At 42.2% G+C, this 144,179-nt stretch overlaps 3 protein-coding genes and 1 long non-coding RNA gene across 6 annotated transcripts in view; 3 read left to right on the forward strand and 1 right to left on the reverse strand.

Annotated features, from left to right (window-relative positions):
* Positions 1-2,341: 2,341 nt before the first annotated feature.
* LOC123031238 lies at positions 2,342-3,648 on the reverse strand. The gene is made up of 2 exons (XR_006416247.1): positions 3,585-3,648; positions 2,342-2,516 (listed from the first exon to the last, which is right to left on the reverse strand). It is a non-coding gene; the product is annotated as an uncharacterized LOC123031238 (long non-coding RNA).
* Positions 3,649-28,320: 24,672 nt separating this feature from the next.
* ITGA1 (integrin subunit alpha 1) lies at positions 28,321-116,966 on the forward strand. Of its 2 annotated transcripts, XM_044445940.1 has the most exons (30): positions 28,322-28,684; positions 53,596-53,716; positions 53,943-54,055; positions 59,326-59,414; positions 60,771-60,885; positions 65,805-65,932; positions 68,524-68,672; positions 69,532-69,682; positions 71,587-71,752; positions 76,564-76,637; positions 79,090-79,234; positions 80,964-81,106; positions 82,366-82,509; positions 82,692-82,949; positions 83,538-83,668; positions 84,887-85,050; positions 86,403-86,539; positions 87,528-87,638; positions 88,513-88,598; positions 89,921-90,056; positions 90,912-91,004; positions 97,342-97,418; positions 99,665-99,754; positions 100,939-101,041; positions 102,036-102,149; positions 103,790-103,894; positions 106,226-106,330; positions 107,848-107,940; positions 108,668-108,784; positions 110,795-116,966. In XM_044445940.1, the coding sequence occupies exons 1-30, from the start codon at positions 28,591-28,593 to the stop codon at positions 110,837-110,839; spliced, it is 3,597 nt and encodes a 1,198-aa protein (XP_044301875.1). In that variant the 5' UTR covers positions 28,322-28,590; the 3' UTR covers positions 110,840-116,966. The 2 variants fall into 2 exon arrangements, with proteins under 2 accessions (XP_044301876.1, XP_044301875.1); XM_044445941.1 differs by lacking the exons at positions 103,790-103,894; positions 107,848-107,940; positions 108,668-108,784; positions 110,795-116,966 and adding an exon at positions 103,641-103,759 and having other exon boundaries at positions 28,321-28,684; positions 106,226-106,309.
* Positions 37,459-41,463, forward strand: PELO (pelota mRNA surveillance and ribosome rescue factor). Its single transcript, XM_044445942.1, has 2 exons — positions 37,459-38,397; positions 40,728-41,463. Exons 1-2 carry the CDS (start codon positions 37,672-37,674, stop codon positions 41,157-41,159), a joined length of 1,158 nt encoding a protein of 385 aa, XP_044301877.1. The 5' UTR covers positions 37,459-37,671; the 3' UTR covers positions 41,160-41,463.
* Positions 116,967-124,792: 7,826 nt separating the features above from the next.
* The window catches only part of ITGA2 (integrin subunit alpha 2), a 78,344-nt gene continuing 58,957 nt past the window's right edge, over positions 124,793-144,179 (forward strand). The window contains exon 1 of one of the 2 annotated variants that reach the window (XM_044446272.1): positions 124,793-125,136. In XM_044446272.1, the coding sequence (XP_044302207.1) occupies positions 125,079-125,136 (58 nt within the window). In that variant the 5' untranslated portion in view covers positions 124,793-125,078. Of the gene's footprint in view, positions 125,137-134,682; positions 135,696-144,179 lie in introns of those variants that run through there. The other variant, XM_044446273.1, reaches the window with a different exon arrangement.

Consider the following 144,179-nt stretch of genomic DNA (forward strand, 5'->3'; position numbering starts at 1 on the left):
TCGTGTTGTACCCTGCAGCTCTGTAATACAGGGACAGAGTTGGTTTTTTCCCTTCCCAACATGTACACGATGCAGCTCATTCTCAGTTCAAACACAAATGAACATTTCTACAAATTGCCAAAGTGCAGCATGACTTGAGAGCTTAAAAAAAGTTTACTGATGCACCATGGTGTGGGTGGTAATTACAGCAGCAGTAGCTGAACAGTCACATTATCCAGTCCTGGAAATGGGGAAACGACCTCTAATTAAGTGCAGATGGCATGCAAATGCATCATCTCCAACGCAGCAAAGCAAGATCCAGCGCACTGTTGCTACATCTCATACTCCAAAATACAAATGCTGTGGACTGGAAGGAGGGGGAGTGGAATACCGGACCACTGGCGATGGACGACATCCAAGCCCAGAAGTAGTGCGTTTCAAGTAATGACATTTGAGCCAGAAGAACCGACAGTGCTGTGCAGCTTGTTCCACATGTTCTCAGTGGTTTTGGGTGTTTCTGGAAAAAACAGGCCTAGTGCCACATGGCAGACCAGCTTTGAAACTAAAATTCAGTTTGTGGCATGGCTTTCTGCTGATGAAACAAGACAGCCAAAAATCTGACTGGGTGTGAGTCCATGTAAACCAAAATTCTGGCAACTGATAAAAGAGCTGCGTAACTAGCATGACAATGGTAGAAACATCTACTCAGAATGTAAGCATGTCCACGAAGGCAGACTAAGACCAGCCAAGCGATCATCTTTTCAACCAAACTATCATCCGTTAAGCACACACTTTTTACACAGCATTCAGGAGACACTGTTTCCAAATCCAGTTTATTTATTTTTTATTTAATTCTATACTGTTAATAGCCAAAGCTCTATGGTTGGTATACAGATCACTGACTTGCAATATATTCCTCCCATGTTTTAGACCAGATTTTAAAAAATAAAATAAAATTACAGTTCCACTTTGGCTTGTGTGAACAAAGAGTTCTGTCTTCCAATATTGTATCACCAGCAGCCATTCCAGCAGGCTGCCTGGTATGAGATGAAGGGAGGAAGCCATTTCCTGAAACTGCTGAAAGAATTATTTATATCCTTCTTCCCTTTCCTTGCCTTTTCCCCTGTCTGTTAGGTTTTTAGATTACAGGAACTATCTTGTTTAACTGATTATATGTAAGACCTTCCAGGGCCTTTTTGGCTGAGGAGTAGCATAAAAATACTTCAGGTAAATACATAAACATTAATATTTTAATGCTGTAGTGTTTGCATATTAAACACTTCCATTTCCACTTTCCCATTGAATTAATCAATGGGTTATCCTGGAAAATTCTCTCTGGGAATTGCCCCATGTCGATTTCTGTTCTTGGGCATCTTTCATTATGCATTTCCTTTCATTTTCATTTTCCCTAATAGCAACATTTCACTATTAAAGTGTTGGGGCAGTATCCAGTACTGTTGCTGTGCCTATGCTCATTCGTTTGTGTCCATGGGACTAGCCACTAGTACAGAGATGCAGAGCCTTTTTCTGCCTCCAGGAATATTCCATTTCAGATAAGCTCTCAGGGGGCTACATTCCAATGCTGAGCAGACTCAAATCTGAAAAGGATGGAGACAAGAAACAAAAAATGCCAGCATATTTTAGCTTAAAGTTCTCCCTGCCCTTTACAAGGCCTTAGAAGCCTCATTTCAACCATCTGGAATGTGGAGGAAAACTACACGAAAGCCAGGAAACCACCAAGCCAGTTTCTGGGGGGAATGAGTGTCGGGCCCACGACAGGGGTAAGGCATGGTGGGGTAACCTATACAGTCAGGGGTCTATACAGTCAGTGGAACTTCAGGGGTGTTCATCTCTGGGCTAGAGTAACAAGCCAGCTCTTTCTAGAGTAATCCCAGAAATGAGCAGAAGCTGCCATATCCTGGAAACAAGCATTTCCAGTCATGTCTGATTAGGTCAAGAACCTCTAAGTAGTCATTGTGCTTCTAGAAGTTGTCACAAGCACATCAGCAGCATTGGATACTGTTCCTCACCAGAGGCTGTTGATTCTAGTGTTGGTGAGGTAGTGTATCCACTCTGGTTTCAGTCTGAACTTTTCTGTGGTGATGAATAGCACCACAGATGGCTCCTTAAAAGTTCAGACTACAGCCCAGGGTGGATACACCACCCCACTGACATGGACCCCATCACTTCCCATTGCTGCTGTTTGTCTGCCACCCAACATACACTGACTCAGAGTAAGTCCCATGGGGCTTATTTCTGAGTAGAGATATACAGACTTGCACTGACAGAGTAGCTCTTGAGGGGAAATTACTCATTTGTTTCTCAGCTAGCATTAACTGGAAGCAATAAATAGAGCAGAACCTGCTAGTAATAATCTTTTTATTGGAAATTGTCAGGAACCATTCTTGAATGGAATTTACTTGCGAGTAAACACTATAGAAGGATCTTGGAGTGCTTCCAACTGAACAGCTGCTAGTATGATCAGTCAAAAGTCATTGTTCTGCTCTTCCATCTTTACCTCCTTAATGGCTTTTTCTCTGGTAAAAAAATGAAAAATTAGAAGCAGTGGTGGGAAAATACAGGAGGGTTACTAGTGGAAGATGACAACATCTGGACTCTCTGTTAAGTTTCATGAATGAGGAACACTGACTGCACAATAAAAGCTTCATTTGGGGTACCTTTACATACAAGAAATGGAACTGCCAGGTCATATTTGTGCTGGGAGACAAGATCCTGCCTAGGATCACAGAGCTAAGCCAAAGAACTGACCTGGCTGCCCACCCTCCGGTTGCAGCTGGGTAGTGGAGCAGGGCAAAGGGGTCCGTCCAGGGCAGGGGAGACAATAAGCCTGGGGCCAAGGACTTCCTCTGATTCCTATCAGCATCCCAGCCTCATTCCTTCATGATTCCTATCCCATTTTTGGCTGTTTAGATGAAATAGTAGGTATGAGGCACCACTGCTCCTCATAGGCTTACATGTATCAAGGGCACAGAACTGCACCCTAAAAGATTCGTTCTTGTGTATCTTTTCTTTCTTTGTGCATTGGTTATTTTATTGGGTTTTATAATGATGTTGCACTGGATAGCGTGAGTACATTGAGCTCATTTTGCCATGATGGATGGACCATATAAATACATAAATAAAATATTACACATTGTTTAGACCTTCCATTTTAATCCCACTTCCAGCTGGTAGTGGAAAATCAATTCTGCAGTGGTGCTAATGGGGTCTAGTAGGTAAGCAGTCTAACTTCAATGGCTACCAGAATGTAAATCTTCCCACCCACCAAAATTATCTTTACTAGAAAAGAACAAAAGGGTTATTAATATGTTAAAAATAAATGAGACTGAAGTAAACTGTTACAGCTCAGAGGAAGGATAAAGGGCATTATATCCCAGGCTTTGGGGCATCTGTTGTTCAGTAAACTCTGCAAACAGAGTTTCTACTTGGAAATGCTCATATAAATAACCAAACCTACACTATTGCAAGAGGAACCACTTACTGTATATACTGGCATATAAGACAACCCTTGAAACTGAAAATAGCAAAGACAAAATTGGGGGCCATCTTATGCACCTGACATATAAACAGATACAAATACTGACCTCATCTTATATGCAAGTGTCCTTATACAGTAATATATATGGATATTTTTCTTTTTTTCTTATCTATAGAAGAAAGAAAGAAAGAAAGAAAGAAAGAAAGAAAGAAAGAAAGAAAGAAAGAGGGAGGGAGGGAGGGAGGGAGGGAGGGAAGCGAAAAGTTACCAAAGAACCTTGTACAAAAATTACATACTATATGTAGGAAATACTACAAAAATGGTAATAATTATTACATCTACCAACTATAATTATAACTATAATTTTATATAATAATATTTAGGTTAAAATATTTAGCTAAATTAATTGATGTTTAATTAAGACTAAAATTATTACATAACATCGCTTTAACATGGATAGCAAGTAAAAAATTCACCTAATAATTCAACTTATAATATATAATAATTCAACTTATATAATTCAACTTCAGAAACCTGGCAACAATTAATAATTGATTTCCCCCCTTTCCCCAAATAAAACAATATCATAATAGAAAGCAAATAAATTCAAGGGGCAATTATACTGATTTGATCATTACATACATAATACTTAGTAGCATCTACAGGCTCTGTTTTTTCTCTGAATTGCTGAAAAAAGAAGGTATTACAGGCTTTCCATTTGTCCTAAAATTCTTTAACTGGTTTTCTATTTATATACCTAGTTAGTACATGCATCAGCTAAGTTACTCTTACATAAGTTCTATTTTTTCCTCTCAATTATTAAGTACAATATTATAATAATCTTTCCATTTATTATTAATTTCTTTGGCCCATCTTCTATTTATATAGCTGGTTAATTTTGTCATTTCTGCATATTCAGCTATTCCACACACACACCCCACCCCGGTCTTTACTAGGTAGGCAGTCCTCTGCTTTCTATTTTGTTGCAATTGTAACTCTGGAGCAGCAGAGTTATGAGGATATTTTTTTCCCGAAACACTTCCTAGTCACTCTTTCCACACTGTAGTACCATATTTTTCTGAAACTTACTTCCTGGTCACTTGTTCCACACTTTATTACCATATATATTGGTGTAGAAGATGACCCTTGAAACCAAAAATAGCAAAGCAAAAAATTAGGGTTCATCTTATCCACCCAACATCCACCCAGAAAAACAGCCCAAAATATTGACCTCATCTCATATGCAATTTGTCTAATATGCTGGTATATATGGTACATAAAAGAAGAATCATCAGTCACATTGGATTAGCTCTATATATTCATCATGGTATTACTGGTGTTTTAATTCACAAAGGAGCGCCTCCGTCCATACTTGCCCTCCTGCCCTCTAAGATCGGCGGCAGAGGCCCTTCTCCAGGAACCCTCCGTGAAAAAAATTAGGTGGGTGAGTACCCGGAGGAGGGCCTTCTCTGTGGTGGCGCCCCATCTGTGGAACGCGCTCCCCAGAGAGATCCGCCTGGCACTGTCATTATTTGCTTTTCGGCGCCAGGCCAAGACCTTTTTATTTAAATGTTATTTTAATTGATTGGTAAATTATTTATTGCTTTTATCTAACTCCGGGATGTTTCCAATTTTGTATATTTTTGTATATTGTTATTTATTTGATTGGAAGCTGCCCCGAGGCTTATGCGAATGGGGCAGCATACAAGCACTCCAAATAAACAAACAAACAAACAAACAGTTATGAATGTAAATGATCTTGGACAGTGTTTTGCTAAAGCTTTTTGGTTACATTTTAAAATCAAATAAATAAGCCTAATCAAAATTCTAGGAAGACCATCCCTACAGCAGCAATTGCAATTGGACAGACCTAACTGGTATTTTAAAAATGTGTATACTACATGCAGTACTTGAAAGAAGAGGCTAGCAACTTCTCCCTTTTTCTTTTGATTCTAGAGTAAGCACTGGGGCAACATCCTATAAACAACAGGTGGGTATAGGTATGCTAATTCTTTCTCCCATGTTGAAGTAGCGCTCATTCCTAAATACATATACTGCCTAACATTGATCCATTTGCTTTAGTGGACCAATATGAAAGCAAATGAGTCATTAAAGTAAATTTGGGTGAAGGTCAAGATTACCTCAAGATTCTCACATAGGCTGTAAGATGTAAGGGATGGGAGCCTATTCGTGGTGGTTCAGGCTGCCCTCCCCCACCCCAATTTCATCAGTGCTCCCACTGGAATCCTATTCTGTTCCATGTGGACTTTTCCTAGCCAACAAAATCCCAGGCAGAGTAAAACCCACCAAGACCGGCTTTGCTCCTCTTTCATGTTCTCTGTAGAGGGGAATTCCACTGAATTTGTTCTTTGATGTACTGGAGAGGCAAGCAGAGCCACTGAGCCAGGCTTCTGGATGAGGAAAGGGAGGGAATTCAACTGAAACCTTACAAGCCAGAGGTTCTCCATTTTTGCTTTAATGGATCATCATTTAGGACCCCGGGGGTGATCAGGATCAAAACATGGTGGAAAGCTTTCCCTAAACCTTCCCCTAAACATTCTCCCAAACTAGAATCATGATCTGGATTGCAGCTATTGCACTTAGAGTACAAAGGGAAGGGGGACACAGCATCTTGAGAGTCAGTGTGGTATAGTGGTTAACAAGATGTGACACGGGACCAAGGTCCTGCTTAGCCATGGAGCCAACTGGGTCAGTCACAGACTCTCAGCCCAACCTACCTCACAGGGTTGTTGTTGTGGGGAATAAGATTGAAAGTAGGAAGAAGAAAATGATGCAAGCCACTTTAAGGTCTTCAAAAAAAGAAAAAAAGAGTACATAAAATCTTTGCATAACAGCAACTTTTCTGACAGGTAATATATTTCAGTTTCCAAAGGGACAGCAAAATACACAGGCAGCATCTTCACTTTACAAACATCTAAAGGGGCGAAGGAATAGCCTGGTCGATCACGCCTACCTTAAGGTGTGCCTTCTGCTGTATGATGCCCTCTCTCTGGATTTCTTTGCTCCTTTGGGGACAGGTACTAGGTGGCAGAGTATGGGATATGAACAAAGTTGAGGCAGGAAGTCTGCTGACAGCAAGCTACACCCACCTCAGTTTCACTTGGATGAATTCTAGCAAGGGCACCTGTAGGTTCGACCATGACTCATTACTAAAAAGTGGGGAGGGGGGTGAAAGGGCATAGATTTGAATATGGAGTGCCTTCTACTGAAGCCACCTGGGCCTCAGGTGACAAACGTGACTCAAGAAGCATTCACAAGTTACAAACCTGCTCCTTCAAGGGGAGTGCGACCCCATCTAAAACAGCTTAAATGCCTTCCATCCAGTCAGAAAACCCATCTACTAACAGCATTGCAATCTTGGCTGGATTGGGCTTCAGTTACAGCCAGGCACTGGTTTAGCATACTGACATCCTCACTTGTTGATGACAATACACTCCAAAAGTCCAGATGACTCCAAATTGGCACTTTCATGTAAATATTAAATAGCCTGAGGGAGAAGAGAGACCCTTGTGGGATCCCATGCTGAGAGTCCAAGGGGAAAAGTAATATCCCCCAGTAATATTCAAAAGAAGCAATATTTTGAAACTGGCCATCCAAGTAGGAGCAGAACGCAGTAGTTCCAACTTCCAACTTGGTCAGCTGTCCCAGAAGGATACCATGGTTTTGATGGTTTCAAAAGTGCCCTATGTCCAACATAGTTTTAGGAGAAACCAGAAGTACCAACAAGGTTCACACTCCCCCACCTCTTTCCTGGCATAGGTCATCATACAGGGCAACCAAAGCTGTTTCCATGCCAAAACCCAGCCTGAACCCCAAATGAAATGGATCCAAAGAAAGTCTCATCCTACAGTGCATGCAGCTGGCTGACCACCACCCACCCAAGATCCTTGTTTAGGCAGAGGATACTTGCCCCATGCCTACATTATTAAGAACTTCTGGGTCCAGAAAAGGTTTCTTCAGGAGTAGCCTTACTACCACCTGTTTCATATGACATAGAACCACTTCCTCTTGTACAGAGGCATTCACATCTGTATCCCAGCCAGCCAATCCCTCCCTGATAGCTTTTACTAACTGAGAAAGGTGTGGATCCAGTACAAGGTGGTATAAACTTGTCTGAGCATGTTATCCTTGACCTGTATGGACTGAAGGTAATCTAAAAAACCTTAAGAAGGCTGCACTCTGGATATGTGCCTGAGTCCACTGGTGTCTAGGTCATGGTGGGTACAAGAGATTATATCCTAGAACTAACTAGCAAATGTATTGCAGCGGGCTTCAGGTGGCTTCCAGGTGTTTTGGGGCCAGCATGGAGCAGGCCCTGGACAATCCTAGAGCCCAGCTTGACAGTAGAAATAAGGCTGAATAGCTACAGTGAGATATTGTTTCTCTGCCACTCTCATACAAATATACCAGGACCCAATTGCACCCACTAGTTTTCCTTGATCTGCGCACAAACCGTCTCCTGTTCTGTTTATTGCTCTCAGCTCCAGGAAATAACATGGAGTCATATAAGCTAAGCTACGCAAAGGATACCCAGGTGCAATTGTGTCAACTGCGTGCGTCACCCCTCTATTCCAGAGAGTGATCAGGGATTCAACAGAACTGCCAGCCATACCAGCCAGAAACATGATATGTCAATGCAATACTTAAAACTGTAGCATGATTGTAGAAATTAGTAGTGTTACCAAAGAACCATGAAGAATTTTAAACTACTGGTAAAATGAACCTGCAGTTGGTGACAATAAGCTCAAAGATGTTTTGCATGTTACATGCATGTGGAGAGATAGCATAATCACAGTTATCTCTGGCAAACTTTTGTTTCTGAGGCATTTGCATGTTTCATCTGCTCCTAAGAAAAGATGGTCCCTTTAAAAATAAATAATTTACACCATAATCTTATCCTTGAGTTATGCTGGTGGAATGATGTTACAATCCTAACTTTGAGTTATACCCACTTAAGCAATTGTTATGAGGGCAAAGGGAAGTTCCACTGTCATCAATCTTCAAGGATGGGTAACTATGCAATGAAATCAGTGCATACCACTCTACTTCTGAGTAGCCTCATATATGCCCGATGCTGAGTCCTTTCTTATATCCTTTTACATGTGGGACTTCTTGTGAGCAAGGGATATGAAAGGGATCAAAAAGTAGGGCCAAGTGTGTTGGCACAAGTCTTGGTTAGACAACTTTATCATGAGGGAATGGAAATAACTTTATCATAGATACTCAAAGACATGAAGGAAGAGGAAACCCAGGAGGCTGACAAAATCAAATCCATGATAGCTTTGTTATCTCATCCATTCAAAAATGGTACTGGCTCAGCTTCAGAAAGAGGACCACATGATTCTGTGTTTCCTGTTTCACTGGACTCATTGACAACAGACAATGAATATTTGTTCCTAAGAGCAGTGAGTGGAACAGAATGCCACAAATCATTTATCAAGCCAATAAATACACCAGAATGGTCTAGGGTGAAAAAGCTCAAAGATTTTAAGAGATCATGCTGAATGTTAATTGCAAGCAGCTGTTTCTATTTGTATTTGGTTAGTTATTTTGACATCTTTTTCTGAATTTTCAAAGGAATTGTGCAGATGCAATGTTAAAATACTTTCTAGATCATATAGGCCTTTCAGGGTACAATCCAATGTTGATGGTTGTAAGCCTCCAAATATGTGTGTGTGTGTGTGTGTGTGTGTATAAGTATGCATGTTTAAAAACACTGGGTTTTTCCAAAATTATCTTTGACCCTTTTGCTTTTGGTGTTGTTCACCATTGTGGCTCCCAACATAATTCCTGAAATGGAATTCTGCCCTTGGGTTGAACAAGGTTGTCCACCCATCAGTTAATAGCCTCTCCTTAGGGACAAAAGGCTGCATCTTTGCAACTTCAGGCCAACAAGCAATGTGTGACCCCTGATCATGCCCCTTTTAAGCACATTTGCAGATAAGGGTTGGATAGTATTCCTGCTGACAGTCAGAATGTCAATGGAGTAAAAAGTCTGAGGAGCTGGAGACAGGGCTTCTGCCAAGATCCAGCATGACGAAAACAAGGACCTCAAGCGACTGTCAAGGGAGAACACCTTCTTCATGAGCCTAGTACAACACAGGAGCCTGCAAGGAGGAGGAACATTGGACAAAGGCAGGACACAAGATTTGCTTATAAGCAATAATGGTGCATAGTAATAATAAGAATTATCATGCTAGAGGAGATCAGCATCAAATCAAGAGCATCTGGATATTCAAGCCTCAGTACCAAAGAGGGGTTAATGCCTTCTTCTAGTCATCTGATCAGCAGGAATCAATGTCTCCTTTAAAATACTCAAAGCCCTCCAAGCCGGCTGGTGCTGGAGGTCAGACTAGATGGCCCGGGAGACCCCTTCTGACTCGCTCTGTTTTCTATGTTTCTAAGTCCTTAGAAATCTCAAGGAGGCCACAGAAGGGAAGCTCATATATAAAAAATGGAGCTGCAAGTCAATATTGATAGATGGAATTTGCTCTAGATGAAATTTTTCTATCAAGTACTGATGGTTGCCAAATACTTGATACCAAGTATCAAAGAACATCAAATATATAATAAAATGCCATGTCAACTATCAGGTATAATCAGCCAACAATGCTTATACATACAGTATTGTAAATCAAATATCACTTGATTAAAACAAATGCATCACAAATTTGGCAAGTATTTCTTGAATATCTAGAGAATATTTACCACAATTCATTTCACCCAACACCTGCACAGATTAATCCATTTGGTCACTGGAAAAAAAAAACCCTGACTGAGTAATCTGTATGTCCTATTCATTCAGATTTTTCTTACAATAAGCATGAAAACATTAGGCTAGAAAAAATGGGGACAATCAATTCATTTCGGATCACTGGAATTTATATCACTGAAATAGAAATGCGTACTGCAAAAATGACTAGTTTGTCTGCCATTGCATATGCCTAACTACAACAAACTGAACTATAGACAGGAAGGCAGAACTTATCATTTCAAGTTTCCTGGTCTTCGTCATAGGAAGCTCTCCACGCCCTTTTTTCACTAGATTAAATGCAATGTGACGCGAGCATAGTTCCGCTCATGTTCCTGTCTCTCCTCCTGCTCCCTCCTGCAGCTTCCTACACACTTCTTAAATCTGTTCCAGTGGCCTCCAACCTTCTGGTATGACACTGTTTATTATATGCATCAATAGCTTGGTATAGTCAGTGAAGTAAGATTTGAAATACCAACTTCAAAGGGTTGTATCCAGTGGTGTATAGCATGGCATGGACACTGCCACTGGAATGAAAAACTCCTCCTGCTGTAACCCATATTGCAGGCACTCAGACATGCTCCAGAGGGTTGAAGAGAACACAGGCTGACAAGTTAGTACTGGAGGCATGATGACGGGGCCTGCCAGTGCTGACTCCAGGTTTTGGGGCGATGTGCAAGGCACTCTCCATGCCCCCTTCATTCACCAAGTCTACTTGCACATCACCACTGCCGCCAGCTGCTATTGCCCCTCATCCTCTTCCTCAACGTTCTTCCACTTGCTTGCTTGACGGACAGGGAGCCCATGAGCAAGTGGGCAGTGGCATCTACTGCTCCTTCTTCTCTCCAACATCATCATCTGGAGCAGAGTGAGAGACAGGTGAACGTTCAGGTTTCGATAGTGAAGAACAAGGCCAAAGGATTCAAGGAATGGGCCCCTGCTGGGATGTGGGCCCTTGCCAAGGGGCTACCCATGCCTATATTTGATGCTCGCGCTAGACCTGCCCTCAATGGTGCCATATCCATTACGGGTAACTTCATTTTCTGTGTCAGCAATAGGCCCAAAGCATGACAGTAAAATATGCAAATAGACAATGATGCCTTCTTTTCTAGCTTTTTCTCCAGGTTCTGCGAAGCTTAAAGCCAGCTCTATAGCACTGGTTTACACAGAAAAAGCCATGGAGATGGAAGTAGCTAAATTTTACCAGAACTGGGTCACTAATAAAGGAAAATTAAGTCTTGAGTATTAATTGGCTTCAGTTTCCAAGATACAGCTTCAGGTCACAATTGCATCGAAATAATTCAAAATTATGAGGGGTGTGTGCGATTATGCTCCATAACTTTTCTGCAAAATGTGATATAGGAATGAGAATGGTGCCACACCAATGATTATAAATTTATCTTTTTATTGATGCCAGTAACATAACTTTCCATTCATTTATTGGTTTTTCATGTAACATTTTCCTGCTTTTTACATGAAAAGCTGACAAGCTCATCGTATTTATCATCATCTGAGTCTAGAGAGTAGGATTCTGGTGTATCTGAATTGGGAAGTCATCACCACAGGGTACAGGACGCAGTGCAGTTGAAATGTTTGGCTATTCCATGGTCCACTTCACTACTATGATTGGTGGGTTCCCTTCACATCATTGAGACTGTGAAAGGCATGGACTTTTTCTTTTGTTTAGCCAATGACACAGATAAATCGCAAATGTAATGCATCAATAATGAGAGGCCCAACTCTAGTCCTGATCCCCTATTTTGCATCCAAAATATAGGTGGTATGCCTTTTATACCACTGCCTAGACCTTTGAGATGCAAATATAACCTTGCCACAAATGTAGCAGAAGTTATCTGAGTTGTTTACACAGTTTGGAGACATCTTGGCTTCTGAGGGAAAATATCACACAACTGTTCCCTGGAAATATTAGCCAATGACACTTTCACAGGTCACCAGATGTAACTGTATGATGCATAGATCTGACCAAGACAAATGTACCTTGCAATAAAAGAACAATAAATTACAGTTAGGTAATAATCTTTCGTCTCAAAGTGAAGATACATTTATACACTTCCATGTGGTACCATTTTCATTGTTCTTTGTCAAGAAGTTACAAGGCATCATGATCATCAGCCACCTCCCTCCCTTGTAGGCAAATATACTCACCTGTGTATAAATCTTTATTGTGAAATATCTTGAAAACTTCAGCCAACCTTTATCACCTGTTTTCTAATTCATCTAATCAAAATATGTAAGAATTAGCACATTTTATCTCAGAGGTCGATAATTTCCCAAAATTTATACACCAGTGTAACCAATCTGTGCGAGGGCAAACAGAGTTTCCTCTTTGAGAAAGCTGACCTCTGCAGAGACTGCCTTTTGGCTCACCACAGAGATTTCTCTGGCAGGGGAAGGTCGCACCCATGTTTTACTTGTTTGTGTTATCAGACCATCTGTAAAAACAGTAGGCAGTTCAGAGACAAATTCTGGAGCTGATTTTCTTGGAAATATTTCCTGTGCTGCATATTTCCTCTGATTAGTAGCCTGCATAATATACGATACAGTTTATATTCGGGAATTCTTTGTCAAGAGGTTATAGTGAATTGAACCTGGATACCTCAAGGAAGGCACTGTGTACTCTTCGTTACTTGCAACCAAGGAGAATAGTCATTATCCTGAGGACATATTTAGTATCTCAAGTCTTTGGCCTTTGATTGGGGCATTAATGACATCTAGGGGACACATTCCAGGGGCAGGCACAGCTGACCAAAATACCCCAGATTCCAGCATAAAGCTTCTCCTAAGCTTTAGTGGAGGCATTTCAGCCTTTTACAATGAGGAAAAAACTGCACACAGGCTGGGAAATAATTCCTGGGCAGGAGGAAGGGGAGGGGCCATCCAAGGACCACTGAGGTGCCCCATTGTGGATTTAAGCTCTACTTTGAAGGCAGCTTGGGATTTTCAAGTGCTACAAAATGCATCTTTCAAAATGCCGGTGGGAGTAAAGCAGTCAGACCATATTACCCCAATTACACGTCAATAGCATCAGGTACCAATGTGTTTCTGGGCTCAGTTGAAATGCTATGCTGTCCTTTGAGGTCCTTAGCCAGTGTTCTCACTGCAAGGCCCAAGATCCATTGGCAACCCCATTTTTTAACAGTTACATTTTTTATCTTCATTTTTACCATATTTTACTGTATCTCTGAGTGAGATTTAGCTGCAATGGTCATGGTGAGGATTAGCGTATTATTGCCTTATTGTATCATATTTATTAATTGTATAGCTGTACTTTTAAATGTGTGTTTCATACTAATTTCATCTTTCATACAAAATTGTATTTTCAATTTTGTAAACTGTCCAAAGACGCTTTGAATGGATGGGCAGTGAAAATAAAGAAATAATCTCCCCCCACCCCACCACCCACATCTCAAGTCTGGTTCTTGACTGGTCTGTCCCTTTCATGTATACACTCTTTATATCTTTTTGCAGAGACTTCTCCCTAGCCTTCCCTTGCTGCTTACTTTAATGGTGAATCAGCAGCTGTGATCTGGGCAACCAGAAGAAAAATCGAGGGTCCCCTGGGCGTTGGATTGGGTGGATCTCTTTCTCATCAGTGAGCGTAGTCTGCTCTGCTCAGCACTGCAGAACTCCCCAAACAGGGCCACAGGAGCCTCCCCACCTATCGTCTGCACCTCCTGCTTCCCCTCCAGCGCTGCAGCTGGCTAACCACACTGCCCTTTGCCTCTTGGCCTCTCCTCTACTGCAGCAAATTGGCTGACTTCTCCTGCATTCTCTTTTCCCCACCCTATAGCTGGGAAGTCACAGGCCTCTTGGAATTCCTGTAGGAATTGCCTGCCTGATGATTTGGGGACCGAATGAAGAGACCTAGCTTGGACAACAAGGAAAGAGATGGGAAGGAAAGGCCTGAAATTGGCAGTTGAATCCAATGTTTGCAATGGGTGGCATGAGCCTCCATGCAGCCTAGGCAAGGTCCCCAAGAGGCCTCAGTAGTGATACTCAAGAGGCGAAGGTGTCCCTGCTTGAAAAACTGTGAAGATTACTAAGCATAATTAGGGCCAAGTTACCTTCAAACAGATGAGCCTGTTTGAGATGTAAAACTGACAGAATAGAACCTACTTTCTAACCATCCTTAGCAGAAGATAGCCAACACAAGGCCATGCCCGCAGTGACGCTGCAGCTGTCTAAGGAAATCTGACAAACTGTCTTCTCTCATTATGATGGGTGTTTTTTATTTAAGAAAAATCTTGATAGGCTTTCATAATTGAATATTTTGTTTTAATTGTGCTTCCCTATGGTTTGTTCCAGTGTAAGGTTTCTAGGCATTCTATATTTAATAGGGCATCACATGTTTGTTTAACATATTTTGGATGCCATGATGGTGGGTTTTTTTAATTATCATTTTAATGTAACTCTGTATCTTCCCATTTCAAAATGGGGAAATACAGCACTCTATGCTTCTCAATTTGTGTGAAGAAAAACTGAATTCAGCAATTTTAAAAAGGCAAAGAAAGGAAATGTAAGCAAGCAGATTTACATGTACTCACTTGGGTACACCTGCCATAAAATTCTAGTTAGTGCGGATTTTATAAGTGAAATAATAAGTCTATATGTATCCCATGCTATAAACTAAATTTGATTCCATCTAGGCTGACTGTCAGCAAACAACTGTCAGTGTCCCAAAAGCCATTTACAGATGGGTACCAAAAACTAATCCAGACACCATTCAGCACACAACACATGTGCAGAACCACCTCATTATCAGATGGCAAAACTGCAAGCACTGGGCTGTTTTTGGCAGCTGTTAAACACTGAAGTGGTTCTGATTCTGGTGGATCTTCTCTCATTCTGTCTTAGAATGTGCTTGGGTGACCTTTGTTGGTGGGCTAACATTAAAAGTAGTGCAAAAGTGTTTGCTTGCTATTGTGCGACTCATAAATAAACACTTCAGGCTCTCCACTGGCTTCTTAAGATTATCTCTTAAATTGCTTAACAAAGCAAAACCTTTCAGTCCTAGCAAAAATAAATACCAGTCTAAAACTGCTCCTATTCCCCTCCTCTTTCATTGTTTTCACCACCACCAAAGGGTCTTTATTCATACCCAAAAGGCATAGGATTTATGACTGAGAGAAAAAGGTGCTGGATTTTTCCTTCTAAATGAATTTCATTTTTTATTATTCAGACTTTATTTTTCTCTACTTGTCTAGATCTCCTTCAACTAAATCCTCATTTTATTACCAAGCAGAGATGAGTTCTATGGTAGCCTATCTGTTCTCATTCATTCATATATATATATATATATATATATATATATATATATATATATATATATATATATATTCTTGCCCTTTCTCTGCTTTGAAAACCCATTCATCACAATGGAGTCCGAACACCTATGTTCCGTAACTAATCCTTCATAGCACCATCATCACAGTCATTAAACACACAACACAGGCCTTAAAGGGTAGGCTTGAATGCACTTTGATGCCTTGCTGTAATCATTTTATTGGGCCTGCAGTGGGCATCCAAATAGCCATCATGGGGATCTTTTCTGGTTGATGCACTGCTACCATAAAACCAGCATTTTGTTTCTATGAACTAAAAGCATTTGAGACATTTAGGCAGGGTGTCAGATCATCAGCAATGCTGTGCTAGCCAGAGAAATATATTGTATGTTTCAGCAGGAATCTGTCTGATGCTGTTTATCCTTTCGTTTAAACACATATCAAAAAATATCCCCGCAGTCTTTCCACAATAATGGAAAATGTCATCTCCAGTGAGGGAGAGAAAGAGTGAAATCTGAGGTTGTCATAGGCATGTCCTTACATTCTGAAGTCAGCCTGCAAGAACTGTGAAATATTCTGGGGTCTCTCAAAGAGTGGGAAATCTAGAAACTGGTTTTTCCCTTCTTTCCCAGGAGAAAGCTTAACTATTACACCCAGCCACTTTAGAAATGGAAACAAACATCTGGAGAGTGAGAAGAAATAAGCGCCTCACAAGCCATGTTTGCTTAGGGACTGATCATACTTCTTTCTGTAGGCAGTGTTGTAAACATCACCACCAGTGTCAACATGGCCTCCACCATCAAGTGCCATGTAGTATTTTGCCACGCCACAAGAGGATGGTACTTCCTGCCTCTCCAGATTGCGATGTCCACTTTTTCCTTTCAAAATATGTCAGCCCCAGCACCTGCCAAGCTGGGGGAGGCAATATTAAAACAAATATAAAGCTTTAGGGGTCAGGGCACACCACATAGGCCATGCTGTGGTTATGTGGCTTGAACTCCTTATACTGATTTCCTTTGGCCAGAACTTGGTGATGGTGCACACATTCAGTGCCCACCTGAGACACTTCAAGTTCCATGTCCAACAAGTACTTCTGGCACAAGTCTTAACAAATCTGAAAATTTAGTTTTATCATAGACTTGGAATAGACAAGTATTGGAAGAAATATGGGAAGAATCCTACTGAATTTCCATGAAAAAGGACTTACTCATCATTCTGCATGGATACTGTAAGATTTGGGTGGGGGGTGTTTAGAGATGAAAAAGTATTGAGTTTGGCACAGTAAGACTTCCCATTATTACATTAAGATTAATCAAATACATATAAAGCCTCTCAACCCTTAAACTGATTTCTGCTGCTATAAAGACTGGTTAACACAGACAAACTTTATTTGCCAGTTTTGTCTATTTCTTGCTATAAAAGCCATTATTTTTCACGCATGACGGAGTATGACAGCAGATTCTGCCTGACAAAATTTGTAGGACATGATCTATGATGTCATTATTGAGTCATCCATAAAACATAACCTGCTCCTCTGGATTTCAGCAGTCACCATGCATCTCACTATTTGAAGTGTACCAAGAGCTGGCTAAAATTTAATGTTGATAAATCACATCAGAAGCTCCACCTGTGTACATCAGAGGCTTGTTTTTATGTGCCATCTAGTTATCTCTGCCTAATGGCAACCCTATAAAGGAGCACCCTCCCAAATGTCCTGCCCTTGATAGCCCTGCTCAGCTCTTGTAAATTCATGGCCGTGGTTTCCTTTATGGAATTAGTCAATCTCATATTTGAACTTCCTTCTCTGTTTCTGCATTTGACTATCCCTAGCATGACTGCCTTGATATGAACTGTTAATAATGGCTTAGCAAAAGTTGGAATTGCTTGTAAAAAAGTGAGTTCTGGAATTCTCTACTCCCATAAGAAAGCACCCTGGCATTTCATTAGAAAACCAGTAGCTAAATAAATATACTATTTTCCTAACAGCCATTCCCAACTTGAGACACTCTGGATGTGTTGAACTACAACCCCCATTACTTCCAACTAGCATGTTCATATTGGCTGGAGATAATGGAGGTTGTAGTCCAATGTAACTAGAAGGCACCAGGTTGGAGAAGACTGGCTCAAACAACACCCTTGTCAAGAAGTATGAAATTTGCAGTCCACCAGTATTTTTTCATTTCTTCATCTCTCTGGATGGAAGAACACTATAAGTTTTGCTGAAGAAGGCGAATGTAACCCATGATAATCTATTGCAGGATGTGCATGAAAATGTGAATAGCAACCTATAATGTTCCTGGAAATACTAGCACTTCCTTTGCAGTAGTTATTCAGAAGAATGTTTTATCCTGGAATTAGCACTTGATGTTCTGACTGTCCTTGTCTTGCTTTTTAACAATTCACAATACAAGTAAATATATATCTAGAAATTTTTAATGCAAGATGGAAACAAACTCATCCCATTGAGGATGGCTTAACTTTACTCAACTGTAGATAAAAAGTTAGTTTTTGCAGGCTTGATGCTATATGTCTAAAAGAAAGAAGACTGTGGTTATAGGTTAACTGTGCACCAAGGAATATTCTGCAAGTCCTCTAAATGTGAGTTCCATGGCAGAGAAATAGGCCAGTCACTTATGAATTGCCAAACGCGGGGGGATATGCGTCACCAGCAAAGACAAAAACAAAAAGTGCTTCAAAAGACTGCAGCAAGGAAGCAAAACTTCTGGAATTTCCTGAATTAAATGAAGCAAAGTTTCGATCTACGGATCATTGTTCATAAATCAAATGAATACTTATTTTTACACCAAAAAAGCTACATCTTTTCTCATATGAACCTTCTTTTGTGATTAAAAAAAATGCTCAGCTCAAAGCCTAAATACTATTTTAGTAAGTAATTAAATGCAGCAACCACAATAAATTATGTAGGGAACTACAGCATTGCAAAATTACTTGTCCAGCATCTATAACATGTAATTTGTTCATTTGATCTCAAAACCTTAACTGAACATTCATTAATCAAGTATTCCTCATTTTATCATCTTAAGCTTTTAAGAGGAAAATATGACTCAATGAGTTTGAGTTCTTTGAATCTCTAAGTAGATACAACTTGCATACACTTACCACTAGTATTAAACATTTTGTTTTGAGGGTTTTCAAGCTGCAAATTCTGAAAATACTTTCCATATGCTTTCTAAATCAAACTCAGTTGTCTTTTTTAAGAAAGACTTTTAAAAACCCTAAAAGTCATTGAGCTCACAGTGAATAATTTCCACTCATGTTTTATGTCCTAAATTCCATCGAGTTCCACCAGCGTAGGAGGTCATGAACAGAATGCATATTTTATCACAGTCAAATTACAAAAGGACACATGACATCCAGTCTAAATTTGTCCATTTGAAATGACTGAAGAAATGTTCCACATAGAATAAAAATGTTCTCATAAATCCTGGAAATGTATCGTATCCTATATTTAGGATATATTACTGTATTAGGTACATGAAGCAGGATCAGACCTCAACTCCTTCTTTGTAAGAGAACAAAGGCTTGGCTCACAACTCAGCAAGAGAGGAGCTAAGGCTCTGAACACTGTTATTCCTTAATAAATTCCACAGACCACAGTGGGACATAGGATTGTGCTATGTCTTCATTTTGAATCCTTCCCAGTCTTTAGAGAAGGAGTGGATTGTCCTTGTCCTGTTTATGACACAAGCAGGATATGAACTTCTTCCTGTCCTGTCCTCCTTTTGCTATTTCATTATAAATATCTACATATTTTAATATCTTGACCAGCTTGTTTCATAGGAAATAAAGTTTTGACCTGCTACTAGGAACCCTGTGATAGTTTGTATCTTGGATAAATGTCTGCTCTGCATCTGTTTTGGCAGATGAAATTGAAAAGAGAGTTGCAGGAAAGGCAAGTCAAATTATGCTTGTTCAAAGGTCAAAGAGTTGCAGATTATACAGTTTTCCTAGCAGTGGAGGATTATAAAAAAAAACCAACCAGCATTCAATTAACATCGCACTATGTGTAACCAAAACAGAAAGAAACATGTCATGACCTCAGTCTTCCAGTGAATGACACAAGAGAATGGGAAGAGGAGATGTTCATTATCCCTGCTGCTTCTAAACCTCGCCTTGGTTGCCAACTCAGTCTCATAACTACAAGGGGACATCTGGCAGAAAGTAATAACGCCCTGACAGTATGCTAGCCTAACATTCATCACCCTGCTCTTAGCATGTGAAGTTAGGAGCATTTGGGCAATTTGAGAGGGTGGAATGCAAACATGGGGTGAACAAACCAGTGGAAATGAGCATCTTCTAGTTATTGATAGGTTCTCTTCTCACTTCCACCCCTCGCCTAACAAAGCTGCAGAAAGACAGTGTGAAGCACTGGTTGGTCAGTGTCCAGAGCAAAGATGGACACATACGTGCCAGGCTATCATCTAGTCCAGTGATGGCAAACTTTTTAGAGACCGAGTGGCCACACTGCAACTCAGAACCCACTTATTTATTGCAAAGTGCCAACACTGCAATGAAACCTGAATTTGCTGACCACCAGCTTTTGGCCGGCCCTGAAAAAGGCATCTGAGTGTATTTCCCACCTTCTGCTAAAAGCACAGTCCAAGCAAATCCCTGGCAGCATGACAGGCCATGCGAAAGCTCAAGTCCCGGCTAGTGAGTGAGTTGTTGCCTGGTGCCCTTCATCTTTCCGAATGTGCGCACTGCTGCTGGAGAGGGCCCTGCATGCACCTTCGGGCATGCGCGCCATAGGTTCGCCATCACTGATCTCCTCCCATTTGGCCATGCACATGAGGACACTTACAATGAGGTTGCTTGTTAGAAAGGAAAAACATGTGGAGGAAGCTGAATGGCAGAGCATGCGGAGGTGTTTGGCCCGTGCAGCTAAGGGAGGGGCTGTGGTCTAGCCAGTGTTGGAAACCCTGGCCCAGTAGCAGCCATGGCCCAACCTGTAACCTGCTGAACTGTTTTGACCCATCCATGGAGAGGCAGCCTGAACCACTGCACAGCCAGGCTACTTAGGAGGTGCCAGTGTGAATCACAGCTTCCAGGTGAGGCTGCCATATTTTTCAGGCAAGGCTTCCAAAACATGAATTAAACCTCTTTGGCTGCTGGTCTCCTGTCTCCCATGAAGTATAAACTGACCTGCTTCTCCTAGATACTAAATTAATCTTGCAGATGATGGTTGTAGATTTTTTTTTTAATAGCAGTTGCTTCCTGTTCTGTTACTTTCAAGAAAAGGAGCATTGCAAACTAAATTGCAGGAAAAGGGAGTGATTGGCCTTCAGGACTAAATGTCTCCGGAGTGCTGTTTGCTAAGCCATGCTTTTTTTATTCAAGATTACTACAACTTCCTTCACAATTCTTCACCCTGAATAGTAATTGCCTGTCTTATATTTCCTGCAGCCAAAATCATGGAATTCCTTGAAAATTATCTTTTGCATGGGAAAAATCTTATAAAAATCATGTGAACAAGTCAAAGCCAAAGCACATCCTAAATGGACACTAGTCTTAGCTTTGTTCAAATGAGCTGCTCACTGAATTATAACAATGACTATCCTGTGCCTGACGGGGAAAATAGGATTGAATTTGTGATATACAGGTTAATGTTGTCACATGTTTAACCAGAAGAAGTGATTTCAGAGACCATTGTAAATTGAAAGATTTTTCCCAAATAACCTGTTCATTGCCATGCTGAATGTGGATATACATAAGCATCACCAGTGGTTACTTACTGGCTGTGATGATTCCAAAGCTGCATTTTGGGCAGTTTCCCTTTGTGCCTGAATTTGTAATCAGGTTAAATAAGATAAAAATGAGGAAATGTATCCATCAACAAAGGATATGTGACAGGGAAGGTCAAGGCCTGCAGGCATCATAGAAACAGAGCGAGTCAGAAGGGGCCTCCCAGACCATCTAGTCTGACCCCCGGCTCCAGCCAGCTCCACTCATGACACACCTATCATGTGCATGCCCAGCCTATCCTTGAACACCAGAGAAGAAAGGGTGCAAGGGCCTATCCTTGTACATGAGCACATCAGAGAGGAAAGGGTTAAAGTACCATCTAGTTCTCTCCCCAAGTTCTGCCCCATGTGCTCCTTCTTGCTCTCTCTCTGCTGCCAGGGAAATCTGCATCCAGTTCTTCTCGGACTGGAACCCCAACCATACAACCCTGCACATTTGAGCCTTCCTGGAAGGGGAGAAAGTGACATCACAACCATGGCAACTAAGCCATGCCTTCATCATGATGGTTTCCCTCTTGACTATCCTCTGTTGCCAAGGCAGCTGGGGCACTGCCGTTCTAGCAGCCAGAGGACTTATCCTAGCAGGTTTTCTGGACTGTCTTCTGCATGACCGTCCCAGCCTGGGATTCCATCACTGAAGCCCTGACAGGACGACATTCCTGCCTATGCGGTTTGGGCCTTCCCTATTTCTACTCAACACCCACAGAAGCAAGTCATTCTACAGCGTCTCAACAGAATGAAACATTCATTCCCTCTCAATGTAGTCACAGAGTAGAATTATTCTCCCCCGAGCAGACTGTTTCATCCTTGCATGGAACTTTCCTCTGGCCTTTGAATTAGGATGGCTTCTTTGAACAATAAGTCACACTGAGTGGAGGAGGCATGCTTCCCTGAGAGTACAAGTCTTCCTGGTTCAGCATGAAAAACAAAGATTGCAATATTAACAGTAAAATGTGCTGCCCATTTTAATCCAGGAGTGGGGAGTAGGAAAGGGGGGAGATGTCACAGCTCTCAGGAAACAGGGAAACACTGGATTATTGTCTGTGAAAACATTAGTGAAGATGGGGTGACACCACTCTCCCACCCGCCAATGCCACTTGGTGAACTTATTTCTTCATTTTAAAAAATGTCCTTGGTGGCTGCTGTAGCACTCGTGGTATCGAGCCTACTTTGATCTCTAAGCTCCTTCCCCATTATTATTTATTCTTTTACTGTTGTCCTTGGAACTCTTTTGTGCTACCACTGCAAAGCCAAGCACAAACAACAATAGACGGTTCAATCTTACCTGCTCACATTCTGATAACTAGCACACCTAACAGGCACTCCAAGGAAACTTAAATGCAGTGATTGAAGTTTCTCCTCAGCTGCCTACGTGCAAGTATTTGGAAAAGAACGGTAGCTGACCCCTCACAACTGAGTTCTTATCTCACTGCGAATTGCATGTCATGGAAAAGCTGAACGTTAGACACGGCTGAAAAAATAGAAAAAACCTATGTCTTCCTTGCAGTAATATAATGAGCAGATGTTTATCATGTAAGCCATAGTTTAGTGTCTCACCCCCAGCAGGTAACAGAGTGGAATTCTCATTCCCATTCATGATGGATCAACTTCGTAACAAAGGCCCTCCAAAAGTAATTATTTCAGGGTGATTTCTGCCTGGGACATGCTGGGAGTAACAGGCCTGTTGGTCTGCCGAAACTTACAAAGGTTTCTGCCTTAACACAGTTAACCAGAGTACTAATTTTAGTAGTTAAGCTCCAATAAATCCAGGCTCTGGATTTGGATGACACTGAGCAACCACCAAGCACCCCAACCTGGGAGCTGCACATTCACAACAGATGTGGAACATACATTGCACATTTATGTGCAAACTCATCTACTCTTTTCATACAGAATAAAGTAAGACTTTGGAAATGTCTGAGTTATCTCAGACGTACTATGCTGAAACATGCCCCCTATTTGCTAGCACAGCAGCTAAACTAGCCAGAATTGTCCAAACCAGTAATTTTGGTTATTTCCTTTAAAATCCAGGATCACAAACCAAGGTTTCAATTGGGCTTATGAATTGTGAATTGTTTGGAGTTAGGGTTAGCATGTTGAGGATCAAGGAACATAAAAGGGTCAGAGTGAGGCTTACTTCTATGATATGGCTTCTCTGTTCATACTCAACCTTTGCATTAGGTTGTCGGTTGACTTGCAATAATATTTGCTAACTCAGCCTTCCCTATCCGGTGTCCTACAAATGTTTTGGAATCCAGATCCTAGAATTCCTGACTATTGGCTATGCAAGCTGGAGCTGATGTTTTGGATTAAATTAAAATCCAAAACATCTGCACCCAGATTATGCAAGGCTGGGATTATCCATTTCATAATTAAATTGCAGAGAGCAATTTAGCTTCTATCTGAGTCCACATTTGCTTCTTCCTGCATAAGTGAATAGCTAGCAACCTTTCAGGCATCATAACAACAACCCTAACATTACTACTAGATACTGGATTTAAAATCAATTGCTGTATGCAACGCTCACCATTTTGTTCTGTTTTGGATTGATTTGACAGCCACACAGGAGCATCTATAAACATAAGAAATTGCATTCCTTATATCATAGCTGCTTTTGTAGTTTGGTCTTCAGTATTTGCAGTTTCCTGGAAATTACCACTGGTAGTGCACTGACATATAATAAGAAGCTGCGGTCCATTAGCAGACATATTTTATTACCGTCAAAGGAAGAAAGGAAAATTCCATGAACTTCCGATTATTTGCCAAAATCCTGGCTCCAGTTCAGAAGGGTGTGGGTTAAAGAAGCCATTAATAAGCCCAGTATCTCCAGACTCATGAGATAAGTCTGATTTGAGCTGTATCCTTTCACAGCTGCATAACAAGACATAATCTTTGCTCCTGCTGTTTTGCAAACAAGAATACAAGGACAGAGTACTAAGATCAAAGACAAAATTGTAGAAGCAGAACTTTGAAAGAAAAGTGATTAGAGCATGTTCACATGAGAAGAAGGAAAATTACAAACTAAAGCACCCAGATTAAGACTTGGAACTAATGCTGCCTTCCCCAACCTGGTGTTCTCCAGATGTTTGGGACTTTCACTTCCATCAGCCCCAGATAGCATGGCCAATGGTCAGGTATACTCAGGGTTGTACTCTAGATCATCTGTAGAGCACTAGATTGGAGAAGGCTGATCTATTATTTATTTATTTGGAGAACTTCTATGCCGCCCCATTCGCATAAGCCTCGGAGTGGCTTCCAAACATAAATAAATATAATTGATACAATTACATAAAATATTGGAGACATTCTGGCAAGAAATTATTAAAATCAATAAATAAAGTTAACAATTAAAATAACGTTTAAAAAGGTCTTGGCCTGGTGCCAAAAAGCAAATAACGACGGTGCCAGGCAGACCTCTCTGGGGAGCGCATTCCGTAAGTTGGGCACCACCGCAGAGAAAGCCCTCCTCCTGTACTTACCCTCCTAATATCTTTCACAGAGGGCTCCCGGAGAAGGGCCTCTGCCGCCGATCTCAAGGGGTGGGAGGGCATATATGGACGTAAGCGCTCCTTTAGGTAACCAGGTCCCAAGCCATTAAGAGCTTTATAGGTGATAACCAGCACCTTGAATTGGGCCCGGACTTCAATGGGATGCCAGTGAAGCTGACGGAGGACTGGAGTTATGTGAGCACAATGCCCAGTCCCCGTCAGCAACCTGGCAGCTCTATTTTGCATTTCTAAGTGAAACATCCACTGAGCTGGAAATTTTCTAAGAGCAAAAGTTAATTTACTTCATCAGTTCTGAATCTCAGCTGCACAGGATGACCGTCTGTTCTGATTTGTGAGCGAAAGAGAAAGGTCTCCCTGTTCACTTTCTCCAAACCATACATACTTTTGTACATGTCTGTTATGGCTTTGTCTAAATTAAACATCCCAAACCTTGTAACTTTTCCATATGGGAAGTTTTTCCAACCTTGATCACTTTCATTGCCCTTTTCTGTTCTTTTCTACTCTACAATATTCTCTTTTTTTAGGTGCACTTACCAGAATTGGCCACAGTGTTCTAAATGCAGATTCACTGTAGAGATGCATAAGGAAAGCATGATGTTGGCAGTTTTATTTTCAACTCCTTTCTGAATTATGGCTAATGTGATGCTTGCCTTATGCCTGGTGGTTGGGGATGATTTGCCTTATGACTGATAGTAAGAGGAAAATAAGGATATCCAGGGCAAGGGTTGTAGCTTTGCGGGGGGGGGGGGCAGTTTTAGAGGGGCAGATCAGGACCTCAGGAGGGCAGGATTTGGCAAAGATTTCACAAAATATAACAGTTTTTAAAAATCTGCCAAGACCATTGATTTGCAAATGGCCACAATCTGTAGCATGTCACACTCTACACAGGCACTCACAGGGTGGGCTGCTGTTCTAGCACCTTCTTTTGTAATTTTGTTCCTTGTACTTCGCACCCTCAACACTGTCCGCCGACTCTGGATTTATATTCCTGATTGCAGTATTCCAGAATCCACACCTATCTGCTGCTCACTTGCCTCATAGCTTTCCTCAACAAGACACAACTGAAGTCCCTCTAGGTGGACTTCTGGGTCACCCTTGTGACTTGTGCTGCCAATTGGAAGTGCTTAACTCCCCACTGACAGTCACTATGCCCACTTTCTTTTAGACTCCTCTTTAACTCTGCAAATCACCACAGCGATTTCTCCTTCTTCTGACAGAAGACACAGATTTATGCTGGCAGAGTTACAGTTGCCTTTTCAGAGGATGATCTGGAGCCACTTAGGGGGAACTTGAGCTCTCCAAGAAGGTCCTGAGTCCTTGGGAAAGGGGCCTCAGCTTATCCCCTTTGCAAGTTGGCAACTCTAATTCTGAACCAGAGGTGGATTCTGAATCAGAGGAGTTGGCCCCATGAATGTCACTGTCTAAAACTTCAAGCCAGAACCATGTCCAAGCAAAGGAGCACCCAACTGAAAGAAAAAGACTCCTCAAAACTAAAGCCCACTCATGACCAAGGATGAGTAAGACTTCTGCCATTCTCCATGATTTGGAGAATGAGGCTATGTAAGTTTTCAGTTCCAGTCTACAAGCTATTGGAATGGCATAGTTCCTGCATATGCCAGCTGCCTTTCTTCACCTGTTGGCTCAGGATATTTTTCAAGGAAACAAGCTCTGGTGGTACATGCTGTATATGTCCCTGAGTGATGAGAGGTCCATGGACTACATGCCATAGCTTTCTTTGGATGAGGGAACCACTAGACTCTTATGTTATCTCTGAAATATATGTTTTATTTACAAATATACAAGCCCAGCTTACTGGATACAACTAGGCAATCCTGCACAGAATCTGTGAAATGTGTTTCAGGTCCTCCAGCAAAAAGTCTGAACTCCTAGGCACTTGGCCTGAAAGCAAATCATGTCTCCCTATGTCACCTCTCTCTACCTTTGCAAGAGAATGTCAACTTTTGAAACACTGGTATGAATTACATTCCAGGCTGTACAGAGATTCCAAGACATTAAACAATGTTGATGTTCATTAAATTGCTGGCTACCATCAGAGAATGCTTTCTACAGAACCACAATCACAGTAATCTAAATGCCCAAACTAATGACAGTATCCATTTGTCTAAAGACAGTAATTATCTATAGTACTGTTATATAAACAGCAGCCCATGGGCTCAGTATGGACCCTAGCCTTTAGTATAGCTCATAATTCTCTTGTTTACCCTGCACACATATACTCACCATTGTGCATTTCTGCTGATTTCACCAAAGCTGAAAACTAAACTACAAGCCCCCGTGGAGCAGATGGTAGCTTTTTCTTGTACATTAGTGAAAGTGTGCAGAACCTTCATGTGGATTAGGACCGAAGTCAACAAGTTGGGAGAGCTTAAACTTTCCCAGCTGTGCATACACACCAAATTCCCCTCACTGTTGGTGTGGGACAATAAATAAAGAAAAACCTAAATTGGTGCTCTTACACTTACACTAAAGATAATTATGCTGTTCACTTCACATGACAATTTTAACAGCCATAGCTTAGCTCAGTGAGACACAGGAAAGGTCTCTTTTACCCAACATGCTCTTGTGAACATGTTGGATTAGAAAGCCCTTAGCTTGATGCTCAAGCTAAGACAAAAGTTGCCCAAGTCAATGGTAAAGGACATGGATGGAGCATCTGCTGGTACCTCCACTGCTGCAGGAGTAGAACCAATGCTTTTAATCCTCCAGACCTTGCACAAATTAGAATCTGGCCCCTCACGAAAAAAAAAAATAGTTACCAAACCAGAATCTAGTGTTGCAATTCTTGATATAAAGGTCTATCTTGTCTATCAATAGTCCTCTGTCATTCCCAATTTATACTTAGGAAACTGAATGTGAAAAATATTTACAGCCATGGATTGATTGAAGACTGAGATGAGGTCTGTAAAGCAATTTAGGCCGCCCTAAAAATGATTCACTCATGATTAATTTTAAGTGCATGAGAAAATTTGCAGTATTGGCCCACACAAGTTGGATTCCAAAAACATGCTCAGAACATGAGAGTCTCTCTCTCTTTTCCTCCACCCCATTTTCACAAAGACTTACTTTACGGTATATGCTACAATATAGAACAGACATTTTTTCAGAGTGATGTAAGTAGAGTAAAATTAGACTAACAAGGGCCACCTCAGTCTGGAAGTGTTTTGGAATCTGAATTTAACACATACTTCTTGTAAGAGAGGTTTGATTTGCTTCTTGCTAAGAGAGCATTTAAAAACACAGCAAAAAAAGAAAGGGTGGAGAAATGGAAAAAAGTCATGGTCAAGGGGTGGGTCCCAAAACCTGCCTTCTTGCCGTCAGTATTTGGTAGAAGTTGCCTGGTAGCTGGAAACTCCCCTTAATTATAAGCAAGCAGATGTCCCTTTAAGGTTTGCCTGCAGCCTACAGACTTCAGCCTAAACACTAGCTGTTAAAGATCTGACTTTATTTGTACATGTCTCTGGGCTCTGGGATCTTGCCACGTGGGGGTTTCAAAGGCTCAGCGCCCACTTGGGATAGGACGCAGGACTGGGGGCTAATAAAAGGGGGGGGCAATTCTCTTGATGTGTGAGGGGGGACGAGACCTAAAAGGCTTGAACAACAAACAGGAAATGCCAGGCTCGGCTGCTGCTGATGCAAATACAGAAAGGGACCAGAAGCAGCAAGAGCAGCAACAGCATTGTGAAGTTGGCAGGCGCTTTGAGAGCAACAGATCCTCTGTTTGCGTGTCCAGTTTATTTTTTCCTGCATGCGTTCCTTGGGCATTGCAACCATGGGTTCTTGCTCCCTGACTCCCTGCCTCAGCATCTCAGGTGTGCCTGTTCCATGCTTGGTAATGGCAGGTAAGAACATCTCTGTCTCTCCCCCTCCCCCCTCCTCCTTTCCTCTCCTCTCCTCTCCTCTCCTCTCCTGAGTCTTCACCTCTTCCAAGCTGTAATGAAAGGGACGCTCTTCTTGGATCTCCCCAGAACTGTGCAGTTGATCACTCCCACTTCTTTCAGTCTGCCTCCTTCTGAGCCAATGCCAGGGAATTCTTTACAACCTGCGCATTTTCGGTGACAAGAACTGTGAAACGGTGTTGTGTTGTGCATTTTGCGGGTACTGGAATGGGAAATGTGAAAGACCAAATGGGAAATGAGAGATCACAGAATTAGCAGATGTTTGGAGAGTGAAGTGTGAACTGTGCCTATTTAAGTGCACAGGAGATCAGAAAGATGAGCTATTCCCTTTTTCTCTCAAGTGTAGTCGCCAACGAAACATGTGGGATTTCCAATAAGGAGTTCATGTTCTTGAGGATTTCTTGCTGCAACACAGGATGAGAAAAGTTCAGGTTTTCCTGACGGCAGTCATTTCTGTTTGGGGTGAGAGGTGGGATGGAATTTGAGGAAAGGAAAATGGAAGTTGGGGCTGAGAGAAAGGAAATGAAGATAATCCCAGTTGCTTGATGCTATGTAAATCTCAGAGGGTCAGCTTTGCTGAAATACGTAGGCGAAGCAGAAAAGGGGGGTAGTTCAGAGTTGAGAAGGCTGAGAGTTGCCTGGAAAACTTATAGATATAAGCCAAACGGAGAAAAGGAAAGGCGCTTTTGTGTGTGTGTGTGTGTGTGTGTGTGTGTGTGTGTGTGTGTGTGTGTGTTGCTGTTGTTTGTGTCCTGTAATTTGGCTGTAGTTCATAAGCCACTTTTGACAAGTTAGGTTTATGAAGCATGTATAGAATAAGTGTTTTAACGTTTCAAATTTTGTCTTCACTTGGGGGGTCGTTCTTTGGAAATACACATACTGTAATTGCCTAAACGTCTGATTATAGTAATTTGGGTTTACCAAGCAGTGATGGCACTTCGCATGCCTGCATCATAGTATTATGTAACATCCAAAATTATAGCATGGCACTACTTCTCTTTCTACACTTTGTCTATGGTGATTAGAGTGGGAGATTTTTAATGCTGCAAGTTTCAGTACTCCATTTCTGGACTTCTTTTGCAACAGTGGTTGCAAAATTAGAACCACAAGTAGTCAAATAAATTAATTTTGAAAATTACTCTAAGCTGAGTATCTAACCACAAAAGCAGTCTTGATATTATGAAGGAAGTCTTTGATCTTCAAAGGGGTACTTGGTCAGTGCATGCATTCTTGTTCATTAAATATCCTCCAAGTTCCTGAAAGATCACAGCAAACAGAGAATGGAATATTTCTTTTTGATTTAAGTATTCCTCTCTTAGATAGCCTTCATAAAGGCCATAGTTGAAAATTGGATGGAGACTGGAATAGGTGAACATTGAACTAGTAAAGAAGGGACAGCATAATTGCAAATCCTTAATTTGATTTCTCGTCACTTGATTGTTCAAGTTGATGTCTGGCAGCTAAGCAGTGGAACTGACTCTTCAAAAGGGTCTCTATTTTATACATCATGAGGTAACACAGATGTTCTAACTAGCATTTAACCACTTCATCCTTAAAAGTCTTTGCTGGATGCTAGGCTTCTGCTAATAAACCATAGTGTGGACTGACCTTAAGTTCTCTTTGTGTTACATTTATATCCCACCCTTTCTTCCCAGAAGTGTATACAATCCTCCTCCTCTGCATTTTATCCTTACAACAACCCTGTGAGAGATGAGAGGCAGTCATGGGCCTAAAGTCACCCAGACAGCATTATCGTCAAGAGGGGATTAGAACCCAAATTTCCCAACTCCCAGGCCAACCTTAAGCACTATGGTATACTTGCACTAATGGCAATAATAATCAAACAGAGCATTCATATTTAGCAGTGATATATGCCAGAACAGCAGTTGCTGGCAGACAAGAACAGATACCTATTGCCTTCATGCACCTCATTTGCCCTGTAAAAGTGTGTGTGGGGGGGTTATTTGTCTATTCATAAAATGGCTTCCATGGTAGGCAAGGCTGGTCATGAAATACTCACAGTTAAGTGTTCAATTCCTGGAACTGGCATTTAGAAAAGTAACCTATTCCAAGTATCTAACTAATCTTTGTGATCTTAATTATAGTTTGCAGGAAGGATTTAAAGACTGAACTTATAAGCATGACAAGTCAGCACAATTCACATTTCCTTTCCTTTGAAAAATCACATTACAGAACATAAAAGTTAAGGTATTGCAGGGTGAAGTCTAATAGTTTCCACTGGAGCTTCTGAACTTGTGGAAGCTAAAAAGATGCATTCAGGCTTTACAGGTTTGCAAATGCCATTTGACAGGGCTCCATAGGTGGCATAAGCTGAATCCTGTACAGGATGCCAAATTCTGCTCCAAAACACAAGGGCCCATTATTTTCTTTCTGTCAAAATTATAGATCACTGTAAATCAGCTACTTTGCACTGTTGGTGTTTCTCTCTCTCTCTCTCTTATTTATTTAATTTATTTTTCGATTTATATCCTGCCTTTTTCCTACAAAGGGCTCAAGGCAGCTTACATCATTCTCTTCCTCCATCTTATCCCCACAACAACAACCCTGTGAGGTAGGTTGGGCTGAGAGTCTGTGACTGGCCCAAAGTCACCCAGTTCGCTCCATGGCTGAGTGGGGACTAGAACCCAGATTGTCTGAGTCCCAGTCCCATGCTCTTAACCACTACACCACACTATTTTTTTTAAAACTTACTTATTTTTTAGATTAGGCTCATCAACCCTTATGTACAGTACCTTCCCTAAACATTTGACTTTCTCCGGTGTTGTGAAAAATGGGGCTCCAGGTGAAGACAAATCTATGATTTTCCTTTACTGAAAAAAAATGGAAAAATGTGTTTTAAAGTACCATATATATCAGCATATAAGACAATTCTGGGAACCAAAAATAGCAAAGCAAAAATTGGGGGTTGTCTTATATGTCCAACATATACTCGTATAAACAGCCCAAAATACTGACCTTGTCTTATACGCAGGTCACCGTGTGTGTGTGTGTGTGCGTGCGTGTCTTCCAGGTCACTTGTACCATGTGCTATTATGTATGTATCAGTGTTTCAGACTACCCTCAAAACCAAAAATAGCAAAACTAAACTTGGGAATCATTTTATACGCCCAACCTCTGAGAAACACCAGAAAAACAGCCCAAATATCAACCCCGCCCCCCAGCCTTATATGCTGGTATATATGGTATCTTGGATAGTTGTTTTATCTATCTATAAAACAGAGGAGGCTGTGTTTAACAAACCTCTGCCACCTGATGTCATCTGTTTTTAAAAAAGCTTTTTTCCTCATATGTTTGTCAATTCCTATATGACAAAATAACAATCCAGTAAGTGCTTGCTTGCCTGCTTTTTTGTTCTTCTTTAAAAACAGCTTTAAAAATACTTTGACAAAGTTTGGATTTTGCTAGGGAGATCCTATCATCTTTAGATGTTCTCCATTACACAGGAGCAAAAGTTGCTATCAAGCAATTTTGTCTGGCTTTTACAAACACAGTTCAGTACTTTCCATTACAAAAAAAACAGCTAAGGCACACTCCTATGAATGTTTAGATAGAAAAAGTCCTACAAGTCCCACCATTCCTCAGCTACCAGCTTAGTTGTGCCACTTCTTTTTAGCATGTTAAGCAAAGGGAATGAAAATGGGCACCACTTCCAGAAGTAGTAGTCCTGTTGAGTTCACATGTGTAAAATCCGTAAATCTAAGGTATGGCTTGAAAAGTTAGTTAGATAGGAATGTGTCTGTCCACAAACGTTCTGCCACATGGCTGGGTATTTTAAACAAGGTGGAAACAGGAAGCACTACATTGGATGTTTTTTTGCAGTTAACAATAGATTTTATCACCAGCTTTTGCAAGAAAAAAGGTGTGTTGTGATTGCATTGTCTTATGTTTAAACACTGTTGCAACTGAAAATGCAGTTGGTACATGTGGTATTTGCTAATATATTTTATGAATCCTTGTTTTCCACTGATTCCCCTTTGCATCCATTTTGCATAACTGCTTTGCCTGATAAATAAGCCAAAGTTTGTGTACAATTGTTTCTCAATCACTTTCTGAACATTACACAAGAATAAAATGAGTGTGCTTGCTAGAAGACTGTAACACACCTCATTAACAAGCAAAACTGTTTCGGGATATAGACTGTTACTTACAAATGCAGAATAGCCATTTATTATCTTAAACAGATAAAATCTTTATTAATTTGATTTCAACATTTATAACCAAGGGTGAAATTCACCATCTCAAAAATTGGAATGGGATTTATATACATCAGCAGGCCTCTCAATGCCTGACTTATATACTTGGAAAGTTAGCAAGTCCTGCTGATCTTAGTAGATTCTAAGCTTTGAGATGGTCACCTCTGCCTGTTGATTCTGAAAGGACAAAAATAACTATTAATTGTACCACTATTGTAATGTTTACTATCAGAAAAGGCAGGTTTGGAGACACACTTCTGTGATTTTCTATCTTGAGTGCTAAAATAACTGGACCAGCCTCAGGCACTCTGGAGCTGGAAGGGCATCATCTGCTGCTCTGCCTCATGCAGCAAACTGGCATGGAACAGCTCTGACAAAGAATTTTCAGCACTGGAACCACAACCAAACACTCAAAATTTACCGTGAAGTGTTGGCTGAAAGAAATTTGTTCCACCTTTCTTTCTGGGGAAGAGCTAGTTCTTTTGGAAAGCAACAACGGCTTTTTCACAGCCCTATAATCCACAGGATTCATTAAAATATGAACTCTATTGGAAGTATTCCTCAGTTAATGATTTCTGTTTGGAAAAAGTCTATGGCATGTCCACTAAAGGGAACCTAGGGACGTGCAACTTGGGGTGGTGGTGGGCCAACAAGTCATCTCTAAGGTGAAGCTATGAATGAAAGGCCTCCAAAATCTCACATGCTTGACAGGTCGGATCAGCTCCTGGAAACTCAAGGCTGTGGCCCTTTATGGAGTCAGTCCATCTCATGTTTGGTCTTCTTCATCTTCCTTTGAGTTTCTCCAGAATTATTGTCATCTCCAGTGAGTCTTGCCTTCCCATGATATGACTGAGGCATGACAGCCTCAGGTGTATCCTTTTTGCTTCCAAGGAAAGTTCTGATTTGATTTTATCTAGGACCCACTTGTTCACCTTTCTCTCAGTCCAGGCTATTTGCAAAGCTTTCCTCCAGCAGCATGTTTCAAATGCATCAATTTTCTTCCTGTCAGTTTTCTTCACTGTCCAGCATGCATACCTATAGTGAAACTTGAGCTTACTTTGCTTTTAGAGTGCATTAACTGAATTAACAGTATCTGAAATCTGCAGCGACAATTTCAATCACTAGTGGCAGACCTTTCGAATTAGACTGTAACTTTGTAATCCTTATATTCTGAAGCCAGTGAAATGAGCAGAATTATACACCTGCTCTGTTCCCCAGGATAGCTCCTTCTCAGAAGAATGGAGTGCAGACTGAAGGAGCATCATGGTAGAGGATATGCCTAGCGCTCTCAGTGGACATGGTGAACCTAAGGTGTCCAACGCTGACTGCAGCAAAGTCACCTGAATGTTTCTCTTTATCAACTACAGATCTATTCCAGCTCATGCAAATTTTGTAATAATAAAAGGGCTTGTCTGTCATTGTCATAATGCCAAAACCTAAACACCTGAAAATTGGCGTGCATATTAAGGAGACCTTAGTGGCGGACACCTCTAGGTTTTCTTTCAAAACTACTATATGAATTTATTTTAAAGTGTTGGTGTGTTTGAAGCTTGCACTACTAGGTTCAGTCAGATTTCAGGACTAGATCCAGCTCCTAGCTTTGCAGACAACTGTTTAACTTTTCTTGAAGGTGTTCCTGTCTCAGCCTATGGGCTAATGCAACCCATGTATGGCGGGGTCCATTCACTCATGACTGTTTGTCATTGAGTCATAGAAACTCATCTCTCTGTATCTCAGTTATCATGAGTGATCCGCCCCCAGGGAAGGGTGTAATGACCTGCTGCCTCCTTGGTGGAAAGGAGGCTCTGTGCTGCCTTTGCAGCACCCTGTGGCATGGAATCTGATGCCTGAGGATCACAGGCTGCCTCACCCTATTTCCTAGTTGGGCAAAACACCACTTACTGAGACACTGGTAAGACTCCCAAAATTTGTGAAAGCCAAGGTGTTCAACAGGTTTATTCCCAGTGATGAACCTGACTGCAATTTATACATTTTCTACTCTGGGAGAATTATTTCATCTGCATTCAGATCACAAAAAGGGCAATGGATCAGCTACACTTGATGTATTCCACTATTCTGGGGATATAATATCCCGCTTGGAAACATAAATGGTGCCATAAAGTGATTCTAGGCCTTCAACATATATTCTGCAGGAGCACAATAAAACTCTGTAACTGGAAAGCAAGTATTCCAATCAAAGGCATTCATTTATTGATAGAAAGGAATGCTTTATCTCTAGCCAGGGCTGACATCATGCACAGCCATGGTTGGATTCCTTCCATGGGTCCACAGCCAAGTAAGAGTCCACTGGCAAGAACTCCTTGATTTCTCCTTTTCTGCACTGCAACTTGCTCAGTGCCTCTCTCTCGCTCTGGCCCAGACAGTGGGGAGGGGGGGGAGCAGTAAATGTCACTGCTCTCAAGCCAGAGCTTTTCCCCAAAGCAAAAGCGACAAAACTGAGGCTGTCATACTTTGGACACATTATGAGAAGGCAAGACTCACTGGAGAAGACAATCATGCTAGGGAAAGTCAAAGGCAGAAAACAAAAGGGAAGATGAAATATGAGATGTGTTGTATCCATTAACGAAGCCACAGCCTTAAATTTAGAGCAGCTAACCTGGATGTCATAGACAGGACCTTTTGGAGGGCTGTCATTCAGAGAGTTGCCATAAGTTGAAGATGACTTGACAGCTTACTGGTTCTCCGCCTATCAAGTGATCAAAGAATATAAGAGGAACCACACTAGATGAGTCCAAGAGTTCTTCTAGTCCAGCTTTCTGTTTAAACAGTTGCCCATGGAATCCCATAAGCAGGATGTAAGTGCAACAGCACCCCCTGCCCAAGTCCCCAGGCAACTGGCGTACGTAGGTATACTGACTCTGATGCTGAAGATGGCTAGTAGCCACTGATAGCCTTCTCCTCCAAGAAAGAATCAACAGTAATGAGAGAGAGAGTGAGGAGCAATAGCAGCTGATGACAATGATAGTGGGAAAGTAGACTCACTGAAGGAAGTAGCCCAGGTGGATGTCCTGGCTAAGGGCCCTCCAAGACCTGGAACTGGTGGTCCTGATTGTCCTGATGCTGATTGCCTCGTAATGACACTGACCAATCCCTGTGGGATCATAATGAAGCCAAATCCGAGTGAGGAGGATGCTTCCTTCCTTCACTCAGGAGCTTTGTATAAATGGCAGCAACTGCAATGTTAGGGACATGCTTGTCACCACTTTCAGACTCATGAACTGACGACACACTGAAAAAGACGGGGGGAGAGTCCTGTGAGAGATTCCCCTGCACAGCCTCCATTTTCAAACAAATAACTTTACAAAGAGAGAAATAGTTGGTTCAATCATACCTTTCAGCACTTGGTAAGAACCTTTCCCTTTGCTGGCACTGTCTCCAACTGCAGATTTTTGATAGTTGGGGAGAAATTACTGTACAGGATGTATTGCACCTAAGTCTTCTAGTTAGTTTGGAGTAACTGTTATGAATGTGGCCCTATTTCCAATCATTCCCATACTGGCCTTACCCTCTTTTGCAGAGCAGGAAGGGGCTTACTAAGCAGGCGGTGTTTAAAAAATAAACTACCCGTGTTAAAAACCACACAGGGTAGTACCATTATTATTAGGCCACCTTCAACCTCACCAAAAAGTGCACAACCTTTTAAGATCGTCATACCTCTTCATCAGGTAGCGTGTTACAAAAAGCAGGTAGCGTGTTACAAAAAGCGACTGGAGCATAGGAGGAATAAGATATGGCTGTTGTGGCAGGATGCGTCCCCACCCCCACCTACTTTTTGTGACATCTTGCCTGATGGCGAGATCTAGAAATCTTAACTGCTAGCACATTTTTGTTGATCGTTAAGCTTTGTGTTTTTGTTTTCTGACCAACGGGGAATAAAAACTATTCTAATGATCCATGGAAGTATAATAATGTGTACCCAGCAATGTGCAAATTGCAGTGTGGCCGCCAGAATCGGTGGAAAAAACGACCAGGATCCTGAGAAAGGTCAAAAGCTGCCCGGGCAAGCGGCCGCAACCACTGGCTAAGCACCCGAAAGCCTACTCACAACCCAGGCGGGCCGGTTCTCGCTCCCTGGAGAATCGCGCTCCGTATTTATACCGCCGGCCGGCCGCCCGCGCGCCCGATCTATGGACCAAATAAGCTAATTCCCTCCCGCCGCCTCCACTCGAAGTCGCCGCTTCAGACTAACGACGCCGGCTCCAGCAGCCGGCGCGTGCCTTACGTCCCGGCACGTCACGTGTGAAGCCAGCATGGCCCGGCTCCTCCTCCGGGTCGCCTGTCACGTGCCGCCTCTCCGCCACTGCGGCTGCCCGGTCTCTCCGGGGTCCGGTGACCGGCTGGGGCTCCTCCTCTGCCGCCCGGCCGCGCGCCCGGCGTGGGGAAAAAAACCTGCTTGTCGCGCGCGGCTCGCGGAAGGGGCCTCTGCCGCGGGGCCGCCGCCGCGAGCGGTTGCAGAGCCGCGCCCTCGCCTCGCCGCCGCCGCCGCCAGCAGGACGAGCGCGTCGAGCGGCCACGTCACCCGCCTCGTCGTGAGGCGCGCAGCCCGCTGGATACGGGCGGCAGCGGAGAGGCTTCAGGGCCGGCGGTGCCTGGGTCCTGCGGCTTGGCGACGGCCTCCTGAGCGGGGGAAGGCAGGCGCAGCCGCGCCTTTTCTGCAAGCGGCTCCCTTGACTAGGTTCTGCGGCCCCCGCCAGGATGAAGCTGGTGCGGAAGGACATCGAGAAGGACAATGCCGGGCAGGTGACGCTCATCCCCGAGGAGGCCGAGGACATGTGGCACGCCTACAACCTGCTGCAGGTGGGCGACAGCTTGCGGGCCTCCACCATCCGCAAGGTGCAGACCGAGTCCTCCACGGGCAGCGTGGGCAGCAACCGCGTCCGCACCATGCTCACCCTCTGCGTGGAGACCATCGACTTCGACTCGCAGGCGTGCCAGCTGCGCGTCAAGGGCACCAACATCCAGGAGAACGAGTACGTCAAAATGGGCGCCTACCACACCATCGAGCTGGAGCCCAACCGGCAGTTCACGCTGGCCAAGAAGCAGTGGGACAGCGTGGTCCTGGAGAGGATCGAGCAGGCCTGCGACCCGGCGTGGAGCGCCGACGTGGCCGCCGTGGTGATGCAGGAAGGGCTGGCCCACGTCTGCCTGGTCACCCCGAGCATGACGCTGACCCGGGCCAAGGTGGAGGTGAACATCCCTCGGAAGCGGAGGGGCAACTGCACGCAGCATGACCGGGCCTTGGAGAGGTTCTACGAGCAGGTGATGCAGGCCATCCAGCGCCACATCAACTTCGAGGTGGTGAAGTGCGTCCTTGTGGCCAGTCCGGGCTTTGTAAGAGAGCAGTTTTGCGACTACATGTTCCAGCAGGCTGTCAAGACAGACAACAAACTGTTGCTGGAGAATCGCTCCAAATTTTTGCAGGTAAATAAAAGGCACAGTTCACCGCCATGAATTCTGTCAAGTCAAGGGAAGGATGAGCTTTATTCAGTCGACTTGTATGGCCTTTCCAAACCAATGCCTTTGGAATGTTTTGAGACTGCAACTCCCATAATTGCCCACTAACATGGCCACTGGCTGAGAATTATGGGAATGTCAGTCCCAGCACATCCCAAGGGTGTGGGTTGGGTAGGGTAGAGTAAGCTGTCTTATAGAAATTGGTGTCTGTGTGGATACTTGCATACATAGTTTCAAAATAAGATTCAAAATAATAGTGTGCATTATATGCAAATCGAATGGCTGTAAACAGCTAAGCAGCAAAAATGGCATATAAGAATTAGTGATTTTATTGTATTCAGCTATTTCAGCAATAAATGGTATCAGAATACTTTCAAATGATAAACACTAATTTATTCTCCTGCAGATAAATGTATTCACTCAGCTTAGATGTGTTAGAGGCCACCTCTTTTGGAACCACCCCACTACACACACACTTGTATATTTTGTTTGCTCAGAGTGGGCATCAAGTATTTTAGGTTAAATCAGATAAGTTCCTGCCTCAGAAGTTTTCAGTTCTTAAGCATATATACTTTGAAGTAATTTTTTAAATTGTTTGCGGCTTGCTTTGAAATAATCATGTTTAGAATTAAGTTGCAAGTCTAGTGGAAGGGAAAATGTAAGGAAAGAAGTTGACATTCAAACTTGAGCATTGCATAATGATCTAATCCCCTCTTGCTTTTAAGCTTTCACCCACTTAATGTACAACTTGAGAGTAAGCTTCAATGAACTCAGTAGGTCTTTCTTCTGAGTAAGCATGCATAGGATTTCATAATTAATCACAAATTTATGTCCTTTTGGTGGTATGAAGAGTTTTCAAATAAACTTGAAACTTGACTAGTCTCTAGACTGGTGGAAACAACTAGAAAAATCACCCTATGTTTATCAAGATATAATTGATCATGAAATAGTTCTGTTCAAAATTTATTTCAGACTAATATTTCTCCAAGTTTATGCATGCTAATAAAAAGTCAACTGGCACTGTTAGTTCAGCTTTATTAATTGTATGACATACAATATTGTACTTGGTAAAGCCAAGAATCTTTCAAATTGCATGCATGGTTCTCCTCTACTTGTAGGCCTAAATTACTGTGCTAAAGCTTTTGGCATAAAAATTAATAAGATTAATCAAAATGCAGCTTTAAAGCATAGCTGAATAAATATTCCTTATTGAAAAGACAAAATAGTCTTGATGAATTGCAAGTACTTTTGATTTAGCACTGTTGCTAACAGCTCCTCCTTTTTTGGAAGGAAAAGGTAAGCAGATGTCCAGCTCTGATACCATTTGCCCAGAATGTATTACTATTAAGCGAAGTATTAACACTCTCTTTTCACTTAGCTAATCTAAATTTGGGAATGCAACACCAGAGAGAGGAAAAAGGGCTGTTTTACAGGGCAAGGAGAGGAGAATGTAGAGGTCAGACTGTACACTATCCTACTGCAGCCTCTTTTCCTAGGGCAAAAAAGCACATCTAGCAACAATGCAGGAGACCAGGATGGTGGGGTGAAGATAGCATCTATCACTGCTTCCAGTGGGTTATACAGAGAACATGTCTCTGAGCTGAGGGCCTACAATCGTAATAATAGGGTTGCACCTTTATTCTTAAAAAAAACAACAGCAACACCCAATGCAACCTTTTTATTTATTCATGGGTATTAAAAGGCTGACTGAACATCTGAGTGCTTGTTACTTTGGAAGCAAATTCCAATGAAAATGCACCAATGAGGATGCATCTCATTGTGCTGCTCTTTGCATTTAATACAAAAGATACTAATAAGAATGATTCCTTAATGGCCATAGAGTTGTGTATTGATCTTCATTTGGTGTATGCTTATTCCAAAGTATGTTCTAGTAGTTTCAGTGAGTATGCTGTACCTCTTAAGAACAGGCGTGTTATTAACTGTTATTCAACAATGTCTTCTGTGTGGTATGAGCATTGTTAAACCTGCAGTTGAGAAAGTCTAATTAAGGGATAAGAATTTTGTTGTTTTAATATATTGAGCAAAGACAAGGCTAAGGCAGAATTCAATCAGGAGGATGCAACTGAACATGGAATCCTCCTTGAATGAGGTAACTATTGATAAATGTACCAATTTTCAGATTGGTAAATATTTTTCTTTCCTAGCAGGAAACAAATCACTTGTGTTCTTGCATTTTTTTTAAACCTGCTGTGTTTCCAAGGAGTTCAATTTTCAAGAAGAAAACAACTGATATCAAAATGGTCAGTTTGTGTTTTCTGTTATTTTTCTTGCTCTAGGTACACTCTTCCTCTGGACACAAATATGCATTGAAAGAAGCTCTGTGTGACCCAGCTGTGACTAGTCGACTCGCTGACACTAAGGCAGCTGGTGAAGTCAAAGCTTTAGATGATTTCTACAAGATGCTACAGCATGAGCCTGACCGAGCATTTTATGGTCTCAAGCATGTGGAAAAGGCAAATGAAGCCATGGCTATTGATACCTTACTGATCAGTGATGAACTCTTTAGACATCAAGATGTGGCTACTCGTAGCCGGTATGTTCGGCTGGTAGATAGTGTACGGGACAACATGGGCACAGTTCGCATCTTCTCTAGTCTTCACGTGTCTGGGGAACAGCTCGGGCAACTGACAGGTATAGCTGCCATTCTGCGCTTTCCTGTTGCTGAGCTCTCTGATCAAGAAGATGAATCTAGTTCTGAAGAAGATTGATGTTGGTATGCACCCTCTTTCTTGATAGCTTACCAAATAGCACAACTTCTGTAGCTGAGAGTCCATTTCCCAAATATTATTTGCCTTTATACAACATTTTACAAAACAAAGCAGTGTGAACACTATTTTTAAAGTGACTGATGAGGTGAGCACCTGGTGTTCTGCATATTTATATATGTTCCTCGATACAATGATCGTGATCGTCATCTCTCCTAGCAAAACTGGACTGGCTGACATAGCTAAATGGTAAACCTTTTGAGTGCTTTGTGGAACATGTAAAAATAAATAAACTGGTACCAAGAAAGATGGGGCTGTCTTGTGGAAATGTTTTCTGTATTTTGCGAAAGTTGGTGTACATTGTTTTTGTTGTCATGCGATATGTTGTAAATCTCATTTAGTGTCAGCTTCTTGTCTGAAATATATAGACTTTAGTTCTCGAAGACTTCAGACTTTGAGTGCAGTCCTAAGGCTCAAGGAATGGGTCTCTGTGCTGTGTCTTCCCAGAAGGAGCTAGGCAGGGAAGTGATAATGGCAAAAATGCCCCTTTTCTCCTTTTCTTTTCTCCCTGTTCATCTCACAGACTTTAGAATTCTGCAGATCCAACACTACGACTGCTCCAGCAGATCCTTTTTCCCCCTTACCAGCATCTCTTATGAGATCATTGTTGCAACTTCTTCTGTGGTTGTAGCTTTGCCTTTGATGGCAGAGGAGGAGATTGGTACCATCCTAGGGCTCTCGAAACATCATTTGGGAACCACATAAGTGTTCTGTTAGGTACAACATTTGGCCACTTAAAAGTTTCCTTTGGCAAAGATGAAATGTAAAACTCTTCAGATTTTAAGTAGAGCATTAAAGACACTATTAATAGGCAAGGAAGGTGATCTGTGACTTATCTCTGACTAATCCATACTTGATTAAATATTATTAGCTTTTATCATTTTACTACATTGATGTTTTTGCAAGGATCCCAGAAGATTCTCCTCCATTTTATCTTCACTACAAGAACCCTGTGAGATAGGTTACGCTAATAGTCTGTGCCTAGCCCATAGTCACCCAGTGGGTTTCATGGCTAAGTAAGGACTAGAACCCATCATTCTAACTACTATGCCACACTGACGGTATCATAATATGAGTGAGCCAAGGTGGGGTAATGGTAGAGTGTTGGACTGGGGCTTGGGAAATCTTCCCAAGTTCTAGTCTGCAAAGAACATTTAAAAAATAGCTCTAATGGAGAAGCAGAGAATGCACAACATGGCATCAATTCTTTCCTTTTTTTCCAGTTCAAGTATTGGTTCAGATTCAGTTTAATCTCCTGAATATAACAATGACACTTCTCTGAATACAACAATACTTCTTGCATGGCTCTTTTGTTGATAAAATGCAGTTTTTAGAAAACAGCATAATTGCTAGAAAGAACTCGAAATGTATGTTTTTAGCACAAAATATTGGCAGTGAGAGTAGTTTTGTGAAGCTTTTCTAATCTTACATTGTGGGTACATGTATCCTGGAATGGGGGCTGGGGTAGCATCTTTTACTGAACTGTCTCTGCTGCTAGACTGAAGGTGGCTAGAGGACAAGCAGCTATTTCTCTTTATTACTCTGAGGAAAAAGGTAGTTCGCTCTTCCTCCTCTGAGTGTTATGCCTCTGTGGTCATTTATAAGTTCCTACAGTCTTAAGTACATGTATTAGGACCAACTTGTGGTTAGTAAGAGGTTGCAAACTTGTCTTGCATAAGTAGTTTCCTCAGGTTATGTAAGAATGGATGTTACCATGCCATATTGTTTTCCTTATGTTACTGAGGACTTGTCCATCATGTCCCAAATCTCTGAGCACTTGTTTAAAAAAAATAGGAAATACTTGCCCTATTAGTGACAGAATTATAAATACGTTTCAATACAGAAATAAGTTAATAAGCTTTGTTGAATGTGTAAACAATCATTTAGTTCATAACTGCTCCTTGTAAAATAAAAGCATTCCACTTTGTGAATTTGGCTGCCTATGAAAGCAGCTTTCACCCTCCTGAATGAGGTTACACCACCAATTCTGATAAGACAAATTTAAAAAAACTAGACTTCTACTTGAAGGCTTCTCTGGAAGGCTAGAGCACAATACTCAATGAACAGCATTTTAATTAAATATCAGCAAAGAGGAGACAAAACTGTTCATGTCTTAGAGATATTGTGCTAGCAGTGTTAACATGCCACAATAATTGAGTTGTCTCATACAGGAAAGTATAAAAACATCTGCAAAGTTCCTTACCTAACATTTTGCAAAAAGAACTGTTTGTTAAAGAATATCAATATTGCCAGATCTTCCGGCTTTAACATATTCAGTGCAGTTCCTCGGATTTTTATGATCTCCTAGGAAGTACAGCATTTGCCAGAAAGCTAAGTTACAAAGCTGCCTTTTAGAGCTGCCTTTATCCCTTTCATTGAACGAAACTTTACTTTTCTCATATAATGTAGCACTTGGAGAACAGTTCCAGTGAATTTGCATCAGGTTGTATTATCTTTTATTTAAAAGCCTTTGCATTTTTATTGTAATGCATACATGTGAAATGCAGTTGTACCTTATATGAAAGGGTGGTTGAAATCCTGTATTGCTTTAGGAGTATGTCTCATTGTGTAGATAGCAAGCAAACGTATAGAATTGTGTTGCCAGTCTCTGCAGCATAGGAAAGGGGCCCTTGAAGATAATGCCTCTTGCCACAACTATCGGATGGTAATATTTTTTTATTTATTTTTAAACATACAACATTGGATTTGTTCCCAGCGCTGTTTTCAACAAGTAACCATTACTTCTTGGTGGTAAGTCCAGAGGTTCAAGAAAAAAGCAGACCAAGGGAGGGATCTGTGGCCCCTAAACATTGTCTGAGAACCATAGATCTGTGGTTGGAAATAGAGCTGCAATTCCAGAATTGGGAATCTGCCCTCGGACCACCTGGTGTGCTACAGTCAGCCTTGAAAGAGTTATACCAGCTACCTCTCCAAGGTCCAGAACTCAACCTTAGGGAGAGGTCAAAGGGGGCAGTTGGGGAAGCAATAGCAGAGAGCAGAATACAAAGCATCTTGTGTTTTCTGCAGCTTCCTCCTCTCCCTCTCCAAAGTACTCCTGCTATGCAGGCAGAACTGACCATCAGGCAGTTGTGAGCACGTCCCTCCTCTTTGCCCTTTCCAACAGATTAAGGAAAAGACTGCTAAAACAGTCTTTTATTGAGCTAGGCTGGCCACTCAGAGCCTAGCTTTGCAATACAGAATTACTAAGTTGTTAACAAGTAGCATCCATGAAAGTAGTGATCCTTCTGAGTAGTGGAAAGATCTTTCCCATGTCAAGAGCTGATTCCAAATTGAATGCCCCCTCCCTGCTTCCCTTTCAAAAGGGGCTGGCTCTACCCTCAGGGAGGTTTGAGCTGGTTCTGGGCCAAATGGCAAGAACACTACAATTGGACCCAGTTCCTACACTAAGGATGCAAAATGGAAGCATCAGAGAGTACTCCTTGTCTTACTTTGCATAGGATGCCTATAATCCTCTGATTAATTCTTACAATAGTTATGATGTTAATTTCTGCTTTCACCTCTTTGCAAGTTATGCATATAGGCACTGAGGTGTATAAATATGCCATTTTTTTCTAAAGTAGCAATTTCATTCATCCATTGCATGTATAACTCAAATTTGCCCCAAGGAGTGCAGTTCTGTGTTCATGGCACTTCCACTCCCATCATGTGCCCCACCTCCATTTATCCTTGCAACAGGTCCATGAGATAAAGATAGTGGGTTCAGACAATGAGCACTACCAGCCACAGTGGTTTCTTGTGCAAGATGGTCCGTTGTGCCGTCCAAATCCTGTAATGGTATTTCTGCATGGTACATTTGGTTTTCAGAAACCACAGTAAGAAAGAACAGTCTGTTCTATGTTTTCCACATTTCACCATGGTTTCTCCAGTATCTGAACCTGGCATTGTAGTTTTTATGGTCCTGGTATGCAGCTACCACAGTCTTCTGAAAAGGGGCAGCTGCAGGAGCTGCTGCAGCCAACCAGAGAAGGATTGAATTTCAGACAGAGTGGCTGGTGGGTTATGTGCCAATAGTGGGAGCAAGGAGGGTGGGAATCATACCAACACAGAAACGGCTTGATGGTCTTTCAAGCACATCCTGGCATGATCCGATCAAGCAATATCAGTCTAACCAGCATTTCTTTGCTTAATGATCTTTGTTTTTACATATGATTCTGAGAATACACAAACTGAAATGTTGAACCCCTTCTACCATTCATTCCCCAAGGCATTCTTTATGAGCTCTTCTGAGTCTCGACCTCAGAGGTGGTGCACTGTGAAAACAGGCATGCCCCCACTCCTTCCATTGTGCACCTAACTGGGCTTCCCCTTTGTGATAACAGCAAGCAACCAGGTCTAGCACAAAGGGTTCCTTGCCATGATGTGTGAAGCCGGGCTAAGTGTGAGTTGTTATTGAACCATAAGTTACTGCTGGAACCTGGGTGTTATCTGAACCTAGAAAAGAAAACAAGCCACGATGAACAATCTGCAGCTGTCAACCCAACAAGAAGGTTTGGCTTCTTTTCATGGGATTTTCATGGTTAACAAGCCTTGGCTTCTTAGTGCTGCTGGATTGCAGCAACACAACAATCAACATTTCAACAACAATCCAACAAATCATGTTTATCATGTTTTCTGAACATGATTATGGACTAAGTTCTGCCAATCATCCTTATAATGAAATTGATTTTTTTTAATCCATAGCTTCTTAATTCTAGTTTGCCTCTCTAACCACTATGTCACACTAGCTTTGATTATAAAATTCAACAAGTTCCATTTTCTAGTACTAGTATCTAGTACTGTATCCAATGAAAAGGTCTCCCCCACCCCCCACCCCACAGCAAGTCATACAATTGTCTATGTCTGCATACAGATGCAACATTTGATTTAATGTATTTGACCACTTTAATACAATTGACCATTTTAAAGCTGTGACCAATGTAAATAACTTGCTATTCTCTGATGAAAAAAAGGCTTTTATGTGCTGGTTTTGAACAAAGCCTACTATTAGAAGTGAACACGTCTTGATTATGGAATCTGAGCCCTTTGCAAGATATTTTGCTCTAATCTAGTTGATGTCTGTCTACTTTTACTGAAGGGAATTCTACTGCATTTTGCTTATTGGCCATAGTCCAGAATGTCAGTTCCTTATTCTTATTCTGCAAAGGTTAAAGATTAAGACAGAGAAGTCAGAAGAAAAGTTAAACAAGAGGTCTTTTATGTCCTATAGTAATAAATAGGCAAATTTGGATACTTAGTTGGAAAAAATAGAAATCTTTGCATGAGGTTTTATCTAAAACACTGGAGTTTGGTCAACTAAGTTAATAGCCATATTAATTTCAGTGGTGACTTTTTAATTCTTCAGTACTAAATGCTAATTGTATGGAACAGTTTTCCCAAACCTAGTGCTTTCCAGATGTTCTGGGTTATAACTTCTGGTATTCCTAATACTGGCTAGGTCTAATGGGAGTCTTAAGTCCAAAATATCTGGAGAATGCCAGTTTAGGAAGGTTGTTTTAGGGTAAAAAGAGCCTCCCAAACATTTTTAAGAAAATGGGCAGATTTTTGCTATCTATATCATCTGTGTCATAGCATATTTTCAGTAGCAGAAGTCACTATGCTAAAGCATACTGTGTTCACCAGGAGCATTTGATATTATGAAACTTTTAAAGCTTGACTTTTGTCTATGATTTTTCTTCTTTTAGAAATTAATATGGAATGGAATTCCAAAAAGCTGTATCTTTATTCCAGAGCATAATGTGGAATAATAACGATTGCCATTTATTTCATAACTAGCAAAATACCTAGAATCATGACAGGGAGTATTTAGAAAAGTCTTCATGTTGAAAACACCTTGAGATGCAGGGTGTCTTTATGTACATTCATGCACACATTCACACACTCATGTGCAGAAAGGATCTTCACAAGGCTCACCAGGTTTTGCATCATGACCAGGATTCCCCAGAGAAGTGTTGTATCCACAATGAGAATGAATGAAAGCACGTGTTCAAACAAACCCTCCCACACACTAAAATGGCGGGGGGAGGGGAGTTGGGGCAGCCATGGCTTCTGCTTGCTAATAGATATGATGGCCACAGCCCCAGTGGCTGCACGTTTAATGTCAAGGTGAAGAGGGTTTGCATATGTGCTGTGGGATCTTGCATCAGTCCAGATGTAGCTTCAGCTTCAGGCAAGGATTTCAACTCAAAGCAGGATGTTGTAATGTCAGGTCCAGCTGGGGGTAACCAGAGCCCTGATGATTCGGTTCTGCTAGGCCTTCCACGGCTGAGTGATTGGGGTGAGAGGAGCTGTTTTGGAAACTGTTGTGGGCAATCCTTCTTAGCTGGAAGACACAACCTTATTGACCAGGGACATTAATCCAGACAACAGGGCAGTGAGGAAGGGCTCTGTGGGAGGGAGTCTCTTGGGCCCACCATCAGCAGAAGAGGACAGGGCAGAAATGCCCAGTCAGGTGCAACCATCGTTGAGGGGCAGGTTTCCCTGCCATGCCTAAATGTCTGATGCAATTAACAATCAAGGCGAGTGTATTTCCCCAGAGCCTTTGTAGGACACAATACCACAACCCTGGAAAGCTTCCTGCATTCTTAGGGAACAGGCGCATTGTGGGAGTGAATTGGGGATTAGTAGTGCTGTGTTTGCACTCTGCTCATGTTCTTTCAGGATGGATGTATAGCCTGAGACTCACAGACAGCCTGTGTTTGTGGATGTTGACAGCCTCTGTGAAAGCTGTTTGCTCATTACAAAAATTACAGCACTAAAACGGTTTTATTGCCACTCTTACCTCGAAGGCCAGGATGGGACATATACAATTATATCTGCATACACCCCCTCCATGCAAGTTGAATGCATGGTTGCCAGTGTTCTGGCTAGTGAGTGCATAGTTTGTGGCTAGAATCCTATTTCTAGAGTAAGAGGTTTCTCTGGCTACCATTTTGGGCAGGACTCGGCTGTCCCCAACCCAGTTAAATTTATTTATTTATTATTTCAATTTATATACCACTACAATAACCCACAAATGAACCCACTGAGTGACTTACAAAACAGTTAACACAACACAACATTTTTAAAATCTGTAAAAATGGAATATAAAATAAAATAAAAACACAGAAGGAAAGCAAGTCAGAAGGGGTCTCCTGGGCCATTTAGTCTGCACCCCAGCTCCAGCTGGCTCTACTCATATAATCCCCAATGTACAGTTGTCCAATCTTTCCTTGAACACCCTCACTGATGGGTCTCAACCACCTCCCTTGGAAGCCTATTCCATATCCTAGTGGTCCTAACCATCAAAAAGTACTTCCTGACATCCAACCTGAAGCCTGGTTCCTTGAGCTTTGCCCTGTTGGAATGCATTCTACCCTCCACTGTACGGAAGAACAGGTCAATAAATCAAATCAAATCAAATCAAGCACTGTTGTTTTTGTATATTCCCTGTACACTGTCACACTAGCATGGGCAAATAACTGGGTTTGGATAACTCATACTCAAGCATTAGTTGAGTTGTGGTTTTCTGTTAAACTGTAGGTTGTTGTTGAAACATGGGTTATCATGTTGTCTGAATCCATCTCTGCTGAAAAGCAATGGCTTCTTAACGTTGAACAACCCACAAAGAGAAACCATGGTTAGCTATTGTATTGTGAAGTGTGGGTTGTTCAGCATGGCTTTTCATCTTAGCGGGGTTCAAACAATCCAATAATGCACATTTTAACAACCTGCACTCAACCCATGAGTATGGGTTATCATGTTTTCTTGAACACTGTCAATCTTTGAACTAGTTTTTATCCGATACCAGTGGGACTTGTGACAAAAAGTTATAATGCTCTCCTTTAAAAGATTTATTTATTTATTTATTTATTTATTTATTTATTTATTTATTTATTTATTTATTTATTTATTTATTTATTTAAAACATTTCTATGCCGCCCCCATCGCAACAAAGCCTCGGGGCAGCTCACAACAAAGATTCCATTTCATTACTATTCCCTGCTTTTCCGTGTTTCTCCCTCTCAGCACTCCATGGCCTTAGAGCGTGCAAAGTTTTCACTGGGCTATTGCATACTCTCTTCCTTTTAATTTTTAGTCAAGTGATTTGTAATTCATAAAACCTCTGGGCCCTAAAACTTGAGCCTATTAATCCCCTCCTCTTCTGCATGGGTGGTACTGTTTTGCCTATATAAGGATCCGAACTTGGAGAATGAGTTTGCTGTATTTATCCTTCTGTATTCTAAGAACTTCACTGCTTTCTTCTCTCTAATGACGATAGTTGTCTTCACATACAGTGTGTGGAGTAACTTTTACTGCCTTTTAGAGAGCTTCCAGTCAAAGCTCTAGTTTTGAGAGCTTCTAGTTTTGTTAGAGCATAATAACACTGGTATGGATTCTTTCCTCTTTTTTATCCTAGCAAAGCCAAGGAAATGTCTTCTCCCTCACTTTCCTTTACTGTCAATAACTTTTAAATTTTTCACCATTTTGCCAAGGATCATAAGAGCACTAATGGAAGCAGGCAGACTTTTACAAGCAATAATTCTGGTCTATCAGCTTGGACTACTGTAAAAGGCACTGAAAGGCTTGATTATGGCCTCATAAAATTCACTGTGAATCCTCACATCACTTAATTATCAACAACTTTTTATGAGCTTTATGCTTCTCCGGGGATCTTTATCCACAAGAAACACCTTCACTACAAGAGCCATTAAAAGGAACAAGTGGGACAAAAGAACATAAGTGTATTCTTTCACATCTCCTAATCTTTTGAATTTGGCTTAGAGAGGTCCAAGCCCTCCAACTCATACCATAACCTTCAGACTCTTAAAATATTCTGAGAATAGTATTTGAGATATTCCACACTGTAGAAAACATTGCAGCTGTATAGATTTTTCAAAATAACTGAACGGACAGACAGCATGGCTAGAACAGACCGGGTCGGTCTTAGTGTTCTGCTTTGATGTAGGGATGGCCTTCATCTTGGGTGGCATGAAAAAGGAGTTAAACAAATTCATGGAAGGGAAGGCAATCCATAGCCATTCATCACCATGGCTACATACTGAAGCCAGTGTTGGAGTAGTAGGCTCCTAAACACCAGTTGCTGGGAAATATGTACAGAAGGGTGCTATGGCTCTCATGCCCTACTGTGGGTCTCCAGTAGGCCTCCGATTGGCTGGACTAGACAAGGCTTGGGACTGATCCAGCAGGTGTAGTATGTACTGCTTAGTGGAAATGTGCAGGACTGCACAGTTCGGGGTGGTGGGGATATGACAAAACCTTCATAAATTTTGCACGGTGGATTATGAGAGAAGATGGATTTTTCCCTCTTCTCTCATTGTGTTTCTGGAACTCACTGGTCTAAGTTATGGTGGGCCCACTAGCCATATGCTTTAGGGAGAATTAGGCACATGGATGGAGGTCCGTTGCTACTGGCCATGACAGCTTTAGAGAGCCTCTGAAAGGCAGTCAGGGAATGATTGTCCACATGCAAAATTTCCATCCTAAAGCCTGAGCATAGCACACACATTCAATGGGACACTGATATTACCACACATACCAGCGTATAAGGCAACTCGTGTACAAGACAGTGTCAATATTTGGGACTTTTTTCCCTGGTGTTTATCATACGTCAGGCGTATAAGGCAACTCCAATGTTTACTTCACTAATTTCCTATTCGTAGGGCATCTTATATGCTGGTATGTAGGGGAATTAGTCAGCTGGAAGCTTCTATGCAGACAGAAGCACAGGGAATGTTCTCCTTCCTGGCCACCATCATGACCAGTGCAGAATGGGGCATCTCCCCCACAGCAAGGCTGGGTGGGTGCCAGACTCCAGACTGGGCATGTGGCCACACACGAGGCTTGCAACACTGAAAGCAAACTACAGCAGGGACAATTTTTCAGCTGGCATATATGATGACCCTTGATTTTTGTTCTGTTATTTTCAGTTTCAAGGTCATCTTACACGCTACTATATATACATAAAGGGGCAATAGTTGGCATAAGAGCCCGTCTGTCCCCTATTTACAAGTCAGTCTCTCTGTGAGGAACAAAATAGAAAAGGTCAGAGAATGTGTTATTCAATACAGTTTTATCCTTTTTTGAATGCATTTTGCAAACTGCCCAGAGAGTGGGCTATGGGTGGTATAGAGATGATGATGACGATGACGACGATGATGATGACAACAGCAGCAGCTCTGGATCTACACACCTACATTTGAAGGGTGTCCACTTCAGGAATTTTGTTTCTGGTGGAAAAGGTATAAGGGCCATCGCCTATGCTCTGTTTTGAACAAAACCATAATGACTTGCACAATATATACTGCACTACACTGGTTATATCAGTTCCATTAAAGGCAATCATACCATTAAGATGCCCTCACAACTGCCTTTCTAAATGGTTCTAAAAATTAATCATCCCTTGACAGGATGTACTTACTTCGTTCTTTGACTGACTTGAATGGAGTGGAAGACCTTGCACAAGCTATGCCAAATAGGTTTCAGTGCCCCCAGAATTTGTTGTGTTGAGTGCAAGAAAATATGAGGCTCTTAGTGACAGAACTGAATGCGTGATGTTCGGGTAAGAGAGCACAGTGCGGTGCTTTTTGTGGGAGACGGCAAAATTTCCAGTGAAGCCACATGTGCTCCAATCACTGCAGATGATCTGTGAGGGATGCTTTTGATTCTTTCTTGCCTCACAGAAGAGATAAAGGGTGTGATCCAATGTTCTCAGCTGTCCATGCCTCCAAACCCTAGGCAGCCATTTTTTGCTGTCTAGATGAAGTGCCTGGGAAGGGGAGCAAAGAAGGCTGGGGCCCTGCAAGGACTCAGCACAACCTGTCAGCCCCAGCCTCCTACCCTTCTTGGCCCTGCCATGCCCTTTTGGATTCGCTCCCAGGCCCTGGGGCCACCCTGGGAGGCAGCCAGATCATCTCCTTCTGTGCTAGGATCAGGGTGAAGGCTTGGACTTGGGAGTCCCAGCTCCAAGGTCACAGGAACGCATAACTGAGGCTCCAGATAAACTTGTGGCCCCACAGACAATGTTGGGAAGCCATAGGATTGCATTCTGAAAATGCAATCTGTCTATGTCACATTCATCTTCTGTTGCCTCCTAAAAACCTACCTGAGTTTTTCTTTTCTCACAGCTCCTTGCCAGAGATGGCTTTTGGCCACCTACTTATAATTGTTTATGCTTGTTACAGTAATTGTTTATGCAATATTTATATTTTAATACTAAATAGTCGATTGTTAAAACCTAGCTTCTTGGTGTATCTCAGGTAGAAAAGATGTGAAAACTCAGCTGGTCAGAATATTCTGCACTGGATTAGGTGTAGCGATGTCAGTGGGCCAGAACTGACATAGAATGTCTGTTCATCTGTGCAGCGGTTCCTAGCCGCTCCAGCCTCTGAAGGTTCTTATTAAAATAAAACAAACACTTCTGGAGCAATTACCTCCTTGTTCCTTCATGCATTTACCCATTTTCCTCCATGTTTCAGAAAGGAAACAGTGATGGGCGTATCACTCAACCAACAGGCACAAAGAGAGTAATGACATGTATGTTGTCAGAGTCTCTGGGTAGTTGAGATCGGATGCCTAGAGCAGCCCCTTCTATTGCTACCCTTTTTGTGGGATTCTATTTCATCAGCCGAATTATGATGCTCCCAAGTCCAGACATCTCAAGAAGCCACAGTGAAGCATGGAAACTTCACAGCACAAAATTCAGAACTCCTGTGGGTTGGGTTGCTACATCATGAAAAGCCTCTAGTTGTGGCACTTCTGCATGGTAGCTTTAGCTCCCTGAATCTACAGAGAAGATCAACAGCCTTTTTAAAATTTTCCATGTTTCACTGTGGCTTCTCTGTCTGTCCAGACCTAGGAACTCCATTTTAGCATTATTGGTAATTCACGATGGTTTCTTGTGATGTGTGAACCTGGCCAGTGACTGCTCCAATTTTAACCATGTACCTCTGTGAATGAGGAAGTGTTTTGAACCTGTGCTTTGCCAGTCCTGATTTATCATACCAGCTTTTATGCAAAATTGCCCATCATTTGCTGCAGAATAATCTTTGTATTTTATCTGAAAGCAGCACTTATAGTCCACATTCACTTAAATAAGCAAGCTTAATGCAGCAATGAACTTATGATGAATAAGTCATGTTGCATGAATGCCATTTATCTCCTGAGGAAGTAAGGGTGAAATTCCTCTGCCAGCATGGCTGGCAGAGGAATGCTGGGAGTTGTAGGACTTCTCTATTTTAATTTTTGGTCTAAACATGAATGCAATTTTCACCCTTATCCAGTTCCATCAGGAAAAAATGCCCTTCACAAGCCTGGCCGGGTAATTCATAGTCTTCCATATTTTTTCTGCTTTATTTTACAGTTATGTTACATCTCACTCTGTCATTCAATGTTGATGTGAAAGATACAATGACCTTCAGTGGCCCTGTGGAAGATATGTTTGGATACACGGTTCAACAGTTTGAAAACGCAGAAGGAAAATGGTACAATTATTTTTATGGATTGCTTCACCTCTCTCCTCACCCAAGAATTCCTTTTGTGTTGTAACTAAGTCTTTTCCCTTTGTTATCTTCATCCAACATTATTTGTTGCTCTCTGCAGTTGATCATGTTTAAGTCAGGAAATGTGTCTCCCCTCTTGCGGTGTAAAAGAATATCTGAAATGATTACTCTTTTTAAAATGCTTTATGTGTTTTCTTTCCTTTCTCAGGGTTCTTATAGGTTCACCCTTATCTGGTCAGCCCCAGAAGAGAACTGGTGATGTGTATAAATGCCCTGTAGGACAGGGCAGTGGCTTGCCATGTGTAAAGCTAAACTTAGCAGGTAAGAGCTTATATTGATCAGCAGAAATTCAGAGTAGGTCTGTCCTATGTTGGGACTTGCTAATGTTTTCTTTACACCTCTCCTGTCCTCATTTCAGGATGGAAACAGGATTGCTACCACTAAAGTATGCCACATAGAAAATGGTGCAAATTTGTTTCTTGATAGTCCACTGGGAAGGGCTGAATAATCTTCAATTGATTCAAATAATCACTAATGGTTAGGGTGCTGGACTGCAATTCAGGAGATCTGAGTTCTAGTCTCCATGAAACTTATGGAGTCACTGATTCTGAGCATATCAAGCCACAGGGCTGTTGTGGGGATAAAATGGAGAGGAAGATTATGTAAGCCTCCTTGGGTTCCTTATGAAGGCAGGATGTACATCATATTTATTTCCTTGCCTTTTATTTATGTCGAGCACTATTTGCATTTAAATCTATCTTCTGGAACAGTCTTTTCCCACCTTGTGTCCTCTTGGTGTTTTTGACTACAGTGCTCAGTATTCCTGACCATTGATCATGCTGGCTAGGGCTGATGGGAGTTGAAATCCAAAACATCTGGAAGGCACCAAGTTGAGGAAAGCTGTTCTACAGTGATGTGTGTCTTGCTTACACTTTGGTTAAATAGAATGACAGGCCTCTCCTTTAAATGTTCCCTGCTTTCAGCGCTTCGGCAGCAAACTACAGTTCTGCTTTTTTCCAAATCAGAACTTTGGCTTGCAGAAACCATAGTTTGCCCCCATTTGAGGGTAGTTGTTTGCTGTTCTCCCCAGTTATAATTAGCCTGTAGTCAGAACTGTTAACATACCTTTACTTTCTCTTTGACAACATTTTCTGATTTTCTTTTAGAAATGTTCACCCTCATATTACTTTCTTCCCGCACATACACATGTCATTCTTACATAATCTGAATTGTTATTGTTATTGTAATAAGTGACCTGACTTGCCCGTTCTTTTCCTATTCAGTCTCTTTCTTGTCTTCTCCTGACTTGGTGGGAAGAGGATTATCCTTTTATTCTTTTTTAACTACTTGTGGCTTTTATCAGTCACAATCTCTTATGTATATAGACTTGGTTCTCACTACACTGCATTAACTTTTTAAGCCCTTGCTCTTTCCTCCCCCGGCCATTGGCAGGGCTGTCAACACTTCTTACCTCACAAGATTTTATGTCTGCATTCAGAGGTACATAAAAACGGGAGTGAGTGTTACATTCCCTTTTCTTTTAATGTGGATTGACCTCTGCATCTCCCGGACTTCATGTATACCTGGCTCTGGAGTGAAAGCTGATTTAAGAATTGGGGAGTGGCAGCTGGTTTGCTTTGTTTTTAGGGTGTCTCCATCCTTGAAAGCATCTGGCATAGCTTTATGTCTGATTAAACATTTAATCTGCACTACATGCTTTCCATCCCTCCTTTTCGGGGAGGTGGGGGAGCACTGTGGCCCGGTATTGGGAAGAAATGCCTTCTTGATGCACAGATGGGCCGGCCACCCGGCAAGTTTCACAGCTCTGCTCTAGAAAGGGAGATTCACCATAATGAACATAAGGGCTGGCTAATTAATTAAACATAGCTGGCCATAACTCAGTTGTGAACACTTTGCAGAGTCTGCATGAAAAAGGATCCAGCCCCAATCTTTGGCATTTCCAGGTAGGGCAGGGAAGATCTTTACTGGAAAACCGGGAATGCTGTTGCAACTGACTGCAGAAAATACTGAGCTGGATTGATTTATTGGCTGACTTGTTATCAAACGGCCTCTGATGTTCTCCTGTGCTCCCGCCTGTGACAGGGGAGACTTTACTAGGTTCAGTCTGGTACAAAAGATCGTGCAGTTGTCACAACTGTGAAGGGTCCATTTTTCAGAGGGCTTTATGCAGCTCTGTAGGCAGCTTATGGCAGTGCATTCCAATTGTTCCATTCCCCTTACTGCTTTCCAGCAATTTATTTTCTGGTTGCAAGGAACTGCTGTGCTCCAAACTGACGCTTACCTTGCCCCTTGTGCCTTTTCATGGTAGTCTGTTGCCCGTCAAAGGTCACACTGCCCATTTTCAGTCCCCCACTGGCAGTATCAGGAACCTGTTTCTGCTTCACTTCACTTGAGAGCTGGTGTGGTCTAATCTGCCCTGGGACTCAGGAGATTGGGGTTCTAGTTCCCACTTGGTCATGTAACGCATTGGGTGACTTTGGGCCAGTCACTGTCTCTAAGACTAACCTATTTCAGAGGTCGTTGTGTGGATAAAACAGAAGTGGTGGAGCATGTTCATCCATCTGTGTTTCCTGAAAGAAGCAAAAAGTCAGGCTACAACTGTAATAATAATAAACGGTGCTTGCTCACATAAATTCTATGCTAGTTTCAAACAGTCAGCAGGTGGACTGTGTGAAACTATCACTTTCCCAGTGCTGTAGTATTTGCTTAATTGTTGGCCAAACCTCCTGTTTCTTTTCAGTGTGTGCTTTCGTGTTTCCTTGCTGTTGGTGGGATCCAGAGAACCAAATGCAATTACTTTTCTCTGACTCTTCCTTCTCTTCCTGTCCCAGTCCTGCCCAGAGTTAACTTTTGTGGATTAGTTGGAGAAATAGGGATTGTAGCTGATGATATGTACAGATCAATTAAAGTAGGCAAAAAGTAGGCTTGTGCCGTGAGATCCACACTCAGTTCCCAACACTATCAACTCACTTTCAATTTCTTTCTTTTTTCTATTTCTTTTTAATCAAGTTTTGTGTTGCTTTTCAGATGAAAAAATTCTCTCAAAGTGGTATATATACAGGAAGTTATAAACAATAATACAATATAACTTCCAGTTATGAAAATGAAGAGCAATTTAAACTCCTCCATGCCCGAATGGGTAAAAAGGTAGCATAAAATATAACAAACATAAAACATCATCCTACTTATCCATTTATTTCCAAAACATAAAAGAAGATTGAAATAAGGCCCTGCCTGAAGGAAAACAAAGATAGGGATAAGCAAATTCCTTTTGAGTTCTATAAGTGGAGGACAAAAAAAACCCCTTTTGCTTATAACTTACACTTTATATCCTCCTTTCTGTCAACTGGACTTAAAGCTCCTGACAATATGCAGCAAAGTAAAATAAATAAACCATGGTACATAAGATAATCATAAAAAGTACTGAAAGGTCAGTGAGGTGTAATAATTAGAGTACTGAGCTGGAACTTGGACGTTCTAGTCCCCATTTTGCCATAAAGCTCAATAGGGGTGCAATCCTATGGCCTCTAGACTCTGTCCCAGCTCCAGCCACAGAAATGGGTTCCAAGGTTGGAGCTGGGCCCCCAAACTCAGAGCAAGCTCCCACTGTCCTCACAACCAGCATGCTCCTTTCCCTGCTAGGTGCAGCTTCAAAACAGTGAATACGACTTTTGGGCTGGGGTGGGGGTGGCATTCTGGAGAATGGATAGGGAAGTTTCGAGCAAGATTCAAGGAGCCCCAGAAACGCTTCAGCCCCTTCTCCTTAAGAGCAAGGGCAACAGGGCACCTTCCATTGCATGCCTATAGTCCCCCGAGATTGAAGGCAGCTATACTGGATGGCGCCCAACATGATTGTGGGCCATCACAGATTCTCAGCCTGGTTTGCTTAGCAGGATTGTTGTTGGAATAATATGGTGAGGAGGAAACCATGGGAGCCAGCCTGGGTTCCTTACAAGAGGGAAAAAGGTGGGATATAAATGGAAGAAACCATCGTCATACAATATAAAATCAAGGCATACAAAAATCAAGGCATACAAATTAGTTAAAGTTTGAGCACAACTGCTGGAAGATCTGAACAGATTTGGATATTGCAAATGGCAAGTCTGATAGGCCAAATGCTTGTTTAAAGACGCATGTGCCTGGTGGATGAATGACAACAAAGAGAAGTGAATCTCTGAAGGGAGACAGAGGTCCAATGACAGGATTGCCCCACTGAAAAGGTCCTCTCTGGTGTTGCTGCCAGAATTTGGCAGGCAGGACTGAGAGAAGGGTTAGGCAAGTTCATACAGCAAAAGATAGTCCTCTGCATAAGGCCATGTTCCAAGCAACTTCGGGTCATGGGCAACTCTTTGAATTGTGCCTAGAAATGAATCAGTTGCCAACAAAGCTGTTGGAGTGACACCACATCCATTACAATCAACTTCAACTAGAAAATGCTGAACTTTTCTCAGAAACAGCCCCACAAGCAACACATTTCAGTAGTTCAGAATGATGAGATATAACTAAGGCATGTGGTCACGGCAGACATATCTGGGAACAAGCATGGTTGGTGCACCAGCCTCAAGTGAGCAGAGACATCCCTGGCCTTCACCTAAACCTTGTCGTTCCTCCTACATGTATGTTCAGGAATGTGGACATGAGTACCGCACATTTTCAGATAATGGTGTCTATTAAAATCAAATATCTGTCCACAAAATCTGCAGGCTGTTATCGAGAGATCATTTCACTTGTGCAGACTCCATTGCCCGAGTCTGCTACATGGAATTATACCGTCGTCTGCATTCTGCTCAGCCTTTCTGTTCCTTTATTGAACTGTGCTAAAGCTTGGCCTGTATTCCACTCAGTATTATCCTCTCTCCCAGTGGCCATGTCCTCTTCCTTTGTGCCCATACATAGCCTTTAACTGAAAACCCTTCAATGGTGCTTACATAGTCTAGCAATCTCTCCCATTATGGACTTTCTTTAACAATGTGTGGCTCTTTGTGGTGTGACAGGGGACCAAGATTTCTCTCAGGCATCCAGGGTCTTCCTCCACCTCCCCATCAGCAGGGACCCTCTGACTCTCTCCCCAAGTCTATTCTCACAACCAGCATAGTCCTACAGGGGTCACTTTTACAAGCACCACAAAGTGAGCTCTAATGCATTTCTTTTCTCATAATTATTTCACCTCTCACCCACTGTAACACCAACCATGTGTGCCACTGAACCTTGAATAATGAGCCAGTTTAATGGTAGAATCATATAGAAGTTGAAAAGTTTATTTGTTCTTATCAGCGAGTGTATGTGGACAGTTGTCTCTTGCTGTCTCTGCACTGCTGTGTTGACATTCTCTTTGAGGTTCAAGAAAACCATGTGAAGCATTGCTCCAGACAAAGATTCTGGGATGAGAGCCAGGACTTTGACTTGTTCATCAGAATCCTAATCAAAAGGGAACAGGGAGGAGGAAGAGGAACAGAAAAGAACCATGTTTTGTATGGAAGCTTGGATGTTTTAGTTTAGCAAAACCACGGCATGATTTAATATCTTGTTTGCACATATCCACATAGTTAAAATATTTTATCTATTTATAGATCATATATCCATTCCTAAAGTTACAGAAGTAAAGGAGAACATGACCCTTGGATCAACTTTAGTGACTAATCCAGAAGGAGGGTTTTTGGTGAGCAAATAATTGTTTTAAACAAATATTTATAAATATGCACATTTATAATGGCTTGAATTTAGCAGAGCCTTTCCACCAATGGGCCTTCCATTTGAGGCAGAATTAGGAAGCTCTACTCCCAGATGCTGTTGGACTCCAACTCCATTCCTGATCATTGCCTGGGGAAGATGGGAGTCAGAGTACAAAAACACCTGGAGAACCAGTGGTTTCTTGCTCCTGGTTTGTACAAAAAAAGCCCTTCCATCCTTGGAAGAGGCTTGGGTCAAGCAGAGTTTGTGCAAACAAAATCAAAGGAGACAATTTTCACCAATGCCACCTTTCCCCTCCAACTCTGTCAGCTGTGCTACATTGGAGAACGCCCCAGTCATGTGGAGCAGTTTTTCAGCATGTGCAAGGAGCTAAAGGAGAAAGGAATGCCAAGATTTAGAAAATGCCCTTTTCCACAAGTGAAACTGTGCTCCTGGGATTCACTGCAATCCTTAAATTAATGAAATATGGGTAGTGAAGTGCCTTTTGGATATGCAGATAGCCAACAACCATACTCTTAGAGCCACTTCATGACCCACACAGCAGTCCATACCCCAGTTGCCACAGGCAGCTATCCATAATTTGTCTTGAATAGTTCATATTGAAATTAGTGTCACCTGGAAGCACGGATCACATATTCTCAGGAACAAGATAACATATGCATGTGTATTTCCATATGTATTTTTATTGCTCTGTATCATGTACAACTGAGGGTAGAATTTTGCAATGCAGAACATTCTAACTGAAGTGTAGAAGATCTCACTGAACGTGAATACATATTCTTCCCTGACTGTGGACACTTGCCCACATTTTGATAGAAATTTGGCAGAGTTTCCAGCTAAAATTTTAATGGGCCCATGAGCCACGGAGTTTGTGTGTTGCCCATTGGGAAGTCTTGCTGTAATTCAGGTTAAGTTCACCCTTCTGTTGTCAGAGTGGTCCTGCTAACTTGGAACAAAGCCTGCATTTTTTTAAACTGAAGGTCATTATAAACACAGCGGTGTGCTGCTCAATCTCTCCTGCCGAACAAACCAGTAACGGAATGTCCCCCTAGCTCACCCAGTATACTTGCAGTGGGAGAGACTGGACAGTGTATACAAACACAATACTGTGTTCACAACAACACAAGATAGTTTTTCAAAGAAAAAACCTGGGCTATCATGATGCTTAAACTGGGGATATTCCTCTACCTGAAATGGCATCACATCGATGCTGTAATGTTTCTATCGCTGTTTTACTTCAGCGAGTGTATTTCCAGCCATTGCCAAAATACATTTTGTATGAAGTAAGCTGGACTAATTTGTAACATTTCCTTCCTTCCTAAAGGCATGTGGGCCTCTCTATGCCTACAAATGCGGTGGCTTGCATTATACCACTGGCATCTGTTCCAATGTCAGCTCTTCTTTTGAGGTCGTAAACTCCATCGCCCCATCTGTCCAAGGTATGTCCATAAGAAGGTTGTTCATATACATGTTGAAAGTATGGAGTACTGAAGGAGACAAAAGTATACACAGAAACATAAACTATTTTTCAAGGCTACCAACATTACCAAATTAAGTAAATGTTATCATTGTCCATAAATACCGAAGTGTTTGCTGCCTCTGGAATTCATTTTAGAATAAACAGGGTTTGGGGTACTCCATCATGAGCAGTGATCCAGCTAAAAATAATCTTCATGCATTTCCAGTAAACTTGAGAGAAATGGCTTACAATGCCCTGATAAACTTGTTCTGTTACTATAGCTGGAACAGGACAGGTTCTGCTACTCCTGTGATGACATCATAACACTCCCTCAAAGCAAGAAGATGCTCCATGCATCTGAGAAAATGCTGCATGCACCTGGGCCACAGAAAGGAGATGCCACCTTTCCCAATGGCACTTAGATGGGACATGACCCTACCTAGAGAGCAGTATAAGATAACAAAGGCATAATTTCTACTGCCAGAACTGAATCGTTAGGAACCAATAGGCCTAACTTTCAAACAAGCTAGTTTGTCATTCTAAAAATTACGCCACAAACATTCAACCCCAATTATCACTCCTGGGCTGGTTATTATATCATAATGATAGCAATTATGTATTAACAAAATACCGTGGTACTTTTGCTCACGAATGTAATCCGTTCCACAACTCTGGTCACGACCCAAATTGGTCATGAGCCAAGTCAAATTTCCCTATAAGGTTCAATGTAAATAAGGTTAATCCGTTCTGTAACTATTTTTTTTTTAATCACAAAAAATTGAAGCGAAGTGACAAAGAACAACAAAGATCACAGCCATCTCCAGCCCCCATACCCCACACGACCGTGATCATGCCCATCTTCCCTGCATGAGCGCGACCACGGCCATAGATGGGCGCAATCGCACAATCATGGCCATCTTCCCGCCCCCCGAGCATGATCGTAGCCATCTCTCCCCACCCCCCAAGCATGACCGCGATCGTCCCCCGATGTGGAGTTCATGACCTGAGGCAATTTTTTTCTGAAATTTCTTTTCGCAACCCGATTTGGTCATGAACTGAGGAGTTTGTGAGCCGGGGTACCACTGTAATGACACAGCAGCAATTTAAAACAGCGGCAGAATGCAACAGATAACAACTTAGCAAAGAGCTGTACCTAGGAACATAAGGATGAACATAGGAAAGATCAAATTAAAGGTCTATCTAGTCAGCATCATATTCCTTGGTAGAGCAAGGGGTACTGACAGGCGGACTCCTCTGATATTGGTAGGAACATACAGCCATCACGACTAGTAGGCCATTACTAGCAAATGCCTTCTATGAACATGAATCATTCCCTTTTAACACCGTCTAGGTTGGTGGCCATCTCTACTTGTGGTGACAAATGTGCACCAAGTGATGAAGTCCTTCCTTTTATCTGTCTTGAAACTCGCAGCATAAAACGACTCTGTGTTCTGTCATTAGGGAAAGGACACACTTCCCTATCTAGTTCTTCCACAGTCCCACAATTTTGTACTCCTCTGTTATGGTGCCCACGCTTCCTCTTTTTTTTTTTTTTCCTAAGCTACACAGTCACAAATGCTAACCTTTTCTGATAGGGAAGTTGTTCCAGCCCTTGATCATTTTAGATGATAATCCGATGGCCTCTAGATAAAGTCTGAGGGTTCATGGAAGGAACAGCACTCTCTCTGAGGTCTGTAAAGCAACTGAAGTGGGGCATCCTGGAATTGTTCCCCCCTCCCCCATTCTGCAGTGCTCCAGTTGGACAGCCAAAACCCCATCTAGTGAAAACGCAGGATAGAAGGACAAGCAGGTGAAGGTTGCCTTTGCTGCTCCCCACACCTGTCAGCCTCTAAGCTCAGGGTCCTGGGCTTCTTGTTGCTCTTTCTTGTACCTTTTCTAAATCTACAACATGCTTTTTGAGATGCAGAGACCAGAACTGAGTGCAGTATTCCAAATGTGGCTGAACCACAGACTTATAAAAGGCATTCTGATATCGACAGTTTTGTTTCTGATTCCTTTTGTAATCCACCACCGCATGGATCGGCAACATTTGCCTTTTTCACAGCTGCTGGTCTGTGAGTCACTGCCAGCTCAGACACCGTCACTGTACAGTGGAAGTTAGGATCTTCTGTCCCGCTGTGCATCACTTTACGGTTGCTTACTCTGGACTGCATTTGTCATGTTAATGGCCGTATGTGACTGTCAAACACATTCATTCCGAAGAGCTTCCAAGGATGCAAAAGCGTGGGAACATTTTTTAAATGATTTTTATCTGGGATGGAATTACTGACATCACCATGAGTACTGAGATATCTTCCCTGGGGAAAGCATTCCAGAGCCTGCAGCGTGGCAGAGGCCTGGTTCACATGTCACAGCCCTCTAGGGTTTGTTTCAAGCTTAGTCATGCATGAGTGGCGGCAAAGAAGGGTGCCCACCCACTCCTACTTATGTGTACAGCCCAGAGATGCTCCGTCCATGACATCTGAAGCTAGAATTGTGGGTTGTTGGGTGAAAAACAACCCATAGTTAAAACTCGTGTTTTGTCCTGCTTGAGAAATTGAGGAGTTTTGAGGTAGACCAATGCACTGTCCGATGGATTAGGGCATGGTTGACTGACCAAAAGCAGAGGGTAACCATTAGTGGGGAATCATCGGGATGGCGGCCAGCGACTAGCAGGGTCCCCCAGGGCTCTGTCCTGGGCCAATCCTGTTCAATCTTTTCATCAATGACATGGAAGAAGGGGTGAACAGTCTGCTGATCAAATTCACAGATGACACTAAAATGGGGGCACTGACCACAACTGAGGAGCAGGTACTCCAGATCCAGAAGGATCTGGACAGATTATGGAAGTGGGCAGGAGACAACAGGATGGCATTCAATGTGGATAAGTGCAAGGTCTTGCACTTGGGGATAGGAATGGGTGTCATAAGTACAGGTTAGGGGACAAGTGGGTGGAGAGCAGCACTTGTGAAAGGGACCTTGGGGTACTGGTTGACTACAGGCTAAACATGAGTCAGCAGTGTGATGCGGTGGTCAAGAGGGTGAATGCCACCCTTGATTGCATAGCCAGAAGCGTGGCTTCTAGATCAAGAGAGGTATTACTACCAGTCTATACGATCTGGTGCGCCCACAACTAGAGTATTGTGTTCAGTTCTGGGCCCCTCATTGCAGGAAGGATATAGCCAAGTTAGAGTCAGTGCAGCGTAGGGCCACAAGGATGGTGGCCGGATTGCAGGGAAAGCCATATTAGGTGACACTAAGGGAACTGGGCCTTTTCAGCCTGGAGAAGAGGAGACTCCGAGGGGATCTGTTGGCGACATAGAGGTATGCGTGTGTGTGGGGGGGGACACACGGAGGTGAGTAGACACCTGTTCTCCCCTGCAGAGGAGGAAAGGACACACTCCAACGGGGCCAAGCTCAGGGAACCAAGGTTCCATTTGGATGCCAGGAAGCAGTTCCTGATGGTTAGGCCTCTGAGGGTATAGAACGGGCTTCCACGGGAGGTGGTTGAGGCCCCATCAATGAGGTTGTTCAGGGATAGGCTAGACATGCACATGGTAGGAATGTCATGAGCGGAGCTGGCTGGAGCTTGGAGTCAAACTAGATGGCCCAGGAGGACCCTTCTGACTCGCTCTGTTTCTATGCTTTATATCCTAGAGTTACACAGCTAGATTGTTTCTCCCACAACAGCCCACAATTCCAAGTTTAGCAATCAGGATAAGCAATAAAAACACTCTCCATTATTCAGCTCTGACTGGATTCAATGGAGCAATCAGGAGTGAAATCTAGCACATTCACTTGCCCTTCATTCACACCACCCATGGTTTAACTAGTTGCAAGCTGCTGCAACATGTGAATGAAATCAAGTATGGCCTAAATGCTGGTAGGAGTACTGTGGGTTTCATTGATTTTTTTGTGCATGTAGCCCTGGAAAGCAACTTTCCAACATGATTTCTTGGAGACAAGGCATTCCCAGCATAAGAATGTGGATTTCAGACTTAGGGCACACGCCTGTGCAGATTTAGACAGAAAAAGGTCATAAAAGTCCCAGCATTGCTGGCTGGAGTATGCTGAAAGTTGTAGGACTTTTTTTTTTTTTCATCTAAACATATATAGGGTGCACCCTTTCTCTTCTTCAAAATGCAGCCTCTCCCAGGAGCATCCTGTGGAAACATCTGGTTTTGCTTCTTCCTTCCTCTCACTTGCTCCCTTGCTGAGGAAAATTATAACTAATGCCAGATTAACCATCTTTCTTTACTTGGCCTGTGTCATACTTGGGAAAGCTAGAACGGTTGGTTTCGTGACCATTTCAGAAGTTACATCATTCTTTTTCTTATACATGTGAGCCATTCTAGCCACTGATAGCCTTTTCCTCCAAGCTGGTGAACATCATTACATCTTGTGGAAGTAAATTCCATAGTTTAGTTCTTCTCTTATACTTCCATCTGTAGTACTGCTACCATAACAAATCCACCACATCTTCCTAATCCCTATACCTAGCCCTACAACACATATCTGGTTGATGAGTGTACCATGATTGTGGCACATAGATATTAACTTTCCCATTAGCCTAAAACTTTTGTCTAGGAACCTGGCTCTGCAAAGCTACTTTAAGTACTGTCTCACAAGACCACAACTAAATCGTCCCAGATTGTACAGTTCCCATGCTCTGTTGTATGAATTTACCCTGAAAAAAGAGTGGGATAGAAGGAAGAAGCAGCGGTTATCCCATCAAATCTTTGAACTATTCGTATTACATATAAGTTGAGGTTGCAATCTCTGTATATTTATTTAGAAGTAGCTGGATGCCAAATTTGTTCCAGTAGAAAAACATGTACATTCCTAATACCCTGTTAATGCATTGCATGCCACTGTATGACTTCGTAATTCATGTTGCAGAATGCAAGACCCAGATGGACATTGTCATAGTCCTCGATGGCTCCAACAGCATTTACCCGTGGCACAGTGTCACTGCTTTTTTAGACAGACTGCTGAAAAATATGGACATAGGTCCTCATCAGACACAGGTATGGTGGAACAAAGATTTCATCTTTCTTGCTTTCATGTCAGAATGTCCAGAGTTAGTTCTCAGCCAGGAACATAGCTGGTTTGCCAGTGGGATCCACAGTGCACATGCTCTGGCTCAGGAACCAAGGGAGAAGAATCACTGCAGGAAGTGGAATTAGGAATGGCACTAGAACAAAGCTCAGATTATAACTACCTAGCACAGGTATGTTGAATCCCTGTATAACTACCCTGAGCTACTACCTGGACATCCAGGCTCCCAAATGGTGATATCCAAGCCCTTCCCTCTGATGGTCCATCAACTGATTTTTTTCCAGTTTTTGTATGGATTTCTTCCCTATTTTCAAAGGTTAGAATGTCTCTCCTAAGTCTTATTTACCAATAGTAAGCACTTTACACTAAAATCTTCAGGCATTTTAGGTTAAGTGGACTTCAAACCTTTCAGCCCGAGCCCCAGCTGGAATGCAATACCCAGAATTACATTCCACCCTCAGGATGGAAGTAATTTACCATCCCAGTCCTAAAGGCAGCTGTTATCCCAGCACAGGTTTACCAGATACTTAGGGAAGGTATATCCTTTCAGCTAGTCTCTCCCATTCCTAGTATTCTGCTCAGGGACAACTTACACCTGATCCTTCTCTGATGTCTCACTCCTAAGAAGACCACTGCTGGGGAGCTACTTGGAAGCTGGACATGTACTCTGCCACTGGCTTTGTACTTTCCACCTGGTCCACTACAAGTGGTCATTGGGATTAGATAACTCATCATGTATAGTCCCACTTGGCTATATGTTTCCTCAGGACCCCATGCCTAGGAGCTGTCATCTCACACATGCGGAGGGTACCATGCTGGGAAAGTCTGCTCTAAAACCAAGGACATTCATGGCAGTTTCATTTTCCTACCCCAGGCAGTAGTCTTAAGACATCTAATCTGACTCATCTAGTTCCTTTGATGGGTCAGATTAGATGATGTAGCGATATTACAGGCAAACGAGACTAGGGATATTACAAGCAAATGGGGACAAGAAAAGTAAGATGTATGGCGTGAGAAAACCTAGATTTAAAATAAATCACTCATCAGACACCGATTTCAGATGTTCTCTTCTATTGTCACTTCTGGCTCTTTTTCAAATGAGTGAATACATAAACATCCCCTTCTCTAGGGTATCCCACAGGTAAAGGCACCAAATATGCTTGTGATGCTCAGCTTATCACTTTCCTGCAAAAAAACCTGACATATTCCTTCTCCCCTTCTCCCTTTTAATCTTCACAACAACCCAGTGAGGTAACAACCACTTTCTAATTTGTAACAGTAAAACAACTTTCCCCCTCTGCTCCTATTTAACATAGCTTTACCATCTTAGTTCAAATGGCATTCGTGAGTGCCAGTAAGCAAAGATACTTGTGTGCTAAAAGGGATGGGCTATAAAACTGCCTGGATAACATATCTGTAAAATCAAAACCTAAAATGCAAACTGGTCCCACTATAAAAGGATATGACTAGATAAAAACCGAAGGGGCCCTGTTGCTCTTCAGTCTGTCCATGTCACAGAGCTTTAAATAATGCACAAGTCAGAGATAAATATGCCCAATCAAAATGCATCATAGCCCTATAACAGGGTTGTGGAGAATACTCAAAATATCAAAGCAAAACATAAACTTGAAATATGCTAATGGAAAATAGTAAATACAGATAAAGAAAAAGGTTCTTGTTTGCAAAAGTTTTCTTTTTCTCTGTCTCATTCTCTCTCTCTGGTTTCATGTTTCTTTTACAAGTGAGGTTGGCAGGCGATCCAGCAAATCCCACATATGTGGCAAGAATGGGCACCTGATGAACACCGATAGTGGGATGCCACTATGAGCAGCTTCCCATGTACACTTTTATTGTAGGTGGAATTCATGCTTAAGAAATTATGTTCAGGGTGAAGCAGTTCAGTCTTTCCCAAGCCTTTGGCATTGTACAAATTGGCATGAGTGCCAACACAAATTACATGGCAGGCAGAGCCAAGTGGATCGCCATAACCAAAGGTGTGTGTTGCTTTTCCTGTTTGTAAATGGGTCATTGTTGCATGTGAATGGATCTAAACACCAGCTCTAAGCAGGCCAGCTACTGCTAATCAGGTAGGCTACAGAGTTCTCTTCATTTTCTCAAGTCTAAAATTCTACCCATATAGGTGGCCTAGAAATAACTTTTGATTTAAGGAGCAGTCCTTTGCATGTTTAGACAGAAAAAGCCAGCATGATTGGCAGAGCATTCTGTATCTTGTAGGCCTTTCTTCTGTCTAACATGCACAGGATTTTTTAACATGCACTTTAGATTTTTTAGAGAGAAAGTGGATAAAGGCTCGATTATATTCATGTTTCAACAGAAAAAAAAATCCAGCAACTCTAGGATTCTGCCCCCAGGATACTGGAAAATTGCAGGATTTCCTCCATCTAAATATGCACATATTTATTGAGAGTCTTACTGTGGTGGTGGCCCACCTGCCTCATCTACTGGACAAATCTCTCATTTCTGCACTCTGCGCCATCACGAAAACACTCTTCATAACACTCTTATGAAGGTTGCTTAAAGAAGAAATTTTGTCTTGCAGGCGGGGATAGTTCAGTATGGAGAAAATGTAACCCATGAATTCAACCTCAACACATACACAACCAAAGAAGATGTGCTCGCTGCAGCAAATAAAATTAAGCAGAGGGAAGGGACACAAACCCTGACAGCTCTTGGAATAGATACAGCAAGGTAAGCACAGACAATACTGGGAAAAGGGACAAGGCCCCATGAGTTACTGTGTCACTTTGTCACAGGTATCCCCATCATCACCACTTCACAAGCATCCTGTTGAATTAGGCCAAAGTCTTTCTAATCCAATAAACTGATTCCTGCCGTGCCCCCGCCCCCCACCGATGCTCCTGGGAAGCTTATAGGCAACACAGAAGGCCCTCACCAGCTGTTCTTTCCAAACGACCTATATTTGGAGGCATGGAAGCCCATTCTGATCCTTGACCTCCATGCAGACAGATATTCTTGACACAGTCCTATGACACTGGCATTGCTTTAGTGGATAATCCAGAGGACACCTGCTTTAAAGCAGAGCTTTAGGCTTGGAATGTATATTAAGCCTGATAACTGGTCCATCTAGCCTGGTCTCGTGTACACAGAAGGCATTTGCTCTACTGCTTCACCATGAGCCTCCTCTAGGTTGCAATCCTCTGCTTGTTTACCTGAGAGTAAGTGATGCTGAACTCAGTGGAATGAAATATTGGGATTGATGTTACCACCAGCACTTTGCCCAAGCTGCTTCTTCCAGTCCTTGACCATCCTTAACTCTTCATTCACTGACGATTCAGTCTAAACAACGGATTATAGTCAGCTCCCTGCTTTTCTGTCCAACTATATTGTAAAGATTTGAAGCTATTCATAGAACTCTGTTCTGCATTAGAAATAAGTTTTAATTCCCTAAAATGTGTCATGCTGTTTCTTTTCCTGTTGATGTCATCATTTGCTGTTAACCACGGATTGATTTCCGCCCCTTCATTCATGCCATGGTTACCATGTCTCCTTACTTCACTTTTCTTTCTTTCTTTCTGTGCCACTTTAGGACAGAAGCTTTTACAGAAGCTCGTGGTGCACGCAAAGGAGTCCAAAAAGTCATGATAGTCGTGACAGATGGAGAATCTCATGACAGCTACAGATTAGAAAAAGTTATTCAGGATTGTGAAAATGAAGCTATACAGAGATTTTCTATTGCTGTAAGTGCAGTGCTCTACGAGGACCTAAGAATCAACAGAAGTTCTTCTTCGAGTTTGTTTGGAAGCAGCATGTGGTGACAGCATATAAAAGTTCTAAATAAATAAATAAACAAACATACAGCCACAAGATGCTAATCCTTTAGGAACTGAGTAATGATACTTGGCATCGATTATATTTATATATTGCCCAACTGGCAAACAACAGGAAAACAGCAACAAAAACAACAACAAAAAAGATAACATACAAACCTGTTTTGTTTTGTTTTGTTTTGTTTTGTTTTGTTTTGTTTTGTTTTGTTTTAGAATGCTGGGTATGTTTAGCAAGGACTAGCTTAAGGGCAGGGGGAGCATGATGGTGACATTCAAAAATCTGACATGATGTCATGAAAAGATGCATCAGGATTGGTCTCAGTTACCCCAAAATACAGAACTAGAACTAGTGGAAGTTTCATGCAACCAGATTTCAGCTGAATATTAAAAGAAAATTCTCAGTCGTAATGGCTACTGGTGGACTAAACTGTCTTGGGAGGTGGAAGTGAGTCCTCTTTTGCTGGAGGTATTTATGCATAGCCTAGATGGCCTTCAGTCTGCAGTAGTTCTGTGATTCTATGAAATCCATGTAGAAGGTGGAGGTGTATGGCCAAAAATGCAAAGTGGGAGATACGGGGAGACAGAGGTTGCCTCCACTGCTCCACCTGCTCTGCATAGGATGCTAATAAGCTTCTGAGTTCTGGGGTTTACAAGCACCAAGAGGGCAACCAATTGTACACTCAGTCTTTCTTTCTTTAGTATGTGTGTGCACTTGTGTGTAAGAGTGAGTGAGTGCTTTGGTGTGTGTTTGTTTTCTGTGGCTGAGCACTGCATGCTTTTGATAATTTTTGAGTAACCCACCATGTAAGCATGGAAGGGGGTTTTCGCTAAAATACTTTGGGAAAAGGGAAGTTGCATTGTTGACACTCTGGTCATGTGTGTGCACAAATGTGAGCAGAGTACAGCTGGAGATGGCTACCCCCGGGGCCCATCATGGCCTTGATCTGGCCCCGCATAAATATAGGTATTTCTAATGTTTTAGATCCAGGTCCAAAAACCATTTCACTGCTTATGGTAGGGAGCTGAGCCCTGAATTAGTTCCAGGTTTTTGTCTGAATTGCATATTATCTCTTACTTCTAAAAACAACTGTGTATTCTTTAGCCTCTGACCGCAAAGAATGCTTTGGGGGAATGTTGGGGTTGCAAGATCAGACAACTCACCACAAACTATTTGACTATTATGAAACTACATAGCGTGGAATCACACCGTTTCCAGAACTACAGGGTTTTCAAGATAATGGCATGGTGTTGTAAAGGAACAACTTTGGGTTTATAAGTTTTATCTTTGGTCATGAGGTCTAGGGAAAGCTAAGCTCATGCTTAGCTTCAGGCATCTTCCAGTCAAAACACAAACAACACTGAAACTACTTAGCACACTTCATAATATGGATTGTGAAATTCAAATTATTTCCATGGCTAGTTGTCCCTACCACAATTGTATCTGGGAAATCTGTTTCCCTTCCTAAGGTAGATTCTTTCTCATAATCACACCTGCCAAAGGAATAAATAGCATTTTAAAGTAGCTTGCAACCATTTTGGATGTATAGATAAAAGCTGCACATGCTCTGGATCAATGAAAACATGTTACAATGTCCCTCATCAGGGTACTTCTAGATTACTGAAGGGTGTTCATTCTAGGCTGGTCACAGTGTTCAGTTCATATATTTGTCCAATATCCATGAAAAATGTCCAGGGCAATGGTTCCTGTCCTTGCTTCCCACAAATTTCTAAATGCTACCAGTTGTGAAATACAGAACCATCTTTCTGTAAAACCTTGTGACTTAAATGTCTTCTTGGCTTTCTTAACACCATAGATTCTTGGCCACTACAACCGGGGGAACCTAAGCACTGAAAAACTTGTTGATGAAATCAAATCAATTGCTAGTGAGCCAACCGAAAACCATTTCTTTAATGTCTCAGATGAATTTGCTCTGCTTACAATTGTTGAAGCTCTTGGAGAACGAATATTTGCCCTGGAAGGTATGTTTTTGTTTTGGCTTTTCAGTTTTCTTTAATGTGTCCAAGCATTCTTTACATGGTTGAGAAAGGAGTTCTTACTGCCAAATTCTTAGATTCTGTAATTTCATCCTGGTAGGGCAATTCTAGAATATATCTTAATATTCCTCCAACATCAAAATTCCTGTTTTTCCCCAATTCTCAATAATAGTTGAAAATAACAACTGCTGCGTGAGTTATTCATTTTCAGAGCAATTGTAACTTCCAAGTCCACTGGTTGGAGAGTTAAGATGGAGCAGGAGTGTCCCTCTTCTGGCACATTTGTGCTGATGAGAGAAGGAGCATCTTTCCCTGGCAGCCTAAGATGTGCATTGGGATTTTCAGAGGGCCTGCATTGGGATTTTCTGGACCATGGACAGTCCTGAGTTCTCTGGATCCATAGACCCTTCCTTAGAATCCCCAGGACTGTATCTCTCAGCTTCACCAACCTGGAACTAGCATAGGCATTTCCTCTTCCAATAAAAACCAACCACACATTTTCTGCCTTGCAAACAACAGGCATTGGCAGGAGAGTGGGGCAGAATTCAGATCAATGCCATGAGAGAGGTAATGAGTTACAGTCTCCTTTTCCCCACAGCTCTTTGCTTGGACTGTGTGACAATTTGGGATATATTCCTGAAAAAAGACTTGCCATTTCCCTCCATTAATAATATATTTGATTTTGGGGCTGTAGTCAAATAAATTAGTAATAGTAGTGGTAGTAGTAGCAATAATATAATCACCATAACAACAATAGAGTGAAATATAATGAAATGGTGTTTTACTTCATTATTTTCCCTGTTGTGATCGTTATGTAGTTGATTTTACCACTGCTACATGTGATAGCTGTTATATGATAGCATATATAGAAGGATAATTCAGTTCTTAAATAAAATAACATAAACCAGCACCAATCATAACAATGGTAAACTTTTCTTCTGATTCAGTTCCTGACTTTTTTTTAAAGACCTCATGTAGAGGAATCCTATAACTTCAGGGGTTGTCTAAGGGGCCATAGGATTTGAGGGATTTTCTTTCCCTAGGCTAGAAAATAGAGCTATGAACACAGGGAGAAGGATAATATCCATTCCTGCTTACCACTCCCCACCCTTTCCATCCTCTGATGACAGCTCTGTGTTGGTTCCATCTCCTTGAGGTTGCTGTCACAATCTCAGGAAGGAAGGAAATGGAAGTTTGTTGGGCAGGTTTGTGGGTGGGGGTAACAAATGGTATTGGTTAGCCAGCTCTGGGCCTCCATCTCTGTTCCTGTGTATCACCTAGATGGGGTTAGAGGCCCAGCTAGCAAAATTTGAAGGAAAGGAGGTTGGAACAGCTACCTCCTCCAGTCCTGCAGCTCCTCCCATTCTGCATAGATAGATGGAGGTCTCCTAGATTGTATACACTTATTATACTTCTTAACTTGTACTCTGTGCCTTGACTTCCAGCTTCTCTTGTGCAGGACCATATGTCCAGTCCCCGCTTCCTACCTGTGGCACATTTGAAGCTGGATTATGTCCCTCTCTTGCACCCAGTTACATACCAGATGACCTCCCAGAGAGCATCATCTATTGGGTGGTATAAAAATGAAATAAATAAGTAAGTAAGTAAAATGACAGTCCAACCCACTCAAACTCAGGGATGTCCCTAACCAGTGAAATGCCAAAAGTATACATTGGTGGTACACAGGCCACAGTTTTGACTACTGTCCTTGCATCACAAATTCCTTAACAGTTTCCTTAGCATTGACAGTTCCCATATTAGCCAAACTTTCCATAATCTGGTCCTGTTAATCTTCTATTACCCTTATTTGGCCCTTTGTTGGGGGTCCCTCTTGGGAGGGGCAGTGTCACTTCTGCATTCTCTGCAGTTGTTAACACAGTAGCAGTGCTTTAAAATCTTAGACACTAATGTAAGTGAGTGTATTTACTATCAGGGAAAGCATCTGTGCATACTTTACATTTGAAGTTCTCAGCCTTTGCTAAATAATTATAATAGACTTGTTTATGCAAGCCCCTTGCATCAGTGTCAGAGAACATAAGTAAAGGAATTCACTGATTAAAACCTGACAATTGGCATTTTATTGCCAGCAACTGAACTGCATAAAAATGATTGGATTTGTATAGAAACTATGCTTAGATGTGAGGGTTTCCCACTATTGCAGCTTTTCTCAATTATGGGTTATATGTGTGGCGGGGGGGGGGCGTTCTTGGCTTGTAAATAGTATCTATTTCTTTGCTTAGAAAGTTGGCTGTACTTGAACAAAGCTGTATGTGTACAAATGGGAAAAATGACATTTGCAGCCTAAGGTATCTTTGCCACTTACTTCTTTCCCTTCCCACTGCTAAAGAGAATGGCTGAATTTCCAACTGAAACGAGGCTAGCCTCTCCAGCAACTGGCAGAATATTTGGCTGCCGGAAGTGGAACAACAAAACCTTCCCCACCACAAGGCAAAAGTCTCAAGAATCATGCAGTTGGGCCTACAAGCCATCAAGTCCAACCACCCACTCAATGCAGGAATTAAGTCACCTATACAGGTTTCAACTCAGCCCATCTCTGCCCAATTGCTTGTCTGCAGCCTTGTCACCAGAAATGTGATCTACTAGGTTAAAAACCCACAATTTGCTGACCCATAATTAGCTTCCTGAGATGGTTCCTTCAGTTTGCTTAATGCTAGGGCTGGCCCTGGCAGAGAGTAATGACTTGCATGGAAATTTCAGAGAAAATTCTGCATCCTCTGTGTATATTGGATCACATCTGCAGTTAATGTGTTGAAAATAAAAGCCTGCATCTCAGGAGCCGGGGGCTCAGCTCCAATCCTTGTAAAATTTACTTGGGGAAAAGCTTCATTGGACTCAGCTGGACTTAGTTCTGAGCAGACATACACAGTTAGTTAAAGAAAGTCTATGAAAAAGAAAAAAGGTTGTACTTGTTCTTACATTTTATCAGTCATATCCACATTGAATCAAGTGCAATCGACATTTTCAAAAGAATGTAAAATACCATCATTGATCTCCTCCTCCCCCCCCCCCCCAAAAAAACCATATTATCTTGATGTTAGAAATGCCAAAATTACGCTTACATTTGCTCTGGGTTTCTTTGCTTTAAGGTCCCCCACCCTGTCCCTGGTGATTAAGAGGGCAAAAGTAGGCCAAGCTGACAAGCTTTTAATTTGGAGAGTTGTGCTATTTTTTTTAACACTACACAAATTTCATTTCAATTTTATTTTGTTCTTCCACCAAGCCATTCAGGGTAGCATGTATTATTTTCTTTCTGCTACCACTCATTTTATCTCAGCTGCTCTGTATGGTAGCTTACGCTGAGATGGTCAGCCAGAGTATCAGTGTTTGAGGACTCTGACAGAGGAGTGCTAATTCGAGAGATTTTGGCGATTCAGTCCCTCTGACTCTGGACTATTAGCCTTACTTATAAATTACCATGAGCTCAGGTCATTTGATTTTGCACAAATTGCACTAGAGTCACATGGATTTTAGGTGTCTATTTGCTCAAATGTCATTGGCTGTTTTAAAAAATGCACTCATTCTGGTCTGTCTTGCAGAAAGAAGAGAGGTGCCTCCCCCAACCCCCTAAAACCCCTGTCTTGGCTCACTTCAAATCATCAGTACAGAGGCAGGCAAGAAATCTGATGAGCTCAGCTGAGCTGGATTTCCCTGTTTTGGTAGATCCCTACCAGTGAGCCTTAATGGCAGAGAAGACAGTTCTGGTCCCCCTGGGTCTGGCCTAGGCTAGCATGTTAATTGCTACACTGGAATCTTGCACACAAGAAGAACTGTACAAGAATGTGCATTAATATACCACACCATTCTCAGTCATCCATCTGTCCTGCACGCAGACTCAGAAGAGTCCTTGGTGCGTGCACAAGAGGAGAAAACTTCCCATGAGAACCAGAGGGTTGATGAAGATGTATTTCTGGTGTCAGCTTAACAAGCTCTACTCCCCAGCTGAATAGGCAATGGGAATGGAAGTACAGGAGATAAGGAAATCCAGGGAGGTGTCAAAACAGAAGAGCATCCAGAGACCAATTTGGGTGTTAATGGGGAAACAATCCCACCAGGTGATGATATGGGATGTGGGAATTTAGATGAAGCTGTTGAGGATGCTCATTCTGGCAGGCACAGATTGGGGCAGTTGGAATAGAGATTGATTAAGCGTTGCAGAGAAAGGGGTCATAGTGCCCCACTTCTAGAAGGATGGCCCAGAAGGATTCAAAAACACAGTGCAAGCGGAACTTAATTAGAATGAGAGGACAATTTCTTAGCCTGTGTGACTGTAATTGTAATACTGTGTAGAATAAAGATTTGGGTAGCATCAACTGGAGTGATTGCTTTTGTTGGGAAGGAGTGCCAGGCACACGGCACCAATCTAACAAACAGAAATAAATATTAGTCAGTATTAAGTTTATAGCTAATATATTTAGCTATAAGTGTATATTTATACTTCATCTATAACTTTATTAAATGATTTTATCTCATTAATCTTAGTGCACTCATAGTGACTGGAAAAATAATGGCTAACTTGACTGCCTAAAGGGAATTGCAATGTCACTGAATAAAATGTGATCAAAGGTTTGCCACTTGAGAGGAACCTGCTAGCTGAGATAGGCAGACATTTGAAATTTCTGTTATGCCTACTTTAAATATTTCACTGTTCAAGCTAGGATGGGTGTGTGTGTCCTCCCATTCAGCTTAATTGTTATCACAGCAGCATTTTGATCCATGTTTGCTAAACTTTAAACATTTCCTTTCTGTCTCCTCCCCCACCCCCGCCCCCACCCCAGCTACAAAAGACCAACAAGCATCCTCTTTTGAAATGGAGATGTCTCAAGCTGGGTTCAGTGCCCATTATTCCCAGGTAAACAAACTGAAACAGAAAGTTGTTTTTATTTAAATTAAGAAGAGAGAGGGTGAACAGTTGTGTATAGCCTACAGTCACATGACACTAATGTTAGGGCAAACACAAACATCTTGCTGCACTCATTCGATATCAGCATCAGTCTTGTTCTAAATTCAATTTTCTGAAGAAACATGAGCTAATCTGGCATAAACACAAACTAAGAGCCATAAAATACAAATTTTCATCCATGTTTAGACAGGGGAAAAGGACTCCTACAACCCCCACCATTTTCCTGACAGAGCCATTATTCACTGTTCACTCTCTCTTTTTCCCCCCACCCTAACCAAATACAGCCATACCAAAATTCCGGATATGCACACAAACACCATTTGTGACACGGGACAGTGCAAGTCTTCTTCGCAGCTAATGGCCCCATGCATAAGCCAAGGACAAGGCCACCCTGACTTGTCCCACCTCCCAGCCTCAACCGCTCTTGCACCGCTGCAAATGTCGACAGTGAAGAAGCCACCCAAGGTGGGGCTGTCTGTGTGAAGGCAGCTGCACAACTGCTATCCTGCGCAGTCTGGAGGGCAGATCACCCAGATGTGTGAGGGCTTCCTTGCTGCAGACAGTTGTGCTAAATGCATGGAGCTCCAGAGGTGGGTCAAGGAAAGCACATGGCATTGCGGGTGGCATCAGCTGGTATAGCCCTGCTCACAGGAGCACTAATTGTGATTTGGGCTAAAGAACACGGAGCAAGATTATCATTGGGATGCAGAGTTAAATAAAGCAGACCAAGCAAGACCTTCTTTCAGAAATGGCCCATATTTTCATCAGATGTGGAAGACGGTTTCTCAATAGCCCAGTTTCCATATATTTTCTGAACAAACAAAATATGTGGAACAAATGGTATCACAGTACATTCTAGTTGTGTTTCCCCTTTTTCAGTTTTGTTATGATGGTTTTTATCAAAGGCTTTGCTTGATAAACAGAACTCAATTACAATTGCATGTTTGAAGAGAAATCAATGGTATATTGGTCTGGTAAGAGTACTATCTGGATACATCATTCTCCCTTCTCATTCCAACCATGAGTGGTGATTCAGCAGCAGACAAACATACACTCCTGGAAAAATGTGATGTACCATCGCTCTAGCATCTAGGAACAGTCTTTATAAAACCAGAATAATGAATATTTATTTTATTAATTTTATTTTCTGATTTATATCCTGCCTTTTTCCTACAAAGGGCTCAAGGCAGCTTACATCTCCTCCTCCATCTTATCCCCACAACAACAACCCTGTGAGGTAGGTTGGGCTGAGACTCTGTGACTGGCCCAAAGTCACCCAGTTGGCTCCATGGCTGAGCGGGGACTAGAACCCAGATCGTCTGAGTCCCAGTCCCATGCTCTTAACCACTACACCACACTGGCTCTAATATCATTAGACACTTATAATGTTGCTTTTGCTAATGCTCTGTTGTATCATTGGTTATCACTGAATCTGAGGGCACAAATGATTTTTCTAAATAGTGTAAATGTTTGGGAAGTCTGTTACTTCATCAAATGACACAGCAGCACAGCATTATGCACATAACTGAGATCTGAAATAATAATGGGGAGCAAAGAAAAAAAACCAATGGGACCTAATGATTAAACTTTAATATTAAAGTAATATAATGGAAAAATAATGGAAATGTGGCATCTACTGTTCAAGCCAGTAGTCAGACCCAGGCAGTCTGGGCAGTGATTGTAAGAAAGACTTTGCCTCAGCATCTGGCTACAAGCCCCATACCTATAGCAATACTGCATACAGACAATATCACTCAGGCTTATTATTATTATTATTATTATTATTATTATTATTATTATTATTATTATATATTGATACTGCCTGATAGTGAAATTCTCTGTGCAGGTCATTGTTTTCCCACTCTTAAATCTATAAATGCATGCATATGTAGGTATTTGGCACATCTGAATGTGGTGTGGGCATAGGACCTTCTGTCCCCATCTGAGACTCTCCTCACCCGCATGGCTCTCATACTAAAGTACAACTCAATGTCGTGAGCTCCTTCAGCTGTCCTTATTTGCCCGAAACAGGCCCTGCAGTACATCCCTGAGTAAGAATATGGCGATCAAAGATGATATTGTGCGGTTTGTTTGTTTATTTATTTCCATTTCTGCGCTGCCCCATAACCTGAAGATTCTCTGGGTGGCTTACACTATTAGAGCATAAAAACATACATAAATTACTATAAAACAAGCATTAATCATTAATTAATAAATAATAGAGCACATCATCTAAAATATACTCACACACATCAACAAACATACCCAACAAATAAACCAAAATTAAATTAAGATAAAAATCTGTAACAAAATATAGAAGTATTAAATTAAATCAGATCAAATCAACCAAAAGCTTGTTTAAATAAAAAAGTTTACATCTTGATTTCTCCTGCTGTGTTAGGATTGGGTCATGCTTGGAGCAGTTGGAGCATATGACTGGAATGGAACTGTCGTCATGATGAAGGAGGATGCCATAGTAACTCCAGCAAATGACACATTTTATGATGAGTTTACAGAAAAGAACGAGCCTCTTGCAGCTTACTTAGGTGAGAAAAATGGCCCAGTGCATTCGTGCTTTTCTTTTAGCTTCCTGCCGTTTGTTTTTCTTTTACGACAAACTGCGTAAGTCAAAAAACACATTAGGTCTATCCTGGAGGACCTGTTTGTGTGCCTGCTGGTAAAAGTAGCTAGGATGGTAGGTGCGAGGTAGGTAGGTCTGTGGGACAGAGTCTTCTCAGTCACACCCCCATCCAGTTTGTGGGGCTGTATTTTAGCTGACATCCACCAGGCCCCATCATTACAGGCCTTCAAATGACCCTGAGCTCTAAAGACTTACCTTTTCAGCTTGAGTGTAACTGAACTAATTTATTGAGTGGTATTGTATAGGCAATGGTAGCTGGCTGTATTTTTTAAAACCCTGATATTTTCTTCTTACTACTGTTCTACTGTTGTTTTATTTATTGCTTCATATTGTAGGTTGCTTTGAGAAGATTTTCCATGAGGGAGTATATAGATTTTTCAAAAGAAATAATACAAATTACTTTTTTAAATGACAAAAAATGACATTACACCAAACAGTATGCTGGAGCAATTATCTAGTGATTGATTACTTCATTTGTTCTCACTTCAGCTAAGGGAACAGTGTCCCCAAACTTGGTACGGCTGGGGAAGATGGGAGTTGTTCCCCAATGTATTTGTGGGGGCACTGAATTGGGGAAGGCTGCTCTCATATCAGATTGTTTTACAATGCCTCATGCTTTCACTTTCAGCAGGCTTCTCAAAGATAGGTTGGAACATGCTGAACACATAGTTTGTTCAGAAATAAAAAATAATTATTTGGAGCTTGAGATGTTTGGAATAACAGTTATTAGAACAATTCTGAAAAGCAGTCAAGGGGATTGCCTTTTCTCAAACTCCTCTAGATGTTCTTCAGTTACAAAATGTCATCCTTGACTTTAAATGATGGTTTAGAATATTTTGTGGATGATAGTATTTCAACTCCCATCATTATCAGAATGTTAGGTGCTGCAGTCCAACATGTCTGAAGGACACCCGTTTGTAGAAGACTGGACTATCTGGACTATAGAGAACACTATGCTGTGGCTTATATCCTCTCTAAAAGTTACCAGAGAATGCAATGTCCCCCGGATCCACTATGAGAATCTGTGCTAATAGTCATCAGCATGTAGTTGCTGGGATAATACAGGCAAAATATTGCAAAACATTTGGAATAATCGTAATGCATGTGAAGTGCTCCCCACTTAAACAGAGGAGACTAACAAGGCTTTCCAGATGTTGGAGAATGGCTGCCTTGGTGTACCAAAGAAAGATTCCAGTGCATAGACGGAGATCTTCAGACCTGGAAGTCAAATTTAGGACTCACAGAGTCCAACCTGACCTTGCAGGATTTCTGAAATGGCCAAAACCCTTCCTCGACTCTCTCCAGTTTTCCCCAACCACCATAATTTCATGGTTTCATGGTTTCTCAACTTCCTGCAGTTTTCCCCCAGTCTGGAAGGTTGAAACACCTGGCCTAAGGGATAGCTACTTGCAATAGGAGAATCAAACTATGAGAATTTTCTGTTGGTTTTTATATTTTTGGTCCCATTCCATTTGCTTTTGGGCCTTCCCGGCACTAGAACCCCTCACCCTGAAAGCTTCTCTGAGCTGAAAAAAGCTCAACGCCCATATTGTAGTGTTGTTTTTTTAAAAAAAATCACAAGTAGTTATTGCCAAAATATGCTAAGAATGAATGCAATGTCTCTGCTCCTTTAGGTTACACAGTAACTTCGGCCTCAGTCCCAGCTGAGACACTATACATCGCTGGCCAACCTCGATATAATCACACTGGCCAAGTTATCATATATAGAATGAGAGGCACTGATATAGAAATACGTCAGCGATTAAGTGGAGAACAAGTAAGTGTGCATGGTGGCATTCAAGTATTGCTTAGAGCGACATCCAAATATTTGTTACATGTGCAATATTAAGAAAATTTAAAATTAGAGAATAGGCCTGAATTACTGAACATGTTAATGTACAACTAAAGTCACTTTAAAAAGGTGTGCAGTGCATGATTGCACAATGTCAGTTGCAAAGTATTATTTGACGCATTCAGGGCGCACATGTGCCAGGGTTTCAGTTTCATGGAAAATGTGGCATTCCACATTGAGTCTCAAGCTGCTTTGATTCTGCAAATGGACCAGGTCGAAATACATGATGATCCCCCTGTGATCTCCTTTACGAGTTCATCTTGCACACTGCTGTTTCAGGGGCGCACACAAACACATCCAGGAAAATGATGTTGTTGAAATATGGAATATGACATGAAGATGTTTCTCCCCCATTTGTTCCAGCAGTCCAAAATGAAAGTTTATAAAATACAGTCTCATACTGCAGCCTTTCTGTGTGTGATTGGGTGTTTCCTGTGAGAAGCTAAGATGGTCTGGTTCTCAGCCGTGGCCTGACTACCCTCACTTGTCAACCCTGACTCTTCAGGGTCACCTGCCAACTCCTCCTCCCCTTCTACTCTATCTCACGTTATGAATCTGAACTCTCTTCCTGGGACTGCTGTATTGTGAGAAGCTGGGTTCCATCTCCACAGAACAGCTCCCAACTTACTGAGCAGTTTCTATTTGTGCAAAGAACAGGGAGCAGAGGCAGCAGCCAAGGATGCAAGGTGACTTCCACAGAAATGATGCTGAGGAGCTTCCAGGTGGCTAGCTCAGGTGTGAGGATGAAAAAAGCACTGGAGGTTCTGACTGGCTGGATAGGGGGAGCAGGTGTGCTTACTGGCAGGACAAGAGAGAATACCTTCTACTCTGGTCTTATTTAAGTCAGCCCAAGCTGCAGCACCAACCAAGCTCCCTTGACTTAACACCACTATAATATCCTGTATTTAGTGATGGGCAAACTAATCTCACTCCCATCTTGAGGAAAGCTTGAAGATTTTCTGGAAGTTCTGCAAGAACTTTGAAAATCTAAACCTCAGGGAACTCTTCCTCCGTCATCCTTCCAGTCTCTTCCCTTCTTCCAAAACCTACCCTGGCCAAGTAGAAAGAACCAAGGTAAAATGGAGCATTTATACTTAAGTCCTCGGCACTCAATTAACACCATGGTGTTAACACTACAGTATACTGACAATTACAAATGTATCATGTGATTTCATAAATTACAGATTGGATCCTACTTTGGGAGTGTTATCACAACCATTGACATCGACAAAGATTCATTTACTGATATCCTTCTGGTAGGAGCACCGATGTACATGGGGACCGAAAAGGAAGAACAAGGCAAGGTGTATGTTTACTGTTGGAACAAGGTAATGATAAAGAATAAACTAAATTGGGATTTGGACAATGGTTTAAGATCAACCAGGAGAAGCAACAAAAAGAAAGTCTGCTTGTGTTGCATATCTCTTGGGGGGGGGGTCATCAAGAGTGCTTGTAATAGAAAGTAGATTGAAAAACATTTTTTTTTTTTTTGCCATTCCCTTTTTTGCAGACAACATTTGAATACCAGATGACGCTTGAGCCCATAAAGCAAGCCTGCTGTTCACTCCTGAAGCACAGTGCCTGCAACAAGCACAACAAAAACGAACCTTGTGGGGCCCGTTTTGGGACATCAGTTGCTCCAGTGAAGGATCTCAATCTTGACGGGTTCAATGATATAGTCATAGGTGCCCCTTTAGAAGATGACCATCGAGGAGCTGTGTATATTTACCATGGCGATGGAAAAAGTATAAGGAAAGAATATGCTCAGGTACAGAAAACTCAGAAAATCTGAACATGGTTAATTGTGCAACATGGATGAGCACCACTCTGGGTCTGGCTTACATTAGAATCTATATTTCAATATCCACCAAATTTAGGTATTTTCTATAACGCATGTTTTCTAAAATCATATTTGGGACTCTAAAATTAGTGTCAAGGGAGGGGTTTTCAAGAGTATTTCTACAATTATATCTAGGAGTTTACTTTATTTTTCAATTTATAGTGTTGTTTACCACTCCCAAGAATGTTGAACCAATATTAATTTGTGTGGTTGGTAGCCATACTACCAACCTTAAGTCTTTTTTTCCTCTACAGGCTTTTGTTTGTAGGGAAATACAGAGGTTTGGTCTATGTCTTAATTCGAGTACTATTCAAAATGGGGTTTTGGGGGCAGGTGGTGGGGATGAGGTAGCAGTAACAGTCAGACAAATCCAGCAGTAACTGTGCAATTTTAGATGTGTAAGTCTTCTGAAGTTCTTCATAGCTTACTCATAGTTAAATATTAGTTAGGGTATTACCAAATATTCTTATGCATGTTTTTCTGATAACTGTAATATAGATATTATTCATTACACAGCGCATTGCATCAGGTGGAGATGGAGAAAAGATGAAATTTTTTGGTCAATCTATACATGGTGAAATGGATTTAAATGGAGATGGATTGACAGATGTCACCATTGGAGGCCTTGGAGGGGCAGCCCTCTTCTGGTATGTATGCTAAATGTTCATTCTAAATAGCAATTAAGTTGTCAATTACTGTTATCTAGAACAATCCTATTTATTCATGGTAAGTCATTTAAAAAGCCATGCTCTCCTGTTACTTGTATGTGGAGTCTTACCATGTTGAAGCATGTTTTCTTACATAGACACAAAACTCTCAGGGCCAATTCATAGCTGCCACCAAATTCCTAGGTGAAAATATTTTCTGGCCTTGACCATGTTCACGCAAAAGAAATAACCATTTGTAGCATGGGAAATGGAAGTGCAGTCTTATCTCGTTAGGCACAACTGATAGCAAATTCTTGCACTCTCAGCATCTCACAGAAGGGTTGTTATGGCTGAAATGAAAACAGCTGCATGCAAATGTGGGGATGCTTTTGCATGTCCCATATGACTTCCTATAGGTGAAAGCTGCAGATTTCAGCAATAGTGTTGCCTATGTGTACAAACAAAGCAGCCCTAAAAAAGGAACATTTATTTATTTTATTTTTATCGCACCATTCTGCCCCCGTTCCCCCAACCCTCCCCCCACAAATGGCACTCGAGGTGACCAATAATAAAAGCCAGATTAACGCAATCTTAAGTAAAATAAAACATAAAAACAAATATGATAAAATAAGAGTAGGCATGTAGCCTATGACTGAGCATGTAGCAATGCACCAACCTATTAAAAACCTCTTTAGCAACAGAGCAGTCAAAAGCCTGCCTAACTGAAACCATATTTGCCTGCTGGTAGGAAGGACAACAGAGAGTGCAAATGTGGCTTCATTTACCACAGAATTCCAGAGCTTAGAAGCAGCCCAAGGAAGGAAAGGAGAACAGGATTGTACACATGCTGGGCAGGATCTCAAATGCCACTTTCACAATGCTATCCTACACATCTTTACCAGAAAGAAGCCCACTGTATTTAGTAGGACATGCTTTGAAGCAAGTGTACATAGAATTTACTGCCTAAGTGTACACAATGTTAGACAACCCCAGTGTATATTTGAATGCCATACATAATTCCTTTTGGAATTCTCCACATTTAGGGCTATTTTCTTCTTCAAATGAGTTTTGCCATGTGGCATGGGTGATTCTTCTTTTGAAAAATAGGTCCAAAGCTATTTTTGCTAGTCACATAATCTTTGAGTCTATGTTACTACATTGTAAAATGCTAAAAGAATCTGATATTTCCAAATACCTTTCACATATGGTGTGTTTTAGGTCTCGTGATGTTGCAGAAGTAAACGTATCCATGAAATTCACACCTAACAAAATTAAGATCCTTAGGGAAGACAATGACATGGAAAAGCAAAGGGTGTCCATCAACACCACCATTTGCTTTGAAGTCAGATTGAAATCAAAGGATATCTTCATGAATGAAACAAGTAAGTAGAAGCACTCAGCTTGCTGAACTTTTCTAAAAACCAGAAGCCGTAAAGCTACTTTGGAGCAGTTCTTTAGAAATCTTCAAGAGAAGACCTGTGGTTAATGACTCTTGCCCAGAGGTTCCACCATATCCTCATTTGTTGGTGAAAAAAATAATAGAATGGGGCCTCTTTATTTTTGATTTTTAATCTGATCCTAAATATAAGACGGGTGCTGAAACATGATGGCTTCTCACAAGGGATGAAGCAGCAATAGGGAGATTCCTATCACCTGGAACATGGCCAACCTGTGTCTCCTCTTGCGTTGTCGATACTTGTGGAATCCAGGTCCATGCAGTTGTTGATGATTTAGCATGGTTCCTTAATACAGGCTTTTCTAGTTTAAGAGGTGAGCGGGGAACAGAGAGGCAGGACTGCGTTTAAGGCTGTGGTAGGCAACTTTGGGGAAGTCTGGGGCTATTTCCCGCTCCACCTAGCCACAATTCAGTGTAGCCTGCTGTCTTAGTTAAAGGAGTGGTGCCATCTCAGCTGGGCTGCCCGCCTAGCCTGCAGGCTGGCTGCCCTCCTGTTCACTCGCCCCTGCCCACCGCCCCTGCCTTGTGCCTCAGCTTCAGGGCTCCTGGGATTGACCAGCTGAAGTGGCACAGAAGCCCTCAAGCAGCAGTGCAAGCAAAATGGCCGCCATGTGGTAAGAAGAGGCAGTGGTGCTTGCAGCAGGCAGTCCTGCCACTGCCTTATTGGTGCAGTGAATGCCACAGCAGCCGGCCGGTGCTCCAGAGCAGGCAGGGGGGCAACAGTGGGGAGGGGGTGCCATCTGCCACCGTGTGAGGCATGGATTTGGCCACATGAGCTTGAATTGCAACAGGGCCAGCCGTGCCTAGATCCCCCCTCCAGGAGCCACTAACCCACAGAATTCTGCCAGGAACCGACAAAAGAAAAGAGGAAGGAAATATGTCAAAAGTAGCTTGGCAAGAAGTAAATATGCCCTGTTTACTGCTCCATAATGGTAAGCCATCGATTTTCTGCCACCGGTTTTGCCCATGCAGCAGTGTGGAGGCCAGCAGAGGCTGCATGGGTCCCACCCTGACTTGAGGGGATGCTCACTGTGCCTGCGCACCTCTCCCCCTACTTCCTTCCCGCGACCTCCTGCTGTGAGTAGGAAGAATGTGCATCCTGCCTTCGCCTGAATCCTGCAACGGCTTGCAGAGGACTCTTCCTCTCACCCCTTCTTTAGAAAATCTGAAGCAATCTGGAAAAAGTAACAAAGCAAATAACAGGGGAAGAGAATAATTTGTTCTGAAGAGCTATTCCTGGAAAAGCAGTGTGAGCTGTTATTCCTGCTTCCTTCTTAGGTATTCAGTACTGGATAACACTCGATGCAGAAAGGGCATCACCGCGAAGCCTTTTCACAGAAACAGCTGAACGGAAGATACAAAAAAATATCACAGTCAAAGGTTCAGAATGTGTTAAGCATAACTTCTACATCTTGGCAAGTAAATCATATAAAGTGGCTATCCTTTTCTTCCCCTCTCCATTGTTGCTCCTAATTGCCTTTGGTCCCATTAGTGTAAAAGGTCCATATAATTCAAGAATATCTTCTAAATCATTGGTTTACATTCTGCTACCCTATGGAGAATTTATACCCATTTTAATGTGAATTATACTCTCCTAGTTCATTCTGTCCTCATAGTGACACTATTTACCTTCCTCTGAAAATGGCACAAATTGCTGTGCATTAATTTCCATGCCATTGCTGAATAATCTATCCGTTTGTGATGGTTGCTTGTGACTAAGCATATATTTTGTTGAATTCCATCTAAGTTGTGTGAATTGTGTGAATCAGACAACTTTCCTTCTGTTGTCCACTCACTGACAGACTTGGATTTTTCCCCCATTTCTGCAAAGTATGCAAAACATTCCACTGCAGTATATGGAACTTTTTCTAGCACATAATTTTGCATATTTTTCTTAGCTCAAATTACAGTCAATCAGTAGAACACTTAAAAAAGAAAGATTGTTTTTCAGCAAAGACTGAAGAGAGATCAGAAAGATGTAAAATGTTGAGTGTTTGTTTCTGGAAAATATTATATATGCATTAGTGTATTTTCCAGCAACTTTCACATTTTGTGTGCAACTCCAGAAAGTCAGAAAGTGGTCTGTAAGTCAGCTGACTTGGAAAACTTCCGTCCCCTGTGATCTGTGGGCCAGATTATTCTTAGAATGGCTTAGTATGACATGTGAACCCACCCAAAAGGATCACTTGGAGGTCGTGAAAAAGGATAAATCATTTGAATATGTCATTTAGTTAAGCCATCAAGCTGTAAATAAACTAATTTGCTTTTTTCCCTTTTATGTGAATAATGCAAAATGCAGACCACATACCAACCATGGCTTTAAAAACATACTTGTTTCTTCTTTTTGAACTATCTGAACTAGGCAGAGGTTGCAATGACTGCTTTGCTCTGCTTTGTTTCCAGGACAAGCCTGACTTTCGTAATTCTATAAAGGTTTTGTTGGAGTTCAATTTCTCTGATCCAGAGAGTGGACCTATTCTTGATAATGCACTGCCCAGCTCAATATATGAATATGTAAGTCACTACAACGTGTGAAGTGTTATCCCTTTCCTAAGCAATTCCATGAAGTTTGATGCTCTGTCCACAGGCACATACGAGGCCCACACCAGTGCTGGAAGAATCCAGCACTCAGAATCAAGCAGGGCTGAATCTTACATGGAGTAGAACAGGGTTGAGCAGACCATTCAACAGGCCTCTGACACATCAGCAAAATGCCTAAAATTTGCATAGTTTATATGTGTAGAAATGTATAAATAATTCCTGTAAATTTAAACTGGAGCACAGTACATCTCACCATAGTGTGCAGGACTGTGAACCGGTGAGCTAAGGTACGCTCAATCTGCTCTCCAGGGGCTGTTGACGGGCAACTTCAAGGCCCAGCTGTTCCTTCTGATCTTTCTTTATCTTTAAACCAGACTTGAAATGGACAGCTATTCAAATGGAGGGTTGCCATCCGGAGGCCCCCCAATTTCATCTGCGTGCACCATTGCTTACCCCTTAAACTTATTATCAAACCTGCAACGTGCAATACGATAATACAATTGAGCATGCAGGCTATTTTTCCCACAGTACAGACTACCTACAACTGAAGGCCATAGTCCTGGGATTCTGTTTAATGGAGTTCAAGACATTTGGTTTGATTTTTTGGACTTTCTCCATGTAGAAATTAAAATTAGGCAAAATCAATCAGTACTTAAAAAAGAAAGACTGCTACCCATATATTAGTTAATATAGTTCTCTTTCCTAGTACAAGGTTGTAGAGTCATACTGGAAAAATTAAGACAGGCAGCAAATAGCCCCTTCCCGAATTCAAGACAAGGACCAGATAAAGAAAGGAGATGGGGCTGCATGGTGTTTAGTCCTTTTGGTGATAAATGATGCTTTCCAGATTCCTTTCACCAAAGATTGTGGAAATAAGAAGAAATGTATTACTGACCTACAGCTGACTGCCCATGCCAACATAGGAGGAAGCAGGTAATATGAATGAAATGACTTTTTACTCGAACTTCATAAAGTCCTGTTTAAAATTTGTTTTTGTTTTTAAGTGACTAATAATAAATAATGAACTGAATTGAATTCATCAAAATGTATTGCCTACTTCAACAAACAATTAGGGATCTAGGCATTGTCTGAGATGCACTGTTGCTACCAAAAGCTGCTGTACCACCTATCTTCCCTTCTTGTTAACATCTAATGGAACCTCTTTGGCCCTCAACACCAATTCATAGGTGGTGGCACAGAAAGATGGAGAAAATGTGCTCTGTCTGGCCACATTTCTACAAACTCTGCCCGTATTTGGCACTATCTCTTCCAATCATCAAAGCCGACATGGTCTGACACTGGCTGAATTCATTTTCCCCATGTATGAAAGGGAAAGGGTCCCCTGCCCCAGTCGAGGGTGAAGGCACTGCACTTCCTTTGCCTTTCTCCATTTTGTTGGCTACTGCATGCGGAGGTGGGATGTGATATGAAAATGGCATCACTTTTTTGCGAAACTAGACATATGGCCCTAGGCTGGCATGGGGTCCTCAGTGGAGACTGGGTTGCTGCAGTGGAACTGGATCACTTCGTTCACAGCAACAGCCCACCCAACATCTGGTGAGGGATGGTCTCATCTGGTAAAGCAAGAGCAGAGCAGAACAGGATGGGTTCGTCAGGGCCAGGAACAGATAACTAGCTGCAACTCACCCATGAATAGTAGTTGGAAGGCCTTCTGAAGATTGCTGAGCTGCAACAGGCAGAGGCCTTCTGAAGATTGGCAGGCCAGGACCTCCTGTTTACTGCATCACTTCTGAGGAGCTGCCTGTTTCGCGACTGTCATTGCCCAGTCTTGCAGCTGCTGGACCCCGTGGCATGGATATGCTCAGGCCTGCGATGCAGGGATGCCTTCTCGTTCCAAGGGGTTCTTCATGGAAGCTTTGCATCGCCTTTAACTCTGATTCTGCCTTTACGTTATAACATGAACAGTAATGTTGATCTTATGGATTCTGTTTTTAATCCTCAACCAGTTAATAAAAAACACTTGACATAGTGCTAGCACTATACTTGCTAAGTATAACCAACCATTTTGGTTTAAAAGCTGCAATTTCTGTTTATCAGACTTTCCTCCATCTTTCCTTCACATATAGCTTCTGTTTGTTTTTCATTTTCCTTACTATCATTCTGGCAATAAATGACAAATTTTAACATACTTCCTTATATAGTTGGGTCCCTGGAACCTGTGGTTAAAGAGCTAATTAGGCAGAGCTGTTTAAAATCATGTATTGCCTAATATTATTTTTGTTTTCTAATTTCAGTGTATCTCCATTCATCATCAAGTCAAGTAATGTCAAGTTCAGCGTGCATATGAGTGTTAAGAATAAAAAAGACAGTGCTTATAATACAAGAGTCCTTGTTCAGTATTCTCCAAATATTATTTTCTCTCGGATTGAGGTAAATCCTTTAGAATTAGTGTCTTATTGGGATGGGCAAAGAGCAAAGCAGAGTCATCTGCATAGGCTGGCTTTGTTTGGGTAATCATTCAGGTTTGGGAGTCCAGCGTTCCCATGCAATTTCTTACTTCCTGGGTAGATATTGGCCCTTTGGTTTATCATTGGTCTGAGGGAGATGCTAAAAGGCATTTTGGTGCCTGAGGGAGAAAAAACGACTCAATAAACTATTCATAAAAATATAATAGTAGAGTGAGAGTGCAGTCTTTTACTCAGCCCCATTCAATAGTCTGGGTCCATGTCTGGGTAGACTTGTATAGGGGTCCTATACAAGAATGCATTGATTTCTTCCAATGTAAACAGGCAATTGGTAGCCCTCCAGATGCTTTGACCTACCACTCTTACGATCCCTAATCACTGGCTATGCTAGCTAAGGCTGATGGGAGTTGTAGGCTAAAACAGCTACGGGGCAATTCCCTCTAATGGCACTGCAGAACTGCTTCTAGTGCTCCACACTGCCACGGGCCAACGATATTAACACATCTTTGAGCATTGCTCATTGAAGAACTACAGCCAGGGGTTCAATCAGGACTGCCCCTTGGTGCACAGAGAGACAGGGTTAAACCCTTCTCTCTGCATTGTGATTCCAATTAAAAAAACTCCTTCCTGGTTGTTCCCCGCAGGGATGCACAGCCTTTGTGGCTCTGCGGGTTGTGTGCAGTATCACCTGGGACACAGGTGCACATGAGTTCATGCCTGCAAGCATGTGTGAGCAAGTGTGTGTGTGTGATTAGATATTATTGTGTGAGAGGATGCATTGCAGGATGGAGCTATTCTGTTATTGTTTTTTCTTTTAAAGAATTATATGCAGATAATACAAAACGTCAGCTGTGAATCTGGGCAAAACATCACCTGTAAAATAGGCTATCCTTTCCTAAGACCTAAAGATGAGGTAAGATGCTATGAACAAAGCTGTGGTACTCTTTTATTTGTATCTGTATGGACATCTTCTCTGTGTCAGGAAATAATAAGGATAAGTATTTGTTGATCTGTTTTAATTAGATCTAAATACTTCATCTTCATAGCCCATCACTGCAACCAACAACAACTATCAAAAGATTATAATTTTAAAAAGCAAATAAGGGAGCAATTCTGCAGTACCTAGAAAGCATCTGAGGATCCATAGGATATTTTGGATTCCCTGATCCAAGGCTGAAGTCAATACTCCTAATCTGGAAGTGGGAATCAGAACTCCTACCCTCCACCACCTTCTAGCTGATGTGGAAAGAACCATGCCAGCTGCTCTCCAAGGCTTGGAACTCAACCTTGCAGAAAGAAGGGAGAAGGGAATATTTTACACTCTGGAGTGTGAGGAGGGCAGTTTACGTGCTCTACTGAGCTTCCTTCCATTATTCTTTGAGAAAGGATGGGCAAAAAGGCCCATCTAGCCAAAAATGCAGGGTAGGAAGATGGGGTGAAGGAGCTCACCTTTGCTATTCCTTGTGTCCTGCATAGGGTGCTGGTAGGCCTCCAGATTCAGAGGACAGGACCCTGACCGGGGGAAAAACAAGCAGATAACATGCAAGTACACAGCGTGTGCTTATTGCACTGACTGACCCATTCCTAAAATGGTCAAGTGTCCAAAACAAGGATACTTCCTAACTTTTCAGTCATTCATTTCTACTCAGAAGTCCCAATGACTGCCTAAGGCTGCACTCATATATATACTTACTTGTCAGTAAGGCCCTTGAACTCATGGAGCTTATGTCTGAGTAGACATATAGAAGAGAAATCTCTGGAGGCAGAGAGGCAGAGACAGCCAAAACATCCCAATCAGGACTGAATTTGGTAGTCACAGAATTCTGGCAGAAAATAGAGAAAGAATGGAATGGAATATTCTGAACAGGGTAGAAGCACTCGGGACTGCAACATTTTGTTGTAGTTCCCACTTGTTCTATAAATATATGGATATATTAGGGGGGACCCCTCCCAAAAAAGCCCAGGCATTATCTTCTGGAGAGTGGGACCCTTGTAGTACAGGCTTCCCCTGCTAGGTGAGTGTTCTGGAAACCCACCTGCATCAGGGTACCCAGCGGGGTTGTTGCAAGAGGCTGCATTCAGTTGCAGTAAGGCTTTTTTGGAGACTCTTTCAATGTGCTGAAAGACGTTGGCTGATTTACATGAACAACATGTGGCGGTAAAATTTTGTTCAGCTGAGGTTTTGACCCAAAATGGCAGGACCCTTGTGGCCCACCCTCCCTATTCACCCCGTCTCGCCCTGCGCAACTTTTTTTTGTTTGTTTGTTTCCCTGGATGAAAAAAAGTCCTCAAAGGGAAACATTTTGCTGATGTGGAAGAAGTGAAACAAAAAAAGGCAGAAGCGCTAAGAGCCATCAAAATTGAGTTCAAAAGCTGTTCTGAGCAGTGGAAAAAACTTCTTGAGTGCATCAAATGTATTGCATCAAACGGAGAGTGCCTTGAAGGTGACCAAAGTTTGAACATGTAAAAATAAATACACATTTTTAATAAATAAATTCCTGAGTTTTTTGGGTCCCCCCCCCCCCCTTGTACATGTGTGATGTAGAGAGTGTTCGAAAGGTCACACTTGTACCCAATAGAAAGTAATCCAGGACAATCATCCCGTGTTTTTATATTTTCACCATAAAGGATTAGAATTGCCACTTCATCTTTTAACCATACAGAAGGGACAGAAGAGGGAGGTTTTTAAAAAGAATTCCCTAAAGGGAGCCCTTTGAGTCAGTGTTGTTTCTTGCTGACCAGCACAATTGGTTTGAATGGCATTCATACACTGTGAAACAGTTCATGTTTCCAACAGCTTGGGACACAGGAAATTTCTCTCCAAAAGCACTGAACAAATATTGTATGATGTTTGCCTTGGACATTGTTCTGGAGCTCTGGCTGTGCCAGAACTAGAATCCTGTGAATCACAGCAGCATGCAAGAGTCATGGGAATATAAACAGCAGTTTTCTGATGGTCAGAGTACCTGCAAGCAGCATTTCGTAGCCAGAGTATTTGTTTATTTATTGTTAATCCTTGAGTCAAAAAGGGTCCAGTTGCAGAAGTCAGAGGACCAGATATAATCTCTCTGGGGATCTCATCAACAGCTCCCTCTCGGTGCAGTTCAGCAGATTTGTGTCTACATAGGACAAAGTTAAAGATGCCTTGATAGAGAACTTTCTCTGGGAACTGGAATCTTGCAACATGGTATGTGGGAAGTATGCACTCTGGCCAATGTTAGCACACATCACAAGCTTCCTTTGCACATTCTACTTCCTTAGCTCAAAACAGAATGTATTAGCCAAGTGGGTTACAGCCAACTTCAGCACAAAAGGAAGCAGGCATGCCCACAAGAGAAAATATCATGAATTTTACACAAGGATTCTGGAACCTGCCTAAATTATGCTAATCGAATATACTTATTTCAGTTTGTTTTGCATAATTTATCCTATGTTGAATTCCTGAACCCAGTTCTCCCCTCCAATCTGTTGTTAACTGGATTCAGTAGCATTTCTTCATTCGATGTTTCCTGCAGATTTTTAAGTGTATCTCCTCATAAGGATGAGAAAAGCTCTATTGAAATTAACGCTAGCAGCCAAACTATATATGAGATTAAGCATGTGCTTTAATATCTCCTAGATCTTTTAAAAATTACTAATAGCAACTGAGCTCTATTATAGGTAGGAACTACATAGGCAGTGATTCATTCTTCCCATTGCAGCTAGCAAGCCTTTGAAGAAATATGCAGTGGATCCAAATGAGTTAGGATTTCTATGAATCTGGCCCGTGGTTTCCACAGTGGACCTGCTTTTTCCAAGCTGGGAGGGGGACACACACACAGATTTGTGCTATCTATCTATTTATTTATTTATTTGCATTAATGCCAATTGGTATTAACTAATGCACATTTGTGCTAATGCAAATTAGAAGTAGTAGACTAAAATTTTGGTTAGAAATACCCAGTTCTATCAAACAGCAGACAGCTGAATAAATTATTCCTGACAGTCCCTGAAATACAGATGGAATGGCTTTAATAGAACCTATACATTCGTAGCAGCTACACAGATTTGCATCTGAAAGGAAGCTCTGCTTGAAATCCATACAAGCATCCCTTGCAGTGCAAATAGCGGCTTCGTAACTGTAATTTCTGTTGGGACCATGATATGGACAGAAAGAGCCAAACTTCTTCTAAATGCCTGCTGTGTTCCTGATCTTGATGAAGTCCTCTTGATGGCTGCATCCAGTAGCTTTTAAAAAGATACGTGCATTTTAAAGAGATGGGAGTACCAGACCATCTTATTTGTCTCTTGAGAAACCTATATGCAGGTCAAGAAGCAACAGTGAGAACTGGACACGGAACCACTGATTGGTTCAAAATTGAGAAAGGAGTTCGGCAAGGCTGTATACTGTTTAACTTATATGCAGAGTACATCATGAGAAAGGCGGGGCTAGATGAATCACCTTTGGAATTAAGATTGCTGGGAGAAATATCAACAACCTCAGATATGCAGATGATATCACTCTCATGGCAGAAAGTGAAGAGGAACTAAAGAGCTTCTTGATGCGGGTGAAGGAGGAGAGCACAAAAGTTGGCTTGAAACTCAACATGAAGAAAACTAAGATCATGGCATCTGGTCTTCTCACTTCCTGGCAAAGCGATGGGGAAGAAATGGAGGTAGTGACAGATTTTATTTTCCTGGGCTCCAAGATCACTGCAGACGGGGACTGCAGCCAAGAAATTAAAAGATGCTTGCTCCTGGGGAGGAAAGCTATGGCAAATTTAGACAGCATACTAAAAAGCAGAGACATCACCCTGCCAACAAAAGTGTGTATAGTCAAGGCTACGGTTTTCCCAGTTGCAATGTATGGCTGTGAAAGCTGGACCATAAGGAAGGCTGAGCGCTGAAGGATTGAGGCCTTTGAATTGTGGTGCTGGAGGAGACTCCTGCAAGTCCCCTGGACTGCAAGGCTATCAAACTGGTCAGTCCTAGAGGAGATCAACCCTGACTGCTCTTTAGAAGGCCAGATAGTGAAGATGAAACTCAAATACTTTGGATACCTAATGAGAAGGAAAGACTCCCTGGAGAAGAGCCTAATGCTGGGAACAATTGACAGCAAAAGGAGAAGGGGACAGCAGAGAATGAGGTGGCTAGATGGAGTCACGGAAGCAGTTGGTGTGAGCTTGAGTGGACTTCGGGGGATAGTGGAAGACAGGAAGGCCTGGAGGAATGTTGTCCATGGGGTCGCGATGGGTCGGACACGACTTCACGACTAACAACAACAACATTTTAATATCACTTATAATGTGGCCCTAAAGTTTTCAAGGAGTGGAATTCTATGCCAGAAATCACATGAAGTGCTTTCCTGCACTTGCTTGTAATTGCAGAATACATGCTATCCTGCTTGCAGAATATAAATGCGCTGTAGAGAGAAATGGGAATGGGCAGGAAAAAAGATACTTCTAGAAGTAGATCCTTTAGGAATGGGCAAGAATAGGTTGTGGAAAGGAGTCCATTAAAGAAACAGTTGCAACATTGAATTTAGGTTTCTATTGTTTTCATTCTGAATTACAAACACTGTAGGATTTTTTTTTGTTTTTTGTGTCATTTTTAGTTTTATTCTTGCTTACATTTTGTCAAGAAATTCATCCAATTTCTTAATTTCACTGCCTTCCTTAGCTTTCATAATTTCACTCACTCACCATGTACAGGAGAGAGTTTCTGTATTCTGACCAATTGATTTTACAAATAATCAAAGCCTGCTTAGCTTGTTGGTGGGATAGATGTTCATTTAATAAAGTATCTTGCTGCAGGAAATGGGAGGTAGTTGTGGTATTGTGACCCTACTTCCTGCATATCTATTTTTCCCAATTTGATGCCTTCAAGATGTCTTGGATTTCAGCTCCCATCATCCCCATTTATGATTGGGGACAGTGCTGAACATTCTTCATAGAGCAGTTTCTGAATCCCATCAAATGAAGGAGCAACAAAATGTTGTACTATAAAGCAAGGCTAAAGGTGAAAGGGCCCTTTTGGGACCAGTGCGAAGCCAGGATCATACCAAGCCCACTACTGGGTAGATCGAACACGATAACGCACACTTAGGGGTTGAGTGTGCTGTGAGAGTGAGTTTTCATTGGATCATGGTTATCCTGTTGTCTGAACCTGAGAATAAACTATGCAAGCAACCCCCAGCTCACAACCCAGCAACAAAACCTGGGTTCTCTTCCATGGTCCCCCGGTTAACAAGCAATGGCTTGTTTAGTGCAGTTGGGCTTAGGCAACACAAGAACCCACATTTCACCAACAGCCCATGTTTCAACAACAACAGCAACTCAATTGCTGGAGGTTGTTTGTACCCAATCATTTTCTTAATATCTTACATTAATCTTAACCCTGCTTTTCGCTTAGGCGACCACTGACAGCAGCCTCTCTTACAAGATCGTATCTTCAGCTATTGTTCTCAGCCTTTACATGGGACGTTTCTAAAGTGGAATTCCACATTAAGTGAGGCTTTTCATAACTTACAAAAATAATGTATGTGGAATTTCACTTTATTCCCACATCCTCATGCTATGACCTGGCTCAGTTCTCTCAACAATAAATTGGCTAACAGCAAACTTTCCCACAGCAGCTTCTGCGGAGGCTCAGAAGTAACATGCCCAAACAGTTCTAGCTTTTCTGTACATTGTTCATGAACTACCTGTTGGACTGCAACTCATTACAGATTTACCTGCAATTAAGGTTTCATATACTCAATAAGGCTTACTTTTAAGTCAATATTAAGAGGGTTGGACTGTAAGTAGCCCAAACTGTCTGGGGCTAATTCAGAGCAAACATCTGCATGCAGCTATTTAAAATGTGCAACATAATAATAGTTATACATTAGCACAAACATTTCAATGTGAAATATTATAGTGACTTTACTAAGATAGAGTATTATCTGTTTTCCGTATTCTCTCTCACATGTACAAGCACAAAAACACATGCCCAGTGTTAATGTACAACCCTCTGGGTCAGGGGTGAAAGTGGAGAGCTTTGAAAAGTTTTTCTCAGAAAAGTTTTTCTCAGAAACCCAGGCTTTCCTTGCATCCATCAGGAACTCTCCTAACTCATTTTACTTATCCCTGTTTTTCTGATCAGGATAGTTACATGTCGGAGACCCAGTTAACTAGTCGGGGAGTAAGGATAAAATGCATTCTATTCCTAATTGCATTATTTATGATTTCAAAATATTTTATGCATTTTAAAATAATCTTTTTTTCATTTAGATTTCCTTCACCGTATCATTCCAGTTCAATGTGTCTTACCTTCTGGAAAATACCACAATTCAATTTTCTGTGACAAGGTTAGTTTCGACAATTATTTATGTATTGCTTTCATTTTAATGTTTTTACTACCCAATTTTTGCTATATTATTAAAAATTACCTTCTTATAGTGCAAATGAGATGATGTATTCTCAAATGTTCAAGTCGACGCTGAGCATTTATGCTGGCTCCATTTACAACTGGATAGAAGCCATATATTACAAATTAAATAGATTGGATTGAACTAGCAGCAATTTATGTGTAAAGTTCTCTCAGGCATAAGTGAATCTAATTTTGTAGCTCTCTCTTGGACAAGAGTCATGAAATGAGCGTGTTCTTCACGCAGTTTGGAAAATGGTTCTAGTCCCTCGACAGTGTCCCAAAGGAGCATTCGATGAACCAAAAACGCTGCTGCTGAGTTCCAACTTCAGAGGGATTTCCCTCCTGATAGAGCCTCCTTCCCTGATTCATCCAGCCACAGCAAAGGTTTCCACCGTGGCTCCCTCTGCAGGAGTGGAGCTCCAGCCAGGGGTGGGGAGGGGTGGGGGAAATGGGCATCCTGGCTGGTGCAAAGGTTGTCCCCAGCCACCAAAGCAGAGGCTCCTCTAAGTGATATACCCTTTGAGAAGGTAAAAGAGCAAACAGTTTTGCTGACAAGTACTCTGGACAGAACAGCTCCTTTGTGATCAGAGTGCTCTATTTGGGTTCCTCCTCCATATAGAAACAGAAAGAGTCAGAAGGGGCCTCCCAGGCCATCTAGTCTGACCCCCAGCTCCAGCCGGCTCCACTCATGATATGCCTACCATGTGCATGTCTAGCCTATCCTTGAACACCCTCACGATGGGGCCTCAACCACCTCCCATGGAAGCCCATTCCATACTCTCGGGAAGTACTGTCAAGGAGTACTTCCTGGCATCTAAATTGAACCTTGGTTCCCTGAGTTTCAATCCATTGGAGCATGTCCTACCCTCCTCTGCAGGGGGAGGGTAGGACAGGTCTCTACCCACAGGTCTCTACCCACTTCTGTGTCATCCACCCTCACATACCTCTATGTCGCCAACAGATCCCCTCGGAGTCTCCTCCCGGCTGAAAAGGCCCAGTTCCCTCAGTCTCGCCTCATATGGCTTTCCTTGCAAACCGGCCACCATCCTTGTGGCCCTACGCTGCACTGGCTCTAACCTGGCTATATCCTTCCTGTAATGAAAGGCCCCAAACTGAACACAATACTCCAGTTGCGGGTGCACCAGAGTTGTATAGAGTGGTAGTAATACCTCTCTCAATCTAGAAGCCACACTTCTGGCTATGCAACCAAGGGTGGTGTTTGCCCTCTTGACCACCACATCACACTGCTGACTCATGTTCAGCCTGCAGTCAACCAGTACCCCGAGGTCCCTTTCACATGTGCTGCTCTCCAGCCACTTGTCCCCTAACCTGTACTTATGACACCCATTCCTATGCCCCATTCCCATTCCTATGCCCCCATGGTCACTGCATGCATATAAATACAGGATATGGACTTAACTGGATTTGTCTCATCTTTGTATACAATATTGGCTAGAAATTACAGTAGTAAAACTTTCTCATTAGGAAGCATGAGTATTTCAGTTTCCCACATCATGAAAACCTAAACTGTAGTTAATGCTGTGTTTGCTTGAAACAAGCCAGTTTCATCTAAACGACCACTTGTCTTGTTGCAAACTTGCCAAAGCAATGAGATCTGTGGTAGAGGCCCTTTTGACATCCCTTTTATCCAGTACATTGAAAGGGCTTCTGCCTGTGTTGCCCAAACTTATACAATGCCCTCAAGAACTATGACTGGTCCCTCCTCTTTGGCCTTTAGAAAGGATGCAGAGACTTTTTTTCAATTTGGCATTTCAAAATGTATCATTTTAGTATTTTTACATATTTTAAATTGTTGTGGTGCACCTTCATAGCTTTTAGCAGATAGAAATGTCAGTACTAAATGAATAATTAAACAGCATTTTAATCTATCCAGAATTAAAATTAACTACAATTGGTTGAGGTTGGTTGACACAAGTGAAGTCTTCCCAGTTCCTATGTGAAGCTATGTGGGAGATGAGGACAGCAAAGCTTGCTGTGGGTTACTCAAACACAAGCTACAGTTTGGGGAATGTTTGAACTGATGGCCAGTTCAAACATTATTTTAAGCAATCAAAAGTAGATGTGTTCTGGTGTTAACTGCCATGATTCAATATTTCAGACTTACAAAACTAAGCCATATTATCAATGAATTGCATAATTGATCAGATCCCATTTTCATTTTAGTGACAGTGACGAACACAATGAGACTCTTTTTGACAACCAAGGAAGTATTGTAATACCAGTGAAGTATGAAAGTGGATTGATATTTAAAAGGTATATTTATATTGTTAATCTCTCCTACAGAGCTTTAGAGATAATTTTTCTCTCCCAGTTGGTAGAAAAAACAATAAAAGTCTCATATATTGAATTTGAAGTAAAATCATTTCTGTTTATAAAAGGTTTTTAACTCCAGAGTGTGCCAATTAAATCAATTTCATGCCATTTAATTGAGTATGTCATCTTAAACCTAAACTAGATGTGGATTAGGCTTCTGATTTAATATTTACAGGGGCTCCAAGCCTATAATTAATATTAAATCAGAAGTCTAATCCACTTCTAGTTTAAACCAAGTCATATACACTTAAGATGACATACTTAAAGTGTAATACCAATTTCAAGTCTTCTTAGCACTGTGACAATTATTTGCAGAACTAGGCAGCTTATATATATTATAATCCCATCTTTTTATTTTCAAGGAATTTACATAATTTTCCTCCCCCTCTCAGTCTTATCCACACAACAACAGCCCTGTGAGCTGGGTTGACTTCCAGTGGTGTTGCCCAAAGTCACCCAATGAGCATCATGGCTGAGTGGGGACTAGAACCCAGGCCCTCTGAGTCCCAGTCCCGTGTTCTTCCCACTACACCATGCTGGCTATCTAGCTAATTGGAGAATTTTTGTTATATAAATATATTACTGAGAAAACCCAGGAGTATGACTGAAATCTTCCATGCTTTCAGAAAATGTCACAACTGTCAATGCTTGTTACCAATTTTGAATTCATATTCTTGTGATGCCTGCTATGAAAACTATGACATTTGCTTACCAAAGTGTTGTGTTGGCCACCAATTCGCATGACTGTGAAGGAGGGATAGGCAAATTCATAGAGGATAGGCCCATCAGTGGCTACTCGTCATGATGGCTCTATGTGGAAGCCAGTATCAGACAGTACTAGGTGTTGATGACATGAGTGAGGCGTGGGCTTCCCAAAGGCATCTGGGTGCTTACAGCAGGAGCAGAACCATTTTTATATTTTACATTTTATTTTATTTTGGTTCGGTTGCGTTTGCTTTGGTCCTGTAGTACATTACATTTTCCCAGCATTAGTTCCCAGCCGCCATTATGGCCATAATAATGCTAAGTTATCGTACAAGACAGTTATACAGATGATTAAAATAGAGAATGTGCATGTTTTGTAAACATGACATTGTTAAATGAAATATGATTTATTGTTTAAGAGATCCCAGTCTGCATCACATCAGTATCGCCGCAAATGATACAGTCCCTGGAACAATTAACTCCACTGAGAACATTGGGGATGAAATTAACATAAAATATTCGGTAAGAAAAAAAGAGACATTTTCTGCTTGCTGTTTTTCAGCAATAACATTTTACCAATGTGCCAGTTATTTCATAACTTGAATCTGTTACAATGTCAACTTAGGAGTCAGTCTTTCCCTTTCTGAGGGAAGTGGTTGGGCAGCAGCTTAAAGACACTGGAACCGTCAGCCAGAAATGGTTGGCACTCCAGCAGTTCAAGCCCAGCCCCACCAGGTAGAGTGATGTCCCGCCATTCGCCCTTAACTCCTAGCCAACACAGCAGTTCAAAAGCATGTAATGCGGATCGATAAATAGGTACCACGCCAGTGGGAAGGTAACAGCACTCTGCGATGTCCTGCTGGCCACATGATCAAGGACTCTTTGGACAGTGCTAGCTCATGGCCTTAGAAACAGAGATGAGCACTGCCCTCTATTAGCTGCTGGTAAACTCCCTTTATCTTACTGGAAGGTTGAAATGCCTCTATTAATATTAAGTTACTGGAAATAAGGATTTAAGCTAAAATATGTGGGTATTTTGGGCTCTATCCCTTTAGCCTTTGGTTCTGTCCTCTTGGCTTCCATCCCACCCAGCACTGGAATGGGCTTCTCAAGACTTTCTCCAGAAATGATACCCCATCTCTAATCATTCTGCTTTTAGTCAATCTGTACCATGATCAAAATATGATGCTTTGATCTAAACAGTCCTCTTCTCATGCATAACTTATAATATAATATGGCATGTAGTAAGGTTTTGGGGTGGCAAGAACTAGAAGCAGCTGAGGAACATGTGGAAAACCACAACAAATGGGGAAGCTGGAGTATTATGTGCATCTTATAACTCTCTGCATAGACTTTTTGCAAAAGTGTTGTCATACTTTGCTATGGAAGGAGATTGCAAGCCTTGTTCCTCATATTAAACTTCATTGTCACAACAAAAATGGATGCATAATTAGGGAATGAAAATATTAACTGACCCAGTAACAAAAGGAATAAAATTCATTCTTGGTGTCCACAGATTGAAACAGATGAACATTTTCCAGTACCACCGCTTACTCTGCAAATTTTATTTCCTAATCTGGTTTCACCTGAAAAACGTGTCCTCTACCTAACCAGAATAACACACACAGAGGTAAGTTAGTTTTATTAAAAGCATGTAATATTCTCCTGTAACTGCAACACTCCTTTAAAGTTAAGCTTGAGTTATCATACTGTGGAGTGTTATACTTTGAGTAACAAAAAGTTCTGTGCCTCTTTCTTTCAAAATTCCCAAGGGAAAGATGGACAACCACTTGAATGACCTTCCCCCACCTGATGTCCACAGAAGTTGGTCCACAATGGCCAACTTGGCACCTTTGGCACACAGGGCCAACTTGGCCCACAGTGGCACCTTTGCTTGTAGTTCAACACATCGGGAAGGCACCAGGTTGGGGTGGGCTGCACTAGAAAGTTCTGGGGCCAGGATTACCTGCTTGGCTAAGATTATAAACCAAAGAATCTAAGATTTGCCCCCAGCCTCATGATTTTTTTAAGAAAGAACATCTGTTTACAGATGTTAGAGTTCATCTGAACAATTTGTGGGAGTTCTATGTGGTCAAGATTCAAAAAGCTACTTTAAATATGCACGGCTCGCTCACTTTCACTCTCCCTCTCTCTCTCTCTCTCCCTCTCCACACACACACTCTTAAAAAGCAGTTTCCAAAAAACAATTTGCTACTTAGAATCCCCTCGGTATCAAAAACGAGTTTGACATGTGATGTTGGTGGTTGTGCTGTAGAGACCAACCCTCCCTGGGAATGTTGAGCCACTTGGGCTGCACACTTGACCTGTCCTTCAGCTGGACCACACTGCACTAACTCTGGGTCTTCGGAGACCCTCTTCAGCACCGTCACTTCCTGCTAATGCTTCTGCCCCTCTTTCTCATCAAGCACTTGCTTCGTTGGCAGGCAGACAACCAGAGAACAAGGAATCAGTGGCATCTGCTCCTATGCCTTTGCACCACCAGCATATTCTGGGCCGGAGCAAGAGCTGGGAGAGTGGGCAGGGGCAGTGGGGAAGACAGAATGCTCACCCCCTCTTGTCCAGGGGCCTCGTCCAGGGCCCAGTTCTGCTGCGCTGTAGGCAGCATCAGGTCCACCCCTGATGCTGGCCCTGCAATGCAGATTAGATTAATATGCCATGTTGGTAGATCTTAAATCTACCCCATATATGTTTCTATTTATTGTGGCATGCTGATAACATTTCATAATATAATTATATAATTTGTCTGATATTTTTATGAATGCCTTCTATTTTCTCTGATCCTTGATCCTACTATACATAGTAGGATACTAATAGGATACACAGTGCAGTATTATGGTGCTACACTGATTGTCAGTTCCAGCATTCCCTGCCAGGAACAGAAGGGTCGCTTCTGTCCTTGTAGAGCTTTTGACCAGCAAGGTATCCCATTGGAGGAATGGTTGTGGAAGTGATTCCCATCAATGCCCCCTGCACCTGCAGCCCCAGTGCCAGCTAAAGCCTACTCCAAAGCACTGGGATCCTGCAGGAGAGCCAGGAAAGTGGCCCTGGTGGCCACAGAATGCAAAGGAAACCGGTGGAAAACAGCTCCCACTCTCCCCAGGCATCTGTCAGCGTAATTGTTGTGAGCAGCACTTCGCTCAGGATGGAGCCACACTTCCAACAGACGAGCACTCGAGCACTCGAGGTCCAACCCACTCTTGCAATTGTTTGGGACTGTTGGTAAGATGCTGGAGTTTTTGTCTCTCTCAGAATGTCTGGTGCCAGTCCAGCCACCCCGAGGACCCCCTGAAGATTGATGCTGGGCATCCATTTGTGATGACAAGAATACGAGAGCCTCTAAAGGATCCAAAAATAGTATGCCTGCCTCGATTTTTATTTGCTTGGATTGGTTTAACAGGATATTGGTATGAAAATGCTGTCAAAAGGCATGACTTAATTAAGTTCATATTTGGGTTACTTTAACAACCAGAAGCTCCTTAATCTAGAGTTTCTCTACACAAGGGGCTTATTATAAGCTTATGATTCCTTAGTCACAACTTATTTATGGCTTTTTAGACAGCATCATGATCCTTCAGCATTTTTTGAACATTTTCGTGAAAACTGGGAACATTTTTCCTGGGATTTTTTAAAGTGGATATTGAATATTTAATTGAATTGAATATTTAATTGAATATTTTTTCTGAAAGCAAAAGAAAATGTATATTCCTACCCATGTGATTACAATATTTTGCCAAAGCCACAGCACCACCTAGAGCTTATATAGCAGAAAAAAAGTAAAGCTCAGATCTCAGTTCTGCAATGAAACCCAAATCAGATACAGTGCTAACAACCTCATGTAGAAAAGCATTTACAATCAGATTTATTTAGTCCTTACTGGAATGCTATGCATAATAAGAGATAAAAAAACAAGTATATACTTAAAGTATAACTTGAATCATCCCACTGAGAGAAATTTTAAGATTTGTTATTTGAATGGAGCCAGTGTGGTGTAGTGGTTAAGAGCATGGGACTGGGACTCAGGCGATCCGGGTTCTAGTCCCCGCGCGGCCATGGAGCCAACTGGGTGACTTTGGGCCAGTCACAGACTCTCAGCCCAACCTACCTCACAGGGTTGTTGTTGTGCGGATAAGATGGAGGAGGAGAATGATGTAAGCTGCCTTGAGCTCTTTGTAGGAAAAAGGCAGGATATAAATTGAAAAATAAATAAATAAAATAAAAACTGTTCGGGTTTTGGGACTTCAGTTTTAATTTTGGAAGACCTTGTGCATTTTGAAGCTAGTACAGTCAATAGAAATAAATACTGAAGAACATGAAATACTTGTTTTATTTATATTTCCACAAACATGCAAGCTGATTTAAGTTATTCTAGATGAAGTATAAAGCTTTAGTCGCAATCTAGAACTCATTGAGGATCATAGGGCTGTTCCACCAAAGCCTTTACAGTCTGATATGTTCATTATGTGAATGCTTCTGTTTTGGTGTAATTAGTGCAGACAAAATTAAATCTTAAACTATGCATTTTGGCTCATTTTGCTATAGTTTCAGCTTGATTAACTTTGTATGTATTAATATTCAATATTTTATTTTTATTTGGCTTTTTAAAAAAAATTGTGTAGCCTGTTTAAATTTCAAATGGAGTACCTTTTGCTAGTATGCCGCAGCAAAAGCAAGCAAGAGTTTCAGTCTATAACATAAACTTTCTTGGGCCCCAGTGTACTCCAACGCATATCTATTCAAAACTAAGCACCATTGAGTTCAATTGTATTGATGCCCAGGTAATTGTGAATAGGCCTCCAGGCTCAACCAGATACATGCAGTGTTATCTTCAGTGAGCTGGTATGTACATGGATATAAAGAAAAGAGACAACAGTTAAAGTCTGGGTTTGCATGGTTGCTGCGCCCACCTGTGGCTTATTTAAGCCACAATGAATTGTGGTCTCTGTTGACACTTGCCAGCTGACTTTTGATTATTCAGAACTTGCTGTGTCATCCAAACCAACAAAGGGAAGTTGTTCGTGTGGTTAACAACCACCCAGAATTGATGAGCAGTTTTAAGGTTGATAGGTGATCTGTTAACTATGCCAAAAACCCACCTTCACTGGGTTCAGATGAGATAACAAGAATATTGAAGGTTTGAATATTCAAGCATAGCCGCAGCAGTCTATGCCTTAGACCATGCCTTGGAGCCCACTGTTTACCTCTCCCCCTCTCTCTCCCTCTCCCTCTCCCTCTCTCAGTACATGGCTGTACATGTATGTTTTTTGCATGTGTTGGATCCAGACAGAACTATATTTATGTTAAACCCATAGGTGATAACACCTCCCAGTTCATATAGTCTGTAGTCTATGAAAGCGTATGCTGTAGTAATCCATTAATCTTTAGGGTAGCAGAAACAGTCACTTTAAGATTGCATTTTTATCAGTGGAGGTCATATGCTGCTTTGGGACCTTTCTTAGCTATAAACATGCCTATAAATTATAAGGCAAATAATGGATTGTCATTTGTGATGGATCACTTTGAATGATGGATGAAAGTCATTGTTATTCCTCATTTTACTATCAGGAAATGTGATATTTATTTCAGTGAGCTGAATGAGATGGTTGTCATAATAGCTGTAGATCTGGACAGTTACATTATATTACATTACATTACAATATTAATATCTGGCAATGTTCCTCCAAACAGAATTGTGATTCATATGATTGTGCATCCATTAATTGTACTGTGGCTCCATCCAATATCACTCAGATGAACATTTCACTCCGACTCTGGAAGCCTACCTTTATAAAGGTAAGTGATGCATCACTTTCTTCATTCAGGGGTCTGACAAACAATTATGTCACTGTCACGTTCATTAAAAACAACAACACGTGGATCCCTTAGCCAATAAATCTCAAGCAGCACTGAGCTCTGCCTTCAGATTCAGCTTAGACCTATGCAGGGGTCTGGGATTCCAAGGGAAGAGAGGAGACCAACCTCCCTGTGTTGATGGAGGCGCCATAATGGGGCTGTGGGGCTGTGTATGGTTGGGAATCTGCTATGTTCCCATGGAACACCAGAACGTCTCTTAGCCAACAACAGTTGCAGTTTCAGTTCAAAGCTTCCTCAGGAGGAAGGCAGAGCATGTATCCCCATGTTCATGCTTTAGGAACCAAATGCCAAAGTGGGGCTCATTAGGATGTGAGGCGATAAAGGAGGGGTCACACTGCTCCCTGCATCCACCCCCTTGTGTCAAAGCAAGCACTATCACGAGTGAGTGAAGTGCAGCAGCAGAAACTGAAGTCTGAATAATGCAGGTTTAGAAATAGGAAGGCTCTGTGCTGTGAGATGGACCTTCAGCCTTCTAGCAGTGGTTCAGCTTGGGTTTGCAGGCAGTTTTGTTCCTTGGCCCAGCAATGATGCTGAGGAAATCCCACAAAGGAAGTGAAAGCATTGGGAAATGGGAGTACAGCTTGATCTTAAGGGTTCCCCTTGGACAGGAGTGGGCAGAAAGTGGATCTTCAGATGTCTTGGACTGAAACTCCTAGTGATCCTGACTGTTGGCCCTGCTGGCTGTGAATTCTGAAGTTGAAACATCTGGACAGCACCTTTCTGCCCCCTCTGCTGAATGCTGGGTATTCCTGAATGCAGCACGTACTGTGGAACAGTGGGTGCCCCTTCTGTCTCAGGGGCCAGTTTCCAGAAGCCTGCCCAGAGCCAATGCAAGGTTTTTGAGGGCCTGAGGAAGTCACCTTCCATGGCCCCTTTCTGTAGTGAATCTGTCTTCTCACTCGCACCAGCTGCGTTCACTTCCCATCCTCTTTCCCAGCATTGCTCCTGCCTTGCTTGCTGGTCAGTCAGTGCCCGTGAGCGACCAGACAGTGTGCCCTCTACTGCCTTGCCTTCTCCCCACCACCACCACTCTTGTCTGGACCGGACCAGACCAAGGGCAGGGGAACCAATGACTTGCACTGGTGAAGAGCAGGCTCTGGTCAACGGACACCTGCTGTGCAGAACCATGTCTGTCTTTGGTGCCAGCCCTGCTGGTGACTTGGCATCGTTCTTTTTGTCCATCTGGGTCAAGTTCTGGCAGGTGGGATGACATGCCAGCCAGCCAGCCAGAGATCTATACCAAATGAGCCACCAGGCTATTGACTTCCCCTTTCAGGATTAATAAAGAAACATAGGAGCAAATTACTCTTAACAGTGAGCAAGCTCACTTTGATGCTATAGATGGATGTTTCCTTTCAAGAGGACATCATATTTTGTTTGGATTTTGAAAGTTCTTCAGATAGGATATAAACAGTATCACTTTCTTTTCATTCTAGGCAAGAATTTACAGTGCAGAGCTCACCATAAGGGCATTACTGAAAAGTGAAAACTCGCTATTGATTTTGAAGAAAGAAAATGAAAGAGTAGAGGTGAGTCTCTCTTGACTCTTTTACATATACAAAGCTCCATTCTCTAACCAGTGAAGCCAGGAAAATGGATCTTGGGCTGAAATCTTAAACATGCTTATTCAGCAGTAGCTTCTGCAAGCGCCGGCCAGGAGTGCTTCACTGTCCCCTGTCTGGGGAACAGAAGCAGGAATGAAGCCAGCTTTGGACAGCTTCTTGTGGTTGAAAACTCCAAACATTAGAACAGCCTGCAGGAAAGAGATCAGTTACGTCCAGCATACTGTTGCCAGCCCAGGTGTCTCCAAGAAGCCCACAAGCGAGATAAGGGCAATAAATTCTCCTCAGGATGTTCCCCAGTGACTGGTATTCACAGTTAGCTACTTCTTCTCCTGGAGATAGTATCTAGAGTTGTCTAGTAGGCATTGTTAGATCCATCCTTTTAGCTGTCTTTTGAACCATTTAGTCTTTATTCAAATAGTCTTTTGAACTAGTTGGTGGCTTATAAATAGAAAAATAAATAAAAACAAATGGAGGCGTGGAAGCGTATCTTCCCCTGCTGCAGGATGAAAAGGAGATTTTTGTTGTTCAGAAGCTTTACAAATGAAGCCAAAGTTAAAGCTTGAGCTGAGAACTTTGTTGTCTTCTAAGTCTAAAAGTTAAGGCAGAGTAACTGCAGGTAATTAAATTCTTTGTTGTGATTACTATTATTAGTTTAAAGAAATTGTGACAGTGCCTTTTTCCTAATTTTCAGACCACTATTAACATTTCAAGAGAGTATCCTCCTGGTCGTGTACCATTATGGGTTATTTTGCTGAGTGTTTTTGCTGGACTTTTGATCCTTACACTACTTATATGTGCATTGTGGAAGGTATGATATTTGCTTTCTTTGTCCCACATTGAGATTTTCAGAATTGTGGTATTCAGAAAAATTAAAATTTATGTTTTTGTTTTTTCTTCCAATGCAAACTAGAAGTCTTAAGACATCAGTGAGATTCAAGACTGGCAGATATGCAATAAAGAAAAATCTGATTGCTCAATTATCATACTTACAAAGGCAGCTTTGAGTCTCTGTATGATTTGCATAAATTGCAGCCAGTAATATTGTTATCTTTGTTACTATTTCAGATGGTCACCTCCCTAGAGGGTTTTTTAAAGTATTTATGTCTAATATGAGGTTCTGGCAGATATAGGCTCAAGTCCCCAGCTGGCCATAAAGATCACGGGATGACTTTGGGCCGGTCACCCTTTCTCACTCTTACCTCACATGCTGCTTCCAAGAATAAAATGCAGCTGTGGAAGCCACCTTGCGTTCTTCATAAGAGGGGGGAAATGACATATAAATGCCATGTACAATAATAAACAGTATAATAAATAACAATAATACATTAGTGATGATCCTAGAGTCATAGAATAGTAGAGTTGGAAGGGGGCCATGAAGGCCATCAAGTCCAACCCCCTGCTGTTGCAGGACACCATGTTACACCATCCTACTCAGATGGCTGCCCAGTTTCTTCTTGAATGTCTCTAGTGTGGGAGAGCCCACCACCTCTCCAGGCAGTTGGTTCCACAGTTGCATTGCTCTGACAGTGAGGAAGATTTTCCTGATGTCCAGCCTGAATCTGGGTTATCATGCTTAAAGAGCAATGTACTATCTTCCAGGCAAGCTAAGAAGTCAAAATTACACATCGGTTTTATATAATGAAGTATGGAATGAATACAACATTCATTTTAAGGCAGCAAATATCCCCATTTCAAAATATTGGGGCAGTGTGTCTATAGATTTAAAAAACAAACAAAAACCGTTTATGATGGTCTACCAGAAGTGGAGGGACAAGTCCCAGCTGACATACTGCCAACCATCAGGGAAGATGTAATCTGGAGCTCATCTGGAGCTCATCTGGAGCATTCTCCATCTCTGGCTTAGGCGATTCAGTTTCAGTTGTTATAAATATAAGGAAACATATCTGATTTCCAGAGAAGCTTGGATGCCTCTGCTGCATTTTGAGAAAACTTTCTTTGAAACAGTTTGCCATAGATAGTGATTGTCAGAGTAACACGTATTGTTTGGTGAGCAGCCAGGCCACTGTGGCTTATTCTCCCAGTGGCTTACCATAACGTGCAAATCAGTCCAGTGCATAAAATCGTCCTGAAGACTTCCAGCGTCGTTAACATGTGGGTGATATTAAGCATTTGACCACAGGAGGGCAGCCTTGCCAAGCTAAAGGGGTCAAAGACAGACAAAGGGAAGATATACTATGTATGCATGATCGTAATCAAATATTGATGGCCCAAATCTAATACAAAGGCATGCTGAAAGATATTTAAGTCAATAAGCCACAGTGGCAATGGTGATTATGTAAATTCCATGACCTCTTTGTGGCACATTTAATAAGAGAAAGAAGCCCACTTTGGCTTCTTTACTCTCTCTGATTGTGCATTTTCTCCAGCTCTGAGATTAGAAAATTAATTTAAATAGGAGCAGATCCTACCTACTAATGTAAAACCTTGACTGTAGAGCTTTATGTAGCCAAAATAGCACCCTTCACACACAAGAGGGAACTATCAGCAGGCCTAATTGTTTCAGAATGGGGCGGGGGGGGGGAACATTTAGGGTAAAAAAAAAAATCCTAAGCTGTGGGTGGGAAATCAGAAACTGCCCAATAAGGACTAAGCATGCACAGTGGCAATGGAATACTGATGAATAGTTGGGATTGCAGTGGAAAATCAGAAATGGCATGAGAAATCCTCCAAGGCGAGCAGGGTTGGCTCACCGGGACCCTAAACAGAAGAGGCCATACAGCAACATTTTGTTTGAGGCTGTACATGTGCCTATAGAATCTCCAGGCTGAAATATATATATATCTTTTTCTCCATGCAGGCTGGATTTTTCAACAGACCATTAAGGAAGAAAATGGAGAAATGAGGAATTCTACCAAAAGAAAAGTTTCACAGTTCTAAAATGATCTGTCCTCAGACAATCCACAGAAATATGACTGTAAAACACTTCCTCTGAGTAATCTAGGTAGTCGCAAAGTTTTGTTTTTGATCAGCAGAGAATGTCTAACACTACAAACAAAGAAAAAATGAAAAGAAATGACAAATCAAAGATAGAAATGGATAGCACAGGGAGGCAATTATCCTTCTTTTCTGGCCAGGATCAAAAAATGCATGCAAATAGTTCTGTGCTTTTAAAGGATCTTGTTTTTCAAACAACCATTCCACCTGGACAGGCAAACTACTTTTGAAATGGGGGGGGGGGGGTTGGGTGTTTTAAAAGCATGTTGTGATACTGATGGGGTGGGAATGATCAAAGAAAATAAGAGCAAAACTCACAAGGCTGAGAACAGATTGCCTACATAGCTCTTTTGATACGAAGCAATATTTTCAAAACTGTTGGCCTTTCTCAGGGCACACCTCCAGGGCTGTCCTCCCATGCAACCTTGCATGGAAGTTTGCTGTATTGAACTGAATAGGAAGTATCTTCAAATAACTGCCTTGGGGACACTCTTTGCTATGTCTGCAAACTCAATCTTGAATCTTTCCAAAATGGGTGAAGGAATGGAATCAGTTAGTTCCCTTCTTACTTTCACAATTTAAACATTCAAAGTAGGTACCTCACTACGCCTGAATTCCAGACGCCGGATATATTGTTATTTTGCGTTATGCACACAGTTACCTGGGATAGAACCCTCAGTATGTATCAAATATAGTATGGAATTTGAGAGAGCCAGTGGCTCGCGTGATAACCCTCATTCAGGTGTTCAATTTAGGTGGAGTGTGGATTGATAAACCATGGGGTGTTGTTGATACATGGATTATAGTGCTAACATAGCTGTGGTAACAAGTCATGCCTTGTTAAGCACTAACAACCCATGAAGGGAACTCATGGTTTGCTACTGGGTTATGAACTCTGGGTTGTTTACCACGTTTTGTTATCTCAGCCTGGTTCAGATAATAGGATGACCTTTGCTTCAACAACTACCACACTTCAGAGTGTGGATTATCATGTTGTCTGAACCCAGTCAATCCTCCCAAATCTTTGCATTTAACACTGTGTAATTTGGGTAGCATCTGCTTCTCATGAGGATAATTATAGAGAAGAAATAACTCAGTGGCAGTGAACATGCTCTGCACGGAGAAGATACAAGGTCCAGTCTTCGGCATGTCCATGAACACCTGGAGAGCCTCTGGAAACCTGGAGAGCTGCTGTTAGTCAGTGTACCAAGCTCTCTGACACAGTACAAGTTAGCTTCTTAGGCACCAGGTAGTGGTTCCCAGCCCTGCTGCATTCCAGGTTCAGTTCCGTGACATCTCCAGGTATAGCAGGAGAAGGCTCTTTCTTGAAACCCCAGAAAGCTGCTGCCAGCCAATATAGATGGGAGTCAACCAGGTGAGCCAATGGTTTGATTTCATACATGGGAGTTTCCTGTGTACCTAATGCATGGAATTGTGTAGAGAAGGCCAGCTTCAAATAATAGAACATATAATGTCAGAAAGATACCTGCCTGGTTCAGACATAACAGAAATCATGATTTTCTGATACATGCAGAAGACTTCTGATCTTCCCTCCCCTTCCCTCTTTTCATACTCACAAAAAGAAGGCTGGACATTTCCACTTCCTGTTTTAAACCACAACTTTTGTGATGTCCGAATTCAGGGGCTTGTGCTTTTCTTAAACTATGGTTGAAAAGAACAAGCTGGGGTGAAGCCATCATTTCGTGAGGATTCTAGCTTCCTCCTGGAAGGCATTTCTTTTAGGTTGGATGCCATGAGAAACTGTGGTTGGTCTACAGCTGGGAGAAGCTGTGAGAGGAAGGGCAGTGAGAGGGCCTGGATTCCCCCTTCTGAGGTTGCAGCAGTGCCTAGAACCTTGGCAAGGAGACTACAAAGAATCCTATGATTCTTGGAACACTGTCCAGAGAACATACAGTTGCTCTCTAATCCATTCATATTTATGCTTAAGTTGGGACTGTTTACACAAGACTTCCTGTAGATGTTTAACTTGGTGGCCATGGAGTACAAGGGGCACTCTGAAAAGAACATGATCATTTTTGCTTTAAGCCAGTTGCACAACCTTTCAAGCACCAAGGGAACCACATGATGCTGGCTTGGTACATGGGGGTGCACACATATATACATATTTGCTAAGATGTGTATACCCAGATAGATAGATAGACAGGCAGGCAGGCAGGCAGGCAGGCAGGCAGGCAGGCAGGCAAACAGAGCTGCACTCCAAGCAGAAGTGATGCAGTCCTCTCTTTTATTGCTGCTTGTAGTAGCAGGGAAGTGTGATGTGCCACAGACCAGTGCTGAGCTGCCTCCAGATGGGTTAATCTAGCAATCCATTTAAATGCCATTGATGCCATTTGAAAGAGAGATGGTTTCCCTACTGTAACTGGCAGTGAGCCAAGTTTTGACAAAAATCCAGCATTAGTTCTGTGCATGAGCATCCCAGACATTACGTGTGCCTCCCTGGTGCTTTACGGTGCTCTCCAACATGTTTTTATTTACCCACTATTGTTAAAAAGCTGATATGCGTGTGTGCAGATGAGTTGAGTCCTATGGGCTCACTGTTGAAGATTTTTTGATAGGTGACCAAGTTTGCATGCAGCCTTTTAAACGATCTAGGGATGTAATCGTGCTTCTGTGCCCGCAATAGGGCTCTTGACTGTAAAACATTTCCCCATCAATCAACCAATTGACTCACACTGAAGTTTGATTTTTTTATTCAAATAGCACTACCCACAAAACAGCCTCCCATGCATGTGGCTTGCAATAGAATATTTACTTAAGCATCTGCTTATAATTTAATCAGTCCACTGGAATTTTGGAAATGTAAAGCATTTCAGTGAAAGACTCTTCTACATCAAAAAAAAAGTTTTTAAGCTGAAAAAGAACAAATTCTATATGTTTCTATAATCTACTGCTACAAGGATATAGAGTTTCCTCTTTTTAAAACTGGGCTTCTTGTAAAATAATACGGATGAATCAGCATGTTGCCACCAGTGTGCAGATACCAGGAATTCACTGTGCTAATTTGTTAAATCGAATCAACAATTCAATTTAATTGGATTGTTAAATTGGAATTCACTGTGCTAATTTGTTTGTTTCCAGATACCAGCCTTCCACAACTTGGCGTCTCCTAGATGTGTCAGACCACAGCTCCCATCATCCATACATACTATGGCAAGTGGCCCTGCCACTTAGGGATGATGACAGTTGTAATCCAACACATCTGGGAGCATCAGGTTGGAAAAACCTGGAGAACAATATCCATTCCCCCAAGAGCAATGTTGTGTCGGTGCTTGATAATGCTTTCAGTGACAACAAACTCTGTCTTCACATGTTTTTAAGGTCCAGTTACTCAAGCATATGGAGAGGTGTGGGATCAATACCCTCCCAAAGTTAAATGCATTACGAGCAATAAGAACCAAAGAAGGACTACAGTAAAAAGAAAAAGTACAGGGCCTTAACATTACCATAACACCTAGTTGTTTGCTACATGATTGAGGGATTATTAGAACAGTAGCTATAGTAAGTATCTTGAATGCTATTATATACACTGTTATATAGAAATACACTGAAATAGATGGAATGTTTAAATTCTTACAAAACATTAATGGCCTGATCCTAAACCGAATGGGACAAACCCAGTTGAATTTAACCATGAGTGACAAAGTCGCAGTGAATGTGCTAGAAATAAAGGCATGAGTAATTTGTTTTAAGAGGGTATCATCACAGCTTAATTTAGCTGGATTGGTAGAGAGAAATGGCATTAATGATGTGGACAGTCCAGAGCGTCTTTTTGGCTGATGGACAGTATAAAAATTTTATAAATAAATAAATTCAAATACTCCCTTTTAAATAAGCAAGCTTTGGATCATGGCCTGAAAATTGCACTCTGTGAGTTGTATTCAGTACTGTCATTCTGAAGATGGAAGATGTTCCATCAGTGGAATGAAAGAGGACTCTTCTTCCTTGATAGCTCCCACTCATAATCTCCAAGTTTGCTGTAAAGGGCCAGGAGACCCTCCAAAGCAGATATTTGGAACGTGTGGATGGCTGCAGAAAGGAGGAGAGAGGGAGAAAGTCTTGCTGTGCTAGTGGACTTCCACTAACATGGCATAGCATCTATTTCCTGAGATCAGCCTAGTTAAAGACAGTTGAGCTGCTCCGGAAAAAGCAAGTTGTATATTAGTGTCTAGTATATAGTGTAAAATTATTATTCTGTTTCACATAAATCACTTTTGTTCTGCACTGTGAAAATATTTTGCTGTGCATTCATCGGAGTTGCTTACCATGTAGATAAATGCAAATGTTTTAAACATAACCATGGTACCGATATTATTTAATGTCAATATCTGATTGCTCTTTTTCCTGCTATCCTTTCTACCTTCCTCATTATTCCAGTGCAGTGCATCTTTTATTTTTTCTGTCTTTCTGAATCTTGGTCTGGTTCATACTGAATGACAAACCATAGGATTTCAGCCAGAGCCTCACTAATTCTAAACTCAGCCTCCAAGCCTGCACAGTAACATTTGTGTAAAGAAAAACAAAACAAAAAAAAGCTATGATCTACATATAGCAATTTTGCTCTGAACGTTTAATACCAAGTGGCGTGTAGCATACACATTTATGTGCATTTCCCTATACAAGTGGATGTTCCATACGTGGTAGGAAAGGAAACATGAGCCAAGACTCACTCCCTACATGCCACGTATAACATTCCAGGTATAACCTATAAGCTAGCACAAATGTGAACTGGCCTTTAGGGCCAAACTAGCCATATAGATTAGGGCCTCGTGGAACATTTACATTTGAGCACAGCAGCACATACCAACCAAGATGGCATGTCTGTTCTTATCAACACACTAACTTGCTTTGAGGCAGCGTATCTGTGTGGCTAAGCCATTAAGGTTTGGATATGGAAAACCAGGGCAAATTGGCTATGGAACTTCTGGACCACCTTGAGCAAGTCCTCCTACTTTATCACACTGGCCTATTTATCCACATTTACCACCTGAGGTTCCTTGGGAAAAAGACAGTTTGAAAATGTGGTAGATATAGCAGCCATATACAGCTCACACCCGTGAAGTTATCAACATAAATATTTCTGGAGTTCCGGCAAAAAGGAACCGTGAGACCGTCAGTCATTTGAGCCATCGGGGAATCAAACCCTACTGCACAGAAAGGATGCAGATGGGCTCAGATTGTTCTTCCTGAAAGGCAATGGGGTGAACGTGGAAGGAACAAGCCTCTGTAAAGAAATCTCTGCCTGCCAAGCATTTCTTGGGGAACCAGCCACATTTTCAGCTGCTTCTACCTTCTGCTAATCAACTGACTGCTCGTCTTTTCACTTGATCCAGTGAGCAATTGTTCTTCCTTTCTTTTTTGATATTCAGTCCCCACAATCCATTTTCTTTCTGTATGAGGACAGGTGCAGTACCTCCTTAAGTAGGGGATCTTTCTGTGTTCCACACTGGACAATCCAGCTGTTTGCTTACCCTCGGGACCCCCAGACAATCGAGTTCTTATCCCTTCAGGAAAAACCCTGTGCCACTGGATTGCAATGTGCTCCAGAATCTGCTTGGAGTGGTAGATAATATTGCAAATAAAATCTACAAATAAATTCATTCAGCTTATGCATCAAGGGAAGGAGAGTTCTCCATCACTCCTGTTGAGGGAGATTCTGTCTGTGCCATGCTCTTCCTGCACAAATCCATGCTGGAGCAGCAAGGCCAGACTCTTCAAGTTTACCTACATATCTAGAGAGTTAGAAGTTCGGTTCAATGGAAATGCAACAGATGTTTAGCTGGGCATGTCTTTAGGATAAACCAAAGTACCTTCAAGGAAGCTGAAATCACTTTATACACTGCTGTTGAAGTGGGTATGGATGGTTAGTGTGCTATTGGTATCACGTAACTTACTTGAATAATGCATGGTTTTAAAGACAGAGAACAGTGGAAGAAGGAGCTTTCTTCTGTGTGTGTTTTTGTCTCTATATGTTCTTCACTGCATTTGATCATTAAAAAGAAATCAAACACCCTCCATATACATATCTCTTTCTTTTTAAAATTAAGTCTGTGTTTGTATAACCTCCAGCTCTGTGCCTGATATGTAATAATATTTTCCCAATGAGAAGAAACAAAATAAAATAGAGAAAATGCCACAACACAATGGCTTGGATCCCAGGAACCACACATTGGATTTTGTTTGCACAGCAGTATTTTTCTGCTCCTGCTACAGCCCTTTCAAATATTCCCACACTGTAAGCAGTTTTCCTAGTTTTGTTGCAAGATATTGTGCAAGTGCAGTATGAGCTGCAGTATGAACAGTCTGACCCACACACTGGAGTGGTTTTATAGGATGAGACATCGCGCTTGAATCATGTTATCTTAGCAGTAACATCCTGCCCCCTTATGATGAACAATTTACCAATCTGATCATCAGAAGGAAGGGCCAGTAAAAGAAAGAAAGAAAATAGAGAGTTCAGTTTCTAGAGAAAGAAATGCCATCATGCAAGTCTGGAAACATCATTCTTGGAACACAACTGGATGTTGTGGAAGCCAACATAAGATCTAATGTTTTATTTTTACATTTGGAGGATTTTATATGAAAATTGTCATGTGAGATGAGCATCTTCCACATTTTGTACTTTTCCATTCCTTTATTTCCTATCATGAGCTTGTGGCATTACACTTAAAGAGCCATCTTTCAAAATATTAGTAAGTTTTTTCAATGTTTGCTAGATTATTTTGGCTTTGTGTGTTGAAAATTATTTCAAGACAGAGTCTGACCTAAGCTGAAATATGCAAACAAAAAACAATTGCTTAGATACAGATTACAATGTCTTCGTGATGTACTGAGAAAATGGCCACCCCAAAACAATTCTATAGTTATTGTAAGCATTCTATTTGTCACTGGAACTGTACCAAGGTTAACATTTTGGTGAAGGCCTCCAATGGGACTAGGAAGACAAATACTTTGAGGTTTGTTTATATTGTAGAATATTTTTTCCCTCTGGCATTAAGACTACTTTCAACACTGCACAAATGGAAGCCCCTTCATGCAATAGAAATTTATTGTCCTCTCCTTCCTGTATCCCCACATTCCCACAAAACCTTCTCCGGAGAGTGTCTTAATCCTCCAGAATGGATTTGAGGAGACACAGCAACAAAGAGGAAAACTACTCTGTTGGGAGATGGACAGAACTAAATGTTGACCTTGTATCAATTTAAACTTAACATTGACAGCTGTGATATGAACATCGTCATTGGAATGCCCATAATGACAGATGCGCAATGGGAATGTTGAGTTAATTGATTCAACTGACTGATTTCTATTTAAAACCAGATTTAAAACACAGAAACTCATCCATAAAAAGAGCACAAACTAATTAAAACACTGTTCAGCAACAGACCAGGACACTGGCAGGACAACCAAAAGAGTCCCAGCCTAGCTTCACTCGGGAGGGAATTCCACAGCCTGGACTGCAATAGGAGGGCTGAGTATTTCAAGGAACTTGGAGGGTTCTTACAGTGTTGCAGTGATCCGTGGAGCTGGTTAGTGGATGCTCACTGCTGTCAAGTGGAGGATACAGCGCCTCCATCGCTGTTGTGACCTTCTGGAGCAGCACATCCCTTTATTGCATAGGGATGGACTACAACTATTCACTGATACAGAAAAAGGAACAAGACGCACCAAGCAATGCTATAGGATGCCATGGAAGCTATGCAGAACCACATGGTTGACTTCAAGAGTAGTTGTGCCAGGATACCTGCTGCAGGCCCATTAACAACAGACCCCTGCAGTTGCTTCTCCTCTCAACCTGCTCATCCACCTGCCTCCTGCTTGGCCCAGACAACAGGTAAGGTGTGAAGGATGGGCAGCACATGTCACTGCCCGCGTGCTCACTGGCTTCCTTCCTGTCATGCCACGGCCATCATGAGAAAGAAGGTGACAAGCAGCCCTGGCTGGTGATAAGGGCTGTGAAGCGGGCTCACCAAGGGAGGAGGCCCATGGAAGGCAGGTTGCCCAAGGACCCTCACATGCCTGAAAGCAGCACCAGAGAGCCAAGATCTTAATCACAGGTTCATAGACTAGTAGAGTTGGAAGGGGCCAAGTAGTCTATTGGGTCCAACCTCCTGCTGTTGCAGGACACCAATCCACGCCGTGGCACTCAGATGGCTCTGCAGATTCTTTGTGAGTGTCTCCAGTGTGGGAGAGCCCATGACCATTCTGAGGCAACTGGTTCCACTGTCATATTGCTTTGATAGTGAGGAAACTTTTCCTGATATCTTCCATGTCTGCCTTCCACTTCTTGCCCTCACTAGACAATGCTGAACAGATAACACATGATGGCTCCCAAAATCTGTTTTTAATATTTGAGGTGGCAGCTAATTCATACACATTTCCAACTCACAGTTTAGTTACAACTGGGAAACCTGAAATCAGTCACTCACTCTCAGCCTAACCTACCTCACCAGTTGTGGGTGCAAAGATAAAATGGAGCTATGGTAAGCCATCGCGGAATCTCATAAGAGGAAAAGGGCAAGATATAAATGCAATGGGATGATAATATTACTACTGCTTAGGTTATTTACATATCTGAGAACTCAGAAATTAGGGAAGGCTTTTATTTAGGCTCTCTTGGCCATTCATAGCATTGCTGAGGTAAACAAAGTCTACCAAGCAGTAAGATGAAGACTTGCTGAGATAGTGAGTTCTGAATGCCTTCTACTTCTGTAAAAGTATCACCAGCTTCCAAGTTTCTGCAGCCAATCATATCTGACTGCACAGGCAGTCCCCATGTTCGGAAAGCCAAGGTTATGAAGAACTCTTACTTATGAATGAACTGCCATAAAATCTATTAATTTAAAAAATACTGCAGGAAATCATCACCACCATAGAAAGAAAGGAAGCAAAAGGGGAATGAGGGAGGTCCTCCAAAGCATCACCATGGAGAGAGAGGAGGTGTGAGAAGAGAGAAGGAGGCCTCCAAGCAGGCCTTCCTGTCCCACTCATCTGGAGTGAGAAACCTCTCTGACATTTCCTTGCTGCAAAGAGGAGGCACTGGTGAGGTTTTTTTTTTGGGGGGGGGGTAGAGATATGTGTGGTTTATCCATTTTGATGGGGGTACTGCAGCCCAACCCCTGCAAATGTGGGGTTGCCAGTGTGGTGTAGTGAGCCAGTGTGGTGTAGTGGCTAAGAGCATGGGACTGGGACTCAGACAATCTGGGTTCTAGTCCCCGCTCAGCCATGGAGCCAACTGGGTGACTTTGGGCCAGTCACAGACTCTCAGCCCAACCTACCTCACAGGGTTGTAGTTGTGGGGATAAGATGGAGGAGATGTAAGCTGCCTTGAGCCCTTTGTAGGAAAAAGGCAGGATATAAATCATAAATAAATAAATAAATAAATGTGGAGGGCTAACTTTGTGTGATCCAATTTATAGACAAATTCTACTTAAAGAAAAATTTCCATTTTGTCAGGTACGGAGCTCACTTGTAACCAGGGGACTGCCTGTAGTAAGGTGGGATGAGAGTTCATGGTCAACAGAGTATGGAGAGGACAGGAGATGTGTGCCCCCCAGTTAGTAAAACATTTAAAAGGTAAGTCTTGCCTGTAACCATTTACCTCAATCACCTCATGTTGGCACAAACACTAGAAGTCTCAGGCATGTTCCACATTTGTTTGGCGTGGTCGGTGATGGCTCCTGTGGCGAGACGCCTTCTTCTCAGGGGACCTTCCTGAGGTGCAGACACCCAGAAGTTGGCTGGCTATGCCTACCCTTGACGTCAAGCCTGTCCCTGATAGACAGAAAAGACAGGGAACATGGGCAAAGCCTTTGCTTTGAACTTTGCATTATGTGATCATGAAAAGAACCCCACCCAGGAAACATGTGAAAATGTTCAATATACTTAACTGTAAGAATAAAAAGTTATGAGAATGATTTATTCTGGAGAATGATTTACTATCAGAATGATTTACTCTGGAAAGCTATGACTAGCTTCCGTTCCTCATCTTCAGGGTGTGGATAAAACGACTGAGTGTATCTGTAAGGGAAAAGAGTCAAAATAGGTAAAATAAGTAATAAGTCTTTAGACTACTTGCTACTGGGAATGATGTCACCAGTTCTACGGAGGCAGATGCTAAGATGAAAAGTGCATATTTGTGCTCTTTGCATGTGTGGGTGTTTCTTCCTTTCCTAGCTTGCTGCAGAATAGGAGCCAAAAAGTGCTCATCAAGGGCACCTTCTCAGACTGGGGAGAGGTAACACGTGGGGCCACCCGGGGTCCGGTCCTGGGCCCAGTGCTCTTGAACATTTTTATTAATGACTTGGATGAGGAAGTGCAGGGAACAATTATCTATTTTTATTAGGCCAACTCCAATACTTTTGCCTGGCCTCTCTCTGTCTGAGCTTGGAGGGGAGAGCACTTGGGGACTGTGTATAGCCACCTTGCGTTTAAAATGGAGGAAAGGTGGGATAGGAATATAATAAATAAATGAGGGGCATTTGGACTTGACCAGTCAGCTTTAGAAAGATTATTCACATGTCTGTGCTGATATTAATAAAGGATGCTTTAAATGACTGTATTCTAAGTGATTAGTTGGAAATGGCTCAGCAGTGACTGCAGGAAACAGAGAACCATATATGGCATGGATGGTTATCATAAATGCATGACAAGACAAGTCTCTTCTCAACATTACTAATATACCTGAAATATTTATGTTTCAATGTTTCCGAACACAGTTCTGCTAAGGGGTGGGGAAACCCAACTCCTATCATTTAATGTTAACTCTCCAGTTGAGTAATTTTACCAATATATTTAATTAAATTGGAAGCATCAGACAATATGGTGTGTGGAAACATAAGAATGCTATTAGAATAAGGGAGGTGTTCTAGTCAAGAGAAATGTGAGAATGGATGACAAAAGGCAAACATACAATTCCTTCTAGGGCAGTCAATATGCCAGAAAAACCAGAATAAACCAGAAATATATTGAAAGCTAAGTCAAATCCTAGCCTGTGGAAATTGCAGGGGTTAAGAGAGACTTGGGTGCCACAAAATCCCCCAATGTGCTCTTTTTCGCAGCCACAGTGTTTCTTCCCTTTGCTTTCTTCTGCCCGGCTTTTCTCTTCTCCTTCACATGCTGCTAGCCAGCCAGGGGCCACCTAGTGAGTGAGCTGACATTATGCTACATGACTGAACCAAATGTGACCTGAACATGGCACATTTGGTTTGGCCACGGAGCATCATCACTGATGACAAAAGAAAACATCACTGGGTGAAGTCATCCCCACATTTGCCAGGATACCAAGCAATACTTCCTGTATTCCCAGTATGTTTTAGAGCAGTTTCACTGGCTCCCTTTAAAGGCTGCATCAGATGGCTGGAAGCGCTGCCTAGTTGCCTCTGCAATGCAAGGGTCTGGGAAAGCAATCACATGTTCACCTCAAGAACCAGTGGATTCATGAAATATCAGGAAATCCCTAAAGTATGTGTTAAGTATTGGTTATTCTTTCTTTGATTTACTATATCTATGATGCCCAACCACCTATGTTTTCCAGGCAGCTTGCAGAATAACATACAATGCAATATTTAAAAAGCAACAGAGTAAATGTAGCCTTAAAACCCTACAGTGGAAACTGTAAACAGTGGAAAATAACACCAGTCCTTAAAAGTCCTTAAATGTGTTAAACATATATACATAATACACATAGTTTTAAAGGCCTGGGTTAATATAAAAGTACTGGGAGAAGATAAAAACGGTGTGAGTCAAGCCTTCTGGAGAGGTTATTCCACCCAATGGACATCACCTGGCAGGGGCATACCAACAATGCCTCTGAAGATCCCAAGGGCATAGAATCATAGAACAGTAGAGTTGGAAGAGGCCATCGGGTCCAACACCCTGCTGCTGTAAGTCACCAGTTTACACCATCTCACTCAGAGGGGTGTCCAGTTTCTTTTTGAATGTCTCTAGTGTGGGAGTGCCACCACCTCTAGGCAGCTGGTTCCACTGTTGTATTGCTCTGACAGAGAGGAATCTGTTCCTGATGTCCTAGCCTGAACCTGGGTTGTCGCAACTTGAATTGATTATTCTGTGTCCTACACTCAGGTATCAGCAAGAAGACCCTCTTCTTTGTGACAGTCTTTGAGGTACTTATAGAGGGATATTATGCCCCCTCCTCCCAGTCTTCTCCTCTCAAGACTGAGCATGCCCAATTTTCATAGGGCAGTGTTTCCAAACCCCGGATCATTTTTGTTAAGTGTTTCTTCCTCTGGACCCTGTCTCTGCATCTTTCTTAAATCTTGGTGCCTGTATACAGAAAAAGAGTGATATTTCAGATATGTTGGTCCCAAGCAGTAAAGGGCTTTACAAGCAAAATGCAAGAGGATAGACCTCCTTTCCCTGTTCTGTGGTATGATGATATCACCGGCATTATTTAGTGCAGCTGATACCTACAAGACACATGATGAGAATGCCAATGTCCCCAAACTGCCTCTAGAATGTTTGATCCTAGAGGCAGTTTGGGGATTATCAGTGGAAGCAATGCAATCTAGGATGACCAGTGAGTGGTAAAGAAGGTGAATGTTTCTATGCCTTAAATAGTTCTGCAGGAGAGTTGGTCTTTGCAGGTGATGCTCATTATACAGGGGTGCCTTTGGGTAGGGGGAAATGGCACCTGCCAAAATGCCATTTTATACTCATGTATTGAATACGGCACATGACATCTCTGTAGAAGTAGACAGAGTTTCAGGGGCTTTATGTAAATTGTCAGAGTAATCTGCTCAGCGTCCCTGACTAGCAGGCTGGCGTAACTCTAGTCATATTGAAACTTGCAGCTGAGAAAGAATGGCTGGGAAATAGGTTATTTCCACAGTTAAGGCCAAGTTTGAACCTGGGGCTCCCTAACTCATGGGCTCCTGTTCTTACACTTCAGTGGGTCTTGGGCAAAGGTGGAAAAAGACAGCCCAAGATAATTGGCTGCCTGAGGTGAAAGACAAGATGGCATCGCTCCTCCATCCACATCCATATGCTGCTGTTATGTGCACTCAGAGCTTCTCCAACTTAGGGTGAGCCTATTAATAAATGCCGCCCATAACATCTTGCCCTTCATGAGCTCTTGTAAACAAAAGGCTTGGGCTTCTTTTATGGAATACATCCATCTCACAGTCGGTTTTCCTCTTCTTCTGTCTTTGACATTCCTAGCATTACCGGCTTCTCCAGTGGGTCTAGCCTTCTCATGAAGCATGATGGCCTTTTGTTTTGTCATCTTTGCTCCCAGGGAAATTTCAGGCTTAAACTAGCCCCTCTTGATTGTTGGGCAATGGTATTTGCAAAGCTCTCCTCTGGCACTATGTTTAAGCCTGCAGCATAGGCAACTCTGAGCATTTTCCCCACACCAGCAGCCTAGTTTAGGAGACCTAAGACATATCATACACCCAGAGAGTTCATCAGAAAGCCCCCAAGCTCCCTCCACTAACCCCTAAGCGATCACACATGGCTGGACTGCTAAATCCTTGTTTTCATAGATTGAATACGCCACCCTATAAGCTTCCACGAGCCCGTGCCTGCTAAAACGCCAGAACAGCCGCGTGCACACTGCAAAGCTGCACCGCTTAGCACAGAATAAACTTGGGTGCCGAGCCTGCCCTCCGCCTGGCATGGTTTGTGCACGGTTCAGCGCACCGTGAAGGAAGGAAGAAAATGGCAACTGGTTCTTCGCGCCGCTCAAGACAAAAATAGCTCCCTGGTTTTCTCCCTGGGAGCCGGCGCTTGAAGAAGCTCTCGAATATGCTAGACCAGGGAGGAGTGCGGCGGCCAGGTGAAGGAGGCTGCCTCCTCCACGCAGAGGGCACGTGGGGCGGGACATTCGGCTGAGAGCCGCTTTTGTTTCTGGCAGGGAAGCTCGCAAGCGGAGGCGTCTGTTGGGAAGAAAAGGCGCCGCGCCGCGGGAAGGGGAACTTGCCCGGCTGCTCCGTGCCCTGGGAACCCTCTCAAGAGCGTGGCGGAGGGGGCCGGACGGGGCGGATCCGCAGAGCCTGCCGCGCCTCGCTCGTGAGCGCCGGCGCTGTCGGGCCACCCGGCGGTCCTTTGCGCTCGCTTTGGCCGCCCAGCTGCACCTTGCGCCAGGGGAGCTCGCGGGCTTCCCTCGGAACATGGGCGCGCAACGGCGACACGTGTCCTGCCCGGCTCTGCTGCTGCTCTTCAGCCAAAGTAAGTCGGTAGCTTTCCTTTCCGTTCCCTCCGGCAGGTGCGTGAACCGACCCAGCGTTGGGCAGAGCCTTCTCCCGCTGCAGGCGCGTTTCTCCGCCCTCTGCGGAGCCGAGAGCGCCGCGCCACCGCGCGCTGGAAGTTGCAGCGCCAGCCGCGCCTCCTCCTCCTCCAGGCGGAGACCCTCGCTCCCCGCCTCGCTCCCCGGCCCTTCCACCCCAACTTTGAGAGGCCCCGCCGGGAAAAGCCACGAGTGGGGCTCCACTTGAACTTCCTTTGCAGGTGATCCAAGTTCCCTGGGTTTCCAGCGCCATTTGCACAGGCTGATTTACACGTTGGGAGGCACGAGAGAGATATGCGAAATATCTCTGCAGGAGTGTTTTGCACAGAAGTAGAGAGGCAAATATAGAAATGGAATTATGATGACAACTGTAACGCCACTAGAAATTCAGTACGTTCATCATGGAGTGGACAGCCCCCCTCCCCTTCCCGTCTGGTTTGGTCTGCTACCCAAGCCCCGTGGATTGGCAGCAGTTCCTGCGGTTCTTTGAAACACAGGATGCCAAAAATCAAGGATGGTCCTCTGTAAAGCAGATCATCTGTCTAACCTGTGCACGATCTGTCCAAAATTAACCGTGCTGACAGAGGAGGAAGCTTCGATGGCTTCAGCGCATTGCCTCCTTCATGGAAATTTATGGGGACCCAGATGGTGTCATTTGCTAAGAACTTAAGAAAAACCAAACTGGATCGGACTGGTGGATCACGCATTCCAGCACTCATTTGCGCGGGGAAACCAGCTGCCCACAGCACACTTGGTACAAGAGTTCCACCTGCTTAGCTCCTCGGCAAGAGTTCCACCTGCCTTAGCTCCTGCTTAGCTCCTCGACAGACCACATAGTAAGACTAGCACCCACTGATAGCTTCCTCCTCCGCGAATTTGCCCAGTCCCTTTTTAAAGCCATCCAAATGGGTGCTGTGGCAGTGAATTCCCTATAACCATGCATTGAGTGAAACGGTACTTCCTTTTATGTCTCCTGAATCTCCCACCAATCCGTTTCATGGGATGACTCTGGATTCTACTATTATGGGAGCGGGAGAGAAAATGTTTTGCTTTCTGCTTCCCCACACCCATGTGTAGTTTTAAACACTTCTACCATATCTCCCCTTACTCAACTTTTTTCTCATGCTGAACAATCCCAGTGGGTGAAGCTATTCCTGATAGGGCAGATAGTTCCTGGATCATTTGGTTGCCTTTTTCTGCACCTTTTCCCACTTAATAATGCCTTTTTCAGTAAGGTGACAAGAACTGTGCTCAGTATTCTAAGTGCACCAAAGATTGGTATAAGGGGAACACAATTTCAGCAGTTTTATTCCTTTCCTAATTAGGGCTATCCCAGGACCCTACAGTGAAGAAATTGGAACAGCCACACATTGTTTTCTGACTGCTAGCACTAGGAGCTTTTTTACTCCAGCTTATTAAGGTGTATCTGTTTTCGGTTTCTAGCCCCAGCACAACACCAAGAGTGTTTCCTTTCTTGCTTTTCCATGAGCTCCGGGTGGCACTGTGGTTTGGCAAAATAGCACAAATACACAAATGAAAAAAGTTGGTTCTTTCACTGTTTACAAGTAAAGACTGCATTTCCCCTGTGAAAGTGCTTGTTAGATACCTAGTAACAAAACAATATGTCACCCAATAATTCATAATAATCTTGACTAGGGAATGATATTTGTATGATGAATCCTTCAAGGAAAAAAGCCCTAGGAGCCCTCCAATTGGAAGTGCCCCTGAGTAAGAACTTTATGCCTCAATCTTGTACCCGCTTATCAAGTTGGTAAGACTTCAAATGCTTCCAGAGTAGTTGACAAAAGACTCCCCCCCCCCCCCCCACAATCACCATGCCTCAGTCACAGAATTGTACAGGGGCAGGATCCAAATGCTCTTGACTTCCACTTCTGACCCTTCCATGTTTCCCAAAGCTGCTTCTCTCTCTTTTCTTTCTACAAAAAACATAAAAGCAAAAGTGTTTGAAGAGAAAAGGAGTAAATTACAGGACAGCAGTAGGAGTCTAGGCTAGACATACACATGGTAGGCATGTCATGAGTGGAGCCAACTGGAGCTGGGGGTCAGACTAGATGGCCTGGCAGGCCCCTTCTGAGTTGCTCAGTTTCTATGTTTCTATGTCTTTTGTTTCAAATCACAGAATTACTGAGACCTAGGTTCAGATCCTTATTAAGTCATGAAGCTCACTGGGCTTCTGTGCCAATCATTCTAAACTTAATCCACCTTACAGGGCTGTTGTCAGAATAAAATGGCAGGGAGGACCTTGAATTTCTAGAGGTAAGGCAGGCTATAAACATAAATGATCATAGCATCAAATATCTACCTTGGGTGGGTTCTACTTGTATGGGCAGCCTATACAATTGTAAATACATGATTCAAATAAATACCTTCTTTTTTCTCAACATTCTTCAAATAACTGTATTTAGTTTTTCTATAGCATATTTTACTTTGTCTCAGTAATTCTTATACCTAACTTGCAAAGTAGGTCAATATTATTAACCTTAGATTGCAGAGTTACAGTATGAATCTAAGCAAGTTAACCCAGTTAATTGATTAAACCCCCTCACCCCAGTTAAATGAAATTTATATCCAACTAAATATGTATGTTTGTAACTAGGGTCATTGGCAGTGACATTTCATGCCCTTAGCTGCAACACTAAGCTAAGGTGGTGTGATCGTCTGCATGTCTAAACAGAAGAAGAGCCTCCAGTTCCCAGCATTTCCCACCATCTTCCAACTGGGAGATGCTGGGAGTTGTCAAACTTTTTTGTCCAAATCATGTGGCATGGCTGTGTTGTGTTTTATTTTCCTCTCAAAGAATACTTTTTGTAAAGTGCATTTTAGACATTCAGTAACAAATAGGCCCCTTTTCATGCCAGAATATATAAAATAGTGAAAATGGGGGTGGCTTTTAGATTGTGCAGGGTATCTTTTCCTCAACAGGACTGGCTGCAGGATTTTGGAGACATCTACATGGGAAACCTTAAGTGGACCTTCTTGGGACACCACCTGTTGGCCTCCCAACGTTGACTGGGGAGGGTAGCCTAGATTATTTGGAGGTCCAACTTGAGGATCCTCCAAATTCACAGCTGGGATTCCAAAGGCAGAGTTGATGCCCCACCTCAGTTGGCATGGAAACCACCATGCTGGCAGCTTCTCCAAGACTGGAAATGAGCTTCAAGGCAGGCTAATGGGGCATGCTGGATAGGGGAGCATGCCAGGGCCCAACACTTACACCCACAGCACACCCCTTAGCTCTTCCCAGCTGTGACACTTCCTCTAGCCTGAGAACGGCTGTTAAGCTGAAATGCAGCATGATTGTCGCACCTCATACCTTGCATTGGGTGCATGTGTGGCTTATGTGCTTCTTGAGGGTGGAGGGCTTTGGCTGTCCTTTACTAGCAAGAAGCAGAGGTACATAAGTGGGTTCTGCGGATGCCATTCTAAGGGATTTGGAAGCTTAGACCAATGTGTGAAGAGCAGAGTGCACCAATCCCCACCCCGTGGCCTGTTTCATAGCTGTCCTCCTGTTGAGGGCAAACTCAGTCAAGGAGCCTCTACTGGCCATGAGGGTTTTCTTGATCATGGCTTCTTGATCACATGGGGAGTGTCCATTGATAGAAGGACTTTCCACCTCAGCAGTTCTTGAACACATGGAGGAGTGATGAGAACCAGGATGGAGGGGACCAAATTAGCTTGCTCACTCTCACTTTCCATCCTTTTCCTAGAAGTAAATTTCTGAATGCCTGGCTTGGGCTATATTGAGGGAGCATCCAAGAATCCACTACAAAGATTACAAAGCCATCCCACGTGCCACATTTGTAGGAACAATTCCCAGTGTCCAATCCCCAACTTACCCAGGTAGGGCAGGATGGGAAGGAGTCCTGCCTGGAAGCCTGGAAAGCAGCTACCAGTTGGTGTTGACAGTCCTGGGCTAGATGTGCCTATGGTCTGAGTCAGTATAAGGCATCTTTCTAGCATCCCACGCTCGGGGGTACAACTGAAGTGCAGCTTTTTTAACCTTAATGTTTCGCCCAAGGTTGGAGAGTGTGGTCCACGTGCAAAGTTTCACCTGGATGCCTCCCATTTCTTCACTGAATCCCCTGGGAACTGTCCTCTTTGCCAGCCTTTGGAAACAGCCGGGCCCTTGAACACTGAGCAGTCACAATTAGCCACTTCAGACCTGGGAGGCAGGGGAAACACTTCCATGTGAACTTGGTCCCCAGTGTACCATATTTTAGGAGTTAAGCACTTAGCAGAGCAAAGTTGCAGTTTGTGCTCAAAGACAGACCTCTTCAAACACTTTCTGAGAAAGTGATAGAACTGATCATGATTCTTAGATGGGGCAGGACTGATTCTCTTGCTTTCTTTCCATGCATCTTCATTTTTTCTTGACAGCAATATTAACTGCAGTTAAGGCAAACCAGCTTTAAACCCTGGTTTCAAATGTGGGTTAGGCATGAAACATGATTAACCTCAACCTGAGCAGACACTGTTGGAATAATGCAAAACTCCAATTGACTGGGGGCAAGAATTCACCTTCCAAAAGGAATACAATGTACAAAGGCTCAGACTCAGATGACTCAGCCATGGAGAGGTCGTATCTGATTCCCTTCTGTCATGAACTCATTGGTACCTATAGGTAGACCTCTTTGTTTTCTGTTAGCTTCACTTCCTAGATCCCAAACATGGGAACTTTGTGCAGACATAGTAAGCCAGTTTTAGATTTAAGAAGTGAACATGATTCTTCCACTTTACCATTATATTTGAATACTTCTAAAGCTGCTAAACTTGCACATATCATATGTTTCACATTAATTCTTAGGCCAGAACAAAATATGAACTATCTTGTATTTTTGCATAACTCAGTACTGCTGACACAGTTGTTTTTTTTTTTTTTTTTGGGAGCAGCAGCTGTGACATTGTCATAACATCCACCCCCCAACACCCCCCCCACAACACTTCTAAATTGTAAAAATCAGTGTATTGTTTCATCCAAGCTTACTGTGGAATTAGTGCCATGCAAAAACATTTACATTTCTGTTCCAACTTGCTCTTTCAGCAATTACGGGACCCATTGTGGAATGTAGTAGTGCCGAAGGGTAAGAAATCAGATACAGAGGCATTAACCTTTTGGAAGAATTGTGACATGCAAATACCCCTGTAATACTTTTTTACTTTTTAAAGGATGAAGCCTCAGACCATACAGTATTCTATCTGCATTTTTGTCTAATCTGTCTTTTATTCTCCAGGTGAAAGCGATTGAGGCTTAAACAAAAGTGCCAATTCAGTCTGTAAAGGTGTTCAGGCTTTCAGTCTGGAGTGACATGTGTACCAATGCCAGCAAAACAAAGAAAGCAGCATTTGGATATGAGGAAGATTGCCCTGATTGTGACAATTGCAAGAGAAAAGGAATACTTATGCATGTGTGTCTGTATGGCATTTATAGCACAAGCTGCAGTGATTTCTGTTTGAGGTTTCTCATCAAAGGCACAATTTTCTGTCTGCATGTTTAGACAGAAAAAAGTCCCATTTAGTTGCAAAGAATGCTTCTGCACCTACTAGCCTACCACAACAAAGCCAGTATAAAGAAATTAACCCATTATTTTACATGATTTAACAGTAAATTAAGTTTAAACACCACTGAGCATGTACAGTGCGATTAGGTTAAGCAAGGATAACAAAAAGGCTTTGTAACAAAAGTAGGTCATAACCAACCTTGTCCAAACACAGAAGCACTGGCAAGTTCTAACTGCACAGATTGTCAAGTGAACACTCCATTTTCAGCTACTTATTTCCGGTTAAAACGCATATGTATTAAACTTCCTTAAGGTGCAGTTCTGTCTCCTCCTGGCATTGTCTAAGAGACAATAGAATTCTTCAGTTTGAGTGCCAAGAGGACCTCCCACCTCCGTGCTCAGACTGGAAAGGCCGATCCCCTGTCCAGCTCCCTCACCAATGATCTGGAAAGCACCATGTCAGTGTGCCTGCCCTGCCCCCCAGGGTTTCAACTGGACCTTGGAGGGGTGAAAAGAGATGTGCAGGGGGAGCAAGGAGTGGAGGGGTGATAGGGCTTCTGCTGCAGGGGTGATAAGATTGTGTCCTTAGCTAATAATATGTGATACCCGTTGTTCTGTTTCCATTGTTCATTTCCGTTGCAATAGGAATCTTACATTGTACAGCTGACTGTATCCACTTTGGAGAAAAGGCATGGGTGGGACAAGAGGACACCAGAATTCTCATTTTGAAAGGGGCAACTGCTTTTCCATAAGTGAAAAATCCACTGGGCAGGATGAAAATGCTGCGTCAAAGTATGGGCAAGGCCCAGCACCTGGAACCCGAATTTCAGCTGTAGTGATGAGAGTAAAAGTGATTATGCGGTCATGATAACACCAACCACCACCTGCAACTCCATTGAGGGTCATGGTAGCCCTTCTGGCAGAGGAGGCCTTGTTTATGAGCCAACAGAAAGAGGCAGACTCCTGAGGAGTCTTGCTCTGCAGGCAGGCACTTATTTACTTTGTCAGGTGCCTGTATCTTTAACTGCTGGCATGTTCAGAGGCTAGCCAAGCTCTCTGACTCTCCAAAAGGAACATATGGAGCCATCTGTTTTCTTGGGTCTGTTTCCTGGTAAGGTCTGGATCCAGGTGTTCTAGATGTTCCTCTGACGAGGGGCCATGCATGCTTCCCAAGGGCAGCTATGACACCCAACCGGTTGGGAGTGGCTGGGACATGACTTCTTGTATGCAGGGGTCAGTGAATTCTCAAAATGAGACTTATTGAACGCTAAATTAGTCAGACCATGATATGTTGTAATCAGACAATATATCGAGGTGAACAAGTTTAGACATTGTACTCACTTAGAATATAGGAATTACTTTCAAACTTCTCATAGTATTTTTGTTGAATTGCAACTTTCAAAACATACGTTTGAATATGTCTAGATTATTTCACAGCAATTCGTTTGAAAGTAATTGATTTGGGGAACAATGGCTATAGGTAGGGTATATGCATGTATATATTTAATTTCAAAAGGCCAGAACAAATCATTAAAGTGCCTAAAACTCTTTAACATTCAGAGTTCACTGTTGTCATTTTCATTTACTCATTTCAAGGTTTCCTTTGTTTGGCTTTGCTCAGGCTTGTCCCCATTTCCATGGTTACCATGTTGAAAGCAGGCAGGACACAGGCTGCATTCCGATCAGAGTTGTTCACGAAGCTCCATACCAGAAGCATATGTCTGACTCTTTTGGGGCAATGTTCTCAAACATTTGCTTTTTGACAGGCCATTGAACATGGTGGCCTTTTAAAATATAAACTTAATTTGTCCTGTAAATCAAAGCACACAACACACCTCGTATTTTAATAACTGTAGGCTCATTTTTAACTGGCTGTGTTTTGGGAAAAAATAGTAGACTATACCAAGTCTGTATTATGAAAAGCAGAAGCGCCGAGCAGTGCGGGCCTTTGTTAACCTGTCTGATAATCTGGTCCTCAACAGCACAGCCTCTGTCTCCAGAATTAGAAAAATAAAGAAGAGAGTCATTGTGAGTTACTGCCTAGAATGGGGAGCTACATGTAGCTCAGGCCAAATTATTTGCAGCCCCAATTTTATAAGGCCTACAGAGATGGAGCTACAGAGAGAAAAAGAAAGAGAGATAAACTGGCACACAGAAAGAAAAGGCTGTAATATTACAGACTTCATCCACTTTTAGCTCCTGCTGTATTCCCCGACAGACCACCCCAGGGGAATGTGACTGATGACAGAAGACACATTCCCTAGCTCAAGAAAATCTGCTAAAGAGTCCAGATTGACTCTGTCCTTGCTTATCTGAGATTATAGCATTCATCTGAAAGGCTAGTAACATCTCACTTCAGCATCTGCATACAGAAAGGTTGCAACACTCACAAGCGGAACATAACTTTGTTTCTAAAAGTGCGAGTATAACTATTCAGAAGTTGCCCCATGTCCCAACACTCTTCCTGCAGTACCAGCATGTAATCTCCAAATGCATTCTTTGTGATCAGCCACATATGCATATATTCAAAATACCCTTGTAGTTGGTGAAGTGCATCACTGTCTGGGGAGAAATCTGATAATTCAAGCACATTTGCATAACATTTATTTTTTTGCAGCCATCTGTATGCAGGTGTTCCGTTTCCTTAGCACTCAAGTTTTATCTGGGATGGGGTTGTGAACACAACTCCAAGCTTCAGGTTTGTTGCAGCCTGGCCACACCCATGGGAAAAAGAAAATGCACAAAATGAACACATATTAGACTCTCTTTGTGGCTGCAGTGGCACAAGGTTCTTTCTTGGCTGGTTATTTTAGCCTCTTCATGGCTCCAAACTGTGTAGATAGGATGTATGGAAGACATTGGGAGCAGGCTTATGAATAGCTGGTTTCCTGTGGTGGCGAAGATCAGGGAAGGAAGCATTAAAAAGCCTACTTCATCTTTTCTTTCAAATTACAAGTGATTATTAATAGGAATATGTGGCCATGCAGGCGTCCAAATATTTCTTTGGTGTTGTGGAGACGTTTCCCTTCACCTCTTTATTGTTTAATTTGTTCTCATACAATCTTGTGAAAGTTTGGGCACAAAAAAGACCTACAACTCCCAATATGCCAAAGACCTACAACTCCCACAGGCCTTTCTGTGTTTAAGCTCTCTTGTTCCTTTAATGATGAATCATTTGGAAATGCATATTTATTTATTTAAAATATTCTAGATAAATATTGCAGAGGGATGTGATTACCTTGTGCTTTGGGAAGCCATTCTGGCAGCCACAACTTCAAGAAAGAGCCTCTTTTAAAGAAAAGGGATGGCAGGAAGGAATGTTTTTTGGCGTGTGCTCCATGATAATACTTTAAAAATGCACATCTATAGGAAACACATGGGGATTTTTTAGTTGGGCTGCTATATTTGGAGTTGAAAAGCAAAACTAGTCTTACTGTGACACTGCAGAGGCATTTCTGTAACATTTTCTTTTATATTTTGATGGAGGCTAGAGTGCTCAGGACTGGATTAAAGGAATCCAATGCATGTACACACAAACATGTGCACTCACACACAATGTTTTAGGTAATATAATGGTGCTCCTTTAATGAGACATGTTTCATATAGTAACGTAAGGGGCTTCAGTCAAAAGGAACATCAGCAACAGTTCCCCCATTTTCACACATACTTTTTGCACATATAAAGGCTTCTCTGGGCCCAGCCATCTATATGAATTTGAATTACATGCTGTTGTTGTTGTTGTTGTTGTGTTGTGTTATTGTGTAAGTATTCATTTTTGACAAAATTAGGCAATTGTACATAAATTCCATTAACTACCAGTTGTCTAGCCAAACAGTTCCTTTTCCTACTTTGACAGTGGTCATTCAAGTATGAAATTAGCAAATGAGCAAATATTGTAGTTGCCTGTTCTTGTCATAGTTCAGCGAATATCAAAGGAATTTATATAATCTTTTAAATGTATACTACAAGATGTTTAAGTTGTAATTCTTTAGTATAAACAAGTTGTTTTCATAATACCACAAGTGCTTGTTTGGGCACAAATCTGTTTGGCACAGACTGGGTGGGATCAAATGAAAGGTGAGGAGCAGCCATCTTGGATGTCCCTGTGCCTGGCATATTTACATATAAAGCAGCAAGTGGGAGTGCCATTTTTTTAACAACATGGAGTGTGAAGAACCAGCGATTTCTCAGCCTTACTCTCTGGTGCTCTGGTGCTCCACTTTTCTATACAGCCTGATTTAAATAGCAGAAGAACCCCATTACTGGGGTGGTAATGAAAAAGTCCCTGACATGATTGTGTACTAAGAGGTAATATGAGGAAGATGGGAATATGGATGAGGGAGAAATTTGCTTATGTTTGCATTATAATATTTGCTTTTTGACCTAATATGCAACCCAAAACACAATGATCCAATGCAGTTGTCCAATCTATATATATGCATAAAGTGTGTGTACATCAAGGACAATTGTACACAAAATGCATATGATAGGGAAACTTTCATATAAAAAGGAAAACTTGCTTGCAGAAATACTTGGGAATTTTCATACTGAATGTTTAGAAAATTCCAACTGATATGAAAATAAGATGGATGCAAACATTATAGAAAAACAGAAAAGATGCAAACATTATAGAAAGACAACTTCCTTTATGCATTCAATCCATCTCATATTTGGCCTTCCTTTTCTTCATCTGCCTTCGACTTGCCATAACATGATTGTCTTCTCCAGCAAGTCCTGCCTACTCATGATTTGTCCAAATATGAAAACCTCAGTTTTATCATTTTTGCTTCTAGGGAAAGCACTGGCTTGATTTGATCTAGGATCCCCTTGTTTGTTTTTCTGTCAGTCCAGGATGTCTGCAAAGATCTCCTCCAGGACCATGTTTCAAATGCTTCAATTTTCTTCCTGTCAGCCTTCTTCACTGTGCAGCTTGCACATCCATACTTAGTGATCAGGAATGCCTTGGTCTCCAGTGAAAGAAGGTTAGTGTCGATTTGTGAGGTTTTTCCCCCCTGTTCATGAGGTTTTAGCTTGACAATTTTAGTATGCTCCAAATCTTTGCGTTGCCTTGAGCTTGCTGATACCCCACCTCTCATCCATGGGTGGTACTGGTTTTGGTGCTCAAAGGATTCACATTAGGACAATGAGCTCACTGTTACGAGTGAGTATGCTGTGTAGGAAGTGCTGCCATATACTAATAGGAATACAACCGCTCATAATAGCAGTAAAAAGTCATAGATGTAAAACTGAAGCAGCATTATGCCATTACTAAAATTTAGGCACACACACTGCATTTTTGCTTTATAAATATAAATTTTATCTTCCACACAAAAAGAGACATGCTCTTATCCATCTAAAGGCTAAAAATAGGCATGGAGACACTGTAGGCCTTTATCTGTAACTATTTTGAGTCCAGATATTTGAATAGGTTTTCCAGTGTGCTGCATTTTAATGAAAACCAGAAAAAGATCCTAGTCTGTCTTCATAAACCATGTTGTATTTAACAATAAAGCATCACATTTAACATATTTACGCAATAAGAAATTGTGTAGAGACCATTTTTCTTTTCTATCAATGCAATGATTCATATGTTTACATATAATAGAACTGCTGTCACTGCATTTCATTTCATTTATTCAGGTGATATACAGAATTATGCCAAACAGCATTAGGAAGGGGGCAGCTTTTCATCTGCGATTCGCTATAGAAAAACTGTGTTTCCAAGTGGTAGTTTAGATTGCTCAGCCCTTCCTTTGTATGACAAACACACAGACATAACTTCAGAACAATCCACATTCTGAGGATGTTCCCTTATTTAACTGCAAGGCACAGGGCACCCTGCTGAAGAATGCTTTCAGCATCCTTCATTTCTGTATAGCTATCTGTTAAAATATTACAGGTTTAACAAAAGGGGCATAGGAGAACCCCTTTGCTTAAGGTAAAGCAATATTCCAATGTCCTGAACAGAGAGAAGGAAGTGAAGAAGTAGCTCCCACCTGTTCATCATTTCTGCTTCTTACCAACAATCTGTTATTGGTTGGGTCAGAGCTGTGTGCCATGTGAACCCAAATCCTTGGGTTGTTTAGTGGTTAGGCAATATACAGATTAATCCAAAAACAAACTGTAGGTTAACTGCTGAGTGGTTTAGCCGTCTAATGAGACCATTGCTCTAGGTTCACATGCTGCATTCAGCAACTTACAACACAGTTGATCATAGGTTGTAGAATAAAAACATAAGTAGCGGCTGCTGTGCAGCACCTTCTTGCACTCCTCCGCTCATGATGGCAGGTTGTGGGTCAATGATGATCCCTCTAACTGCCCGCTGGTCAAAAGACTTTTAGAGGAAGCAATGCAATGGGACAGATAGATCAAGAATTTACTTAGTGGTTAAATTTCATGGAATATATGGAAAAAAATCAGTGGGAAATTGACCAGGTAAGCCTTTCTTTTTGCTGATATAATTAACACACCCTGTGAGCTATTAACTTGAAACTTGGCGTTCATGAACTACTGGATGAAGTCTACAATTGTACCAAATTCTGAAGCAATCTGTTAAGAATTGCCACAGATACAGCCAGTTGTAAACGCTGAAAATTAACAACTGTTTTTACTCCATCACAGCTATAGCCAGCCCCAAAGGCATCCAATTTGTGATGTAATTAGCAGGTGCAGGGAAGAATATTAAAGCCCCCTGCCTTCCTTTCTAGGGTTGTGATATATACTACATCCTGTCTACTTACTTTTGAATGGAAAAAGCAAAGCAAAGCAAAGCAGCTACATCTGAATAGTAGCATGTATGTGAATTGAGTAAGTGTGTTTGTGCATTGGTGAGGACGCAAATGAATCTGGGCCTCACACCACCTTTCTCAAGCAGAAATGCTGCATGGAAATCCTTGCTGTTGTTTTCTGTGTGTTAGGAAAAAGAACATCACAGGATTATGTTTCATAGTAGGGGTATGGTCACATGTTACACTGAAAATGTGTTCACACTGTATATTATTTATTTATTTATTTTATTTAAAACTTTCATATTCTGTCATGACATGCCTTGGCATTTTGGGACGGCTCACAATACATACAATTAAAAACAATAAAATGATCTTTATAAATAACATCAATAAAAGATTACATAAGGACAAAAAACAGAAACAAATATGTTCATTAAGAAGTCTGTGAGAATTTCCTTCTGTGTAAACCCTACATGGGCAGATGGGAAGTGAGGATGAGCTTGCTAGTCAATGCCATCCTTTACTGTTCTCATCATTTTCTGCACATGAAAGGTGATTGTCCAGGGAGGACACCGCTACCACCACCACATTACATTTACATTCCACTCTTTTTCCTCCTGCAAGGAACCCAAGGTAACTTGCATAGTCCTCTCCCTTGCGTTTCATCCTCACAACAATTGTGTGAGGTAAATTAGTCTGAGAGTCGGGCTTGCGGAAAGGCACACAATGACTTCACAACTGAGTAGGGACTGAAAACCAGATCTTCTGAGTCCAACATGCAGACCACTACACCACACTGACTCTCAATAGATCACTTCCCGAAGCTGTTGTCATTCTTCCTGAGATCTCAGGGCCACAAATTGTACCCGTCTTCAACTTACCCTAAGGTGGACATAAGCTGATTTTGAGTCTTTCTGGCCTTAATCCAGAGAGGAAGGGACTGGCAAAGTTACCCCATGCTGGCCTACTCCTGGATAGCTTTATGAAGTATCTGAGCTCAACTGTTTTGCAGAGATGGGCAACATCTGGCCCCTTTTCCATTCCCCTCCCAATTCTTTACTGTTTCCCTCCCCTTCTCAAAAAAAAAAAAAAAAAAGTATCTGTTGTGGCAGTTATGGTGTGCCTGACTGTCAAATGTAGCTGGTCTGTAAACTAATTTGACCCCTTAGTTATTCCTTAGCTTCAGACTACAAGTAGCCTCACTCAGGCTAGGTTAGTTTTATGCTCAGTCGTGGAATAGTTAATTTATTTTATTTAGGATATGAAATCATGTAAGCCATCCAGAGACAACAGTGATAGATGGCCTATAAATTTTCTAAATATGAACGAACGAATTTGAGTTTCCTTCTTTAATCCAGATTGCTGCATGTACCATACCTGGCATGCCTGGGAATAGTTGCAAGGTTCAGGGAGCTCTTATCTGCAAACAGTCTGTGTTCCAATTTCTCACCAGATTTTAGTGTTCTCTGCTTGGAAACAGTTACGATTCTCTCACTTTCATGTTCATGTTCACGTTCACGGGAACATTCAGAAAGCAGTAAGCAGCATATGGACTGTGGATGTTGCATCTCAATAAGCAGTGCATCTTAAGCACAATCAGTACTTGTAAGGCTTAAGCACAATCAGTACGTGTAAGGAAATAAACAGTTCTTCTCTGACTAGCTGCCCGTGCGATCCAGTGACCTGGTTCACATGATGACCACCGTGGGTCATCTGAATCATGTCAATTGAATCCAGAGTGCTTTTTATCGGGTGGCTTATTTTTCATAAGCAAGCCATGCTGAGAATCCATGGCATGTTTTGCAATTGTTTCTCACAATGGATTGTTGCATTATCTGAGCCTGGCAGGATGGTGTCATTGTTGGTTGCCAGTAATAGTTCTAGCGCCACTTGGCAAGAGCAGCAAAAACTTGTGTTTGCTTCTGTGATCTTCCACTGATGCTGAAGCAGCGCTTTGGCAGACTGTCCCGTTTTCCTTGGCTTTTGTGCATGGCTGCATTGCAAAAATGTGAAATTCAGGTTGTTGTGGTTGTGTTACTACTACTACTACTACTACTACTACTACTACTATTGTGCACAATTGTGTGCTTGTGTCTTTCTGACATGTGTATTCTTACCTGGTCTATTTCTTGTCTGTTTCAGCTTTCAGTGGGAGTTGGGAGTGGAGTAAGTGAGAGATTGACAAAATGAGGCTACCTGTAGACAAATGTGCATGCAGTTGCCTAGCTATGGAGCAACACCATGACAGGAGGAAAGCACACCAAAACTGAGCACCCTTGTGTGGGGGTGGAATATCTCCTCCTTGGCAATTCAATTCACTATGTTTTAAGAATTGTACTAACAGTACTCAGTGCCTGCTGCATTTTCAGCACTTCTCTGAGCCTCCTTCTATTGCAAGAAGAGGAAATACTTTCTGGAGCAGTCACTGCAGGCATGAAGATTTCATCTTCATTTACTTTTATTTGCATATAGTTCTGCTTTTTAAATATTTTTTAGAACTGTTAGGTAACCACAGAGTAAAAGCTCTGAAAAGGGGCTATGAAAAAGGTGTGTGTTAAGATCTCCCCTTTCTTGAGTATCTGGGGCATTAAGAAATGTTGAAAAGGTAGAGGACACGATGAACTGTTAGTTCAACACTTAAAAACCAGAGGATTAAATTGCTAAATTGGTCCCCTTTTGGTAGACATTTTTTGCTGCTTTTTCTGCTTTATCAATGCTTTTCTGCTGACAACTTAGTATTTGTTCCCTGGCGATGGTGTGCAGAATAGCCTATATGCAGTCAAGTTCCGTGAACGCTCCACTTTGCTCCTTCCACTCACAGCTGAAATTGACTACAAGGCAAGACTACACCTGTTGGACAGCCACAAATGCACACTAGCAGAGGACCAACAGCATCATAGACACACTGGCACTATGTTCAAGGGTCAGCCACCCCAATTCCAAAAAATTACTGGTGTTGAACAAAAAAGGCGAGCATGGAGGGGAAGTGGGAGACAAGATGGGATCTGCTGTGAAAGATATGGGGTAAAAGCTGGAAAACTGAGGGGGAAAACAAGCCCTGGTGAGCCACAGCTGGACAGACTATGACTTGTTTACCGTAGCTTATTCACAGGGTGGTGTCTTACAGTGATGTCTGAATGCAGCCAGTGAGTAAGGAATAGGTGCTAAGCTGTCAGATCTTCCAGTCTCTTTCAAGCAATTCCTGACATGAACCCAGACTTTTGAAAGCTTGATGTAATCAAGGTCATTCAAAGTTTTAAAAATAGTTATGACTGAATCAAGGAGTAGGTTTTGGGAAATGACCACATTATTACATGTACTTGTATCCTCCCTCCCACACATTTCCAGTCCAACAATTAATAAGAAATGAAGTTTCACCCCCATCAGTGAGGGTGTTCAAAGATAAGCTGGACAGGCACATGGTGAGCAAGTTGTGAGTGGAGCCAGCTGGAGCCGGGGGTCAGACTAGATGGCCTGGGAACCTCCTTCTGACTCACTCTGTTTCTATGTTTCTAAGTTATTGTTGTTGATCTTTATGGGCTGAAGCATTTTGCTCCCTAGAAACCTTTGCAAGAGACTGCCTTTAGTAATGTTTAGTTTTATTGCTGTATTACTTCTTGTGAAGTGCAAGGTTTAGAGATATTGAATACATGAGTGCTCTTTGTTATCCTTGCTATCAATAACGGTAATTACTACAGAGAGCTTACCTTGTATTCCCAGAGACAGGTTGAAGCAGGTAAGCTGTCAGAAAGCCAGATGGCCTGAGTGAGCCAAATTCAACTTTGAAGATGTTCTTATGGCCCACTTTTTCATGGTGGGTGGGACTAGAAGCAAAGGGGGTGGGGGTGAAGGCAAAAGGGGGTAGAAATATGCCTGCATAGTTTAGATTAAAGCTCATAGAATGAAGCCTTAGGACAGGTGTATTTAGCATACACCCTGCAGAAATTCTGAGGCACCACCAAACAATGGGCAGCCAGGAAAAGATGGTGGGCATCTCATCATGATGTGAAAGGGAGTGTGGAAAAGTGCAGAGGGTCTTGACACCCCAAGTGGGCAAGGTTCAGCACCTGGGCTGGATTATAAGACTGGGGTCCCCAAGTGTTATTTGCAGTCCCCTTGACTCTGATCCTTATTTGATGATGCTTCTAATGGGGAACCTCCAAGAATTAGCAGTAAGACAGATGCTGTAGGATAGGGATCTCCACACTTTTTGGACCTCTGAGCATATTTGGGAATTTGAGAAACTGCTGTGGGTACCACCACAGAATGCCTAATCCACGGATTGCTGCTTTGCTGGTTATACTTGCATACTTGTGTCTACAGATCGTAGGCTTCATTTTAGCCAGCAAAGCTATTTGTACTGTGCCCTTTGGACACCACAACACCACTTTAACAAAGGATTATCCGATTCATCAAATTGCTGACAGTGCAATGGAGCTAGTGCTTCTTTGAAACATACATTTTGGTAATGTCCAGTAGTCGTTTCTTTTTTGGAAGGCGGTTACTACACCAAACACTCAGCAGCAGGTATTTACTGCTGTATACATGTTCTCACTTTATTTACCCAATTCATGAGGCACATGGTCAATGTGAATGGATCTTCTACGTCTGCTGACAGCAGAAAGTGTGATGTGGTGGTTAGAGTGCTGGACTGGGGACCTGGGAGAAGCATGTACTGGTCCTCATTCATCTCACTGGGTGTCGTGCGGCCGTAACTCACGTCTCCAATTAACTCACACAGCAGCCGGCAATAAAACTAGACTTTTATTACAAGCAATTACAAGATTTACTGTTATTGCAGGAAGATAAGGAACTGTAGCGAAGAGCTCTATGCAGCTCAGTTGCCCCCTCCTTGCTGAACTCTCTAGGCAAAGTCACGTGGATTTCAGTCTCCTCTCACGTCTCTCTGTACGTGGGATGGACAAACTTCTCTCTCTTCTTTGTCTCGGTTGGTCTAAGCGACAAAGTCTGCTCCTAAGTTGGGCATCTTCTACAGCACCTCCCATGTCCTCTTGTTCTCCAGCAATCCTCCCAATAGCTTCAGAGTCAGGCACCAGGGCAGGCAACCTGCTCAGAAACCTCAGAATCAGGAGGCGGGGAAGTTATTCGCTCAGAAGCTTCAGAGTCGGGCGGCAGGGGGGCCGTTTGTGCTATGGGCACTAAGTATAAATCTCCTTGCTCTACAGCCCGATTCTCACCGTGAGCTTCTGGCCTTCTCGCGCGTGCTAATGCCTCCTCTGAGTCGTTGGGCACGACACTGGGTGACTCTGGGCCAGTCGGTCACTCTCACCCTAACCTAGCAATGGGCATCCTGACAGGGTCAGGGTCAGGGTCAGGTTGTGCTGCAGGTAAAATGGAAAGGTGGACTATGTAAGCTGCCTTGGTTCTTCACAGGAGGAAAAATGCTGGCTATAAATGCAATGTCATAATAAAGACTGTTATTACAACAGTAGAAGAATGAACACTCACTTCCTATAATGCAATAGACTGAGGGCCTTAACAAAGCTTTTCCATGTTCGAACAGATAGCATTTAGATGCCACTTTCAAACGGATCTTCAAATATTTAGTCTGCTTTAGTTAAATCATATGTATTACTGCTAGAAAGTTGATTGCCGTTGTATATATTTCATACAAATGCAAGTACAGTGGTACCTTGGCTCACGAACTTAATCTGTTCCAGGACTCTGGCCGTGACCCAAATTGGTCATGAGCCAAGTTAAATTTCCCCATAAGGTTCAGTGTAAATAAAGTTAATCCGTACTGTAACTATTTTTTTAATCAGAAAAATGTAAAGCAAAGTAACAAAGAACAACAAAGACGATGGCCATCTCCTCACCACCCTGTGCACTCGGGGGGGGGGGAGATGTGCACGAATGCGAATGTGCTGGGAGGGGGAGAGACAGGCGCAAACGCAGGCATGCTCGGGGGAAGACAGACGCGATCATGCTGGGGGGAGGGAGACAACCAAGATCGCAGTTGCACTCATGCAGGAAAGATGGGCACCATCACGGGTGCGCGCCTGCAGGAAAGACGGGTGCGATCTCGGCCATCTTTCCGCTGCCTCCAGCATGATCACTTGGGGGCGGGAGGGAGATGGCTGCGATTGTGGCCACCACCCAATGCTGAGTTCATGACCTAAGTCAATTTTTTGATGAAATTTTTGTTTGCGACCCGATTTGGTCGTGAACTGAGACGTTCATGAGCCAAGGTACCACTGTATGTGTATTTTAAAAAATGGGGGAAAATGGGTGTCTGCTGGCATCACATTAGGAACTGTTCTGCTGGTAGCATTGGAGGTGCCTGTAGGCACTGCACTGGGAACCCTCCTCTAATGGCTACTTCTTAAGGCCAGTGGAATCCATATAGCTTTCTCTCTTTCTGTTCTGTCCCTGAAACATGCAGAGCAGTGAAGACATGTGAGGTACTTTGTGTTAATAGGGCTCAGTTTTCATTCTGTGAAGGAGAACTGCCATTTGCTGTTAATGGTTTGTGCATAATACCGTCTGCTGTGAAAACATTTTTTTACAGTCTTGCTTATTTTCAGCAGCCTGTCTGGTAGAATGATTATACAATCATAGAATAACACAGTTGGAAGGGGCCAATAAGGTCATCAGTTCCAGCCCAATGTTATCCTTCCTTTTTACACCAGATGAATTGAAGCCAGTTAGGAGTATTAATGAAGCCCATCCAGTGATGCTAAGACTAACCCTTAAAGATGTTGTACAAAATGGTGTGTA

The sequence above is a fragment of the Varanus komodoensis genome, unplaced genomic scaffold (assembly GCF_004798865.1).
Source record: "Varanus komodoensis strain SLA01 unplaced genomic scaffold, ASM479886v1 scaffold5, whole genome shotgun sequence".
Taxonomy (NCBI): Eukaryota; Metazoa; Chordata; class Lepidosauria; order Squamata; family Varanidae; genus Varanus; species Varanus komodoensis.

What these genes read in the sequence shown, in the direction of transcription:
- ITGA1 (XM_044445940.1), top strand. Translation starts at nt 28,591, where the DNA reads ATGCGTTCCTTGGGCATTGCAACCATGGGTTCTTGCTCCCTGACTCCC. An exon ending in TAGGTCCTCATCAGACACAG is followed by an intron (nt 65,933 to 68,523) that starts GTATGGTGGAAC and finishes TTTGTCTTGCAG; the next exon opens with GCGGGGATAGTTCAGTATGG. An exon ending in ATTCAATTTTCTGTGACAAG is followed by an intron (nt 97,419 to 99,664) that starts GTTAGTTTCGAC and finishes TTTTCATTTTAG; the next exon opens with TGACAGTGACGAACACAATG.
- PELO (XM_044445942.1), top strand. Translation starts at nt 37,672, where the DNA reads ATGAAGCTGGTGCGGAAGGACATCGAGAAGGACAATGCCGGGCAGGTG. An exon ending in ATCGCTCCAAATTTTTGCAG is followed by an intron (nt 38,398 to 40,727) that starts GTAAATAAAAGG and finishes TTCTTGCTCTAG; the next exon opens with GTACACTCTTCCTCTGGACA.